This window comes from Athene noctua, chromosome 3, assembly GCF_965140245.1.
Source record: "Athene noctua chromosome 3, bAthNoc1.hap1.1, whole genome shotgun sequence".
Lineage (NCBI taxonomy): Eukaryota > Metazoa > Chordata > Aves > Strigiformes > Strigidae > Athene > Athene noctua.
The window spans coordinates 45,564,048-45,708,226 of NC_134039.1; the positions used below are offsets into that span (position 1 = coordinate 45,564,048).

Consider the following 144,179-nt stretch of genomic DNA (forward strand, 5'->3'; position numbering starts at 1 on the left):
TTTGGGAGAGGAGCAGAAAAGAGATGGGGAAGATGTCTCTGGAGGAAGCTGGGACATGGAATGGGACAGGCTGGAGTTCCTCTGTGTGGGGCGCATCTGAGGGACACCCTGTGGAAGGAGCCCAGCTCCAGCTCAGCCCCCAAAAGAGAACTGGCTGATTCTGGCCTCAACCTGGAAAGGTCAAAGAAATGGTGTAGCTTGTGGTGTTGGAAGCTTGTGAAGAGGAATGCTGTTTTTTAAGTCTTTCGAGCACCTGTGGGAGGACTGGAGACTGAGAAGATGATAAGAACATACAGGTTGGTGTGCTCCAGGGTGTCAATTTACAGCAGAAGGAAACATGAAGATTTCCAAGGGAAAGTGGAACTGTTCATCTTAGAGCTGAAGCAGGAACTGTGCATGACAGAGGGCTGCAGCTAGAGTTAAGACAAAGTAAAATGTGCCAGTCCCAGCTCTACAGCAATTTCACTTCACACTCCCCTTTGCAACACCCCTTTCTTTTGAAAAGAGAAACCTGAGACCTATTTTAATGTACATAAAACTATACACTTTACCATACCTTCCCCACCACCAGGGAAGGCAATGACTTAATCACTTAGCATGGGTTGTGCTGTGGATTACACAGCAATGAGTGCTCACCTGTTTTTTCTATGGTATTGCGTGTCCTCAGGACACTCCCATCTTGGGTTCCCTAGTTTTCCCTTCATTGATAAACATAATGTACAAGGAACCTTCCCAGATTTACGTTTTGTGATGAGAGATACCACATTCACCAGAACTTCAAAGAATTGAAGATCTGGGGTGGGGGAAGGCAGACGAAGCAGACATGTGTGTATGCAGTGCCTCATACAGGGGACTCCTGCCTGCTACTGTGGGAGTAATAGTAGACTGATTTCATGACAGCTTTCACGTTTTGCCCATGTCTTGTCCAATCTTAGTTTTATTTATCTTTTTATACAGTAAGACCTTTTTTTTTTCACCAGTTCTATGTTACTGATCAAACCAAGCTTATATTTCAACTGCATTAACTTAAAAATGCAATTGTGCTTTGGAATTTAAAAATAATGACAACTTTCTGCTGGCTTTGTTTCTAGCCTTGTCCAATTTAACTACACCATGGCTCCTTAGAGTTGTATTTCACAGACATTTGCTTAATTATTTTTGTGCAACTTCAGACTAGGATTCTGACTTATCATCAATGTACTTCAGTATAATGTCTGTCATGTTCTGCAAGATCTGTAATGAATTAGTACATATAATTGTAAATAGTAGAGGTGATTACAAATAATAAGGGAGAACAGAATATGTGAAAAACAAGTAGAAGCTTAATAAAATGTTAATGATGGGATATTTAAAATAACTAATTCATTTACTTAATCAGCTAAACTGATATAAATTGATCACATTTTGGCAGCGCAGCACTGTCTTCAATTATAATTTTCCGTTATAAAATTGATTTTTGTTTTGTTTCCCAATTGCAACATCATATGAAAAACATGAAATTATGACCTGCGCTAGAAAAACTCGATGGCTTCTGCCTCTCATGTCCTCCTCAGGAAGACAGATGGTAGCTGGGCAGGTTAACCTCCCCAGGGACCCCCTAGTCATCAGGGACAGAGCTCCTCTGGAAGGTGATTCCAGAGCACAACTGTAAAAGGGGTACGCTGCATTCATCCTCAAGTTTTTCTTTTCCACAAGTCCTTTTTTCCATTTATTCTTTTATTGTTAGACAGCTGGCAACCCAATGACTTTGCATTGCAGTACTCAAGCTTGCAAGAAGAATGATTGCTGCTAGTAAGTAAAATGCTCATTTGGCTTGAGTTTCTGATAGCAGTCTTCGCATCTAATTTTATTACTTTATTGGTTAAAACAATAACATAGGAGCTTTCCTTTCATAATACCTATCCAGCAGGGAAAATTGGTTGAGCAATGTCACTCAGTTCTTCAAAGTTCCTAATCCTGAGCTACAGAAATGTTTCCATTTAACTTTTACATGAATATGTTTGAGAGTATGTGTAAATAGTTTTCAGGTTTTGTTTTTTTTTTTGTTTTGGTTTTTTTTTCCATTTGCAGATATATTTCATGGTAAGACTCACTCAGGAGGTGCATTTCTCTCTTAGATATGTCTCATATTTCACTTTTATTGGAAGCACTGAGGAGTGCAGAAATTCAGGTCAGTCTCTTGTAGGGGGGAAATTAATTCATAAATGTTACCACAGTTGCCCATGTAGAATATTGTCATTCAAGAAAATGTCGGCTCTGGAAAGTCAGTGTCTGATATAATTTCATCCTTTATTGAGAAGTCTGCCACATGCTGAAAATACAAGGAAGAGTGACACACAGAAAAATTAATAGCATTATATTTAGTAACTGCCATGTAGAATATGGACATTTTGACACGACTGAAGGACTATTATATTCTGGAAGAGGCTATTCATCTTCTTACCAATTGGAAAAATTATTTCTGTAGCTTACTCTTCCCTACGCAATAAAAACCCCTGTGTGCTTAAGAAGTCTGAAGCATAAACAGATTTATCAGAATACGTGCCTTTTTCATGGCATTGGCATTATGGGGTCCGACTGTAAAGCTTTTGTTTATGAGATGCCATCTTTGTTAGTCTAAGGTTGCTTGGGTTATTGAGTAGTTTGGGGTGGGGGGGTTGGGGGTGTGTGGGGAAATTTGTGTTTGGTTTTCTTGTTTTGGTTTGTGTTTTTTTTGTTTTTTGTTTGTTTGGGTTTTTTTTGTGGTGGTTTGGGTTTTTTTTGGTGGGGGATATGGGACATGAGCAGACAGTGACAATTCAGAGGGAAATCCTGGTATTCTGTGATGATAGTTTGTCTAGTGTTTTGGCAGCTACTGCCACCCCATGGTTTTCCATAATGGATTAATGCTGCAGAGCTTTAATATGTTGCGTTTCTTCAGACACCTCTTGCAGGTCAGAGAGAAGACTATGAATATTCATTTTGTCTTACTCTCTCCTTCTCTGTGTCCCCTTTTCAGAAAAATTCCCTCTGCAATGAAGAGTAAGTATGGCATGAGCAGCATTGCTTTGGTTTAGGATGGGTGAGTCCTTTCCACTGGATTTACAAGTGTGTAATTGAATATCAATTTTGTTCCCAGGAATTTTCACTAACTGATTACATCTACTTTGGCAGGATATATTTTGCCTTCTTTTTCTAGGAACTTCAAAACGTACATCTGGAGAAAGCTTTTGAATCCCATTTCTTAAAGTTCCTGCTGCTTTGGGAGTCTGTGTTTACATCACGGATGCCACATGCAGACAGATCTGGGTTAAAGCAATCTGGTCTAAGCAGTGTCCTCCGAGCATCGCTTCCAGCAGAGCTTTGCCCTCACAAAGCCAGCAAGTGCCCAGCCAAAGGTTCTGATGCGGAAGGGGGACATTTCAGATACCATTATTCCACTCATTACCCTACTTCGTGACAGGGAATACCCTTGGTGTGGAGGAAGATTTTTTTCTGAGGAAGCAGCAAGAGCGATCACCTCTCTTTCTGTGTATCTTCTCTCTGGGCCTAGAAGATTCTTTCCCTTTGACCAGCCCAGCTGAAACCAGACATTGGTAACATAGGCTGTAGAAGATAACTCTGCTGGCTTGGAAGCAGAGGCTTTGGTGCAGGCATTGGTCTCCCTTATATATTATTGGGGACTTAAAACTTCCCTTCAATCCCCAACCTCCAACGCACAAAGTCTACCACGTATGAAGTGTACCCACTGCACTGTATCCGGTTTTTTTCCAGCTGACAGCGCAGTTTGGATCCCTTCTCCTTGAGCCCCCTCTCCCCGCCCGCCAGAGGCCGGGGCTCCCCCAGCTGCTGGCCTGCGCTGGAGCCGGCTCCGGGCGCTCCCCGGGAGCCGGGGGGCTCCTTGCTACTGCGGGCAGCCCCCACGCCGCAGGCCGGGGCTGTGGGCGCCGTGTGACCCCGGTGCGGCAGGCACCAGCCTGCCAGGTGAAGGACCCTCTCCTGGGGGGCCCAGTAGCTCCCCTCCGCAGTCACCTGTAGCTAGGCGCTGCTTTTTTGTATTCCTCCGAAAAAATAGCTCTTCTCAGCCCCGATCCCTTCCCGCGTGTTTTCCTCAAGTGAACCAAATTTACATGTAGCAGGAGCGGAGGTGGTGGTGCCTTTTTTTTTTTTTTTTTTTTTTTTTTTTCGGAGAGATGTGGTATTTGTTTTTGCTATCGCCTCTCTCCGCCCCACAGAGGCTGGAGGGGTACGGAGGGACGGCTCCCCTGCTCCCGCCCCGGGGAGGAGCTTCAGCCCCAAATGAGGTGGTTTTTCACCTTTTGGGTTCGTCTTCCCCGAGAGGCGCTGGGCTTACGGCAGCACCGGCCCCTGAGGTGCCCCGGCCCCTGCAGTGCCCCTGCCCGGCGCCCATGGCCCCGGTGTCCGGCTGCGGTGTTCGCTCCCCGCCCCGATGGGGAAAGGCTGCGTCTCGCTTGTAAAATGAAGGGAACGGGATCCCCGAGCGGGCGGCGGGAGCCGCTTCTACGCCTTTCGGAGTTGAGCATGGAGGGCGGTAAAACAGCTACCTGAACGCGACAAAAAAGAAGAACGAACCCCCAACCTCTAGAAGGCAACAACAAGTAGTTCTCGCCTGGCAGAGAGGCGCGGAGAGCGGCTGGGGATCGGCGTCCGCCGCCGCGCAGAACCGGAGCCCGCCTGGGCAGAGGAGCCGCCGTCCCTCCCCCGGCGAAGGTAGCGGCGGGAGGATGGGAAGGGGGTGGCGGGGGGCAGCGGGCAGAAACCCACGGCAGCCCGGCGCCGGTTCCGCCGGCTCTTCCCCGGGATACACGCTCCTCTTCGTGATTTGTCTGAGAAAGTAGCGAGCCGAGCTCCAGGCAGGCAGCTTTCCCAAGGGTGTGCCTGCTGCCTGAGCTGACTGGGGGGCTTGGTATTTTTTCCCAAAACACAGTCCCTCCCTCCCAGAATGGAGGGGGGGGAGAAGAGAGACAAATCTCTAATCCTTTTTTTTTTTTCCCTTCGTTAAACTGTTAGGATAATAAAAGATAGGTGCCCATTAAATAATTAACAGTACACTTTCTATTCCATCAGCTCGGTTCACGCAGCCCCGCGAGGGAGAAGGGGGTGGGGACGGTGGCGGATCTGTCCGCGGGAGAAGCGGCAGCAGTGCCATTTCGGCAGCTTGCTTGCAGGGGCAGCCGGGGGGAGAGCCGGGGGCTTTGCCCGGCGCGGGCAGGAGGGAGAGCCCTCCGCCGGAGGAGCCCGGCGGTGGGTGGTGCGGGGCCGGGGGCTGCCGGCGGGGCGGGCCGGGAGGGCTGTCCCGGAGGTGCGGGGCGGCGGGAGATCGGGGGGCTGGAGGGCGCTGGGGCAGAGGGTGACAACGTGCACTAGCCTCCCGCCCCGCCCCCCGCGCCCCGGTGATGCTTGAGGGGGCTTCTCGATTTCTTCTTTCTGTTTGCGTTTAAGGCAGAAGCTCGTCCCCCGCAGACCTGCCCGCGACCGGCAGCTCCCCCTGCCCAGCGACCGGTCTGTGTGTGCCCCCCCCGTCGCCCCATCCCGCTGCCGCCTCCCGCGCCCTCCCCAGTCATGTCCGACCCGGAGCGATGGGGAAGCTCGAGGACAACGAGAGGGTGATCCTCAACGTGGGGGGCACGCGGCACGAGACCTACCGCAGCACCCTGAAGACCCTGCCGGGGACGCGCCTGGCCCTGCTCGCCTGCGAGTCCCAGGGCGAGTCCCCGGGCGGCGAGGAGCCGCCGCCGCCCCCCGCCAACCCGCCGCCGCCGGCGGGCGGCTGCCCGGAGCCCGGCAGCGGCTGCAGCCCCCGGGGCAGCGGCGGCGCCAGCGAGTTTTTTTTCGATCGTCACCCGGGGGTCTTCGCCTATGTGCTCAACTACTACCGCACCGGCAAGCTGCACTGCCCCGCCGACGTCTGCGGGCCGCTCTTCGAGGAGGAGCTGGCCTTCTGGGGCATCGACGAGACCGACGTGGAGCCCTGCTGTTGGATGACCTACCGCCAGCACCGCGACGCCGAGGAGGCCCTCGACATCTTCGAGGCGCCCGACCTGCTGACGGGCGAGCCGCCCTCCGACGGCGACGACGACGACCTGGCGGCCAAGAGGCTGGGCATCGAGGACGTGGGGGCGACCACCGAGGGCAAGGGCGGGCGCTGGCGGCGGCTGCAGCCCCGCGTCTGGGCGCTCTTTGAGGACCCCTACTCCTCGCGGGCCGCCAGGGTAAGCGCCGCCGGCGGCGCTCCCGCCCGGGGAGGCCGAGGGGCTGCCAGGGGTGTGCACGCCACGGTCCCCTGCGTGGGGGGCCCGCGCGTGGAGTGCCGAGGGGAAGCTGGCCCCGTTTGGGGTGGGCGTGCGGAGGTGACGCTTCAGTGGGCCGCTGCGTGGGGGTGACATCGGGCCCCGTGGGGCAGTGGTGCTGGTCCCTTCTGCGTCTGCAGGCAGCGTCAGGCAGCGAGGGGGTCCCGCTGTGGGTGAGGTGGGAGCTGTGCCCCGAGGAGCCCGCGAAGGAGCCACGCTCGGGCCCCTGGCCTGGGTGGGGGTGCGGAGCTGTGCTTGCTGGGGGACCCAGTTGTGTGGTGGGGGGTGGGCAGGAACAGCCTCAAGGTGCCCTCACCCTGTCTGAGCCGCCCGCGTGGAGGGGTGTTTGGGGCCGGGGCGGCTGGCCCCACCGGGAGGGCATCATCCCTGCCCCAGCTGTCAGAGGTCTCGCCTTTGGGGTGAGGTGGTGACAGAGATGCAGGAGGGCAACCTCGGCCCTTTCCCGACTTTGCCCTGTCCACAGTGGGAGGTGATCTGGGTCAACAAAGTAAGTGTGACAGGGGGGTTACCCTGGCTCTTCCTCCACTGATTTCTCAGGGTGACCCTCACTGGCTCTGCGGCTGAGGGTGCGGGTACAAGGCTGTAAATGATGGTACTAAGTTTCCATTATTTAAATAGGGATTTTGGATTCTGATGCTGACTACTTTCTACTTCAATGATTTGGATTTTAGTTCCTTCTTTTAGTTGCTGTTGTCAGGGGCAGTGTGGGTTCACTTTCTAACCCAGGGGTTTGGAGCAAACAATGGTTGTAATTCCTTTGAGAAAAATATACAGTGATGCCTCTAATTTAACAACAAGAAAAGCAACCACCAGGAAGTCTTCCCTGCGATAGAAGAAAAAGAACTTGTAATTGGAGATGTTTGTTTATAAAATGTGCTAAGTGTTTTGCAGCGTATTTACCAGGATTCCCATAAAAGTGTTCAGAGCTAAGCCTCATCCTGCAGAAAGTGCAGTTATAGTGGGTGTCATCTCTTGATCAGTTCCACTGATTTCTCTGACAGTCTCATAGATGTGGCCATAAGTGTGCGGTTTAACTGACTTCCTGAATTGCACCCTATGGCCTGATGCAGTTTCTGTGAAAGTTAGCAACTTCTATGAGCTTAGTGAGTTAAGCTAAACATAAAGTAAAAGTCCTTGTAGTTACTACTGTTACTTGCTGAGTGCCAGCATTGTTTATGTTTTTGAAGGGTGGCCACCAATGCATTTTCCCTTGACAGCTGGCTCCAGCTGATACTTGAAATACGTTTTTAATAAAGGATTGGTTCTGAAGAAAAACTACCAGGAGTGTCTTATCTTTGCTCATCAATGACATACCCACGTTGCTTGCATCTGAGCTGATTGAATCTTGAAGAAAATTTGGCTGTCAGTTACCTGACGAAACAGTAGTGCGTGCGGTGATTGCGCTGCAGTTTCTTTCACCTACTGTTTTGTGGAAAGTTGCTGACGTTGTCGAATCTGCAGTTTGTGTGAGAGAGGGAATCTTTCTGCTCAACTTTGCTGGAGAACTGAGGAGTGCAAAGTAAATGTGAAGTGGAAGATACCGGGAGAAATAGGAAGGTAGGCATGCTGATTGCAATTGCGCCCTGGAGTTGTAGCTGTCACCTGGATTTTCAGTCCACTTCGGTCCACTCTTTGGTGGAATCTGTAGGCACTTGCTTTTCAGATTTTCCATCTGTACTAGACCGTCCTGAACTGTCAATTGCTCGGGTAAAGATATTTCAAGTTTGGAAAATGAAGGCTGTAATTAACACTATAATAGAAAATTGCGACACAGCAGTATTAATCTCTTGGAAGATAAGGTATTTACTTTTCTATAACTTAAAACCTGGTTTGAAACATTATATTCTGATTTCAACCCCAGGCAGCCAGAGTAAGGCTGTGTCAGAGCCGTAACAATGTTTTTTTCTTCAAGGCTGCTGCTCTGTACCTTGATCTTTCAGGTAGGGAGACAACTTTGAGAATTACTGGCAAGTTATAAAGCATTAAGTAAATTTGTATTTAAGGACTAGCCTGCACTTAGTAAGCACTCCTAAACACAGTAATTTAAGGTGATGATAACCTTAGTTTGGAACTGAGATGTTACTGTCAGTTCAACATTTTCCCACACCTGAAACAAAGACTGAGTATTCTGAGTATTCTGGCAAATACACTTGTGTTTTGTGTCAGCTGAAATGGTGACTAACTCTAAAAAGATTTGAGTGAAATCCTGGCCTTACTGAAATTAAGACAAAACTCTGAGAGCATCAGTCTTTGCCTCGTAGTGTTAGCTACTGACTCATACACCAGTTAGATTATGGTGAGGCTGCTTAGTGGTAAACTTTCTTAATAACTGTGGTGATTATGTTTTTCAGCATTACTGCCTGATTTCAGCAATGTCTTTTTTGGAAAGTATGATGGTGATAAAAAATGGGATATGTTCTGTTAATGAAATGGTATTTAATATTTGTGATTTTCTTTATCCTAAACTGTGATCTCTAAAAATAGAAATTTATAGAAATTCAAATATAAGTTGTCATGGTAACCTATTGAGGGATAGTGCATGCACAAGATTATTCTAGCAAGACCATCCAGTGATGTTATATAAATAGTGGAACTAGTTTGTTGACAAGAAGGTTTACTTTTTTTGAGATTCTAAAAAAGAATTTCAACTTTTAGCATATGCAGTTTAGTATTCAGATAGCGACATCTACTAAACATGGTTTTTGTAAATATAAAATCCATGTACGTACAATTGCTTTGAAACTTGCAATGGTTTTTTTGTTTCTCAAGTTCAGGAGTTATGTCTGAATATTATTTCTGTTTTCATTTTACTTGTTGGATTTCATAGCCTGTGAAATGAAATTAAAGGGTACACTAGTACTCCTTTCACTCCAGGCTTAATAGAACAACTGTTCACAAACTGCTATTTGACAGAATTCCATTAATTATGTAGATACGGGAAGCTATGGGTTTATGACACTGTGGAAAAGCATGGGGCAACTAAATCTTTATGTGCGTTGGCTTAAGCATCTGTGAAACGGGCACTTACCTGATTCCTATCTAAATCGAACATGTATTGTGAGTTTTGCTACTTAATACCTGTAAGTGATTTTGATATCCTTTGATGGCTCATAAATGCAAAGCACTCCTTATGCTTTATTAAAGTGCAAAGATGCATCTAAATAGTTTGTAAGAAAGTACAAGAGGTGTAATTAAGCACTGAGTTTAGAAGAGTGTCTTCAGATGCCCAGCAGGACCTAGTCAGTTCTAGTCTCAGATACCATATTTCAAATTAAGCTTTAAAGGCATTTTGCTTTTGAATAATAGTTGAGACATGATGCTGTTTAAAGAAGTAATTAGTATTTGTCACTGATTTTTCCTAAGTATTATGGATTACTCATGTACTTAATATAGGAACTAAAAAATGGCCCTGGCATTCACAAAGTTCATAGCTATGTATCCTTCACTTTTCTGAGAAGACTGTAAATCTGTTCGTGGATAAGGGGAGAGCACCTGCTCAGCAGTAGCAGGAGCTGGCATGGCCCAGGGCACTCGAGCAGGTGCTGCCTGCAACACCCTTGCCGTTTTCAGCAGCTGAAGGCAAATTACACAACCCCTATGTTGTACAGCCTTTATCTGTAGGAAAGATCATAACTGGTTTGCAAGAGAAGGATAAAAACTAATTGGAAAGTATTTATAAAATTGGATATAAGTAAGTATTCACTGAAATGCAAATAAAACCGCAAAAGCCTTGCGGTCTAGGCATCAAGAAACTTACGTCTTGCACGTGTTCTTAAAAATACAGATCTTATGCTGCTTCATCATAAGATGAGGAGCTGGACTTGAGCAATGAGAGTGGTATTTTTGGGTGGAAATATGTAGTTCCCATCTACTGCTTTACATGAAGTTATGGTGTCAGAGACTCCTTTCAGTGTCCTGTAATGTTTACACCGGCTTTGAACATTCGGTGGGGTTGGTTGTAGGAAGAATCGACTGAAATGAGTGAGATGGGAGAGGGAGAAAATGGGATTTTATAGATCCCCTTGAAAAGCTAAAGCTACAGAAATCATATTGGAGAGCATTCTTGTCAAAGATAATTTATGTCTTTATTTGGTGGCTTGCTTATGTTTTTTCCAGGTACTTAGAGACTTGTCATGTACTGTGGTGAATGACTGGAGCGGGTTATATTTTTAGGCTTTGGCTGTTCGTGATGCAAGACAGTTTTTATTTTTGGTGAAAGCAATGCTGCTGGGATAGTCTGAGATACTGTGAATGGAGTGGTGAAGATATGTTAATCTTATAATATATGTTTGTAGATTAATAGTGAATAGCAAAGTTCATTTGATTTCTTAACAAATAGAAAGGCCCATTAACTTATAAGTGGAAATCTTTACTTGCTTTTATTCAACAAGGAAAGCAAGTATACTTTAGATTTTACTACTTAATAATTTTTGAGTTATGCAGACACCTTCTTTCTGAAAATGATACAAAGAAAATAGTAAAGGTTGATAAACTGCAAAGAGAGTATTCCTTTGGCCATGCTGGTAACCAAAGTGCTGAATTTATTTTCAAGTGGGAAAAGAAGCAATTAGATGAAATCGCTGAAAACCAGTCATTCTGCTTGAAGCATTTAGCCTGCAGGAGCTGTCATTTATAAAGAAACAGCAAGATCTGTTCCTAATAACAGAAATCATAATGCATCACTGTTACAGATATTCATACACTCTGTAGCTTCATGTATACATGGGCTGACTAAATTGCATTGTAAGTAATTTTTATTAATTTACTTCTGGCATGCTGGCTTTTAGAAATCTTAATTGGGAACTGTAGCTTAATACATTATATATTCAACATAAACTGGCTTGATCTACCTTAAGTGTAGATGGTCTCTGATGGTACTGACATATCAGTGAGGTAAAATCAGCAAGATTTCTGCCTCCCGAACTTCTGTCTTTTCCTCTACAGCTGTTCTGCCTGATGCTGCTAGTGTTTCCATGGAAACAAGCCAGCTCTTGGCTTCCTCTTCCCATTGAAAACAGCCTGCTTGCTGTCACTTATTCATCTGGGAAAAGCATTTTGTCATGGCTCTGACATAAATACCACAGAGATGATCTGTCCTATCATTTCAAAAATAGGTGCTGTTAGGTATGCGCGCATGCATACAGCCTGATTCGTCTTCCAACGACTCTAAAATAATTCAGTTAATGGACTTAGGCTGAATTTGCTTTGGTGTAACTGGAAGTGGAAATTAGCTTAACATACACAGACCGAGACAATAACGGTGTGAGAAGTATTTTTGGTTGAGAGATCTGGCAGACCATGTTCCCGTCCTGTATGTAGTTAACACACAATGTGCTATCTGTCATGTTTGTTTATGGTGGTAAAATTTTTAAGTGGTTTCCTTTGGTGATGAGAATTTATCTTCACACTGATTAAGACAGTGGTGGGAAGAATAGCTCACAACTTCTGTTGAAAATTGTATAGGTTTCAGTGAGATATCAGATGAGATATCACATTATCATGCCATTGGCATGTGATACAGTCAGGATACAAAAGAAGTGATGTAAGAAAACTGGTATCTTCCAGGTCCCTATATTCTTAAATATGTGTCTGATACTTAGTCCAAGGTAAATGTGTCAATCTATACTCTCTGAAGAAGTCAGCATTTTTGCTTGTTGTAGTGAATTTGTGTTGAGTCATAAATCAAAGAAGTTCAGAACTCAGACTAATCCCAAAACCTTGATTAGTTTACTTCACTGTAGGAACTTCAAGATATTTTAAAGGAAGTTTGTCTAAAACTTGCTTGTCCTTTTCCACTTCAGTAATCATTGGCAGAAAGTGACTGTTCTCTTCTTACAAAGTTACCTTGCAATTGGGGTAGAAGGATCAGAGAAGAGGAAAGGAGTCCATGTATAAATGTTTAATATTTTAATAATCTCTTAAGAAGTGCTGTCCAGTAGTTTTAAGATGGAAGAGACAAGTTCTTTTCATTACCAAGTGCTGTTTCAGTGCTGTTCATTTCTCCAGAGACGACTCCTGCTTGTCCTGCACTTCATTCTCTTTGCTCATCTTGGGGAAACAGTTTCCTTCAGCCACAACTGGAAAGAATGGGTTTATGCTCTCTATATTTAGCACCCGATGGGGATAGTATGTTCCCTTTTAATTCTCTTTGTCTTTAGACCTCACTTCTGGCAGTGTGATTTACATAAACTTATTGTTTCAGTGTATAAACTTGTGGGGGTTTCTGTAGATTTGTATTTTTTTTTTTTTTTACTCTGAGTAAAGTACTTGGGCAAATAAAATATAGATATGGTAGTCAAACCATTGGTTATCATTCTGCTTAGTATATTTCTTATAGTGATACATTTCCTTTACACACACTTCTTGCACAAGAACACACCCGTTCCGGTAGAATTAGTAATTGCATAGGAATAAAAATTTGTTTTTAAAGCAATGCTAAGCAAGGCTATTTAGGAATTTTATATGGAGAGTGAATAACATAGCTACATTCACTCTTACTTATGTGTACTGTTATTTTCAAAGAGCCTTTCTCCTTGTGCAAGGGCTGAAACGAGGGTATTTCGCACAGAATTAAATTTAAGGTGGTGAACACAATATACAATTGTGGAAATGTGTACAGACATACTAATATAAACTTAGCACTGACAATATTTATCAACGTGATAAAAGGGATTCAAGTTGTAGCGATGACCTGGTACGTTTTCTTCCCTATCCTGACATACGCATGTATATCTGTTGATATAAGTAAATGGTAATTTTTTCAGAGAGGTGTAGAAATAGCTGTAGAGAACGAACATGAAATCACACTTTTTTCCCCTTTTGTTTTTTTAGTTCTACAAATGTGTTTAATTAACATCTTTGTTGATACTTTATGATGACTAAAGCACTTCTGAAGAAAAAACTCCACTTCCATCTGTTAATCAGTAGTGTTAAAAATAGAATGCCATCTAATGACATGAAATACATTTTCTTGTGATTTGTGATATGCTTTACAGAAATTTTGGCTGAAGTGGTGACTTGAAGCCAAATTATATATCCAATTATATATTATAACCATGGGTTGTTTCCATCCCCCTGCCTTTAAATTGAAAATTCTGAGATGTTGTCGTGATTTTGGTCTTTTTACCAGTCAGTTAATTATTGCAGTGGTGTAATAATTCAGTCCTTTCTTACTACAGACAGCTTTTAGTAGTTCCTTAGTGTTTCTAGATGAACCTTAGATATCGGATCTTTGATATGCTCCTGCAAAATGCTGTAAACAGAGAACAGTCTTTTACCCTGGTGATGAATAATGTGAAAAAGTTCATTAATATGCATTAAATATCCCACACAATACCATCTATTCTTATTTCTGAAAGTATAGTTTCTATAGTGTTTACATTTTCATTAGTGTATAGCATGCAAAATGTTTTACTGTGCCTAGTTTTTGAAAACGGTAAAATATCCATTGAAATTTGTGGGTTTGGTTCTGATAATTTGTAGAGCACTAGCTTTATAGCAGTAGTCTTCTTTTTAACTGTTTAATACTTATCCTAAGAGAAATAATTCTTCTTTAGGAATGACTTCCACCATGTTAAAATGCTTGCTTTGATAAAAGCACAAGGCTACTTTGATACTAGGGGTATGATAGTACGTGCAGTTTTAGAGCAGCAGAAATCAAATGCTGAAACTCAATTAATGGCTGAGAAAATTATTTTTTCAGTGAATTGTGTTGGAGAAAATGAAGTCAGTAGAGTGAAAAAGAGGGCTGCAGAACAGTGCTGTGGAATTGTGTGTACACGTTGTTGCAGTCATGAGGAGCGCAGTCTGAGTTCCTGACGATTTTGCAAGGGGACTGCGCTGGTGCCTGCCGCAACGCTGAGTGAGAGTGTTTAACCATCCCCAATGGCATCCTGCTGGCGGGTGCTCATAAGTAGAGGGAAGAATAATGTCTTCTAATCATATTTCTGTTGGCCTACTTAATTTCTCAGTTCATAAATGTTCACAAAATATATTAGGCTTTTATATGCTGTTGACTGTAAGATTGAGGGTAATCAAGTATGTAGTAATTAGTATTTTACATAAAGTCTGTGCAATAACAAATCTTCGATTTTTTTTTTTTTTTTTTAAAGCAGTGGTAAAAATTATTACAGGACAATATAAAGGCTGTTTTTGAAGTATACAAATGTGTGGGTATAAACTTCTTTTAGTTCTTAGACAATACCAAAGGAGATGTTCTTGTTAGTTCTTATTTTTACCTAAGTATTAAAAAATCCTCTGTACTTTTCAAGTGAGCTGTCTATTTTATCTTCTTCAATTGGTAATCCTTTGCCAATATGTGAATGGCAATTATTTTTAATAATTGGTTTCAGGAGCATCTTAATTTTCACAGAATGATGATTGTTAGGAGCTGAAAAGTTAATGTAGATCTTTTTTTATATCATCCCAAGTGTTATTCAGGTTTTTTTTCCTGACAGGAATTTTGCAGTATTCTAAATTTAATCCAGACATGGTTTGCAGAAGAACTTTATTTGTCTTTCTGGTTTCTGATCACATTTGGGAATGGAGTTTTTCTGCATTTTCAATTCTAGGTCTGATATCTACCTTCAGTTTTCCATTTGAATTTTAGAATATAAGTGATGTGCAAACACATCTGGATTTCATCTTGAACATTCTTGCATTAGTCCGGGAAATTATTTAAACAAATTATAAAAAACTCAGTGGGAAATAAGTTTTGGCTCTCTGCAGCTTCCTGACAGAGGGGAAGCGGAGAGGGAGGTGCTGATCTTTTCTCCCTGGGATCCAGTGACAGGACACGTGGGAATGGTTCAAAACAGCACCAGGGGAGGTTTAAGATGGAGATTAGGAAGCATTTCTTTACCAAGAGGGTGGTCAAACACTAGAAGAGGCTTCCTAGAGAGGTGGTTGAGGCCTCAAGCCTGTCAGTGTTTAAGAGGCATTTGGACAAGGCCCTTAATAACATGCTTTAACTTGGTCAGCCCTGAATTGGTCAGGCTGTTGGCATAGATGATCATTGTAGGTCCCTTCCAACTGAAATAATCTCTTGTTTTCTAAATAAATAAGTCCTGGTCTTCCAACCTCTTTTCCCTTACAATAAAAAATGAAGTCCTTTTACTTAATAATTATAATGATTCTTTTTTTCATGGTTTAAAAAATAAAGTGTATATAGTAACATGGCATATAATAAATTACATCAACAGCTCTGTTTTGGGTAGAAATCAAGTGGGGTAGGAATTTGGCACAGGTATTGAATATCAGCTCTGCTGTATAACTCACTATCTGTTCATTATCTCTTAATACTTTATGTTAAACAAAGTGATTTAAAGACCTTAGGCATCTTTGTCCTTTGGCCAGTGAATTTTATTACTGGGTATATTTGAGGGTATTTGAATATAGTTTTAAGTTTGAGGACTGGGGCTTTTGACAGCAGGCTGGAGTTATTTTCCTGCTTGCCTAGGTGATAAACCTGTGCAGCTTGGAGAAAGAAATGGTCATGTTTGTCATTTGTTTCCAAAACAGGCATGTGAAGCTGATGTTTCAGTGACCTGTGACTGGTCAACAAAACTGGTTTGATGCATTGCAGCTATAGGGTCTCCTTGGTTAGTCATTGCACATTTTAGGTTGGTGCTTTGGTAGCAGAACAAATGAACTGGGGGAATTAAAAAGGAAAAAAAATATTTGATAAAAGGGAAAATTACATCTTGGTGAAAAATGAGCCATTATAGACCGAAGCAAAGAATGTATTTTCATTATTTTGGTTTATCACAATATAATCAGCTAAACCTTAAAACTGGCAAAGGCATTTTGTGTCGCATGTCTGGGGTTTTTTGAGTGATGTTTGTTGCTTTAAGGATGGAAGATGTTAGTTTTCTTTGAACTGCATGTTTATCTACTTCTTGTTGCAGTTGCTACTCCCATAATCTTAAAGTGAGAAGGGAGCTTTGATCTTTTCAAAATGAATTCCCTAATGACTAGGTTTCCCATTTTGGAAACAGCTACTGTTAGGTAGGTTCAGTCTTGCAGCCGGTCTCCACCTCAATTCAGGAGCTGTGACAGCAGCGATGTCTCTCAGAACTATCTCCAGAGGCTCTCGCTGTTGGTTCTTAGCTGTTTCCTCACTTTTCAGCCCCACCACGTTGCATTCAGTATCTTGTGCTGTCACTGAGCTGATGACGGGCTATTCCAATACTTCTGATTCAATCCCTTTTCCAGTGCTTTTGTAATAAAATTAACTGTTCTGCTATCTTTGAGGGACAATGATAGCTATAGATAGCTCTCTACTGTTAATACTACCTTTAGTAGCAGTGTTAGCTTTTCTTTGAATGCATGACGGCATGCATCACTTACTGAATTGAAAACCCAGCGAAATTTCAATGATTTCGTATTTTCAACAATTTAAAGACATGTAAATTCAGTATTCGGTAGCAGAAAAGTACCTGTTAATCTCTAGAGAAGTGCAAATGTAGTTCATGTTGGGTTTGTATTTCATTACAGCAACTTACCTTTCACTGCTGTCCTGACAGATTCATGAGATAAAGGCAATCCTCTTTGAAATGCCTGCTTTTGTTCAAATATCAATAGCTAACTTTCTAAAATACCGTGAGGAAAATTATTAAACTTCTGTCTTGTGCTGCTACTGTTTGTGTACTCCTTGAAAATAGAGATCAGGAGGTGTGTATTAGTAATGATAATGAACAAACTTTGCAAATCTTATTTTGTTTGTTTACTGGAAATGCAATTTTAAAATAACAAGGTAATTGTTACAGTTGTCTAATCATACTGTCAGTAAGATGCTGTCTTCAGAAACCCAAGCCTTGTCTCTGGGTGGGAAAATCTTGGCAATAGTGGAGGCTGAAGGAAAACGTGTGACCTAAATTTTTCATTGCAGTTCTATCTACCGTTCAGACAAGTACGGTGTGACATCTGTGTGCACTGCAGAAACAGGGGTGAAGCGTAAGTCTGAGACAAGGCGGAACATTTGTTGTCCTAGTGCTTTCAAACTTAAGGTGGAGTTTTTATCCATATGTATGAATATGGAATCAGATATTTTTGTGTGTATATATATATGTATATGCACACACACATATACATTTCTAAGCAAATGCATATATTGGTGTTCCTAACCTGTTAATATGATAGCGAAGAAGATTGTTTTCTTTTTTTATTGCATTTGTCCTTGAAGATTTTAATGAAGAAGACTGCATCCCAGATCTCATGACTTAATTCAGTGTTCTTACTTTTACTTGTTTAATTCAGCTCCCAGCTATAAGTTTAAGTAGAGTTTTGTGGACTGTCTGAATATTTTGCTTTATTAGGCTGTGACAGATCTGTCTTACTGGATATACATATATATTACTATGTTGGCTTACAGTATTTTATTAATCATATTTGATGGTAGAAGTAATGTTCCATTCTTTATAAATTTTATCTCATTAAACGTGGAGAAACCTGAAGCAGTTATATACCTAAAGAAATCTTGCTTTCTGTGAATGTAAATCTTATGGGTGACTCTCACAATCAATTAAACTTTTTCCTGCACTTGGCATAATATGAAATTTCCTTTGAGTGAAGATTTCTTGCTGTCAGAAAGTTCTGAACTCATTTTACAGTTTTTTCTCACTGAAGGTTTTGGATCTCTCCATCTAAATGGGCCACTTACTTTCACAGTCCTGTAGAGATTTAATTGGTTTCAAAATCTCTATCCTTTAGTCTAACTTTGTTATAAGTCACCAGCTGGTTCAGAGTTCTTAGGTGAGGGACTGGTAAGGCTTTTTTTTTTTTTTTTTAAAAAAAACCCACACCCTCAAACCAAATCAACCAACCAAAATAAAACAAGATAAAATTGCTTTTCACTTGGAGGTCCTGACAACTTCAGTGCTTTCTTGAGAAAAGATGACTTATATTTACACTTGTTACATCAGGAAGCATACCTGGTGAAGTAATTGGAACTCAGGAACAGGTTAAAAGAGCAAGCAGAGGCTGAAGGGCTGTTGTGACTGGGAGGAGGATTGACCAATATAAAAAAATCCTTCCACATGTGAGAGCTCTGCCTTTTGTGCAACGAATACTAAATCAAGATGGAAATTGTCTTACAGTGTTTTGTGCAGTCACTACTGCATTATGACATGCATTATGTCATTTAAAATACACTTAATAATTTCAAAACAAACCAATATTTTATGGTGTCCATTTTATGAAAACCACATATAAAATACAAACAAGGAGACTATTCTTTCTACGACTTTCTTGCAAACATCCTAATACAAGTAATTATACTGCTTTTAATTTTTTTAAATTATAGAATTAGATTGCTTTTATATTTTACACAGAATGGCTCAAAAACCTATGAAAAGGACAAGTTCTTCCAGTAAATTGTCTAGAATTGTGCTAGAACCCTACTGATTTTTATACTGTAAAAACCTATACATTCTTTATACTATTTTACAAGATACTTTAAGAAAATCATGTCTCCCAAGGATGCAGATTTCCCTTCTTCAGCTGTTGGTAAAGGAACATATTAAATACAATTATATTTGGCAATAATTTTTATCAAGTTGTGTTGATAACACATGCCATAATTTTTCATCTTTGAAGTGTTGCAACCTGTTTTATTATTCATTTAGCTGTATTTTTTTATGTAGTTATTTTTTTAGAAGGGGGGATCAGTTCAAGCCAAGTTCATACATCTCTGGTTCTTGTGAGGAATACTGAATAAAGAGAAACACAAAATCAACAGTTAATCAGAAAATGCAAAAAGTCATAGCATGGTGGAAGTTGTGAATGTTGTAGGGACTGTGTTATGACAAACTCATTTGGTCAGGCTAGAAGAGACATGGAGAGTGATGAGGGCTCAGTGATTAAAGTGCTATCAGGGCTTATGTCTTTGCTATGCTGTGACATCTTCTGTGGTTCACCCTGTCTGCAAACTGGGAAGGTACCAATGTTCTCTTACCTTAGAAAATAAAAAAATAACTTAAAAAAATTATACAGCACTCAAATAATGGAGAAAAAAAAGGGGAAATTGCATTTTAGTTGGTGACTGTCAAATATAGTGCAAAGGAGAGTTTAGGTACTTTTTAAAGAGGTTGGGGATTGTTGGCTGTTTTCTGTGCCCAAAGATTTAAGCATACATAATCATTTCATGGTCTTTTTTTTTTTTTTTCCCTCCATTTAGTGGATCTGTGGTGGGAGTAAACTGTGACTGTGTGGTCATTTGGATATATACAGTAATGAGTATAAGAGGAAATCCTCATAATATATTGATACTTTTGTTTGCAGAGCAGAGTTGGAAGAGTGTATTCGGAAGGGGAAGCACATAGCCCACAAGTGAACAATAGGGGAAAAAAAAAAATTTTGAATTCAGTAAGAAAATGTCCATTTTGTAGACCCTGCCTCAGTCAGTTCACATGGGGGAGAAGACTCTTCAGTCACCTTAGTAAAAATTGCTTTGTAGGATGTGAACACAAGGAGCTTGAATTAAGGTGTAGTTTGTGACAGATATAGTCAAAGTTTTTCCTCCAAAACTTACCATTAGCCTTTCTGAAATAAAAGGTCTCCAGATTGCTGAATGTTTGCAAACGCATTTGGTGTTTGTCTGTGCAGTTAAATTCTGACACAACGGAGTAGAGGGTCTTAAAATGAGAAATATTGGTCAATCTTTACCATTGATTTTGCTACCAATTTGATCTGCAGAATATTAGAACGATTGTTAAATATTTTCAGTGATCTCATGTAGATTCTTGGTTGTGTTCTGTAGCTGTTTTTGAAGTGTAGATTGACAGTGAGCTTTAGCCACCAGATACAGGGGGAATGGTTGAGCTTGCAGGTTGTACTTCTAGGGTGTGCATTTTATCAGACTTTTTTCAAAAAAAAGAAAAAAAAAGGGCAAGATCCCAAAGGAATGCCCAATGTGAGCAATGCTTATGGTAGCCCTTTTGTATTTCAGGAGCATTTGCATTGGTTAATGAAAGCTAGTTGCTATTCTTTACTGCTTTTTAATGTTTATTAGTTGTGCTCAACTGTACAGATGATCAGAATTAGCTAAGCACATGACAGTGTTATAACTGAATTACTGTAAATTTTGGTAAGAGATTTTTCCAAAGGAATAGGTTATTATACCTGTTGCTTAATTCTGGAGTAATGCCCATCTTTGTGTACTGCTTCTCATGTACAAGAACTCTAGCTGTGAGTTCTCCCTCTATAGATGAGTGATTTATTCCGTTATAGGTGAATGCATTTTCATGAGTAAGATGCTAACAGTTTATTGTGAAACAAAGCCAAGCATCTTGCTAACTTGATGAGAAACCTAAATTGTTCTGTTAGGTGGAAGCCATGAGGAGCAACAGCATTGGCATCAAAATCATTGAAGTGTTTTGAAGATCTGCCTTTATAGATCCCTAGGGGCACCAACAATGTTAGTTTGTTTTTTCACTCTTCCCCCGTAAACACCCCTTCCCAGTTCAGCATTACATTACTTTTACATGTCAGGGAAGCTTTACTGAATTATTACATGAAATTCATTAATAATTTAACTGCTGTGTATCTGTGCTGGAAAAAACCCATCTAGCTATATCTGGCCAAGATTTGAAAAAGTGCTTGAAGCATGTGATGATGTTGGCTGAATTAATTTCAGAAGACAGCAGTTGACGAGTGTTAAGTCTGCTGTGATCGCGGTCAGGCAAGCAATTTCTTCATTCGGTTAACTGCTTTGGAAAAAAAATGATAAAAAATAAACAAGTGAGCTCAGTTTATTTTTCTACCTGAAATGATCATTGCTTGTAGTCTTGAGAGGAGAAAGCTGCATTTTTGGTACTTCTCTGAGACTTCTGAGGTTTGAAAAATTCTTCTCTGGTGTGTTGCTAATAGCTGCGTAAGGCAGGGCTGGGTTTCAGTATCATTCCTTACACAGAATAATGTCTGATCTTGAAGCAATATACAAGATGTTATTTAAAATTAATTGCACATTCCCAAGAAATAAAGCAAATGTAAAGTATTTAGCAAGAGAAAGTTTTACAGCTTTGTAAGTCTGCTGCATATGCTTTCTCTTCTGCACAAGTACCATGCTGATGCTTGCATGGTTCTGTATTTGACAAAGCTGTTTCTGAACCAGGAGTGTAGGACAGATCTTGTTTCATTTTCCCATGTAACTTTAAAAAACAAACCTTCCATTACAGGAGTTTAGCATGAAAAAATAGTTCCTGTATTCCTAGTAGTAACTGCAAATTGTTGGCATGGGTAACTAGTTTGGCCCTGGAAAAACTGCAAGCTGGTAGCCATGATAATGAGCTGCAGTGCTTTTTAATCTGAATTTGACACTAGATGTTAAGAAGATCTTCCTTCACTGCTGTGATATTTATTAGAGTGAAAACCCTAATATCTTAAAATACTTTGAAGGCTTACCAGGCTAAATACTCACCTTGCTTTTTTTAGAGTGGAGTTCATAGTAATGTTTTTCCAAATCAAGGGTATTTGTGTTTAAAAGGACGCTATGCTCCCTGCATTAGTTTGGCAATCTCAGAATCAGGAAAGGATTTCCTAGAGCATGCAGGGAATCCTGGACAAACTGAGCATTGGCAAGTTGATAAGCTAAGTGTGCTAGAGGATTTGAGTGTTCCTCTATATAGGAAACCAAACTGAAAAAAAATACATTAAGACCTTGAGGAGAGAGGAAAAAGCTAATCAGGAGTTGCTGAAGAAAAATGATATATTTGAAATGGCAATTAAATAAATAGAAAGGCCAAGGGAGAGAAGAAAAAAAGGGCTGGAGAGAGAAGAGAAAAGGGCTGTTGGGGAGGGGTTTTTTTTGTTTGAAGACCACAAAGTATGTAAGTCTCAGGAAATTAGGTACTGGTGTCCTGAAATGTAGGTTGTGTTGGGTATAGTTGCTTCTGGATTTGTTTTATTCTGCTGCGTAGGGAAAGAAAAAATACGTTTACAGCTTTGTAGGGTGAAAATATTTTCGTTTATCACACTCCTTGGGAACTCTTCAGCTGATTATAATAAAGTATTGGTGGGGGGAATGGAAAGAAGGACAGGAAGAAGCCTCAATGCCCATTCATACAGAGCTACACAATATATAAAATCTCTCAATTTGCCATGAATCTTTCTGAAGCTGTATCCAAATGGCAGAAATTCAGTGTACCTGCGTAAGTTTCAGAATGTGATCCTGTACATGCATTTGCTTTTCCTTTATTCAAGTCAGTAGCTCACAGTCCTGACACTGTGCTTGTGCTTAACCTCTCTGTCAAGTGGTACTTGTTCTGCAGCCTTCATAGCTTTATAGATAGGAGATTTTGAAGTTTAAATGCCTAGAAATATGTGACATATATGACAATGAGATGTAACTGTTAGACAAAACACCTAGAATTCAGTATATACCCATAAGTACCAATGTTATGAATATTGTAATATGGTGATTTTCAAGAAAACTAAACACTGTTTTTTCCCAGCTCATAGGAAAGTGAAAAATAAGTCATGTTAAAGAGAAAAGGCTACTCAGATAAATGTTTAATACTTGAAATACAGGAAAACCACTAAGTAGCGTAGAGATTTTTTTATTTCTAGCTCATATTTTTTTTTCAAAATAGCCTTGAATAAAATTATCCTAAGGGGGGCTATACTATACATTCTGAAATGACATACTCAAATCAAGGCTTTTTCTCCATCTCAAAACCTTCTTTAGGGCTGTTGTTGGAAGAACACAACAGTAAGAAAGTATCCCGATAAGGTTTTTGAGAAACCTCAAATACCAGGTGATTCTTCTACTTTTTTAAACAGAACATGTAAAAGTTATTGGAGGCTAAGAAAAATAGGTGAGCTGTAGTCCATTGTGGAGTACTCTTCTGCAAAAGTTACATTTATGTGATATCAACCAGGAGTGGTTTTTGTTCTTCTAGGAGAGAACCACAAAATACAGTGTCAAGAATGGCTAACGTCTTGCTCTGCAGAGAATAGGTGAAGACAACTCTAAATGATGGGGTGGAACTTCTAAAAGATGATGTCAATTTTTTCTATATTTTCTGGTGCAGGGATTCCCCCTCCTTTAATAAGGGAAAGTAGGAATGAATGAGAAGCTTAATAAACATGTTTCCTAAGCCCTTATTCCTTCTTTGATCTTTTCTGTGGTCAACCGGGAATGTCTAGAAGAAACTGTTCAATAAACCCCTTTTATAAAAATTTTTCTTTGCACAATGGAAAGTACTATTCTGTCAGCCGTTGTCTAGAATACAGGAACGTGATGACCTCTGGAGTCCTAGGCTTGAGCTAATTCCTTATTTTTAGTGTCTTAAAAGCTATCCAAAGCTTTGTAGTATAGTCCTTTTTATTAGATTGGGGGGGGGGGTGTGTTTTTGTGGTAGATTTATATTGTGGAAATAAATATGCTTCTGTGATATGTAGTGTTTATGAGTTACAGTGTATTTTTGTGCTCACAGCAATGAAGATAGGTGGTTTGCTTTATCATTCACTTAATGTGCCTCTCTGTAATTCTGATACCGGTTGAAGAAGTCATGCTTGTAAGTAATGTAGAACTGGAAGTCTTTTGCTTGGCTGTAGGAGTCTTACATTATTTTTGGGGGGGAATTTCAGAGTGAGCTGTTTCTGCTATGGATTCATATGATAAAAAAGTGGAATCATTGTCCTTGACTGTGTCATCAATTTTCCGTCTTTAAAGATAGCACTGTTAATGCTATTAGCTAATGTTAGTTTCGTATGAATGAGAGACAAAAATGAGCAGAAGAACATATGACTTCAAATAACATGAAATACTGTGTTGCTTGACCTCTTAAGATACATTTTTATTACTGAGTTTGGGAGACTTTGTATCTATTCAATTAAGATGAAGACTCAGAAAGGCAGAGGAAGAGCAGTGAAAATTGAAAAGGAAGCTTGGAGATTTGTGGTACCTCTTTTCCTGAACTATAAATGATGGAAATGAAAGTGTCAGACAGTCTTGATAAACTGCTTTGAGTTCCTAGTCGGACCACTTTATGAAAATTTGTATTATTTTAAAACAAACAGGAAGAGATAGAACAACCAAACACATGAAAATTGGTATACGTGAGCGATGATTTTATGTTATCTTTCATCAGAGGTTGGCTTTGGAATGTCTTATTGGTAACTGTGTAGAAAGGAAGACTGCCTAGATATGAATAATCAGAGATAGTTCTAGTTCTACACTAAATTTAGATTTTTCTTAGCTTTTTTTAATTCAGGTATATGAATCATCATCATCCTTGTTTCATAAATTTGTTAATTTTTGGAGAAAGCTAATTTTCCTTTTGCTATTTCCTGTTTTTCTAATTCACTTGTCTTTCCTCTTTGTTTTTTTCCTAGTTATTTTTTCTTACCACTTGAGGACTTTCTAAATTTAAGTAACCTATTGCTCCTCTGTAGAAAGATTCATCAGCAAGGCTCCATTCCATGTGTGGATCTTTACAGCTGTAGAGCTGGTGGTACATCTCATGAGCTCAGATATCTGATCCTGCAAAACAGAATACATGGGCAGAGTCCATACACTTTTTTTTTTCCCTTTTTGTGAGTAATATATATAAAAAAAAAAAAGATCTATAGACTCACAGCTCAGTACTATTAAATATAATGAACAATATTCTTCTCTTTTCAAACATGGTTAGACTTATAAACTTAAAACTGGGGGGAGAACTGCCTCAACTTTTTTTATCCTATCTGCAGAACCATTATGTCGCTATTACAGAATCCTCTACACAATTTCTGCTTGAAAAGTTCTCAAATAGCACCTAAAATTAGTAATCTAAGTTCCCCATCTTCTTTAATAGTTATATAGGCCTAGGTGATTAAAAATAGCTGAGAGATGCATACTTTTGGACAGAGTAAAGCCCCTTTTGAGTGTTTTGAATATAATTCTTCTATATGTGTGACTGAAATAGGCATTTGTGCTCTCTATTTCACTGGGATACATTTGTTTTTACATAAGCTGTACTACTGAGAAATAAGCAATGTGAGAAGTGGAAGAAGAGTGAATTGTATTTGTGGCCTAAATGCAGAATTGGCACTGATTTAACTGTTTGCTCAAGCTGATTTACCTAAATCTGTAGCAAGCTTGTATGACCATGGTTCAATCAGGTTAAGATTGCCCAGGACTCATTTAGCTTGGTTTGGCTTCCAAACCAATTTTCCCACACTTAACAGAACGCACCAGGGGCTAACTCTGACATAAATAAGTCAATCTGCAAAATAGTTTAGCTAAATTGGTGCAATTTCTGTGTGATTTCTGTATAGGCCACTTGTGGTATTAAGGTGTTCAGATTCTCATGAGTTATTCTAGGAAACCACTGTTGTACACGTAGAGCTATCAGTTTTGATCCTGAATCCTTGATATCTCTGAAATATGCTTGCTTTCAGAATGCAATGCTTTTTTTTTTTTTAAATTAAAGTATCTGAGTGAAATCAGATTGAACTGAGACTTGGCTATTCAGATACTTGCTTCTGAGCCACTCACTGCCTGCGTTTAGTATTTTTCCGCTCCTACTCCTTGCCTTGGTCTCTTTCAGCTGTGAATCTCCTCTAAGCATAGTTTTACGTACACATATTTTTGACTTGTGCATGTTTCAGATTTCATAGCAGGAGCCCTGGTGTCGGTTAGGGGCTTCCCTACTTGTTACTGCTATAGAGATAGTAATGAGTTCCCAATGCAGTTTGCTGCCAAGGTTGTGACCTCATCAAAGTCAAGCATAGTTTAGAGAGCTTGAATGGTTTTTTTAGGAAGTCAGTAAAATCATCAATTCCGTTCTAGCATGCTCTTGAGATGTGCTGTGGCTGCATGAACCCTGTTGAGGCAGACCTCTAAATCTGTTACTTCAACATTAGTGATTTCTATTCCTTCCAGCACACCCCAGTTTCTGTCCAAGCCAGGAAGCAGAGGCTGGGGTGGCTGTGCTGGATGGGAGGTTTGATGTGAAGCTGGCATGTGTTCAGAATCAGCAGAGAAATTCTTGTGTTTTTGCTGTGAGTTGCATGCAGAAGGATCAAGGGGTGAGGTCTGTTTGTCTGCTGCCATGTGAGGCAGTGAGAGCAGTACTGAAGTAGCTGGCAGGTGCAGCCTTATTTGTATCTTTCAGGCCTTTTTTTTTGGTGATAGAATAAGAGACATACCAGAGCATCAGCAACATTTAAAGCTGTTTTTCTACATGAAACAACAGACAGCAATCACAATCAAAATGGAGGCCAGCATGTTTCCATTTTAAAAGGTATGCAAATAGCCTCTCTTCAAAGGGAGAGTAAAGCAGGGGCTCAGCAGGAAGCCTCAAACTAGGCTGCAGTAGGCTCAGCAGTGCTGAAGTGATGTTCCAGTGAAAAGCACTATGTGCCTATGCATCATCATGGTAGCTCTGTTAGTTTCTTTTTACTTTATGAAGCTAGACAAATTCCATAACTGTAAATTCTACTTTTGATGTTTTAATTTTTGATAGGAGAAGAAACTATTGGGACTGAATTTTGCCTGTTGTCCTCTTCTTCATTAAACACCTCCTTTCTGCTGCTGTACACCCTGTTCATTTTGAGGAAATCAATGCAGCATCCCTCAGTGTTGGGTGGGGTAGGAGGTTATACAGTTGCAGATCTTACATAATTTGCTCAGTCTCTGTCTCCCTGGGGAACAGGAACCCCAGACCTTCCCAAGATCTTTTTGTTAGTGTACATAATAAACCAGTGCTTTCTTGTATGGGAGATGCTTTCATACACAATATGTAGCCTTTAAATGCAGAAATTACAGTAAAAGGCATCTATTAAAATTGTACAGCTAGCACTGTGAATTAGGGAATACTAAATTTAAGCAATTAGCAGTAACATCATCCTTATGTGTATGTTTAAGATGCAAGATTGTAGTGCTGGATGAGACTGTTCACCTAGTCAATGAAAGCTTGCTACCTCCACAGTTTGTTCACCAAACCCTATCGCTTGGTATGGACGTGCTGGTATGTCATGTCCTTATCTTTCCTCGAAAACTTTCTCATGAATTCAGTTTTTATAGATCAGGTAGTCTGGTGTAATCAAAAGCAGGGATCCCAGTGTGGACTGTGAATTGCTTTCATTTGGGACCACTGTGTTTTCTTTTGTTCTAAGAGGGTTTCCCTTTCTCTGGATTCTATCTATTCCACCTCTGTGGAAAGTGAAAATATCCTTGTAAATTTGAAAGCCATTGAGAAGGGTAGTATTTTTATAGGGTATATTTGAAAGGAACAGATTCAGACATTAGATGAAGGATAACATGGTGATGCTGTAAAGACCACCTTGGCTTCCTCGCTGCATGCTAAGCTACCTTCTCAACACTGGTGTGGGCATCACTGTGATGTGTATCCATCCAAGCTGACTTGTCGTTCAGTATGACTAATGTATGCACTGGTCCAAATGGACCGTTTACTGGAATGGAATATTCAGCAGTGGTAAAGAGGCTAGAGAACAAATACAGACTTTCTGTTAAGGCCAAGAACTGCACTAAAAATATTGTCAAAATAAATAAAATAGTACGTAAAAACTGCTTCTAAGGGACAGCTGCCGATTGTTATTTTGTTTTTCCAGGAGCTGAAAGCCAACTCCATTTGCTCAACTGCAGTTAATGGCTTCACCCATTTGAGAGGAAACTGTCTTGTAATGCACTAGAAAGAGATTGATTGTTTGACTGAATGTCTTTGGAAATGTTATAAATAAAAAAAAAAAATTGCTTTAGATTTCAAAGCCACAGGTCTTGCCAGTGGGACTCTAACCTGGTCATGCAACGTGTAGCTACTTGGTATCACTTAGATGTATTTAGTTTCATACTTGTATTATAGTTTCCAGCAAATGAAAAAGGTTGTGAGAATGAGAAGTTTTGCCACTTTACTGGCTGGTGAGTGCTTATGTGGTGCATTACCTGGTACTGACATTTCTTTAATTAAGTTTGTTCCTAAATGTAGTAGAATTTGTGACATTTTCAATGTTTGTAACCACTGTAGGATCTGATGTAGCAGAGAAATTAGTGTTTCATAATTTTGACCTTGAGGACATACAGACTTCCCAGGTTTGGCTGTTGCAGAGCTTAGGTTTGATTCTGGATCCAAAGTGATGTTTTGTTTAGTCTGGAGCCAGGCAAAGTAAACAAGAATGTTAAGAGGCTTGAGCTTTCTCATTTACCTCAGTGGATGCTGAAGCCAGGTTCTGACCATATGAGTGCCAACATCATTAACCCTTTAACTGATGAACACATTTAAAGAAAAAAATAGTCTTATTTTTCCGTTTTTTTCTAGTTTATGTAAACTTGTAAAAAAAATTGTGAAGTCTGTTAACTTGAAAAGATTGTACCTTAAGGGCTAAGACTCAAACTAAATATTCAGATAGACTGGTATCATAAAAGGTAATGTTTTAATGAATTTGAATGTGAAATGATGAAGAGAATACTATAGAGCTTATATGACTTCTGTGTTGTGGTTTGTAAGGTTTTGTTGTTTTTCTGTAAAACATATTACAGAAAATGTCTTTATTCTTAGGCACAAAAGCTGTATGTTCGGTTCCTGTATAAATATTTCCAAATGATTCCCTTTCAGTGTTACCTAACATAAAGACAGAAAAAAATGGAAAATAAAAACCACGTATTCATATTAGCCTGTCCCCTAAATACATTGCAGTACTCCTGGTGAACTCATCCAAACCTCTGCCCCTTGAGCTTTACCAGTGCACTTCTGCCCTCCTCTTCCTAGTGTACCCCTTCTGAGAGGCTCTTCCATGGGGCCAACAGCAAAGTCCCTCCTCAGGGTGTGTTAGTGGCTGTCACCCAGGAACAGGAATAGGCGATGCTGCTTTTCTTCCCAGGGTGTTTGCGTGAATGGGTAAGTCAGACTTATTGCATCTTCCATTTGCTGCATAAATTCCTGATGAGTTTTATCTTTTTTTTTCATTAGTTGTATTGGTCGAATTCTCAAGTGCCCCTAAACTGCTCTGAATTGATGACTGATAACAACATGTTTGGGGAAAGAAGGAAAAACAGGGAAGAAGCCAATGACTTACTGTGATCGATTCTTCTAGGTATGCAAGTGTAGCTTTTTTATTATGGAACAAAGATAAAAAGATGTGGACTAATGGAGACAGTCCAGATGACCAAAATGGTCAGAAATTTAGAAATGGTGGCCTATGCGAAAGAATAAAGGACCTAATGTTGTTTGTGCTAGGGAACAGGATAATGGAGAAAGACATAGGGGACTTCAGATAGTCTGCTACAAAGAACAGAGTAAGCTTTTCCAGTGTCCATACCAAAGAGACCAAAATGTAATAGGATTAAATTGGAGGTGAAAAGATTTAGTATAGATTTCGTTTAGTTTTAGTTCAGTTCAGTGCTTTGATTTGGCCAGAACAGATTCTGATGAGACTGAGCTGAAGCCATAAGCATGAAACATCAAGCCTTACTTTGCTTCTGTCTCTTTGCATCTTTCCAAATTCTATGGATTTGCGAACTGTCTTTAGGATTTAAAATTCAAATTGTACTTCTGTAGTTGGAGAGTTGTAGATTAACAAGCAATTGCCTTGGATGAGATCATCCGTACTTTATTCCCATCCATGATTGTTTTATGTTTTGTTCTTAACTGCAATACTACTTTGTAAGAGTTTTTTAAAGTGTAGAAATTGTTAATATTTAGGAGATGATCTATTTCTAGTCATAGAAATTTGGGAAATGTGTATTTGCCAGTGGATTGTGATTATAGACTTGCAGAACAGGAGAGTGGTCTGAGTTTATAGGTTAAATTTTTGTGTAATCCTGATTAATTTTTTTTGCAGGCATTCTTACTCCATGTTGTTGTCATTCTGTATAGCTGCTAAAAGCACCAAGTGACAAAAATAGTTCCCTGAGACAGGTGTGTTGGGAGCTAAGAGAATTGTAAAATCAGGTAATGTAGACTGGAGCTATTTTGTATTTATATTTAAACCACTGTGTAACAAAAGGAATGATAAAGAGAGCAGTAGTCCACCAGGAATTGCTGTCTGAAAAGTTGCAACATTTTTGCTCTACAGCCTCTATTTGCAGTCATGAATTTCTGCTCCACAGTTTCTATTCATGAAGCTTCTATTCATGAAGCAAGCTTTATTTATTTTTTTTTTTACAAGTAGACTGTGAAAGGTGATTAAGAAGGTGTCAGATCCCATTGTTTTGGCCACATCAAATCCAGAGTCATAATTTATTATTTCTGTCCCACAAACCAAGATTTACAATCCTCTCCTACATAAAAGAAGATGCCAGCCAATATGTACCTCTGTATCTATGCTCCATCTGAAAGATTTACACTAGTTTATAAATAATCCAGTGAGGTATCTAAATAAGCGCAGGGAAAATAGAAATATTTATAGCGTGTGCTTGTAACAAAAATACTTCATCTTTATTGAGACCTGTCTTTTTCTTGTGGAAAATGGTGGCAAGATTTTCACCTGAAACAAGATATAAAAACAGAATTTGAAGCACTTGAAAATAATAATAAAAAACTTCTGGAATACCCTTCGAAACCTTGAACTCAACCAGATTTTATCTTCCATATATGTTATATTCATTCAACTGTTTCTCCTTCTGAATTTATCATGCCTTCTGGTGTTGTGTTTTTTCATGTTTGTGCTTATGCAGGTAAGTGCCTGTTTAATGCACATCCATGCTTTTCTGAGTCAGGGCTGTAATATTTTCCTGTAGTGTGTGTGTTTTATATGTGAAAGTCCATTCAGATGCATGAAAAACAGCTGAAATGCTGGGCAATATTTATTACTTGGCCAATAATAAATTTGTCCAAACTGCATCTTAGATGAGATAGAGACTATTCATAAATTTTGTTGTTGTTGTTGTATAATTCAGATATAGGGAAGGAGAAATCATGGGAAGGGGCAGCATTTTTAAGGTGCTGAAATTTTTTTTATCAGCTGTTAATTCTGAAATGTCATTTTCATAGAAATCTCATTAAAATTAGAAAAAATGATGATAGTTTTAAATATTTCAATGCCGAGGAAAAAAAACATCCCCATGACAAAACCCAGAAAAATGTCCATTATGGACTGATCTATATTAACATTTAGTAGTTCAGGGTGTTCCTCAAACAGAGAAGTCCATTATTTTTATTGCTCAAGTGACTGTCCCTGGTTAGACATTTAAGGTCTTCTGGGGAAGTGAGAAGAAAACAGGCAGAATTTAGAGCTCTCTGGAGGAGTCTTAAGAGTATCAGCATTAAAGGCCAAAACACCCTGGATGTCAAACACCCAAAGCAGAACTGTCAGACTGCTCAGGTCAGAAATGACGGTGTTGTGTGCTCAGGCTGCCGGAAACGTGTACTGGTACGTCAGAGCCGTGTGCGCTCTGGCAGCAGTTGTCTGGAGAAGGTTCATTAATTTTAGAATAATAGTTGTCCTGTGGCTCAGCATTTCAGCAGAAGTAAGAGATGTGCAAGGAGTTTAAAAAAAAAACCCCAAACTGGTGTGCTTGGTGGTACTGATGAGTTGATTAAATCTGAGGCTCAAGTAGAGGCCATTTTTAGAAAAATGTAGTAGATGGGTTTTCTTATATAAACATGAATATCTTCTATTAAAAGCCCATGTAAATAGAGGTAGTGAGTTTTTATGAACATTTGCTGACTTTTTAAGAGAGTTCATTATGCAGAAATATGTCTCTTCTGCTCATTTTAAAGTTTGGACATTAGATTTAATTGATTAATAAGGAGACATGGGTAATAGGCTGTTATTAATGTGCATAACTTACTAAGATGAGCTTTGTTCTGCTGAATTAGTGAGTGAATTGTAACAGAAGTGGCCCAGTCACCAGAGAAATGGAACAGAATTTCTTTGCAGACAAGGTATAAATAAATATTACTAATTTAGATTACTTTTAAATTTTACTGAAACATAAAAGCAAGTGGAGAAGAATAATAGAAGTTTCAGTGTGAGAAATCACAACAGTTAACTTCTCCATAACAGCAACTGTTCTGAATTAATTTAGTATGACTGTATGCCGGCAAAGGAAGGACTTTTAAGTGAAGAAAGAAGTATCATCCTTAGGTGCACCACTGGAAAAAAAAACCCAAACAAAAAAGCTTTAAAAGACATCTCTGCAAGGGAAATCAGTTGCTTTTGCTCTGCTATTTGGAATGCCTACTCAAAATTTCTTCTTATATGGTCCTGTAATTTGTGCCATGATACATCTTCTTTACACTGCAAGCAAGATGTGAGTGTAAATGTTGTTGTCCAGGTGTTACTGAGCTGTTGTACAAGTGTGTAGGCTTGTCCCTGGCCCTGTGAATGTCAGCTGTCCTGTGGGGGCTGAGTTATCTGGTGCCAGAGGTGTGAGATTCTGCTGTCAAGTCCCATCTGGCTGGTGCGATGTCAACTTGCAGACCTGCATGAGTCTTTTTCCTCTTCTAGAGAACATTGTAGACCTGCTCATGTGTAGAAAGGGACTTTCCTTTCCCATACATGGGAGAGCTGGGAACTTCATCGTACATGCTCCTTCTCTGCACATAATACAAAGTCTTTTGCACAGCACTCAGTTTTGACTTGGCTCCATTGGTGAAGCTAATCAGTCCCAATCCCATTTGCAAGGTTTAAATGACTGTTTCACTTTAAAAACTCAAAAGCAGGAGAAGTGTACTTTCAGTTAAATGGTAATTGCTCACCAAGATGGGAAAGTTATAAACCAGTCAGAAATTTAGGACTGTTCTTTGCAAGAGTAGGTACCAGTTTCAGGAAGATAAGTTTCGAGGAGAAAAAGAGCTTGTACAACTTTCTGGCAGCCTTATACAAGAGGAGTGTACTTCTGCTGTGCATGTTGCCTATATGAGGAGTCCTTTTGCATAATTATGACACAAAGGGTGTGTTGTGTGAAGGAACAACCACCAAAAAAATCCTTAATTAAAATTTTATTCTAGCACTAACAGATTTGTTTGCAGTCCTCATGCACTATGCTCAGTGCTGTTTCCCAGTCACTGTAGTATGAATTGAAATATGAGTTAACTCAGTTCAGCGATCTGTTTGACGTGGTAATGAAGATGGACAGAGTCTGAGGTGAAGGCCTTTTGTACAGGAACAGCAGCAGGCACATATACCCACAGCGCAAGCTGGTTTTGTTATTAATATTTTTGCTCACAGGACTGTCAAGGTTAACTGTCTCCAGCAGATGTTTTACCAGGAGTGCTAAGTTTCTGATGCTGCTGGAAGGTTTTCATCTGAGAGAAGCAGCAGTATGTTTCTCGGGCATTCACGATGTTATAGAACAGTGTCCTTTCAGAGCAGTGCTGTTGGAGGAAGAAATGCTGAAGTAATGAAAGCTTGTGTCTTGAATGTTTGAGGTTAAAAAGTTATTTGAAAGATCAAAGCAGCAAATAATGAAAAAGGGAGGAAAAAAACCCTGAAAATACCAAACCTGCTCTGGCAATTATGTGACTGGAAATGCTGATTTCTCAAATCAGCCCAGAGTTGAGCAGTGGCAGAATTGTTTTGGCAGCTATGTAGAAATGGTCATGATAGCTTCAGTGTGATCATTGAGCTTGTGGTCTTTTGCCTGGGGCTTTGAAACATGGTCATTATGTCCTCTTTTCTTCACTGATTCATCTGCCTTAGAATATAATGATTGGCCAGGTAAATCGCAGTAGTGAAGGAGGTGAGGAGTGACCTACACAAGGACCTTTTGAACTAACTCTCCAGAATATGCATCGTGAAGGACTTTTTAAGGCAACAGTTGTGGTTTATGTTAAGAAGATAAGGAGACTTCTTCAGTGGAGAAAGGGGTATAGTACCTGTGGTGAGGAAAGAGGTAGGAAGAGTAGTTAGAAAATCTATGTGTGGCAGAAAGGGCACAATGGGGCACCTCTGCTCTCTCTTCTGTCCACCTCAGGACTAACAAGCAGGTCCAGGCAGGTTTGTTAGGAGTGATAGACTGAATCTGCCTTGTAGCATTTCTAGTATGATGATGAACTAGCTCTGTTTTTGGAAGAATCTGATTTTGCATTGGTGAATAACTGCTATGTGTGCAGCCAATAGCTTTAGGCAAAAGTTTGTTCGGGTTTTTTTTAGTAGTAGAGAAGGTGGTTTACTCTATATGTATTTCAGCATGTATCCAAGGTGACCATTCTTTTGATTGTGACCCACTGGCATTACAACCATTTAAAGAATACCAGGACATCTAATGGGCAAGTGGGAGAAGTGCTAGACAGATCTTCCAATCCCAGGGAAACCAGGATGGTCATCACACGAAATGGTTTTTTGAAGAGGTCTGCCAAGGTAAAAGCAGTTCTAGCTTATCTTACTATTTCTAATACAAAACACAACTTGAAACAGCATTATTTTATGCCCATCTCTTCTACATACAAACTGCACTTGTCATAAAACAATGGAAGCTAGAATAAGATTTTAATTTTTCTTAATCTGTATTATATTTGGGACAGATAGTGAGTGAAGAAAACAAAAAGAGATGCGAAAATGCATATTTTTTTTTAGATTCACTCTTTTTATCTACTTGGCTTTCTATCGGTAAAACATGTTTGTATGAATAACAGTTTTCTTACCCAGATTTTTAGTGACTTCAAAACAAATTGGCTACTAATAACAGGAATAGAATTTGGCAAATGGCTACCCCAACTCAGCAATAACATTTGTTAAATCTCTTTTTCTTTGCTATAATATGGTAGAGCTAGTAATCTGAGTATATTTTCTATTCAATAGAGAGTGATAACTACTATAATTATTAATGCAATGCCAGTCACTTAAACATGTGGTATTCAGTATGAATAATAGTCTTTCTTTTAAAACAATTTTCACTCCTACGGTAATAATTTCATTACTTCATGTCATGTTATTATTAAATGGCATATACCTAAATGCTCTTCAGAAAAGATATTGCTGACTCTTTCAAATTAGTTTTTGATCTAATTAAACTTACACCATAACAGATCAGGCATTCGGGGATTTTCAGATTATTTTTTAAATAGTAGATGAAGTGGCACTGGAACAGAGAGAGATAGAAATGCAAGTTGCTGTGACATATTTGATCAATCACACGGAATCTTTTTTCCTTGGGGAAATGTTAAATGCAGAATGCCAAGTGTCTCAGGACACAAATGAAAATTAAAACTGCGACATTTGAATGTGTCACTGGTCAGATGGGATGCCACAGAGGTTGATGAGGCAAAGTAAGAACATCTGACATGTTGTAGCCAATGGGAGTATTGTAATGGGTAAAAGGGTAGGAGAAACCCCCAGAGCCTTTTAAGTTTCCGTTAGCAGGCAAGTAGTGCGTTTAGGTCCAAACACAGGAGTACTGCATGCCTCCTGTTGATGTAGGAGTGAATGGTCCGGTCTTCCTCATACACACACACTCACACACTGTGAAACGTGCCAAAAGAGTACCACCCCCAATGAAATTGCAGGAGGGGTCACATTGTGTGTGATGTATGTTTTATTTGTTTGTGTTCTGAATGCAGCATCACCTTCTGATTTGTGGTAGCTGTATTTTTTAGCTCTCGATCAGATATATATACTGGGAACAAATTTGCATTTTTCAACACTGAAATCTTGGAGAAGAAAACGTTAGAGGAGTGAAACTGTGGATCTAGCTGCATTCACAGCTCCAGAGTTAAGAGAAGTATCAACTCATTGTCTTTATCCTACGTGCAATGAATAAAACTGCTATCACGTGAAACTTCCTTTATTCCAAAAGCAGAATTGAATGATACTCTGGCTTCATGTTGCTGAAGTTCTCCATGGCTCAGAGCTGTGGTTTTCAAAGGAGAAAAACTATATGCCAAATTGTATTGCATGCCAATAATGTTTCAACTCATTAAACTGCTTTGTGATTCCTGTTTGACAGATGTCAATAATCAAATATATCACCCATCTTATAAACTGCTTTAAACTGGGTTTAATGAACAGTGGTGTAGTTCAGTGGAGCAATTCTCATTTATACCACAATCGAAGTTCACTTTTTTGCTTTACTGGATGTATCAGAAAGCTATTATTACTATTTCTTATTTCAGGATTTTTTCTTCAGTATTGCTATCCTATCCTTTATTAAAAAAGCCCCAGTCTTGTATGCAAGAATTCCATGGCTTTACTTAAATAAATATTCACATCCTTAGTTTTCTGCTTGCAGATCAGACATTGAAAAGTATTTGCTTCTTTTGCCTATTCAGTGGAAAGTTGGCTTGTGAGAATTTTTTAATTTTGTGAGGGAAAAGGAAATTGTTATTTTATAATATTTTACACCAAAATAAAGTGGATGAGAGCCTGTTGTTTAAGAGTTTGGCATGAGGTTTTGTTGGGCATATCTGGAAAGCTTTAACAGTGAGTCTAATGTGGGATGGAAGCCAATATGTAGTCCTGTTCATGTGACTGTGAACAATTCTAGGTTTAGTATCAACTTCCTGTTAAATGTCCTGTCACAACTGATGGAAGTATTTACTAGAGCTGATTAGGATTTTGATTTCACGCTCTTATCTTAATAGTTCCTTGTGTAGTTTGATGATACAGTAAGTCTTTTCCTATAGTATTTTTTTTTCTTAATAGTTTAAGTCTAAGCCACATTTCTTTTCATTTCATTTCCCTCGCATAGAACAGCCCCAGTCAAGAGCATGAAGATGCTTCTAAGTCAGAGAAGCCAAAAGGTTTGTTTACTGGCTTCATTATTTAGGGTAGAAGAAGAGCTGAGTTGGTGACACACACACAAAAGATAATAAATATTAGATTATCAGTGACCCCAAGAAATTCCAGCAGAATCAGAGAATGGTTGAGGTAGGAGGGGGGCTTCTGGAGATCATCTAATCCAACACCTGCTTAAGCAGGGCCACCTAGACCTGGTTGCTCAGTACTATGTCCAGTTGGATTTTTAATATCTCCAAGGATGGAGACTCCACAACCTCTCTAGGCAACCAGTGCTTGACCATCCTTGCAGTAAAACACATTTTTTCTTGCATTTAAATGTCATTTCCTTTATTCTGATTTTATGCCAGTTCCTCTTATCCTGTCTCTGGGTACATACGATAAGAGTCTGGCGTATGTCTTCTTTCATTTTCTCTGGTGCATAGCTGAGCTGGGTCAGCTCTAAACTTTGCTTGTATCATCATGATAAACATGCATCAAACTGTTTGTATGGAGAGGCTTAAAGCATTAAGGTACAGATCTCCTAGATTTTTCAAAGACCATATGGGAAAACTGTATTCTTAGTATTCCATTTGGTGTGGTTTATTAATGTTGCATTTTGATGAGTTTTCAGTATTTAAATTATTGCGCATTTGATTAAAAAAAGCAACATTGACTATACTGGAAGAAAGGTAAATTTCTGTTTTAGAGGAAAACAGCACATTCTTATTGCACACATTATCTTCTGCTGTCTGTCAGAAGAAGTCTTTCAGAAGAAGAAGCTTGGTGAATAAAATTAATTTGCATTTATAAAACAATGTACTTCCACAGTGGCTTTTGAGGCAGAAAAAATCGATAGCACAGAATGGGCCCTTAATGAGGGTCTAAATGATTGTATTGTCATGTACAGGTGAATTTACTGCTAAAAATGTACAAGAGGAGCAACTGGTTTTAGTTTTCAGTCAGGGGGACAGGGGCATATTCTACTTTTCGGCAAGGACGAAATACAGCACAGAAAAGAAAAAGTCCAGATGTTTACTTCACAAGATAAGGAAGAATCTTATTTATCTTGCCTGCCATGCCAAAGGGTGAGACCATTTTTCTTCATTAAAACTTATGTAGCCTTCATGGGTTTGTAATTGCTTACTCTCTGAGCAATGCATCTGAGATCTCCTGTTTCACAGTGGCAAATGTTTCAGTAAATCTCTGTGAACTATGAGCAGGGCATACTAGCGATAGAAACCCAGCTTGGATTAATAAGAAGTATTTGTGTTTATAGTTTCTTCAGTGCTGAGACATTTCCCTGTTATGTAGAAAATTTTAATGATTCGAAGCAGACTGGCCCCAGAGACTGCAAGTGGCTGTTGCCTAAGCTCACGTCTCCTGATGGCTTGTGTTTGGTGTCTTTTGTGACCTTCATAAAATCATATTGTCAACATCTTTTTTTGTGTGGGTATTATTAACTCTACCACTACTCTCCACCATTGTTCCTGAACTACTAAAAGTAGTGCTCATTTAGTTATCACAGTGCTACTTGTGGCCTCAATAATTCAGGATGTAACAGCACGTCCATTGCAGGTCATGGTTTACAGGATATAACCGTGCTAAATACATTCTTTCTACTTTGAAAAATGATCAACAGGGTATGCTAGCAACAAGATTTGATTTCAATTAATTTGTTTTAATGGAAAGCTCTTGAGAGTGAGAGAGATTGGCTTTGGCTTGGATTCAAAGCCTGCTCACTTCCCACAGATTGATGTGTTGCTTGACCTCAGCCAATGGTCCCAGCCTTCCCAGTATCATCTCGCCTCTGGAAGGCTTTGCATTATGGTGAAAGGAAAAAGGGCTGCAGTTGAGGGATTTCCTCCTCTGAGTGCTTAGGTTAAGAGCAACAGCCCTAGCTTCATCCATACTAAATGTCAAATTTGAATCCAGTTTTGTGGAAAATAAACAGTGTGTCATTAAGACATTTAAACACAACGATTGCCAATTTGGACAGTTCATGTTCTCTACTAAAAGAAAAAATATTTACTCATGAAATGGCTCTTCTATATCTCCAACAGCAATGAATAAATTCACATACATTTTCAGATAAGTAGAAATCATAGCTTGATTATTACTTAAAAAGGAGAATTAGATAGAAGATTAGTTTCCAGTATCATGGTCAGCTGATTTTAAGCCTGCAGATTTGTGTATAGGCATGAGCCTTTGTATATATAATTTTTTGCTGTCCTAATGGGACATACATGCTTTGAGGTGATTACTTCTTGAGAAGAACATGTACACTCAGACTGTCCAAGAGTTAAGGCTGCAGGACATCAGCTTCTGCAGTTGTCCTGCAAGAAGTCTGCAGACTTTGCCTGTGGTGAATAATTACAGTTCTGGGACATAAAAATTCGCTCTCTTCAGCAGCTGCAGAATGTATGGTTAGGTATCGTGGCATTGTCTTGGATTATAACCAGTCTGATTGCTGAGCCTGAAAATCTGGTCCTTTTAACTGCCTGCTGTTTGATTATGCCTCTCTGTCAGGATTTGGGATTACAGGAAATGGCTTCTGAGGACAGAAGTACCAGAAGCAGATTGAAAACTGCCCTTACACTTCAAGATATACTCCCTGTGTCAGGTCAGGACTGTATATGCATGTGTGTATGTGCTGAGGGGAGAATGAAAATTTTCAAGGCATTCCTTGAGTACCTGCTCATCTGGGAGTAGTTGGGGATCTTTCATGAGGAGGACAGCCATGAGTGGGAGTGCTTAAGGAGTAACGCTCAGGAAGGGTGGGTGGAAGGAGAAACTATATCCTTGTCTTCCTTTGTTCGACCACTGTTTTTATTCATTTCAACTTTTTCATAGATTCTAAGGGTAAAATTGGTGTTGATGTAGGCTAGTTTAGGCTTTGCAGTAACTAGGAGAACTCATGCTATTCAATAATAAAGATGAAAAACTCTAAGGTAGGTCATGGTAAATTATGAGTGGAACTGGATGACAAGGTTGCTAGAAATTGAACCAACTAATATGTGTCTGTGTGTGTCCAGCTTTGTGATATCCCCAGAGGAGATGTGGTTGGCATTGACAGAGTTCATTTGTACCCTTTTTGTATGAAACACCCCACATCTTACTGGGATTGTCTCCTGAGCTTCCATTATATATCCTGTCTTCTCAGGGTTGTTTATTTTTTTTTTCCTTTTTTATTCTCTTTTTTTCTTTTTGAAGCATACAAGAGTGGCTGCAAGTAGGTAGGTAGGAGAAACTGGTGGGATCTGCTGATGCTGTGAGAAGTACCGATGTGTCATCGATCCCTGGATGGTTTGTCATGTTCACATGCTCAGACCTGTCACCAGTTTTACAGCTAGGGGAGAATTCTCACCCAGGTTTGGAAGTCAAGAGTGGGTTGGTCTGTTATAATTTTAATTCCATTGCAGAATGGGGCCTGGGCCACTTTCTTGGAGCTTTAGGTCTCTTCTGTTACAGAAATGTAAGGTACTTTTGTCTGGGAAAGGGTTTGTTTTGTTTTAAATAGTGTTGTAAAGTGCTTGTTAGCAGCAATGTGTGGTTGCTTCTTTAAAAAAATAAAATAAAATAAAAATCTATTGTCTACTTGCTTGCAATAGTAATACTTGCTTACTTGGCCTATGAGGGATTAGACATGATGATGCTGGTAATGTGTTCTGTTTCCGTGTTCCTGTGAATAGAGGCTGAATAAGTGAGCCTGGCATTTTCATCTTCTGAGTGTTTGATTTTTATGACATAACAATTTAAATGTATTTCCTTATGAGAATATTGCTTTATGCAAATTGTTTTTTGAAAAATACTGACTAGAAAAATATTCTTTACAGGTATTAAAAATAGCAACTTTCACATGTAGGAAATATCTACAAAGATAATACAAAACGTACTTTTTCCATCAGTGTGGAATATTTGTATTTTTCCTTTTGTATTTTACCTTTTTATATCAATGTATTTATTACGGAGTAATAACATTGAAAGATGAAACATTTACCTTAGGTCTTACATTTAAAGAAAACAAAGTATAAAAGCAACAGGCATGTGCTTCAACAGTTGTTCTATTAGCTACATTTCAGTCACTCATGAAATGTATCCCTGAAAAAATGTTTTTAATCCTGATGTGGATCTCCCTCAAAAAAAAGTAAATCTCTATAAATTACATTGATTTAATATTCTGTCCTTTTTAAGCATTTCAAATTTACTTTGTGCTGAGGTAGTGCACAAATATTGCACCTTCTCACTTAATAGGTCTTTTATTCAAACATATTAGCAGATTTCTGTGAACTTCTGTTGCCACTGCATAGGCTGCAGCTGTCATGAAGAGCTGAATAATGATTGTTCTTTCATGTACATCAGCAAAGGAATTGTTTATCCAAATGGTATTTATCAATTGTCTGTGAGCTGTGGGAGTGTTTATCATATAAACACATTTTCTCTTTTTAAACGACATGAAAAACTGCTTCAAAATCTTCTGAATGGAGCACTGGTCCAGGCTGTGTTTGGAAATAAAGCTGCTGCCTTCAGAAATTTTGGAATATTGTCTAATTACCTACCATACTGTCTGACTTGCAACTATAAAACTCCTGGAAACCAACATCTTTCACACCGTCAGAGGTATAGGAGGCAGCATCACAATAGCTCTTGGGCTGAGAAAGAAGTGTGCTGTGATCTGACCTGTATTTGCATGGGTTGTATATGCAAATGTCTTGGGAAGGGTCTCAAGGCTGTTCCGTCCTTGGGGCAGAGATCAGTCTGGACATTGATAGGATGACCAGTTTATTGAAAGAACTTATCGTGGGATTTTATGTATGGATAGATAGTAAAGTGAGAAGTACAATTTTCTCCTGTATTCCTTATACAATTGAAATTCTCATCAGAAGTAAGATGAAGATTCTTTAATTTTGCAGACTAAAGGGTTGTTAAACTTCTTAGCTTAAATTTTCTCCCATGTTTTTTATTTTCTGCTTTACAAGATTTATTTTCTTTTAAAGAGATGCTTTCTTTAGTTGTATTTTACTCTGCTGTCTGACATGAATTCTGCCTTTTTTAGCAGTGTTTCTGCCTGAATTGGAAGAAAAGATAAAATTCTTCAACCTTATTTGCCTGTTTTCCATGTGATATAATGCTTTTTTGTGAGAGGTATTGGCAAGGAACTGAGATGAAGAAAGCTGTGAAATACATGAAAATCCTAAAAGCATCATATAAAAAATTGAATGTCTAAATGTATAAAGCTCACGCAGCATATCATCCTACTACATTTTTAACAGTTTTTCCTGAGCAGTAGGCATCTAGTGTTGGGAAGTTCATTAATATTTTATTCCATGAGATGGCAAGTAACCATGTAGCAAACATACAAGACCTACATTTTTAATTTTGTTTATTCCTTTTTTTGTTGTTGTTTTTTTGTTTTAATATGGGTGAATCAGCCTTTCATCTTCTGCAAAATTATTCCTATCAGCTTAGTAGTACTCATTGCTGAGGGCAGACCTCATCAGCTGGAGGTTCCCTTAGTGAAGAACTGAGCTAAGCAGCAGATCATGACTGTTTTCTTTAGTCTTGGGGCAGTTTATGAAGGAAAAAAAGAAGGGAGTTCTGAAATGATAATACTGAATGTCAAAATTAAAATATAGTTTGAATCTCTTCCACTGCTGGGATCTGCAATGTTCTGTAACATTCTGAACTGAGGACAGAAGTGGAAACCTGGGATGATGGCAAATGGGCTTTTTGACAGAGCAACTAGCTGAAGAGAAACCATGTTTGTCTTAGTTCTGGTAGTCAGGCTGTTGTAGTTCTGCTAGAGCAAAGAGGGAAGAAAAATATGATTTACAGGTAGAAATAATACCTTTTCTTACATCAGAAGACATAGATGGAAGAAATAGGCAAAGCTTTGGCTGTGTAAGCCCTCGTTCAGACGAGAAACAGAAAAAACAGATTATGTAGATCATCTAGACGACTCAGAGAAAAAGATTCTTCCTACCTGTGATGCAGAGCATGCTGTTTGATCTGGAGGAGTTAAACCTTAAGCTGATAAAAATTGCTGACATACAGATTTTCCTTCAACTCTACAGGTATGTTAGGGGGAGTGTGTGATCATTTTTGTCTGGGCAATTATTTTGTCACCATGCTGGAATTTCTTATACTGCTTGACAGGTATCTGTTCAAATTATTATAATGCAGTTTTAAAATACCATTTTATGGCTTTTTCCCCCCAAGGACTCTTGAGAGCTTCGGTTGCCCTCTGCCCTAATTTTTTTTTAAAGGTTATTTTTCCTTCCTTCCTTCCTTCCTTCCTTCCTTCCTTCCTTCCTTCCTTCCTTCCTTCCTTCCTTCCTTCCTTCCTTCCTTCCTTCCTTCCTTCCGTCCCTCCCTCCCTCCCTCCCTCCCTCCCTCCCTCCCTCCCTCCCTCCCTCCCTCCCTCCCTCCCTCCCTCCCTCCCTCCCTCATAAATCTGCTTAGCTTACATCTCACTCTCATTTTTCATGTTAATCACAGAGTTCTTTTTTTCTGTGGCACGATGTCAGGAAAGTTAATGGAACATGCCAGTACAGGTTCCCCAGATGTCATATCACATGCATGATATCTAGAACAGAAGTAAAATTATCTGTATGCATTGTAGCTGGAAGCAGAGGACAGGAAAGCCTTCAGCAGCTGCCAGCATTTATTTAGTACAGATGCTGAGACCAGGTAGTCATTCTGCAACTGTAGTTCTTGAGGTGGCCAGCAGATCTTCTGTAAAGGACCAGCAACTGAATAACTTTTTTTAAAAAATGGAAATCCTAGTAACTGATAATCAAATTCCAAAGTGGTCCCTTGGAGTAGAACACATATGCAGTAGGAGTGCCAAGAGCACCTGAGCAATTAATGGCTGGTGGAAGGGGGCAGAAACCAATGGAAAAGAGACAGTTTATACCAGCTGAAGATTTATCGTAAGTCTGTGTTTTATTTTTGTGAGTCCTCTCATGTATGATAGTATTCTAAGTGTGTGTTATTCCTGTAAATCAGAAGGAGAGAGAAGCGAAAACACCTAGAAAACATGTACAATAAAACACTATTTACTGTATACTTAAGAAATGTTCAGGATAGTTTGTGACTTATGTGTAATAAAATGTAATAAATGTAATAAAATGTTTACATGTGCAGCAGTTGAGGAGAGGAGAGAAGGTTTTGTCACAGCCTGTAAAAGAGAATGTATTGTTGAACTTTGTTTGGAGCAGGAAGCTCACTGAGCATGCTTCAATTCGCATGATCTAAAAAGAAGGCTGTACAATGGGGTCTGGGCTTGCCTCCCTTGAAACGACTTTTGCTTTGCAGATCTACCTGTGAAATTAAGCATTGCACTTACTTGCAAAGATGTAAAGTTACTGCATATTCCCATTTGCACTCTTCCTTTTTGCTTTTTTGTGTACATACCTTTCTTGCAAGGGTGGTTGTGAGGATTAAGTGCTATGGCATGGCATCATAAGATGTGCTGGAACTCCCTGTGTCCTCCTTCAGTTTTTCAAGTCCCGATTGCATTTATTTTTTCACGTAAGCCTGAAACTACTGCAAATCTTCAAAGTCTTTATACTTTTCTCTCAGCGTATGTTTATACCAATAGAGAACCACTGAGTACTTCATTACATTCTTGCCCCCTAATCAGCACTGACTGAAGGTAAAACAGATGGAATTTGTTTGCTTATGAATTATGCAAAATGATAGTTTATTAAGTTCCTGCATTTTAATAGACAAGTGAGCTAATGGTATGTGGGTGAGGTGGGTATTACACAGTATGTAGCCGTGTAGATGGACTACAATTGCTTCAGTTCACCAACTGCTTTCAAGTACACCTGTTCTCCATTGTGGTTTTCAGCTGGAAAATCTGCTATCTGGAATCAGATCAGGTTTTGAACAAAAAAATGAATGGCTCTAAACTTAGGTCAAAGCATTTTTTTCAGCTAAAAGAATGCACTTTTTTTCACAGAACTTGATAACAGAAATAACTATTTGTTGAGAAATATAAGGATAATTAGTAAAGAGTTTCATATTGCATGCTACTGGATGATGAAAGCTGAAAATGAGGGAAGTGTGTGAAGTGTATTGGCACTACTTTAGTTTTGCAGAATGCATTTAATCAGAACCTGATTTGGCTTGAAACAGCTTTGTTGAAATTCCATTTTTTATGTTCTGAGAGACAAAATATAAATCTTCAATGACTCTTTTAACTTAAAGGGAATGAACTGGAAAAGATAGGAAGCAGCAGATGACAAGTGTGTTATTTGGCTATTGCCTAACTTTATTTACATTGTTCACAGCCAGAAGATGGACTTCTCATCTTTCTTTTTTTATAGCTGGACAAAGTTTGATGGAAGAATCTTTAAAAAAATCAACTTCTATTTAGTTTTGAAAGACGCTGCGCCAGTTTCATAATACTGGCGCAAAAGTACAAGAAACTGTATTGCAGGGTATCTGGTAGTTTAGAAAACAGTAATAATTAAGGTGGGAGAATTAATCTTTTAAATTACTTTGTGTTTTCTTATAAACATGAAGAGCTTGCAGCCATGTAGGTAACTTACAAAAAAGAACTAATATGTAAAGAGAAATAGGAATAGTACATATTAGCAAATTAATGTTTAGTGGTTAATTAATTTTATAGTTCGTTGTCTTCTTGGTGTGGGATAGTCAAAAACTAAAAAGATGAGCCATAGTACGCCTTTATATACACTAGACCCATTGCATTGACCCCAGCGTGATTGCAGAGCTGTAACAACTGTTGAAACGTGGTGTTAAGAGGTAGTCTGAATGACAGTTTCCTCCTCTGCTAAGGGCAAAGGCAGATTCCCTTTCCTGCAGACATCAAAGGTGACGTTACAGCTACCCGTGTGTTATCACCAGGATGGAGGTTATTGTGACAGAAGGATGCTAGCTGCAAGGAAGAATTATTTAGCCGTTTTTCATACAGGTTCTCTAAAATGCTTTAGGAAGGTATTTAGAGCTAAGTTGAAAAACTGGGCTTTGAAATGAAATAAGGATGATTACACTTTTTGTTTGTTTGTTTGTTTGTTTGTTTGTTTCCTGTGGGACTGGTAAACTGTAGGAGAAGACAAGTAGCAAGCAGCTTAAGGAAGAGTGTTAGCATTGAGCCACTCTGGTAGCTTCCAAAATAGTCAAGGATATATTTTACTAACTTTTCAGTCGCTACTTTGTGGAGATTACTGTTTCCTCTTGCTATTTTTATGCCAGGAAGTGTGATTTTAGGTGTTGATTTTGGTGTTTTGAAAACCTTTATTTTTCCCCCCTTTAAAAGAGAAGTGTTTGACTGCTGATAATGCATGATGCATAAATGATGAGCATGATGACAGCTGCTAATTCACATTTGTCATCATTATGTAAACTGCCGTCTGTCAGAAATGGTCACCATCCGACTAAAAAGCAGAAAAGCTCTGCTGAATATCAACTGTTAGGCTGGGCTGAGCTATGATGGAGCTGGAAAGATTGTCTTGTCATAGACTCAACTTACTCCTTTTGCATTTGTTGCAATGATTGGCTTTCAGATTAAATCAGTATGCTTTTGTTGGGCAACATGCATTCCTTGCTTCTGGTACTGTGCTCCCAAATGAACATTCAGCAGTGAAAAACTAAGCTAATGATGTAAATTGTTTCAAACGTTACCACTGACTGTGGATGCTTTTATATCATGTTCACTGTGCAAGGCAGTGCTATATTTGGGAGAAGAGTTGGGACTACCTGGTTAGTGCTTTTCCAACGATACAGCTCTAAAATCCTGCAACCAACAGGCTCAGAAATAAGTAATGGAAGACTCCTGTGGCCAGAATAGAAGGAAAAGAGTAACGAGTGATCTGAAACAGGACAACAGAACTATTTTCTGCTTTGCAATACAGAATAGTTTGGAAACATTTATCTGAAGATAAAGTATTTTTGTCCAGTTAGTAAGGGATTATATTTGAGAAAATTCCAGTTAAATATATTAAACCCCCCTAATGATAGTTATAAATTGTTGTACAGCCTCTTGCTGTTCAGGTGCTTTTTTGCAAGTTTCTCTCTTTATTTTTATGTTACAGCTAAGTTAGCAGTAGTCTAAACCCATCAGGGTAATGTTGCACATTGGTCAGTATACACTAATACTGTAGTGATCTCCAGCTGAGAAAGCTCCTACTGCAAAAGGAATTTATTTTGTTCACAGGCTTTATGTTGCTGTAATGTTCAAAATTTTAAGTTAGAATTACTGATAGCCTGTGAGTCTTGATTAAAAAAAATTCTTGAAACTTTCATTTTTAAAAAAATTTTTTCTCATGTCCTGTAAATCAGAGAATCATTGCAGAATGATGGTGCCTGCCTCAGTGGTGCTGCAGTACAGTGCATCAACAGGGCAGGAGACAAGTGAGGACTAAATTTGTGTACTCTACTTCTCCATGTTGACAGTGATGCAATATGATACATCCTGCTCTTGATCACAGGCCATTTAAAATGTGATTAGTGCATTTAGTCAAAACTAAAATAGAAATAGAAAAGACCACCCATATAAAAATATTTGTTGTGTGTGATTTTTCCCCTGGAGTAATAAATTCACCAGTAAAAGGTTCCATGGAGTTTTGTGATGTTTATTTACTACTGTGCCACACTGTACTTTAGAAAAAAAATAAACTCTTTTCAGTTTTACGAAGCAGTAGAAGAATCTTTATTTGAACAGTTTGTGGCCAGATGTCTCAGGTGATGGGTCAGGAAACAGTAATTGTAATTTCTAATGTGTTCTTAGGCTTACTTCAACAAATACTCAACATATCAGAATGAAAAATGTTTTTCATTGCAGTTTATGCTTGGTCTCAGTTACCTGAGACTGCGGATTTTGCATTATAGGAGTTTGGAAGTACAAGGACAGCAGTGTGGGGTCCATAGAGTTGGCCCTCTGGAGAACTAATGAATGTTTCGTTATGGTGCACCCAACCAGGTAATTCCAAGTATCGGCACACAACACTTCCCGTCTGTACACTGTAGTCAGCTCTGTACCCTACACCAGCAAACAGCTACAGGTTTTTTTCCTCAAGACTGGCCTCCTCCTTAGCCTTCTCTGTTTTTAGCAGTAACACAGTCTTCCTTATCCATTCCTGCATTATTTATGTTTTGCTGCCAAGCATTTCTTCTTGGTTCTTCTTAATCCACCTAGAAAATCTACTTTTTCTATCTTTTGCCTTCACTAGGAGGTAGAAGACTAGAAGTCAGCTATGTTTTCTTTCGCTATACTTTCTGCAAACCTGTTTACTCCCTTCCAAACTCAAGAAATCAGCTTCAGGAATAAAGGCCACCTATATTTTTGTCTGTTGGTGACTTACTTGTGACAGTAGCTGATCTAAACCATTGTGTTGGGTGTGATGCATTTTTAAATAGTCTATGGCTATTGTGATTATACTGTAATGCCTATCCTTTGCAATCTCTTTAGTCCTGCTAGCTTAGGGCTTAAGTTCATGCTCAGCCTTAAATTCTGTATTGTCTTTGTTTATTTGGTTTGTTTCAAGGGATGCAATCCTCTTATCTTGACATGAGTAAAGAGTTAAACTTCTAGTGGTTTCCTCTGGTTGGCACTGTGTGTGTCTGCTTCATGGAGAACCTTCAACCAAAGCATGAGCATGATGATTAAGAATTCGTAAGATCTTCATAAAGTATCCAGAGTATTTCTAGCCTGTTCAAAGACTTTTTCACTTGCTCTTTGCGAGGGATTTAGAATAAAGAGGTGGAAGAAACAGCTGAAATAGACATGTGACCCGTTTGTGATCTGCTAACGTAGTTAGCTGTTCTTGTGTGTCAAAGATGCAAGTACCTTCACTCCAACTGATTTTGTCACACTGAAGAAAAAATTAAATTTCCAGTACTTTTCCAATATTGTCTATTCTGTTCCAACATGTACAGTGGAGCAGCAGCTGCTTTTGTGTTATTTGTTTTCTTATTCTTTTGCCTTTTAATTTTCACCTGTGAACTGATTCGTAGGATTTGTTAAATCTTTCTGTAATATGACACATTTGGTCTGATTCTAAGAAATTTTTAATCATGCATTTGCTGCTGAGATAAAATAAGCAAGGGGAAAAATGTAAAACTGCTTTGCGGAAATGAACCTTATTACAGCTTTGAGGAAATGACACTAATTAAAGCTGAGACAGACATTTTATTCAAATCCCTTCAGCTGTGCATAGCATATTGAAAATAATGTTGTGATAATTTATCATATTTAAACTCCTTAATGGACAGTTTGTGTAGAGAATTTATACTTAATTTCTGCATCATATACTCAGACTTCTGTGAACTTTTACACAAAGTAACTTGGAAAAGTGGCTTTAAACATCTATTTTGTGTCAAACTCCATGTGTGCTATTTCCATAGATGTTTCTGTTTGGCGGAATTCTGTCTCTTCCTCTCGAGAGCCAGAAAATTTGAGTTTGGATTTTGACATGAATACATATGATGTTCTGTAATGATCAATGATGTATTTTTGCATGAGTAGAAGTGGAAAGGGAGCAAAGAGAAAGAAAAAAATACATATACAATTGACTAGGTTTCAAGTTCTTGCATTTCACTTATGACTCTACCATCTGGAGACCTTCCAGATTTGGCAGTTTGGAAGGGAAAACAAAGAAAAGAAAGAAAGAAAAAGAATACAGGTAAATATGAACATACTTGCTCTCATTTCCTCCCATCTTAGGCATGATATGTTCCATTGAGCGGGAAAAGTCATGAGATCAGATGTTTTTGTTTATTTTGCCAGCATGGGAATACTTGGAAAGAAGAGCTGCTGTCTTTCCTTCCTTTGCATTTCAGTTCCAGGAAGTCAATTGCATGTCAATTCTCATTCGCACAGCTTCTCCATCCCTCTCTTAAAACCAGCAATATATATTTTTCAATAAGAAAAAAAAAATGGAATACACAGGCAAAATACAGAGTAGACAATCTGAAGACTGACCCAGACATGTTCCATAATTAGCTCTTCCTTTTGTTCTGGTTAACAATGCCTCATTTTTTTCAGTCTTTTTTAATTGCAGCCTTTTTTAATGCCTTCTTTTCATTTACCAGCAAAGACAATGGTTTATCTGAACATAGAGAATCAGTTCAGTTTTTCTGAACACAGTGACAATCAAAGAAACCCATAGCTGTAACCTGTGGTTGTATCACCTGTTATTTTTCATTACAAATCCCTTTTTTTTGTGGTTTATATTTATGTCGAAATTACTTCATAACCATATGTACTAAAGTAATTTACAGTGTACGGAAGGGGAAGTTTATCAGGCAGATCCCTTTCCCTAGGAAAAGGGAACTGTATTTTGAAAGGTTTATGCTTAAATGAGAAGCAAGTTATATGCATGAAATAGAACAAATGTAATGTATACATACAAAAGATAGTAATTGCAAAGATGCAAATAGAAATAAATCTTTGAAGATTCTGTCTTTTTTTAAGAAGTGTGAATTTTGTGAAGGTAAGTAAGAGGAGGTTATTTTTAGACAGGAAATTAATGAATGCTATTTTCTGTGTCCTTTGTTGGTGTAGGGTCAGGGTTCCCAACTATGGAAAGCATATAACTAGCAGCATGAAACCCTCCTCGAAGTAGCTTGTGAAAGCTGCCTGAGCAGATAACTGATATCTCATGCTAAGTTTGAAAACCTTTGACACAATCCATGTAGGCTGAACTAAAATCCTTTCAGGTGAGGAGAAGGGTGACTTTCTGCCCTATCTCCTGAATCCATACAGAGAGTTTGACTGAGTTTTTGACAGTGAAAATTCATGGTATATTGTCAAGTAGTATAGACAAAATGGGGAAACAAGTTTTTTTTCCTGTGGCAAACTTTTTTTTCAAATATATTTTTGTTAGCTGCAGGAAAAATACCAAAACAACTACAACAAAATACTACAGAGCTAAAGATATCAACTACAAGAAACACTTTCCTCACTAATCTACGTTCTGCTACAGATTTAATCCCTTTTTGCAAGAATATTTTCATAGATGCTTTATAAGAACAGCTTCTCCTGTACTGGTACTGAGCTGGAGAAGGCGGCTGACCACATACCTGACTGGCAACTCTTAACAAACTCAGATTAGTGAAAGGGTGAGTTCTTGTCATCATCTTGATCTGTAAGACGAAATTTGTTGGAGCTTCACTGGTTGTTGTAAAAAAGCCTATGCATAGCAGTAGATAACTTATTTTCAGTTTTCAGTGATGGAGATGCACTGAGATTTCTAAGATCGTTCAGAGATAATAGCATAGATTAATAGCCCCACGCACAAATGTTTCAAAGGGATGCACAAAGCCTAGGGGGATGCTTAGAGTTGCTGCTGTGTGTGATTGAAGAAGAAAGTCATGGAGCTTCCACACTTCAAAAGTCAGGGCATGAAAAAGTTCAAGCAGCCCACACAAATTCACATCCCCCCTTCTGCTTGTCCATTACTGTGCATATAATTGTTCAATCCATTTCATTTCTCAGGGCATTTCCTTTAGCATTTAATAGATTTGATGATGTAAGTGTGAATGAAGTTCTTAAATAATGTTTTTATCGGTATTGAGCTTTTTAGCCAAATAGGAATGCAAGCTTTTTGTTTTATTGCTGCTGCCTTGCCTTTACACTCCATGTATTTTTTGACCATGATCTTGTCTACTGAAAATTTCTCTATCAAGGCAAGCCTCTGTGCTCAAATGGTACATAATTTACCAGTGTTTTGCTCTGTGGGTAGCATTTTCACATGCTACTGTAGCAGAAAGAAAAATTACACATGAACAGTACCCTGTCTTCCAATATTTAAATATAATCTATTAGAAAGATTTTACTTCCATACAGAAAAGAAACCTATTTCTTTAAAAACATAAGACTAAGTTTTAGGGATGGAGTCTTAACTCCATGTGTCGTGGTCCTCCAATCCAACAAAATGACTCTGGCATGATGCAGACATGTAGGGGTTTAAACCCAGCATAGTTTAAGCCCTCTCTGGAACGTGTAAGTTGAGGTGAAAATATACTAATCAGGACTATTACAGGTTTAAGTTAATGAGCATCATCAGCTTTTTCTTTGTGTTATGGAGTCTGAGATACACATAACAGTCAGAGCTGCTATGTTATGTGATGGTGGGTGTAGTATGCCCTTTACCTTGTCTAAGGCTTTATCAAGACTGCAGTTAAGGCTTTGTATTACTATTTATTACTGTTGTTTTTATTACTATTAGATAATAATAATAATAATCATAATAATCTTGTTTCTGTGTTTTCAGTGAGAACACCCAGCCTCATTTAATACACAAAGCAGCCTTTGCCTTTGATTTCCGTGGTGTCAGTCCACATGTAGAAGTGTTCTGGATTTGGAGACTGAGGTCTCTCTTCTCTTACAAAATAAAATTAGTCTATTATTAAATGTGACCTCAAAAAGAGGGGATGTACTGCTCTGTCTTTATCCATATAGTGTCAGGTAGTTTCAATGTAATGGCTTCAAATAGGTGCTTTTGGGCATTTACTTTTCTTACATACTTTATATAAAGTGAAAGGTAATAAACTGGTTAAAAATATTACTGTGAAAGATTTTTATCATAAGGTGAAATAGTCTAAATAAATTTATAGTGTCTGAACAGATTTTAGGCAAAAATGGCAGGTGAAATTTGAGAGATTTGACCTGTGCTAATTGCCTCCAGCACTAGTTATTGCTGACTAACCAGTGAGTAAAGACATACAGTAATGTTAAATATGTGAATATAAGCTATATTAAAATACTTGCATTTATGTTCACGAACTATTCTTTTCCCCTGCACACTGAGCCAATTTACTTCCAATGCTTTTATCACTGAATTGTCAGGTTTTGATGAGACTACAGCACTTTCAGGCTCATTTTTTTTTCATCTAATAGTTGTGTTGTTTTTTCCCTGTCTCCCAAAACAGAAATGCTAAAGCTAGTGGTGAACTGGAGTGTTAACAGTGAATGAGAGGTAAGGCAGAATGTTTTGAAAACACTGGAATTTATATTTATGTAAAATTATTTTAGAGGAAAAAGGAAATGTCTCATCATGAAAGCAAAGAAATAAGTCAGGCATGATCTTTATTTCCGGCTCTGGCAGAAGCCTTCGGAAGTCTTTTAACCTTTTTGCATGTCTTCGTTTCCATGTCTGAAAAATAGCATGATAAAAGTGTACAGGAAAGCTAAGCTAATGCAACGCTGCAGAGTGTTTAGAGACCTATGGATGTATCAGGTAGAAGAAACTGCAACTTAATTCAATATGACAATTTAACTTATTTAAATGAACTTGATTACTAAGCTAATTAATTTTTTATCGAGAACGTAAAGCACACTGTTGAGTAGCTCGTGTATCAGAATCACCATCTTTTTAAAGTTATTAAAGAGCTAGAAATTGATCTCATTTTCATGTCATACAACAGAGACCACTTTGATAGTCTCTGTTTGGTTTATTCCAACTCTGAAATAATTTTGAATTTCTACCAGGAGTATATCAGGCGTTATCTAAAGAAAACAAATGATCATAGATTTTTCAAAGTAAAGCAGAAATCCTGATTACTTGAACTCAAAAAGCTTATTGGGAATTCCCTGAGTTCAACTAACTTGCACAGGTTTTTGATGGATAATCTGTCCCTTGCTGGACATCCTACCTATTTCATGTTGGAAAAGCTTTTGAAGTTCTCCAGAGATCATGTTGTTTGGGGGAGTAGAGAACTGAAGTTCTTTTGGAGGTTCTTTGATTGAGATGGTTGAAGCAAAGTGTTTGACTTTGAAATTTGAATCTGGTTTAATTTCACATTAGAGTGTGAAGTGGAAAGTAAATATTCTTCATCAGAACTATCTTCGATTAAGTCATTTTTCTATTGAAAAACAATTTTGTTTTAAAATATCCATCCCATTAAGACTGAGCATACTATTGTTTTTTTATTTTCTCTGGATTAGAACATTTATTGTCCCATGGTGAAATATTTAAGAGCTAATCTGTGCAAATAAAGCAAACACTTAAAATAAGTGAATAATGAATTCATGAGATGTATGTTACTTACTAAATTGCCTTAGTGAAAATGAAATGCTGGGTATATTTTCCTGGTGGAAAATCAGCCAATAGGAAGATAGGGTCACTGCAGTGAGTAACCTCCCAGGGAACAAAAATAAAGGAGAAAAATCCAAAGCCAAGTCACTTCTTCATCTAGGAAAAAATTCTGAAAGTATCAGGATTAACCTTCTAATTAAATGATAAGCTTTTACCAAGCAAGGCAAATACTCTATATTTGAGAATTTTACCCCTAACATATGGTCTATTATAGTTACTAATTTTGCTACGCTAAGAAATATAGGTATGTGAAGCAGGTGAAAGGAGGAAGTTATCTGAGATCCAGAAGGAATATCTTTCAACATTTCTTTTCAAGTCTACAAGAACCAGAGGCACTTGGTTGCAAGGTAATATATAAGAGAGAGGAATGAGCAACATTTCAAAGCACAGGCGTTCTGAATACAAATCCATGTGTAGATTTCACAGAAGAAGAGGTAGTAACCAATTTGGTTTCACCTTTTGATAATCTGCCTTTATATGAAAAAGGAATCCTCCCTCATCCCTGGCAGTAACTTTGAATATGATTTAGGTTATATGATTTACACTGCTTACGAGGTATAGAATAGGAATGAATCAGTACAGTGAATTGGCCCAGCCTTATGGTGATACTGTGCCAATATTTTTATTTTTATATAAAAGTAAATGTGATTTTAAATGTCAGATCTAGGGTTTTGAGACAGTAATCTCAGTCCTACATTACTATGTCTCACCATTGTCAATTCTTAAAGTAAAAAATGATTGAGTGTATCTGAGGCTTTTCTCTAGCCATTTGTTTTATTAACAACACGTGCTTTGTTGCTTGTTGATTCTTACCGTTTTTGCATTACAGCTTCAAAAGCTATATCAGTGTACTGGCCAGATAAAGCAATTGCTTAATAGATGCAAAAAGTTGTCTTATTGGAGCTAAGTTACACACTGCAACTAAGACAGAATCAAATAAAGATTCACTGTGTAAATAATAGGCTAAAGATGGTTTGTGTAGCTCTGGCTTAATAAAATTGCAGTATTTCATTGTCTCTGTTCTTTCAGCTCTTCGAACTGTGGGTGTTTGTTTTATTTATGAAAAAAATAGTTGGATTAAATTCTTTACTTTCTTCTTAAATCTTTAAAGCTACCTGTGAAAAAGAGGGAAATGTCTTTAAAATTTATACTAGAAGAATTTTAATTACCTAAACTCTAGCTTTAAGTATGTTTATTTCTGTCCTGCTTAGTAGTGACTTGAAAATCATGGATATTTAATTTGGAGAACAATCAAAACAAGTGAACTTCACGTTGACTTTTCGAAATGGGAATTTGAAACGCTGTAGTTTCTGAAAGAAAAACAAGTATTATTTGCACGTAAAAGTGTTTGTCTAACTAGAACAGTTTCTATTAATTAGTAATATATGATTTCTTATACGTAATTTATTTTGAAAGCAATGACTCAAGGGGAAAATCATGCAAGTTAAAATGCTTTGTGGAGACCCTGTCCTTAACAGTGGTGGTTCTGAAGGGTACGTGAAACCACACTGGTTTTATATTGTGCTGCATAAAACTATAAAAATCTATCCAGGCAGAAAGATTTGAAACACCAGATGAACCATCTAGTATGAATATGCACAGAAAGCTGAATGGTAATCTAAACTCATAGGTAGTTGCCTATAGACACATATTTTATGTATCTCTAGAGAAATTCAGGAGAAATCCATTAGGGAAAGATTTCCAGCCTTCTCATAAAGTTGTTTTTTAGTTCCCCCGGCTGCACTGTTTAAATACAGAAATGAAGAGAGGCAGATATCTGGGTGACACCTGTTGGAAATAGAATGCAAGAATGTTTTTTATGAATGGGAGTGGGATTATTCTTAGCTATTTATGTCAGGCTTGTAAAGCGTCTTTCACCTACTCATGCAGAACTATAATAACAGATTCACACTGAGTTTGAAAGACAACTGGACTTTCAATTATCTTTCATTTTGTTCCTAATGGATTGAATAATTCTATGACCCTATCTCCGTAAACAGGGTAATTGCCTGTGCTGGACTATCAGTGATTTCACTGTTTTTCTATGAACTTCATGGGGAGACAGAATTTGTCTGGCTTTTTGAAGTTCCAGCAACCTGACTTCTAGTGGGAGATGCCAGCTCTCCTGGATTCTCCAGGGTGAAGATTCATCTTTTAGGAAATAGACTGAAATACATACTGAATTATTTTTTTGTACCGCTGAAACCCATGAAACTTTTCAGAAAGAATTTCCCTGAGAGTCTTCTGCTCACATTATGTAGGATCCCAGTGGAGTCCCACAGAGGATGTGGTTTAGTTGTGTTTAACCAGTAGGCCAAGCATGAACAATCTTAGTGTTAGAGTCTATACTTAAATGAAAACAATGTTTCATCAGGTAGATGAAAATCTGAAGAACGTTATTGATTTTAATCATGCTTTCCAGAAAACAAAACAAGCTGACTTTTATTCTTAAGACCTTTTGATACTTCATGTTCTACCCTCATTGCAACTTCCAGGAGCTATCCCTGAAGCTCTACACTTGTTTATTTGGCAGAGGCTCATTGGAATGTCACATGCATAAACCTCTTGTAAATCTCTTCGATAGCAGTAGTGTGTTCTTAATGGTGATGATGATGCACATACACAGAGGTTAGAAACATAAATAAGAAAAGCTGAAATTTCTCTTGTAGATTTTTTTAACTCCTAATTGCTCGTTTTACATGGCTTGTGGTTGGGGACTGTGCAAAATTGCTTCCTAGAGTGATATAAATTGTCAGCATTCTGCATGGAGGTCACTGATAGGTGTTACTCTTTGTACTTAGCGTGTTGAAATGCTGATCCCAACCAGCAGTGTGAGTGAGAGGGTAGTACAGATTTAGAGTAACTGGTGGTGGAAATGGTCAATTAGTATACCATTCTTTTTTGCCTGGCCTAATCCATCTAAAAATTATTTGCCTGAATTTAGCTCGTGTCTGCGTTCTCACCGTAATCATTGAAAAGAGTTACCACAGGGTAAGATGGATCACTCTTCAGAGACACCCATCTCTCACTATAGAAGAATAATTCTGATCTTGGTTCCTCATCCAAAATATTGTTTTCCTGAAGGTATCCCTGGTTAAGAATGATGTTTGGCAAAAATACTTGTGTTTGTACCAACTTCTTGAAATTTTTCCTGTATTATGTGCAACCAGATCTATGTTCAAAGAGCCAAGGGGATATGTTAGCCCTAGTTGGATTTGTATTGTGAAAAACATAAACCTAGTGTATCTGCTTTCCTACTTTTGTTATGATTTGAGCTCAGTTGTTGTGGTACTTCAGGCTCTTTGACCTAAATCCATCCTGTCTCCCAGCATACCTCTACCTGCAGACCAGGCTAGAATGTCAGTTGCTCTGGTGCATGCATGACTCCCCAGCTGGAAGAACTTGCCATGTTTTCCACCTGAGGTGTAGACACTGTTCTTAGAAAATAAAGCATATCTAAAGTAAGTAGCCTTTTTCCAGTTGCTTTTCAAATGTCTGTTCTCCACACCAGTTACCTGCTAGATCCTTAGTTATCTGCTACTCATTCCAGCTTCTGCTAACCTCCTCTTCAGGCACTTCCCTTCATCTTTGTTTAACACTATTTGTCTGTTTCTTCTCCTCTTGTAACTGCATTGTTCACATAACATACAACATTACAAACATTTTACAGATCATGGGAGCCCCTAAGGTAACCACAGTTACTGGGTACTGTAAAAAACTACCCAAATCCTTGATTTTTTAAAAATTTGTTTTTAGTGCCTTGGAGCAAGAGTCTTTCATCAGATTCACTTTTTTTTTTTTTTTTTTTTTTTTTTCCTTGATAAGAACAAGAAACTCTTTTAAAATGTATGAACATTAGGATTCTGAAGAAGCTGAAAATATTGCTGTAGCGATAAAAGGGGGGTTTGCATGCTGGGAGTATGATAATTGCAGCTGTGGGCAAGATTTAAATAACTCTTCCTGGCAAGCTGGGTGGGTGCCTCACACTATGTCGAGGCTGAACAATTTCTGCCTGAAGAGATCCTGGATCTGCCAGATCCTCCCAGGACTCCCAGCCTCACGTACTTGGCTTTCCTTTTTGGGAAGACATTCTGGAGGAGGGAAGAGAGGCAACTGTTGCATATCTGGGTCTTGACCACATCACAGTTTCAGGACAAGTCAAAACAAATTCCTGGACCCATGAGCTCAGAAAAACACTTAGCTCCAAGTTCAGCCACAGCTTTAATATATAGGATCCTTTTAATTAGACGGAGAACAATTCTTTAATACACCATTAAGCCTATAAACCAAATGAGATTTTTTTTCCTCTAAAAAAAATTTTAATTAGGATTACTTCTGTGAAACTTTTCTGAGGGCTGATATTTAGCTGAACTGCAGACTACTGAGAAAGGGGACAACTGGGTGCTCTCTTGAAGTAACTTAAGCAAATGTTAAGTGTCTACACTTGATAAGGACAGTAAGTGCTGGAGGGGAGATGCTGCCTGCAACCCTTATGGTAACAAACCTAAGATTGACTTAGAACACAGGGAAGGTAACCCTTGGCTAAATTTAGACTGAAAGTGAGATGTTGCCTGTGAAAATTTAGGCTTAAAGCAAAAACATGCCATGGTTGGGGATTTCTGCTCGCTATAAAATCTTTCTAATAAGAAAACAAGGACTGGCAGGATAGTTCTACTTTAGCAGAAATTCTGCTTCAGGACTTGGACTTGGGCTGTACATGGAAGCTGTGACTTTCACTCTCTTCTGTAGACTTTATTTTATTAAGCTTTAAATGTTGTGTGCGTATAACCATTTTAACGTTTCTGAGGCTGTCTGCTATGCCAAATATTTAGTTCAGCCTCAAATAAGCCTCTAGACTGTATTAATTCCACAACACAGATTTATTGCATCTAAATATCTAAACACTGATACTGAATTGAGAAGACCTGTTAAAAATGTATGAATGCAGGCTTTATAATTTGCATTTCAGCTACTTTGGTTCCTAAGTAAACACTTCAAAGACAAAATTTTAGGAATTATTGAGGATTTATTAGTATCTATGTCCTTTTCTCCTACAGGCTCATACAGTCTCAGGCCTTTTGAAAAATAATCGATGTTTTAAAGTTGAGTGCTGGTGCAAAACTAAGTATCAGTCAGACAGCATGAAAAGACGTAGGAATTGACATAGCAGAAGTGTATACAATAATTTTGGGAAAGAGTTCAATGCTAGTTTTACTCACAGCCAATGAAAGTGTCTGATTTGGCTGTGTTGATGTTCCTGGTAGAAGGCATTAGCAGTGTGATTTCCATGGGTCCAATTATCCATTGGCCAGGGAGCCAAATCACTAAGAAAATACATAGCCTCTGAGTAATCTCGGTTGAGTTTAGTGACAATGTTTCTACTCTCTAGGCAAAATCCTGCAGGAAATAGCAAATAATTTCCTGCCCTCACTCCACTCTAGAACACGCACTGTGGAAAATGACACAACCATGATAACGTCTATGTGTTAACAATAAGTATTTTCTCTTTCTTTTTGAAATGACCATACAGTGTATGTAACAAGAAACTAAATTGGGTCTCTGAGCTCCCATGTGTACTTCCCCTTGGCAGCATGGCAGACAAAAAGAATAACTGACCTTCAAGCATTTATTTGCAGACTAATATGTGGAAACTACTCCATGCTTACCTAGTGATTTTGAGCATTTCACCCTGAATTGCAATGTACAATGTATGTGTATGTTCTGTCTGCACTGGTCATGCTATAATGGATAAAGTTAAAAGTTTCAGTAAATTAATTCTTAAAACTGGTGCTTTATTAAAATGTCTATTGATATTTTTTCTTGAAAGTCACATGAAACAGAGAAGCTTCCAGATGAAAGCTGTTTACCTCATGGGCATTGGACAAGTTGAGGTCAGCACTGAAATTTGTGGCATGGGTCCAATGGCAAGTAAGAACTCACAGAAAATTCAGCAAAAAGTAAAAGAAAAAAAGTTACAACGCTAAAGTTGCACATGATCACCTCTTAGCAACACACTCGTTAAAAGTAAGTAAGCTAACGTTAATATCAGCACCCAGAGTGCCAGTTGCTCAAATGTCATGGCTGTATAGAGTAGTCCTGAGGGTGAATTAAAAGGCAAAATAGTTCCTGTCTTTATTACATGGTGCAGGAGAACTATGAAATTACGCTCCTTGTTGCAGTCATCTGGTCCTGTCCGGAGCATAGCAAGCCTCAGAAGGTCCATCTGCTAGAAAATGAAAGGAAATGCTAATGCATCTGGCTTCTTTATCATCCATATAATCCTTAGTTTCTTCCCGTTGGGTAGGTTGCCTCATGGTTGCTGGTATTTTATTACATTTTCATTTGAGGAGACAGAGACAGAGAAGAACCTCTGCAGCTGATGAAGTTAAACCACCCTGGACCTAGATCATGCTTTTGCCCTTTCCAGTGTTTCTGTGGGTGTGAGCTTATCTGTGAGTTTTCCTCCGAAGCCACTTCAGCTTGTTCCCTTATGTCTGCTTCTTTTTGCACTTGTCTTTATGTACCTTTCCTGCACATAAGAGGACATCTCCAGCAAAGCTTCCCACTTCTCTCGACTTTTCTCTGTAGAACTGAGTATGTCAAACAGTTTGCATGTTCCAGAACCATTATCTCATGCCTATCTGGGCCACAGTGGCAGAAGAAAACTTTGCTTTGGGATGAGATGCTGTGCCTCTTAAGAATGCTTATTTCTCTCCTCTGTCTATGAAGGGAATCTAGATTTAGATGTCTATGGTACAGGCATCTACGTTTGATCATTAATGTCTCCATAATGCTGCATATGCTAGCTGTCTTCTTTTTGGATTCTGTATAAAATAGCTTAATGATCCAGGGAAATTGGCAAATCCATTGTAAGAATAAAGGAGAGGGTAATTTTTCCGCATTTACTGTTCTGGTATCATTTGGTGAGGTCAAAGGATGAAAAGGAAGCAGCTGGTTTGCAGGACCTTTGAGTTAAATGCTGTGTTAGAGCACTATACAAAGTCTTGCTTTACCTGACTGCAGAGACAGCTGACTTTTGTGTAGCTGGGAGGAAGGCGAGTGGCCATAGTGCCAGTGTTTGTGCAAACAAGTTCTAGGAATCTGTTTTCAGAATGAGCATGGAGAACACAAATTCTCATTTTTGTGTTAGCTGGTTGAAACTGCAAGGAACGTTGTCCTTATCAATGAGTGAATGGTTGTGTGTGTGTATGTATGTATAAATTCTATATAATGCCTATATTTATATGAGAACACAAATTATAATATATATACTTAGATATGTTAATGCCTATATTTATATGAGAACACAAATTATAATATATATACTTAGATATGTAATTTTATTGTATATATCTATTTTAGAGAGAGAGAAGGAATCAACTCTTCTGTAGCTGTTTTATTTTCTCATAATCCATGCAATCTACTTCCATTCTCATTCCATGACTAATAAATATTATGTACCTGTTAAGCATACAGCTACAGGGTTTAACAGATTAATTGCTGTAATATGAAATGACTCCACTGTCCCTGAGAACATGCTCTGGCAAAATTGCAACTAATTAAGGCTCGTTGCCTATCCATGTAGATGGAAGTAGAAATAACTATACACAAAGCTGTATTCTTATAATGAATTAATTAAACAGCATTTTCACTAAACTTATTGAGAATTTTCTTCCATGCATTCATCAAATAGATAGTTATATTCTTCATCTAAAAGTCTGAAGCAATTAAGCCATTACTGATTTCATGGATTTAAATTATCTTAGCAAACTCTCTGGGGCAGGGACTTGTTGCCTCAGCGTTTGCGAAATTGTGCTCTCATTGCAGTTGAAGGTTTTGGTACTACCACAATTGAGTTAATAGCAGAAGACAGGAATATTTTAATTTCATATATTTAGGATGTGCATTAAATAATTTATGGAGGGTTCTACTTTGTTCCTTGTGAATATGACAAATGTTATCAGCACTTTCATAAAAATTGGCCATTTCCTCTTTTACTTCCACCTGTATTTCACTAACATGACATGTTAATTTTCATCTTCCTGTGTAATAGAAGGGGTTGTAAAACTGTAAGATTCATACCTTTGCTCATTTCTAAAGAAATCTCACTTTCATAAAGGCTTATTTTTTTTCCTAATGTGAAGTATTTAATATTTATCAGGGAAATAAAAAGCCCTTTTAAATGCAAGGACAGTATGTATAAAAAAAAAAAAAAACAAAAAACCAACGAAAATAAATTAAAGCTTAGAAATCATTTAGGTAATGATCTAAGCTTACATGTCTTTGTATTTGAATGAGTACTGGTAGTTGTGGAGAGAAAGAACTCGATCTTTAGGTAGTTGAATTGTAGGTTCTGAAGTCTTCTGTACTGAATTGGTGGAATTCATATCTGTATTTAGAGGAACTGATAACTGCAGTATTTATGAGTATTTACAAGTCCTTATTGTCTGCTTAGCAGCAGTCATATAACAAAATGAACAGATGTCTCTCTCGAGCTTCTTAAAAAGAGCTCAAGAAGAGGGGGAAATGACTTATTAAGCATAACTAATGCTGCACAAACTACCTCTCTGTTCAGCATAGATTAACATTTGCATGGTGAGGTGATGTGGTTCTTGTTAGGAATAAAACAAACCTGTTCCTGATTGCATCCTGACTGCGGTACATTTATAGTGCTCGCCCTTGGCATAATCTCTGTGGTGTATTTATGTTTTGGAGAGTTCCATGCATCTGTTTTACTTTCAGGCTACCAGGTAATCTTTTCAGGTTATTTGGGGATATGGAGCGGGGAGGCAAAATTGATTCCAGACTGATTGTTGTGGGGCTGCAGAGCATCAGGAACTTTGCAGAAATGAGTTGCTGCTGCCCTCAGCAGCTCACAAATTTTTAAGGGGCTCAGGGAAGGTTTTCCCACCCACCCTCTTCAGCTTAGCCTCTGTGGTCCAGGAGGCAAGGTGACTTCCGGGGACTGCATTTTCTGACACATACCCCAGTCATTCTCTCCAACTGGGTGACTTTTCCTAGTTGCTGATGCAGGCCTATGATTAAAAGGCATTAGCGCAGAACATATAGTTTGTTCTAGAGGTTTGTCTAATGCAATGTATATAATGCATAATCATCTCTGTCTTGCTTATCTAATATGGGTGGAAAATAACTCAGGTTATGAAATTTGCAAGAGAGGCTTGTGGCCATACCATTTTGAAAATAAAAATGTTTGATGATTGTTTATGCTTTTGTTCTCCTTTTATGCAGATTGGCTGATGATAAATGAATGCACTATTTTTTCTGTAAGCAAACTGAAAACATGAGACATGAAATCCTCTACACTGCATAACTCTACCTCGTCAGTAAACCTGAATGAATGTTTGTATCTTTGGTTTCTTTTCTCCTATTTAGCATGGAGAATGGCAGTAATTGTTACTGCTGAAGTAAATCTGTCACTACCTAATCATGCTGTGTCAGATATACTATTAAAGTAATGTTCGAAGTACTTTGGATGTTGGTGCTTATGTAGAAATTTCCTCCTCTATCTTTCAGTGCATTTCACATCCAAGGAGCTGTCTCTGCACGGCCTCTCTGAATAACGCCATGGAAATGTCTTTCTCTGTTTGCTGGGTTTCTTCTTCCTTCACATTTCCTGGTACATCTCACTTCCTCCCTTGATGAACCAGCCTTTAAATCCTGTGCTGGGAATTGGGAAACTCTCCATCTCCCACATGGCTAAGCTATGTGACATGCTGCGGCATATACCTTGTGCACTCACTGTGTGGCACTTGGACTGTAGCTTCTCGTGTGTCTACCTGTCTCACTTCATAGAGGAGCACTATTGCTCCTCCCCTTTGACTTGGACACAGGCATACGGGCATAACACGTACAGCTTCTCTCACCATATTTGCTGTTGCTTGTTGACCAAAGACTCCTTTGATGAGTATTCTCATACTGCCAAGGAAACAACAGCAATAGTTTGCTTGTATCTCTGGCACAATGTAGGCAGATCATCAACAGGAATACCAAATGCATCCTGATTAAATATGCTATGTTGTATCAAGTATTGAACATTTCTGTTCATCTAAATTATTTGACTAGGTCAAAATGTGGTCAAGGTTATGTCATTTTATGAGCCTGTGTATAATTTCTGTTCTAATTTCTCTTGACAGTAACAAGAAAATCAGTGAAAACAAAGCTGTTTAATGCATTTGTCATCTATGCCATTCAATGCTACTGATAGATGTGTTTCATACAGAGTCACTTTAATTGAGTGTGTTAAGACTGACTCTGTCTTCTTGCAAACTGTTCTGTTTCACCATAATGGTGGACTATCTCATCATTTTTATGTAATAGGTGGTCTTGCTTTGTAATGCTTTTGTTAATTTTTCCAAAACCTTGCCAGGCCAAAGTTAAAGTTCACTGATCTTCACAAGTCACCTGGAAATTTTGTAAGAACTTGTACTTTTTCAAAATTTCAGTAAGTCTAAAAATAGCATAAGAAACAGTATTGTATCATTAAGGGCTTTGGTGTCAGGTAGAACACAGGAAGATGAAGGGAAGGATGGACTAACTGCAGTAATGTGAACGGTTAAGATTAAGATAACAGTTTTCAGGAGCACTGCCTTTGCCTTTGGAGGAATTCTTATTCTTAAGTGTTAATACTACTGGAGATTTGAAAACCCAATATCCAATCGTCTGTCAGACCACTGGATGAGGCAGCATTGTTTCATACTCAGCTTGATCCTGTGCACTAAACAAAGCTCATACTGCAGATAGTGTTGCTAAATCTTTGGCAAAGTTCTGACTAACCACCCTCTTCCAGAAGCAGTTCTTGCAGGGAAAGCCAGATGATACCACTAGTCATTTATGTTGTCTGTTTTTCAGTTCCTTATCCAGCAGATACTGATTCCTTTAAATTTTCCAGGAAAGTTGCAGTGGAGGATGTGGGAAACAAAGAAGTAAAAGAAGATAGTGAGAAGAGAGTAGTCTTGTGAGGAGAAGATAATAGCTTTGTCACTACTATCTATGGATACATTACCTATACATCTGACTGGTTTGAAATAATATAATGGATATACAGAAGCAAAACAATCACATTGCAAAAGTTGGACAGTACAGAAGGTTATATGAGATAGCATCTACAGGAAGAGACAAGAAAAACCATCAACTGGCTTGTGAATTACCAATGTGTTTTTCAAATCAAAATACTGATATTTGCAGTAGAATCTAAACATTTTATCTGATTATGTGTGTGTGAACATAAGTTAGAAGCAAAGTATTTTTAAACAGCTTCCTCCAATTTTTCAACTATTGGGAAAGATCCTATATTTCTTTTAAAGGAATATTTAAGTTATTTTCAAATGACAAGATATAAGGTAAGGAAAAGAAGCTGTAGCTGTTTTTTCACTGAGGTTTTGGTGATTCCATTGAGGAGATCAGGTGGTGACACATGGAAAGAGAGCTTTGTATACAAATAAATTATTCCTGACATATCCCTTGGGCAGTTGGCTTTCTTATGCTATGAAATGCACTGGGACATACTATTATTATTTCCCATGTGATTATATGTGTGCATATGCTGTCACTTTCCATTTCTGGAATAAGCTGTTTGAGCTGGGTTGTTTCTGTGTTTAAATATTCCCTCTTTATTCATCAATGAAAAGTTGTTTTGATGCAAATTAAGGCCTTACTGAATTTGATTAGGAAGGAAAAATATAATCTTTCTTTTCTCTGTCCCATCTCCAGTTGTACAGCTAAGGGGAGTCAACAACCTCTAAGGTGATACCTTAGATGCTGGAAGTGGTGTGAAGTAAAATGAAAAAGGTGCAGCTTTAGCTGTCCATTTCCAATTTGAAGGCCTCCAATTTGAATGTGTTGAGTGTTGGCAGCTAGCACTGAAACCCAAAGGAACTGTGTGAGTGTTATCTCCCCACATCTAGACCTAAGTAAAGATGCCTTGCCTGAAGCAGTGGGAAAGATAATTGTTTCTTGTTAATTGCCGTGTGATGCCCTATGCAGTTTTCAGCGAGATTTTGTTTGTGGCTTTCTGTCCTTCCATCTCTTCTGCTTAGAGCCTGGCAAGATGATGATGCTTTTACTATATTAAATCAGGACTAAGACCTCTGTGACTCCTGATCACAATCACATTTAGTTTGTCCTGGAAGGAAGAAGAGTCTGGTTATGTTTGTTTGTTCATGAACCCTCTTCTATCATATTCCTTTTGACAATTATTATTTCTCATTGGCTGTAGGTGCTTGTTGTAGGGGCAAACACGGTGTTTAGCATCCCTGTTAGTATAGGGAGTGTAACATGTTCAATATTTTGCACAAGGAGTACTAATTATTCAGTGGTGGACTGATTAGTCTAGTAAATGGTACCGAATTCAGTAGACTGTTCAGTTTTTGTTCACTGGGTGTTTCAGAATGTGCGTAGCTGTGAAAAGCCACAGGGATTGTACAGGTTGGCTGCAGTGAGAGGGGCAGGTTCCTAATGCAGCAACTCCTGTTTGCCCTGAGGTTGCTGTGTTATTTGTTACCCCTAACCACTAAAGTGTGGGGTGGGAAATAGAGATTTTATCACCCAAATTGAAGCATTTCATTAACCAGCCACAGTCAAGGTTTTATCAGACAAAGCCATATGTGTGATACTGGCCAGCAGTAGTCCTGCTTTGTCACCAGCCTGTCATTTCATCTACTGCGTTCCTTCCTTTGCTGTATTGCCACAAAGCTTTGTGCAGCTGTGCTGTGAATTGGACTTGGAAATGGATGACTTAAAAAGCATGTGAGCTGGGAAAATTTAAGTCAGAACGACAGTGCTTGTCATGAAACCACAGCCAAATTCAGAGGATAGTCTTCTGAGGAACCTTTTGTAGTAAGTGGAGAGAAAGAATGATTCCTTGGTAGTGATCCTTTCTCTACAGAGGGAGCTGACTGGTATGAAAGTGCCTTGTAAAACAACATTTTCAGAGGATCCCAAGTCTAAGTTGCCCTTCTTTGTCATTTTAAATATGAATTTTGGTTTAACAAGCCTCTCTGTGCTTACAGAATATGAAGGGTCATGTATTTTGTGCAAACCAAGTTGTTATCAATGCCATGAGCACAAACTGGATTTTTTTTCTTGCAGTTACTCATTTTACATTCAGTGGTACCTGCTCTCTTTGTGCTTTACAAGAGGAAATAATGTGATTTAAAGTTATTTTGTGTTTCTCCTTTAGCAGATCTCCATGCCTGAGACTTCAGAGATTTTCCTCTTCCCCTGGCACTTTTAATGTCTTTTTCCATCCACAATTAACAGTCACTGTGCTTCAGCTGCAACTGCTTCAGAGCCCACTCGATGAGCAGGTGCTTTGGGCAGAGGAGGAGTGAGAAGCCGCAGCCTGAGGGGTTGCCTTCAAAACACACCCAGTGCTTGGCTGGTGTACTTCAATCAAGTTTATTTCCAAGTATCTCTGGCTGCTACTAGCTGCTCAGGCAGTGTTAGTTATCATGCTGTCAGATGTGCACCCTGGATCCGACCCATTCAGATCTCAGAAGGTTATTTCAGCCTTCTGTTATTAAAACGTTTAAAAATAAAATGTGGCTTTGAGCTGCTGTCCAAGGTGAGGGGGTGGTGAAAAGACCCTTCCCAGCTGCTGGAAGCACAGCAGAGAGCCCATGGATTCAGCTCTTTCCATGTTCTCAGAAACTGTGTGGTTCGTGTTTCTTGTCTTCTCCATAATTCAATATCAGACTTTTTGACATGTTATGATATCAGTTGCTAGGAATGAAGACTGCTTTTGATTGTATATGTTGCAGAGGGTACATAGGATCTCCCTAGTAGGTGAACTTACGGGTTCATCCTAGTCAGTGTTCTTTGGTATCTTCAAATCAGCCAGCAGCATTTCTTCTGTCTTTGCTTTCTCTTCTTTTAACTGTGGGATCTGTCTTATTACAGTAGAGGCAGAGAGAGAAAATTGTTTCATATAGAAAAGGAAACTGTTTTAGGATTACAAATATTATTATCCCAGAACATATATAACAACTTTTCTTGGAAGTGTGAAATATGCATGTATACTTGTCTATATACAGATGGTAATTTGAAATGATTTAGTGTATGATGGTATACGTACTGTCACTTCGAATGGATGTTTTAGAATTTTCTGCAGAGAGTGTATGAGGAAAGAATAGAGACATACCTTATTAACCCTTGTGGTTCTGTGTGCATCAATGCATTAACAAATGATTTGGAAGAAATTATTCAGCTTTAAATGTAATTCTGCCAAAGGCTTCTAAACAGAAAGGTGATTTTATTTTATGTCTAAACCCAAGTATGTGTCTTCAGGGACCATTGCAGAAATGTATGCTTTGTGTAACTCATTATTTCACAGTTTTATTATTTCACAGTTTTATTATTTCACAGTTTTATTATTTCATAATGAGTATCATAGTGAGTCAACTGAAGTATGAAATTATGAAAAGCAACCATTTCAATACCAAAAAGAAAATGCACAGTCAAAGCAAGTATTTAAACTTCTTCCTTTATTTTTTGTTTACATGACAAATGGAACAATAGATAAGTGATATATCCATAAAAGCGCCAAGTAGGTTTGAAATCATGTAAACACCATCTGTTGTCATTTGAAGCTTTCTCTATCTTGTATGTAGCCTTCACAGCCAATGGCGGAAACATTTCCCTGACTCCTTTTAAATTTTTGCTTCATTTGTGTTGTCCATATAACATCTTCAGTTTCAGCCCCTTACTGAAATGTATGTTCCCGGAATGGTGACCTCACTACTTCCGTGGTCTCTTGTGCGAGGGATTCCAGTTGGTATCACAGTATCATGCCCATGTCATGTCTGTGCTGTGGAGCACCCACTGTGGAGTATAAAACTTACTGATGAATTACCTTATTTAACTGTAGTAATGTACTCTGAGGGCCAGATGCAAGCACATCATAGGCATTCATGTAGGCATTTTATGGGCTGAAGTGTGCCCCATATCCTGTGTACTTGTTTAATGGGATGTGCTTTTCACTCCCCATGCCTGCAGACTGTTTGAGCTTTCTAAATGACAGTAACTTATGGATGCCTTGTAGTATTAGTTAGGCCCTCCTGCTGGAATCCATGACAGTGCCTCTTTTGCTACAGTTTTCCTCGTTCCTGTCTTCTTTGATCTTCTTTTACTCTTTGCAACTCCCCAACCTACCAACCATCCCTGTTTCATTGGGAAGACCTGCAAGGACAACACGGTTTTGGAGAGAACTGTTTAAAAAAGCCAGGGATTTGCTGAATATCAGGGAAGCAGTTGTTTTCCCCCCTCTTTTTTTCTCCACTATATTTTAGGAAGAAGGTGTCTAAAGGTGAGGAGAAATAGCCTGAAAACAAGTAAATTTGCCCTTTTGACTTGCAGAGGTGAAAAGGACTGAGAAGGTTCAGGGAAGGCTTTTGCTTGGTCATCTTCTTAGCTTTGAACAGTGAAGTACAAAGACTCCTCAGCCCTCTTACTGAGTGGTGGCAAATGAAAAAAGGGAAGAAATTCTGTTTTAGCATTATATGATAAGAGGCTTACTGGATTCCTCCCTTTCCATTGGCTCCCTACTGGTTTCAATGGTCAGTCAGAAATGGCACCTTCAACCCCACAAATCCTGAGAAAGGTGAGAAAAGGATAATAAAGGGTGTTGCAATTGTAGTAGCTCTTCATGAGAAACTGGAGCTGAACATTTCTGATCTTCTCAGTTCATTTAGCATGCTCAAAAAGCCTTCCTCGTGTATAGTGTGTCAGAGGGCAAGAACATATTTTGCATATTTTCTGTTCTGCAGAATGGAAGGCACCTGGCCTTCTAATGTCTATTGTTTGCTGTTAAATATTTGTAAGCAGGTGGAGACGATCTATACAAGGGAGGTAAAGAAAAGCTTCCCTGGAAAAGACAGAAATGCCATGGAATTATACTAAATGTATGGAAATTTTACTTTACAGTTAAAATGAAAATTAATGTCACTGAACTTAAGAACTTTTCAATATCTGAAAGCAAATTTTAAAGTCAAACTAATGTCGCACCACTGCAATACAAAAATAGACTCCCCAAATGAAGTTGCTTCTATGTCTCTACAGTAAGCATTTTTACACTGCAAAAGAAAAAGCACTGAAATGAAGCATTCTTACTGTTATATTCTGCCTGATTTTTTTAGATATTATTTCTAAGCACATTTTAGCACCATTAAAGATATAGCTAATAAATGCACATTTGCCATGTCAAAAGCAAGAAATGAAAGCCATAGCAGTTAAACTCACACATAAACCTGCCTGTCAAGACTCAGGCTGGTTTTTAACGTTATTGCATGATGTTTGGGGATGAAGGACAAGGAGAGTAAAGCAACTAAATACTTTAAGAATTCTAAGAACTCTCAAGGTGTTAGTGCATAAATCAGACATCCTTTCCCCTTGGGAGACTTACCAACTGATTTAAATGAGAAAACAGAGTGCTTGCTTCCATGGTGTACTCTTACTTTCGAAGCAATAGGGAAAGGATCATCAGGTACTGAATTTTGCTTTGATTTTCCTCTTTCAAGGCAAGAGGTGTTTATTTTTATTTTGCTTTGCTTTGATTTGTCTTTCATTGATAACTCCATAGGAAGATGCAGTCTATGTATGTGTATATGTCTATGTATATGTAGAGAATGTAAAAATGAAAGGGAAAGTATCACGGATCTTTTTAATTATATGAAAAACATATTTAAATATCAGAGAATGAAATTAACTAATGCCTTTAAAGACTGGCAAAAATATATGATTTTAACTTGAATTTCATTATTTAAATGCTTCTAATTGCTAATAATTTCTTAGCTTTGAAGATTTAAATAGCTAACAATTCAATGTTTGCTTCTTTTGAACTTTCGTAACTATTATTGTCTTTTATTTCTTCCAGAGCAAAAAAATAAAATAGTCTAAAGGTGCCTGTGCCAGGCAAGAAGTCAAAGTTCTCTTTCATATGCTGTAAACATAGAGGTATACACAGATGTATAGCATATAAGTCAGCAATTTGAAAAATTAATTTTTCACTCCTAGGGGCAATATTTCACCTAATGCCTACACCCAATGGTTATAAATCTGTTCACGTTAGTTTATACTGCTCTGCTATTTTTTACAATAATCATCCATCTGTTGTGGGTATATTAAAGAGATTACACTTTTGTGTTTATCTGTTTGTTTTTGCCATTGTTAGATTCATATAGAATCCTACTTAACCGAAACTAGAAATGCAAAATACATCACAGTAAAATATATCTAGCTTAGGAGAGTATTAACAACGGTAGCACATCTAGGAAAGAGGAGGTTGGTTGTGAATATTACTGTGTCATCAAATACTATGTGGGAAAATATTAATGTGCTGCCTTAGTTGGCCTCTGTTTATCACAGTTATGGGTATGTATTTTGTGAAACTAGTTCATAGAAACATTCAAGAGTTTTTATAGGACTAGAATATCGTGATTTATGTTTTTTTTCTGAATGAGTTTTTCTATTATAACCTGAATAGCTTGGTTTTAGATACACTAATTGTAATAGCATCTGTGTAGCACTGTATATTTTCAAAGCATTGATATGGTGGAGAAAACATGAAGAAGCTCTTTGTAGAAGAGTGGTTTTAGCATTTCTTTTCCTCATGAAAGTAAGTGTATGACCTATAGTTTCTTTTCTCATCTTTGAACTCAGTGGCATTTTACCTGGGGAACACAGGGGAGGATTAGGCTTTCTTAGTAGTTGAATAGTCAAAGTGGGAAGTAACCAGATTAAACTGTGCTTGGGTAAACCAGAAAATGTGATGGCACTACTAGTAAGTTAGAGACATTCTTCTGAAAAGTGACATAAGTGACTAGCAAGGATACTACACCTTGCTGTGAAGCCACAGTGTGGGAAGGGGGGGAAACTATTACTCTGACCTCCTGTAAGTAAACTCATTAGGCCGCATTAAGTGTCAGTTTCTTAATTTTAAAAACATGCAAAGATGAAGAGGTGTGGTGTGATAACTTGCTAATGCTTGTAAAAAACATACTGTGGCTCAAGAAGGAAGTTTATTATGTTGCAGTCACTCTTGCTCTCAGCAGAATGTTGTCCCTCTGAAAACCCCACTCAGCCCTGAGGTCTTCTGAAAGGCTTCACCCATGAATGTGTGCATTAAGACACCTTCCAAGTTTCCGCCGAAGGGATCGTTCCCTGAAAAGCCTGTCTTGTTGGTAAGTCTCTGGGGAGACCTTCAAAACTCGTGTTATTTGAATGATGATGTCTAGCTTGAATGCTAGCAAGTAAATCCATGTTTGCCTCTGTTAAATGAAATTGTGCTCCTGTATCCCTGGCCCCTGGGGTTATAAGCACCTTTAAATCATAGTATATCAAAGATGGTTTTATCTTAAACTTTTCCTTGCATTGTTTCTCTGGAGCAAAATATTTCTTAATTTGTATTTAAAATAAGATGTTTTGTTCACTACAGTGCTTTGTCACTTTAGTATAGAAGTCCATTTGTAGGTTTTCTATTGACTGATTGTTTTTCTACTCCAGGTTGTATATCTACATTTTAAATACAAGGGAGTGACTCATTCAACCAAATAGAATGTATCTGAAGGTCAAATTAAGATGGCACATTTGTTTCATGACCTGATAAAATTGCAACGTTATTCTTTTGATAAAAGTTTCTTCTGATCTTGCCTTAACAACACATTGGAAAAAAATTATTTTAAAACCTGCCCTTATATTACAATTCCCTTTAATGCCTGACTTAGCAGAATTCTTTCTTTTGACATAATTTTACAGCTACAAATGGCCTGAGATGCAACAAGCAGAAACTATTCTGATGTGCTTCAGGGTCTGAGACAAACATTTTGATTTGAAAGTAAAAAATTTTAATGGACATTCAAGGACATCTAAAGAATGTGATGCAGTCTAGCCATAATGAAATATTTCAGGGGGGAAATAATATCACTTTTATTTATTTTTAAGTGAAATTCTAGAATGCCATAAACATTCAAAAAATTTTGAATTTTCTCTCCAATGTAAAATCTCATATTCAACATTTCAGACTTTCCTCACATGATGTGAATTTTACATTTGTACTTCCTCTCTCCCTTTCCTCAAAATGAGGGTATCTGAAGCCTAACAGATCTAACCAGAATTGCTGTCACTATCAAATCTACTGTCTTAAGAAATCACCTCTCTGTGTATGAAGTTTCTACAAGTTATTTCAATGATATTAGTATCCCGAGTGCATTAGATATGAAGATGAGAGGCATCTCTCAAATGTTGGTGTTCACACAGAATTTCAGTCACACTGGTCTCCTCTCATAATCAGCGGAGGTAAATACCCACTTTCATGTCCTGTGGTTCAGTTCTGAAGGAGACTTCTCTGTGGATCAGATGTGTGTTAGCCTAAAATTCTGTCTCTCTCCGTTGACTATAAAAAGAGGCTAGAAGGTAGGAATTCATGAGGGCATGCTGTAAATGTGAGAAAATGTCTAGTTTCTGGAGCCCCAGTCAGCTTAAACAGAATAGAGTCCTTAAAATTCCCCAGTGGGGGCTGTTCTGGGTAAGGAGCATATGCAAATCTCCTCATGCCCAGGAAATTATAAAGACACAATAAAGGGTCAGCTGATAATTTTGGGCACTTTCAAGTGGTGATAGATGAGTAGACTCTTTTAGATCGTAGTTTTGGTGGGGCTGGGGGCTATAAATCACATGAGGTTTCTAAGACCTCTGACTTTGGCTTCATGAACCTGGGAACCCAAGAAAAGTGGAGTTTATTAGCTAAGGAGCAATAGAAAACACATAGGTGCCAATTCTGAAAAATGAGCAAGTACTAGATTTTCAACACAAACTTATTTCGCACTTTGGTGAGATTTATTAGTCCTACAATAACAGGAACTTACACAAGAAAACTTCCTTTAATAAGACCTCTTTGAGATAACTTCCAGCCTGGTCAAGGATTTCATAACACTTCCCATTCAAAGATGATGTGTGCATGCACATTTTAGATACAGTATTTGTAATAGCAGCCATGTAGCACTGTATATTTTCAAAGCATTTCAAAGCACATTTTCATAGTATTATATGTGGTTTTAACTGCCCTGTCTCAGCACTTAAGAAACACACATCAAAGAGTTTTAAATCCTGCCAATCCTACCAGCTCTGTTTCCCCCTTTCTGCATAATTAAGTTAATCTTTCAAGGCAAGTTGACACATGTAAACAATTGGTTACAGGGATTTTTAAGATCATATTTCATATTCTTCTAGCAGGCTAGTAACTATGGTGAAATCTAAGTTGGGAAATTTTCTACCTGCACTGACAGTTCCTTATTATTAAATTCAAAGTGCATATGTGCTGATTGATTTTGATTAGATCCTTGTCTTCTGGAATGCTCTAGATAATTTATCTAGACAGTTCCTTTTGCAGTCAAATATTAAGAGGGAATAATTCACTGTGTTACATGCAATTATTTGCAGTAATAGTGATTTGATCAGTAATATTTCCAGGATTCCAGGCACTGGCAACATAAACTACAATAAAAAGCTATTATAGTTCAGTTTGTTATATTTTTCCCTCACGTTCAGGTGCTTTCATGCATTTAGTTGAGCTGTGAAATTTATAGGCAGCTTGAGAAACAAACAGCTACGTAGTATGTAGCATGATACCTGCTTTTAGTGACTGCTAGTGTCTTAACTGATGTGCTATTACTCTAAAAAAGTGGTTTACAAACAGTTCACTGATGAAGGAGGAATCTTTAATTGGGAGTTTGACCAATGCCAACTAGATATTAAGGAGAAGATCATGTGCAGAAAATTGGTTCACTGATAAATGGCATGATCTTCTGCAGAATGAAATCAGGGACTTTGCATGACTGATTGCCAAAAGGGAGAATGCAGTAGGGGCTACAAGATAAAAGATTTCATTTCTTCATAGTGAGACGATGGTGAGTCAGAAGCTGCTTCCGACATGCAACATTTGAATCGGGACTAACTTCTGAAATTGCTGAACCAGCTTGGGTTTCTGTTCCCCCTGTTTTTCCCTGTTGCAAAGCTATTTCTGCTCAGCGCTTTCTGGAGGGTGCATAGCTATCTGTACTTATCGCCACGTGTTCCTCCATCCCTGTACGAGAAGCATCCAAGGGAGGTGAGCCAGGGAGGGTGGGAGGGATTGTGACTAGAACTGTTTGCTGACCTTTAGCTTGCAGAACCACTATGAGCCAGCCTGTCCAGTTGACACCAGGGGAACAGTTGTGATGAAGGACAGATGTAGGACTGTTACATTCAGTGGAATTAGTCCAGGCTCCAAGTAACTCAAGTGGCCTGTTGTTGACAATGGCATGGCTGTTGTTGCTATGTGAAACCAACTACTTATTGGCAAGAGGGAAGGATTGCAGATTAAATATTTATGTCATGTTTATTTACCTTTTCATTAGGAAAGCAAACAAATTAATTGCCTATGGCATGGTCAGATTAAAGATAAGATGATGGTTGTTTTATTGTTCCTAGTGAAAATATGGTCTCTCGTTAGATGTACTCTTAAAACATCCTAAATAGAGGAATTAGCATGCCGTGGAAGTTGCAGAGGAAGCAGTAGCAATGGCATATTTTCAGCTATGTATATTTGCTAGGGAGAGATCCTATCTTCTAAACAGCAGCACTTTCTCTCTGTCCTTTGTCACCAAGTGTGCAAAAGCAATTCCCAAAGCTGTTGCTTTCCTTCCTGACAGAAGGAAATTATTGTTTCATTTCATGTTTTCCAGCTGTGGTAATTGTGATAAGCTCCTTCCTCAAAAATTTTCGGTATTTACTCACCACCTGTGGACATGCTGGTGCAATGGCACAAGCCTCTGATCTGATGCATGTAGGGTTACTGGTCTGAGTCTAAACTACACGCCCCATCCTAGTCTTTCTGTAGAAGGTGGTAGATGCGTATGGAGAACTTGGTTTTGACTGTGGCATGAGTGACTGCCAAAACATATATGAATGGCTATTATGTTAAACAGGTACTGATGATCAAAGCAGATGTTCTGCCCATGCCCTATTTTTCTCCAACCAGGCTGTCTGCTTGAGGAATCAGGATGTTCCTCCCATAGGAAACACCGTAACTAACCATTTGACTGAAGGTCAGCTCTAAGAAAATGAATTATGGTTATTTGTGGTGCATTGCTACACTGCTGTGCTGAGAACAGCTCATTTAAAGGTGCACTGCAGGTCCCATGTGTAGAGATGTTCCCTCAAGGAGACTGAATCCTATTTTTCTGTTTCTTTCCAATATCTGGTGTTACTTTTGAAGGTCCTGATGGATTCTTCCTTATTTTCTTCTTTCTCGGTCTACCAAGTTGAGAAAATAAATAAACTTTTGAAGCCTGGCTTTTAATTTCTTCTTCAGTGATTGTGGGTAAATATCTGTTACTGTAGTCAAAACATGAAATGAGTTATTATGTTTTCTCTCTAAGTTTTCTCCTTATTAACAATGTGGGCTGAAAATGTAAAAAATGTAAGAACTGCACAGAATATACAGACACACACAAGAACACTTACACAGCCAGGACAGAAAGAATTTAAGAAAATTTAAACCTGTGCCTCACAGTGGTTTTATCCATGAGCTAGACCAACAGTCCAAATTACGGGTATCAGAGAAACAGGAAATTCTGAAGAAGTGCTCCTTCAGTACTGCATGGTGGCAGCAAGCCTCTGAACTAAATCAGACTACCCTATTTTCAGGTAGTTTATTAAAAAAAATTAGTAAGATACTGAATTGAAAAAAATGTTTTATTTTTCTATATCAAGTATGTGAGCCTTCCTTTGCCTTCTAACCTGGGAATTCCTTCTGTCTCCTCCATGAGCTAGTTAGCACACATACAATGAGCATCTCTCAAATCTAGCCTGAGGTTTAGAGTAAATTCATGATGAAGATCAAAATGAAGCTTCTAATTAGATGGATGTCATTAATTCAAAATATTTCTGCTTGCATTTCATTGATTTGGGTTGCATCTAAGATAAGTATATTACCAGAGGTTGAATAAAGCCGTGTTTACTTGTTTTTTTGTACTCAGCTATGTTATTTGGTGTAATTATTAGTACTATTAGTAACTAGGAGTCCCTTTATGAAACCAAAATTTGGAAATAGTAACAGCTGTTTGCAGTCTCCAGTCATTCCAGCTGATAATCTTAAAAATGTCAGTGTCACAGTCTTAGAAGTGCGTTGGGGAGAGCTGGGTAAGTTTTGTTTTACCGACAACCTCTGTTACACCAGCCTGTCCACATGTGCCTGGTTTACCGTGACAACTGAGTACTTTCAATTTGGTTGGTTTGCTATATGAAAAGTTTTCAAAGACTTGGTGCATGTATATCACCCAGATTTAGTTTAATAAACATTTTTATCATGCCAATAGCTTCATGGAAAAGTTTAGCAGGGACTTGGGAGAAATGGAGCCTTCTCCCATACACTGTACTATTTTGAACTTCATTTCAAGCTTATTTCTGAGGTAAATGTGTAAAAAAATACTAATTAGTGATTCATAGACCAGCATCTCCCTGCATGTGTGTATATCTTAGAAGCCTGCACTGAATACATTTGTTGGGCACGTCTAAATTACACGAGTCTTTGCAGATAAAAGTAAGATCTTAAGGTTGCAGTCATGAGCTGAATCTTGGATCATGTAACAATGGACTTCAGTTTGGTTTATTGCTTCTTTATAGATTTACTACACCTAGTAGCTGCAGAACAATACAGCAGCAGTCTGTGCATATTGAGTGAGCTTACACACATGCAGGGGACACAGAGTCAGCATCACATTACCAAAATCGATGTGTTTATTCCTGGGTCAGCAAGATTCTTAAGCATGTGCCCTATTGAAACCTCTGTGTTGTCACATTGACTTCAAAAGTATTGCACAGTCACCGTCTTGGATGGTCTGACATTGCCAGGCTAGGTTACTTGTTTTGGCTTACTCTCCCATTTCCCCGGTTCTATGACATTGGGTTTGTTTCTGGTCTCTCTAGCAGCATGAAATTCCATTGCATCATACTAAGTTATTCTTTTATTACACCAATGCAGTTCCATTCATAATCAGATCTTGTATAGTGATGATCAGCCACCGAAGGAGTACAAGCCTGAATCAGCTTATATTTTTGGAAGAGTGTCATTGATACCAGTTCACATTTCAGGCAGCCTGGATCTGAATGAAATGAGGGGAAGATGTCTTTGCCTGTGCAGGCTGTTGCTGCTCTATCATATAGATGGGTGTGTGTGTGTACTACACTAAGTCTTATCTTATGGCCTGCTGCCTCCTTAGTGTGCCTTGTAAATGCACATTCAACTGGTAAATATTATTCTTGCTCTTGCATGTGGCTCGCCTCATTGCCTTGTATTATCTTTCATGGGCCTAAATTTTCAAATGGGCTGCTTCTGATTTCCATGTGCATCTGCTGATATATGTAAATCTTATATGACCATATCTTGCATGAGCCAATTTTATGCACTGTCATTTCTGCAGCCAAAAAAACCCCCAAATGTTTTAATATCTGGCTCTATTTGCACTGAATTTTGGTTCATTTTTCTTCCATAAAGGAAGCTTTCCACCTATCCTATATTCTTTCCTTGGAAAGTGCAAGAATCTCATGGGCCAAACCAGTTATGGCAATTATCACATTGTGGCCTTTTTAGCCACAATTAGCCTTTTTTAGTTACATATTTAAGTAACATAGTTACTGAAAGTACATAGTTTAGTTACATATTTAAGTAACAAAGAACTGTAGAAAACAGATATAGCCATGTTTTTACATGGTACTATTACCAGTTAAATAAGAAAATACTCAAACAGTACAGGTAGTGACTTTCTATTTTCCTGTTGTGGTTATGGATTTGTGACAATGAGTCCTGTAGTATAGCAGCAGTCAGTCCTTCTAGGGTGGGCACAGGTCCATCTACAAATGCACAAAAATCTTCCCATCTTTCTTCATCCTCAGTTTCTAACATCTGAGTACTTGAATCATTAGCCAGTGGTAAATAAAAAGGGATTTAATAATAGACATTTGAGTACTTTTTCTGGTAATTTCCAGCATAATTTTTTATAATTTTGAAATAAACTGTTAATGAATATGAAGCTGTGAAACTTTGATTTTCACACTGTTGCTCATCACTTCACATCTGAAGCATTATATCGCTTGTTAGCATGCTCGTAGTTGAAATGCTTAATGAAATCCCCACAAATGACACGGGGAATAAAACTATCTTTTAAACATAGAAACTCTGTCTCAGCTGGCCTGACACATACTTCAGTTGGGGACGTAAATGTCCAAACCCTGTTTTTTACAAAAGTACCCCCAAAACCTGTTCCATATTGGTAGTCTTCTAAGAGAAACAATATATCTTGCTTCCCAACTTCTTGCTATCCATAATTTCAGAACTTAGCTTTTAGAATATGTTCCCAGGCCATAATGTGTATCTGTTCCCCATGATGCCTGTTGAGATTCAGCTGAAATTTCATGGCTGAAATCTGAAAAAAAAAGTGTATAATACATAAATAACTATCTTTTTATTTCAGAGAACCTCCCACCCTGTCACTGCAGTTATCTCTACCTGAAGGATTATCTGTTTTTTACTCATTTATTTTATGAATAAACTACAGTGAACTTACAAACAAGAAAGGCCCCAGAATAAGGAGACTTGTATAATGGCAACTGTTCAACAAGCCCTCTGAATCTTGGTAATGATTTAACCCCGTGTAACATAGAGAATTTTCTGAAACCCATAAAATTTGTAAAGATTGGGCCAAAAAAGAAAGTTAAAAAAATAATAATCTGTAACTGGCAGTGTGGGTAACTGTAATAGCTGCACTAGAACATTATATAATCAAAGAAACAGTAAGTGAAATTTTAGTCAAGTGAAAAAATTTCCAGAAAGCTATGACAGCAAGGCATAGCTCTGAAAGCACTAACATAAAGTTTACTATAAATCCCATACAGCAGTAGAGATAAAAGCCCAAGAATGTCATATGAAACAGTGTGTACAAACTGAGATTTCTACTGTTTTTATTTTCCGTAAAGCTAAAGAGCTTTGTCAGATTCCCACATTTGTATGTTTTATACAGGGAGCCTGGGCAAACAGCCCTCACTGGACCAGTCCTCTGTTCTTATCTCTCCCTCTATCGACTATCCTCAGTTCCCACTGCAGGAGGTGCTCAGTATTTCACAGGATTGAGCCTGAAAAGCTCCATATACTTGGCTCTCGTTGAGCTCCAGCCGCTCTTTTTTTTTTTTTAAATTATTTTTTTAAAAATAGAAATAGTATTCGTGCCAGCAGTGCAAAATGGAAAAAAGCCCACCCTTGCTTTGTCTCATTCTGTGTATTATTTCTTCTGGAGAGAAGCTCTTGTGTTCAGTGAGCGTGTGGCCAGGCTGTTTGTCTGAAGGCCAGTTTTTGTTCTGGGTTGGCAGTGTAGTATTTCTGTGAGCTTCCCCCCTGCTATCACTGCAGCTGCACCTGGCAAGAGGAAGCAATCCACAATCTAAAAAGCTCATCAGAACAATAATGTCTGCTTCTCTCTTGACAGGTTAATTAATTGCATGCCATTATGTTTTGTGTGTGGTTTTGGATGGTTTTGATACTTTTCTTTCAACTGTGTTTCCCAGTAGGTTTTGAAAAGGCTGGTGCATTGTCTGCCTGTCTGTCACTTCAGATGGCGCTTGATGCAGAAAGAAGAGATGGAGGGGAAAAGAAAGAGAAAGAGTATGTTTGGGTGTTACAGTTAGAAAATCTTACCCACTAGGAAATGGGATAAAATCATGGTTATGGCTAACGGTAAAACAAAAACTTAGTTTCATGAAATTTTGGGGGTTTGAAGTCTGTTGCATAGCCCTTTGGAAGGCAAGGAAAGGTGGACTCCACATCAGTCGAAGGCTGTAGTTTGGGGCATACATTGACTCCTCAGAGACTTTAGCATGGTGTTTCACCTCCCCTGTGAGCATCTTAACCCCCAGCTACTGGCTGTTTTGGTAGGAAGCATTTTTTGTGGGAGGGAGACAGGGGAGAGCAGAAATTAAATCTCTCCTGGAGAGACTGGAATTCCCAATGAAAATTTCATGATCAGTTTTTGTGTGAATAACTGCAGCTTTTCACCTCTTGGATTGCATTATTTTAGAAATTAAAGTAGCATCATGCAAATGATGTGCTAGAACTAAGGGAGTTGACCAGACATTGTGATTTTTTAAACTGGAACATTTCCAGAGGTTGTATAACACCTCTTTATGTCCTCCCACCCAAAAATATATTGAGATGTATGGGAGGAAGAAGTTTGACAGTTTTCAGCATTCTTGGAAGATCCACTGCCACAGAAAGTTTCAAAAGACATAAGTGTCATATTCATATATTAAGACTATCTTGGATAAACAGGGTAACATATCAATGTCCATATTCAACATAAAGGATGATATTAGAAGTGTGTTATTCATATGCAAGTGTGTAGGTTTGGAGGGCATCTGTCATATGGCCTGAAACACAAGCTTTGGCTCCACACAGGGCCCTTTCATTTGTCAGTGAAAGACCCTGCGTGCCATGCATTGTGCCGTCCTTCCAAATGCTCTTGGTAATGTGTAAATGTGCTGAAGTTGCCAACGGCTGTTATCGATGCTGCTTTTGTGTACTGCTATATGTGGTACCAGTGCAGAAATAGTGCCCTGGCATTGAGGGCTTAACTTCACATGAATAAAGCAGGTGCAAGTAGGCATATTTGGATCAAGAGAAGAAAACAACACACTTATCCAAACATCCTAACTTATAACTGGATGTCATCCACTGAATTTTTCACTTCATCAAGCAATGACAGAGAAATAAGAAGACTGAAGGTCCGTGAAGCAACCAGACTTCCTGCGACATGTGGGAGACAGGTTATTTCTATCTGAATTCCAATGATTTTCATCTTCGTTGTATATGAGGAAGCTAGAAATAGTCCCTTCTTTGGCACTGGGATATCTGGAGCAGTGTTGTGGCCTGAGAGCTGCCTGCCTTTGCCATGGTAAGAAGGAATTGAGCGCAGGACCAGGAAGTACTAGAGGCACCTGGGATCCAAATCCCAGCCCACGCAGTACAGATGATATCAGAGATTATTCTCGAGTACTTGAGTTGGTTGGATGAAAAATATTCTGTACAGGTGAGTTTATTATTAATTTCAATTTAGCAAGTAACATCTCTTTTTATTGTTTTCCTCTGGAGAAGAGGGGGACTGGATTTGCAGACAGCAGTCACTACTGCTGTTGTGAAATCAGATGACTGTAGCTTCTTGCAATGCTAAAAATCCCATTTGTAGCAACATTCTTTCATTTGTTGAGTGGACATGCTGCTCCCAACCCTGATAACCTTGTGTGAGTCCTGTATCATGCTCATCTGACACCCTGTCTCTCCCTAGGGACTGAATTCATAGTTACACTGAAAGACATGCACCAAGGGTGCCTGTTATACAACTGCAGGTCAAACATGATGATGTATAAGCAATCTGTATTTGAACTGGAAACAGCATATATTATAAATGTATTTATAAACATAGCATATATAATAAACCCTGCCATGAATGCTATTTTTTTTAGCTGTTCATGTGTCAAGGGCATGGGAAATACCTGGCTGTCTGGGATAACATTTCACAGAATCATAGAATCATTCAGGTTGGAAAAGACCCTTGGGATCATCGAGTCCAACCATCAGCCCTGCTCTACGAAGTTCTCCCCTGCACCATATCCCCCAGCATCTAAATGACCCTTAAACACATCCAGGGATGGTGACTCCACCACCTCCCTGGGCAGCCTATTCCACTGCCTGACCACTCTGTCTGTGAAAAATGTTCTCCTAATGTCCAGTCTGAACCTCCCCTGTTGAGTTCCCACTTGTTCTGTCACTAATCACCTGTGAGAAGAGACCAGCACCAACCTCTCTGCAATGTCTTTTCAGGTAGTTGTAGAGAGTGATGAGGTCTCCCCTCAGCCTTCTCTTCCTCAGACTAAACAGTCCCAGCTCATTCAATCACTCCTCATAGGATTTATTCTCCAAGCCCTTCACTAGCTTCATTGCCCTCCTCTGCACTGGCTCCAGCACCTCGGTATCTCTCTCATATTGAGGTGCCCAAAACTGGACACAATACCCCAGGTGTGGCCTCACCAGTGCCGAGTACAGGGGCACTATCACCTCCCTACTTCTGCTGGTCACACTATTTCTAATACAAGCCAGGATGCTGTTGGCTTTCTTGGCCACCTGGCACACTGCTGGCTCATGTTCAGCTGCTTGTCATTAGAACCCCCAGATCCTTCTCTTCCAGACAGCTCTCCAGCCACACCTGCCCAAGCCTGTAGGGATGCACAGGGTTGTGTGGCCCAAGTGCAGGACCTGGCACTGGGACTTGTTGAAGCTCATCCCATTGATGTTGGCCCACCGATCCAATCTATCCAAGTCTCTATTTATATTTTATATATATCTATTTATATTATAGCATATCCTTTACTAAAGGAAGAAACAGCCTTTTATTCCTAAAATGGAGCAGAAAAATGACCTCTCTGCCGTGTACTGCAAACCAGAAAGAACCCTCTGATGCATTTAAGTTTGCTTCTGTTTCCTCGAGTCTTCCATATCTGTCACATACAATCTCTTAACGAGTCTTTGCTCTTGCTTGTCAAAGTAATCCTGCACACTGCAAGGGATAACTGTGTATTAGACTATTTTAGTGAGCAGCATCTTTCTTGGTATCTTCAGTCCAAAACCCATACACCCCCAAAACTCATTCCACCAAACCCTATTTGAATAAAGGTTGACATTTTAATGCAGTTATTATAACTCTGAACATCTTAAGGGACAGAGAGTCTTTGTGATTAAGAATCTTTTGTGAGTAACAGTGTTTTTGTTAGGAATTAGAAGGCTGTAAAGAACACAGTTGCCACTAACATCCTGCTAATTTTTTGGTTTTGTTTCCACTTTACCCAAGAGTTACCAGGACAAATTTCATTAGACACCAGGGAAATAGGCTTTCATTCACATCCTGAAGAAGCAAACCATCTGGAAAATTCATGATTAAGTTACTTAACTTCATATTCTACATCTTGAATTACAGCATGGTAAGAGAAGAATGAGTAGGTGAATGATGAAAAACAGCTGAAGAAACAAGGTGAAAATGAAGGCTGAGCCTGCCACTAGACTTCACTGCTTGTATGCTGTTAAATAAAGTTGTTTTTCTTGGCATGCGTCATTTTGTCAAGATGTTGTATGATTGTCAGTGATATGTAAACAAAAAGAATTTATTATCCTTCAAATCAGGACTTCAAAGCCCTAAATAAAAACCACAGAGTTCCCCAAAGCCCAGTTTGCTACTTCATAAACACCACCAGTGACAGACCTCTGCTGGTATGTCACATGCATATTTCAGCAGCAGCAACTCTTGTAATTCCATGTAAGTAACCTGCTCCTTATTTAAGAGAAGTATGCAGACAGATGTAACCAGTCTTGAAAGGAATGTTCTAACAGTAAATATCCCATGTAGACCTTAAACTGGAAATGGAAACTGCAAAATGTGCCTATGTGCAGCATCACATGCCACTCCTTTTGCAGGTTGCTCACTAGAGACTGAATATATAGTCTGCCTGGTAGTAACAGCAGTGGCAGTTCATTCTCCCGAAGTTCCCACGCTGTCTGTAATGAGCAGCAAGATTTCAAGTGATGTCAAAGACCCCCTTTTACTGTGTGATTGCCTGACTCTGGTCTTTACCACAGATAGTCTCTCTAGAGAACTGTGATCCCTTAATGCAGAGTTTCCACTGCATGCTACAAACATTGCCTTTCACTGCTAGGAGGATCACTGTAAAGATACCAGCCCAAACTATATCCAGCGCAGAGTTATTTTTCTTCAGATAGCCCAGAATCCTCATTGCACAGAGAAAGAACTGCCCAAGCCAACTCAACAGTATGTTGACTCTGATGCATAAATGATAATGTAAGTATTGATACTGCTGGCTGCTTTACTGCAGATGGATTTTAGCCATCCAGGACATCCAAATGTTTATACTAATTCTTCGCATGCCCCTTTGTGTGGAGAATTTAATCAAAAGATCCTGGAATGGGTCCACTGTGCACATTCTACTGCTTATTTTTCATAAGTAAGCTTTTCATGTAAGTTAAAAAAACAAATGGGGTTTAGAATCACAAGGAAAAGGATATACTTTTTTTCTGAATAACTGTTATACCTCTAAAAGAGACAAGAGTTGTCATAAAAAACAAAAATGGAGCAGACAGACAGTAGCTTTCCCTGGCAAGTTGGAAGGAAAGGCTGCTTCTGAAGCCTGCTGGTTTGGGAATAAATGCACTTGACCATCTCAGCACCTGCTTCTGAAGAAATATATGCTATGGTGAATTGACAGGTTAGACCGAAGAATTAATTCCTCAGTTCTCTTCAGGTCACAGGGCAAGTCCTGTATGGTTTCCCTCTGCTGCTGGCAAGCTTCCTCTAACCAGTAACAAGCGTTTGAATAAAGAAATCTTCAGCAGGATGATGGTCTGTGCACAACATCAGTGGTATTTGTCATTGTGCTAATTAGTCCAGCCCTCAGTGTAAGGATTAGTGTCAGTCCCTAGGGCAAACTGGTGATAAAGCTCTAAGAGAATGTTTAAGCTAAATATTGTTGGCAATGTGGATGCTATTAAATAATAGGAATAAATTTGAAATGGTGCTGTATGTGCCTTCAGTGCTAATGCTTGCAATGGCAATAGCTTAGAACATAATCTATGTATTAAATAAATGTGTAAATTGGATTTGGAAATATTCATGGGGACAGAGGGCTGGAGGAGCCTCTTGGGTCTTTGAGTCCAGTTCTCTGTTATCACAGGCCCAGTGTCATATAATCCCTCTCATAAACTTGTGTAATCTTTTTCATGTGCTTAAACATGCTTCTTCCGGGATCTAGAGGAGGGATTTGAACTATTTTTCATCTCAGTTCAAGCGTCTGCTTTAAACAGGGCAGAAATGAAATCTGAATGTCACAGTTGTCTGAGTATCCTAATAACTGTTGTACTGGTGGCTTTTCTGTTTCTTATGTTCCCTTTCTCAGTTCAGTTGAACTGTCACTTCTGCATCCCTGAAGACAGGGGTTAATGGAATTTTAATGTATTAAAAACTTCAAGTAAGCTACATACAGATTTTTACCTATCTTTATGAAAACCTTCAACAAGATTCTGGGCACCCGCTTGACCAATGCAGTTTTTTTTGCACCATAGAGCTAAAATATAGTTCTGAAAAAATGTGTATGTATGAACTAGTGCTGTCTGTGGTGATGTGCTCAGTTCCTGAGAGCCTGGGTAGGCCTAGCTGGCTACTGTTGCAATGAATAATTCACTCTCTCTAAATTTAGCTTTGATAGCTTTGATTGTGTTGTGAGCTTGAAACATACTCACGTACATCATGCACAGGAGCTTTAACAGCTTTACCCTTTCCCCTCTCATAAAAATGCCCTTCTGACCTCAAATTCTTCTCCAAGTGCATCACTCTTTCAGCTGTACCAGAGTTTTAGGGTGCACAGTTCATCAGTTTAGGTATCTCAAAGATTTCTGTGTTTAAATCTTAATGACTTTACAGAGGCTCCTGTGAGATCATGGAGGAATTCCAAGGATCCTGTCTTGTCTGGCCTAGAAAAAGGTTAAAGCTGAGATACTGTTTTTATTTTATAGACTATCTAGTGATTTGACTATAGAAAGGCATAAATCTTCCTCTGAAGAGAAACTTTTAATTTTATTAGATTGTAGATTTGTTTAATTAAGGTCAGCATTTATCCTCTGTTCCTTCCACTTTCCTGGCATCTAGCTGATCTGGAGGAGGAAGCCTTCAGCCTCAAAGTGAGGCTAGGTTTGGAGGAAGAAATAGTATCTTTCATTAGACCAGTAATTTGGTTGGAAAAAGCAGATGAGTTTGCAGGCATGTGTGCCCTTCAGATTCAAATAAAGAAGTCACATAAACCGCACAGAGAGAGAATACTGGCATGAAAATCCTGATGAGATTGTGAATGGAAGCAGAAAAGATACCTGAGAGTAGACCAGGAGACCATGGCATGGTATCAGCACTGAAGCAGAAGGAAGATGAAGTTGCTTTTGGAGATGAGAAACAGGAAGGTGCTTGTGATTTAGGTCAGAGAAGAAGGGCTTGAACATTGTCCAGAAATGTGGAAGGAGGTAGAAAGCTACAGGGATGGAGACTAGGAGGAAAACAGGGAGGGCTGAACAAACAGTCTGGGACAAAGAGCCAGGGTAGCATGTGGAGTGAAGGCTGAGGCTAGAGAAGGACCCTGCAAGAGTGGGGGGAGCATTGGGTCTCAAAAGAGAGCTTCATATGAAAATAAGGAGTGATTGGAGACACAAGACATGGATATACAAATAAAGTAAGAACAAGTTGCTCAGAAGAAGAAAGGATGAAAGTCTGGGCTCCAACTGTAAACTTGAGGAGTAGAGCTGGGGGGAGAAAGGGAGTGAGGGACAGGGAAAGGACAATGCTGGGGCAGGGGCACACTGGAAAGGAGCAAGCTATGGACACATGGGGAAAAAAATCTGCACTCCCTAGAGATTTTACATGTCAGAACCAAGGAGCTTGAGACTGCCAAGTCTTGTCACTGTGCACTCTACCATGAGTCAAACTACTCCTGTTGTTGACTACCCTGCTAGTGCCAGTGTCAGATGAGTTCTGTCTACTGGATTGTAACAGTGGCTGTTTCCATAAGAAACCATAGGATGAAATTTCTGAGTTGATAATTTGATTTTATTAAATCTAGATTACTCCACAAAACCTGCTGCATTGGAAGCTCATCGTGAAGACCACCATACCAAGCAACTACAATTTACGCAATGCTATATTCTAGCCTATTCATTATGGTTTTGCTTTCCTGTAACTAATTTGTAATCTTGAAACAAAGGTACCAGTTGATACCAGCTGTATTGTATTACTGTGGTGAAGGTATGAAAAATTAAATCAATGCTGCTTTATTAGTATAAGAAAGAAAGAACTTCCAGTCAAAAGAGACCTGTTAATCCGCTGTTTGAAGGCTTTGCAATACACTCTTGAGTATCATGGAATTGGCTCCATCCTTTCAGTTTTAAGAAGTAGTTTGGCAATTTCTATTCCAGCACTTGCAGTAGAAGTCTTATTATGTTGTACTGGAAAGACACAGGCCTGGGAAACTTGTAAATAATTCCGGTATGTTTTGATTAGATTTGGGATGGCAAAAAAATGGTTATATGTTTTGGTTATAAGACTTCTCTGGTGAAAGCTAAGATGGGCTCTGTTACAAATCTTAATGGATGTCAAGCCTCAAAATCTTAAAGTTTTCTAAATTCGCCCAAGTGTAATTTTAAATTAGGCCATCAGACTTGTTTTGAATGAGAGAAAAAGTAGACATAAATGAGCCTGAGTGCTTAAGTGAGACAGAGATGATAGGGCTGAAAATGTTTCTGTAATTTTAATGGACGTGAGATTTATGTACTAGGAAAACCACATTATAATAGAATTTTCATGAATTTGTCTTCTTAAGAATTCTCTTTTTTCTCCATTTGTCTGCACGGGTGTGAAAGTCTATTAATAATAAATAGTATTATACTGAAGATTCTTTTTCCAGTTTTTACCCATTGAGCCAAATGAAACCTTTTCATGATAAATCAAATGCAGAAAGAAAGATACCGTATGTGTAGTATTTAAAATTGCCAGGTCCTAGAGCTTAATCTCTGCTGTAATGGTGTGAACAGCGGGTAGTCTAGGGAGGGGAAACAGGGCAGGCAGAGAGGCTAATCCGACTCAGCATGTAAATGCGGGATTGGCTGAAATGGGTCCTTCAAAATCTGCCTTCAGAGAATCTTAGCTTCTTTTTGGAAGATGCTCTTTTAGTAGTAAGAAGCCTCCAAATGTCTGGTATCAGACCCAGTATATGGACTGAGAATTCCCTTTTATCTCACCTTTGTCTTGACTCCAGGAAGAACATCCATTGCATTTCTTCAGCGGCTAGAAATATTTTGCCTGTTTGAATGCATAGATTTATAGCAATGTTTAATGAATGAGTGGCAGTGGTTTGTTTATCAGGCTGCATAACCATGCTGACCTTTCCAATAAAGCAAAGTCAAAGTGAGCCTTGCTGTTGCCTTTTAAAAAAATAAATTCTATAATTTAAATGCCAAGTCTAGTTAAAAAGTCAGCACAGCTGTCTGTAAAACCTAAAACATTGCTGTGATAGTCACAGTTCAGAAAGATCACAAGTGAAACAAGCTTGATAAATAAGTGTATGGGAAAAGGAAGCCTCTGGAGGCAGCATAATTGCTTTTCAAGCAGTTCTGCTGAGTCTTCAGGAGGAAAAATCAGGCAGTGGGGTGTATCTTGTGTGTCGGTATGACATGTTTGACTTAGTGGCTCAATAGGACAACAAAGTCAGATGATTTTGATTTGCCTAGTGGGAAATGGCACTGGTCATTTAGGAAATTGGTAGTTTTCTTGGACATGAGACAACCAGGGATGGAGTACAAGGGAATGTACTGTGGAGCAGATCAGTCCTGTCCTGGGGACTCCCACTGCCTGAAGTGTGGTCTCACCACTGAAATGCATTGTCACATCTTCTTTCCAGTTGCTCAGCAGAGACAAAGTTTTCCATGCTGAGCAACAGAACATGTGTTTATATCAGGGCAGGTTTGTAAGTCCGTTTTGAATCCTTTGGGAAGATATATGTCACTTAAATGCAATTAAAATAGAACATGATTTGCAACTCTGGTTTTCTTAATGATCTGCTTTAAAATGTGGATATGCCTAAGATATGTTGAGACAGATATGTACCTGGGTCAAACCGGTGTTAGACTGCTGATTTACCTGACAGCTGAATTAAAGTGACTTGATTGTGGACCTGGATTTCTAAATATGAAAAGAAGCATTCATAACCTTTTTTATTTGTGCTCCAGCTGGTAATGAAAGACAGCTGCTTTGTAAAACTATAACAAATGGGAAAAGAATGAGCAAGCAAGAGAACATTTGTGTTCCCACTACTATGTACAGATGGTAGCCAGTCTGATCTGTAAATACTCCTGCACTGTAAATCTATGCATAGCCTATTACTTATAGGCTGTTCTTAAATAAAGTGTATTGATATATAGATTTTTTTTCATTCAGATATGACAATGCATAGAATTGTAGAAGCAGAATGTTAATCATTAACTTGAATACCAGATAATGTTAGCAGGAGAGGGTACAAATGACGAGAAACTGTACTGGGGATTTTAAAAGAGTAGACTTATATTTCACAGGATGCAAACAAAAATATTGGAAAGAACTCTACCAACTGTGGCTTGATGTTGGTTGAGAAATTATAATGGCCAGAGTTTCCCAATTAGGCTGGGCTGTTAAATCTTTATATAGACATTAAAAAAACGGTTTAATGATGACATTCCACCTTATCCCCAGAAGAAGGATGATTTACAGATTTTTAGAGACATCAAATTGGTCTTAGTGCCTGATAGTGCGTGTGTCATATTTTTTTTTTTCCCTTGAAAATTCATTTAAAATGCTGTACATGTATCCATTCCTTAATCTTTGGAGAGTGGTAATGTGAGAGATTATGATTTATGAGTGATGAAGCAAACTGGTAGTATATTTGCCTTGAGTTTATATTTTAAATGCCAGCAGTTTGGTTAGTAGCTGCTGATGGTATTTGATTTCTCACACAGTATACCCAGATGCAATGCACTGAAAATACATCACACTATAAAAACATATGTGACTTTTCCTTTTTTCTTCATGAAATTATAATTTTTCAAGGGGAGCTTATAGCTAAGGAAGAATAGCTACTTTGAGAAATAGAGTCATGAAGACACTGATGATCTGTTTGGTGAGATATTTGGGTTTGTGAAAAATGAATGTTAATATTTAAATTTCACCCCACAGAATATTAAACCATACTGAGCGGTACGGTCATCTCTAGCTCATTCTGAAATCACATTATGATTTTATAGTCTCCTGATAGCCAGATGAAATTAAACACAAAGATAAAATCTATTGTGTTAAAATCAGAAATGAGGACAAACTGTCAAATCTAAACTCAGAGACAACTGTCTTTAAAGCTGGAAGTGGTATCTAATTCTGTGGTTTCATTCCAGTGTTAGTTGCTACTCATTAGAGTGAAGCATGCTATGTACTTTACAAATGCAGTTTCTTTTTCTGCCTAAGTAGCATCCCAAGTAGAGTTATATTTTCATTGAACACCCAAATCCCTCAAATTTATTGGAATTTTTATGGGAATTTTTTTTTTTTTTAAGACTTTGGTTTTATTTGACTAAGTAGCTATAAAACTAGATTAGAAAACCATCATCACAAGTTAGTTAAGACTGATTGGAAGCGGTATGTGACATTGGGTTTTTGTTCCTTGTTCAACTGGGTCTCACTCCTACAGAACTGGGGGGATTCCACAAATTAATTAGGGGTTTGAATTCCTGGAAGAATAAAAAAGGCTTGTGGAGAATATTACAGGACAAATATGTAGAAGGTTTACAGGAACAAAGTCTTTTCTTTCCTGAACCTTGAGAGAAAAAAAAAAATCAATATCAGATTATAATGTTTATGATGGGAATGCTTGATTTTGCTATAGCACTTATAACTGTCTTATTCTAAGAAATAGTGTTGGCCAATGACTCTCAGAGTACATATGAAGAAAAATTGTAAAATACAGTTTTGTAATGAATATATCTGACTAATATCTGGCTAAATTTTTGTAGTCAAAATACATAATTAGTTTACTTGTGGTCAGAGGATAGTAAGACACTGAATCAGTTCTTTTTTCAACTGATTTGCATCATATTCTGAACTATGAAAAGATGAAGCTTAGACTAGCAGATGTGAGTAGACATCACTGGAAATAATTTTTAAATCTCCAATGCATGGAAATTTAATTTTGATATTTCAAAGTGAGTATGATATTAAAAAAAAAATACTTCTTTCCTTTTAAGTATTTTGTTATCCAACAGAAAAGTTACACTGTTTTGAGGGTTCTGTTTAGCATGAATGATCTGGTGGAAAAGCAAAGAACTCATGATTCTGGAAACTCCTCCCCTCTTGTTTGGGTCAGGAAAAGTTATGTTGTTCAGTAAACTCTTTTTAAATGAAAGCAGGATTTTGGTTTCAATTGTGAGCAAGCCATCAAAGTAGGTTTCTTTAAGAAATAAATCACAATCTCTTTTCTGTGACAGTCTCCCTATAGTTGTATTTTTAGTTTACTAAGTGTGGTGGGGAGGATTATTGTTTTTTTAAAGTTGTTTTAAATTCCAGAAGCATGCATGTATCAAGTCTAATAATGTGCCTGTGAAGATATTTATTTAAAGCAACATTGTAATTTTTTTTCTTTAAAGGCAACTCTGTACCTGCATTAGAGTATATTAAATGTTGTATTTCCAAGGACTTATTAAATATTCAGTAGTTTTCTTTTTCTGTAGTCAAGTGTGTCAAGGGCAAGACTTCTAAGTCCTGGAACAAAACTCCAATGAACTAATTGAACCTTAAAAGCTGCTATTGAATACTCATGTTAGAAAGTATACATTACACAGTGAGGGGAGTTGAAGGAGGAGGTGTTGAGATCCAACCCCAGAACAAGTTGTATCCAGACGGGATACAAACTCTTTCTGGGAAAACACTGAAATATTGTGAGAGATTTTATTCAAAACTTAACTATGAAACAAAAAGTAAGGGTGACCATGACTACCAACAATTAACTGTGCATTAACCTTTTCATTGACTATGGCCTGTCCATCTTGGAATACTAAATAATGTGTAGAAATAGACTTTTTAAAGTGTATGGGATGGACTGACACAGTGTATCTTGAATATGGAGTAGTATGAGCCAGATTTTATGAATATGAATAGCACGCCTGAGTGGAGGATCAATTTCTAGCTCTGTTGCTGTTTTATTTGGGCTGTGTGTAAGCTGATAAACCTTAGAGCGACTGAAGTCAGACCCTGTCTCCATCACAGGGCAATGACAAATTGTACAAGTCCTATGTCTGGGTTTGCACTGAAAAAGAAACTTGGACAGGTGGATTAGATGTCAGCCACAGCATCCTCTGACCAGGTGCCTTTTCCTACTGTGAAATCCAGACATGGCCTATGAGACTGTTGTCAGGTCATTTGCGGCCATGATTTTTAAAGTGACCTTAATTTCTTCAAGTACTTTAAGAGCTCTGTGCAAGGTAAAGCATAACACTGGGTGCACAGAAGTTCTGATAATCCACATTTTTGTAACTTTTAACTTTTCTGGCATAAATGGATGAAACTTTTTATTAATTCAGTATGTATTGATTTCAATTTTAAAAAGGATGTTTGGGTGGCCATGGGGTGTCTGTACAACCATTCTCTCACTTAGAAAAGAGTTGTCCCTCAGGGAAAAAAAAAAAAGAAAGCCTAAATAAAGAAAGACAATTTTATCTCATTCATTGAAACAAACAAGAAACAACTGGGGTTTTTTTAAACTTTAAAGAAATGAGAAAATGATCCTGATTATTTGGAACATATTTTAAAATTTTTCTTCAACTTTTTTCCCAAAAGTTTCAAGCCATGTGCTTGGGCCACGATCGTTGGTTTAAAAAAGGGGGTTGATGAAGCTGTTTTGCTGCATACCAAGGCTGAATTTGTCTTGCAACTAATCAAAACCTGTTTTCAGAACTTCTCACAGTGAAAAATTGCTAATGATTCCAACAAAAAGTTGTCTCTTGCTGTGACCTTTCTGAAATGATGATCAAGCTAACTCCTTTTAGATTTGTGTGCTTCATAAAAAATCCAACCAAAAGTTGTGTGTGGTACCGCAGTTATTGTGGACATTAGCAGGATTGAGGACTAGAACTTGGTTGGTCCCATCCACCAGAATCTGGGAGTTTGGATCTGTATTGACTTTGTCTGAAATGTGGTGCTTGCCTGCCTGAACAAAAATGGATGTGTTTTTAAAAACTCATTACCTTCAAAATGAGAGAAGGTGGAATTAGGATGAAGCAGAAGTAAAGCATAAAGTGAGGATAGCACATGACTTAATTTCATTTTTATCATTACCACTGTTCTTGAAAAACATGTCAGTCTTTTCTACATGTTTCCTAGTATTATGTAATACTAAGGAAATATCTTTGTTAATGTAAAGTGAATTCCTAATCATTTTTCTTTGACTGATGAAATGTTCCTTCTTGTATTAGCCATTGTATTTTCTCCTTGCATGTTCTCTGAACCTTCTGAATATTGCAATAACATCGTAAGTGTTCTTGTGTATGAGGTTTCATTGTGCCACGTGCTGTGCCAGCTCTGTCCAGAATGTCCGGATCCAAGAATTTTACAGTTTAAAACAAAATGCAACAAGAGATAAGGAATAAGTGTCTTTGCTCAAAATCAGTGATGTATATGCTATTGTGTGCATGGAGAAATGTGTACATCTTGCTGTTTTCCATTGTTATGAATGGAAATTTCAGGATTATTAAGAAATCTGTCACCACATTAATAGTTTTTTCTTGCCTTTCTTTTTTCTAACCTCTGAAAAATGATTGCCTTTAGGATACTCAGCAGATTTTGGAAATGACTGAATGTCTTTTGCCTTTAGGGATAATAAAGGGCCACTGAATGTAGGTGCACAGTTAAAAATTTCGATCTCCTTTGCCAAGTGCCAAGTGCACTGTGGCCTTTCAGTGTCAATGTTGAGCGATACAGTAATAAATAGCTTGTCAGGCAGTTCAGCCTGTAGTTAATCCCTTGGGTTTTAGCATTTTTTTTAGAAAGGATCTGATCCAGAATAGACTCTTTCTGAAATATAGCCCAGAAACAGGTGCTAATTATTTATATACTATTAGATTCGGTGCACTGTTGAATGCAGTGAATTCTTTTTATATCTGAGTTGTTGGTGTGCTTTAGTTTGGCTACGTTGAATGTAGTTTTCTGTTCTTTTTAGACAAGAAATATTCACAGTTGTCTGAAATCACCAAAGTGTTGCTGTTAAAGAGGTTGCCTGATGTTTATCTGTTGGAAGTTCCCACCTGGATGGCAAACTACAGTGCTGATTTAGCTTCAGTGATCCTCAACATCCACAGATTTGTTTGCTTTTTCCCTCTTTCACTGTGTAGAAGGATGCTGAAGAATACTCTAAGAGCCTCCCAAGGGTCATTCTTAGCTCAGTGGTGGCTTAGAGTCTGATAAATTCTCTATCCATGTTATGGAGAGGTTTTGCAAAGATCTGCTGATGTTAATTCACTTAGGTTATATAAATCCGGTTGTATTTGCTGATTTTAGTTGTCGCACACAAGACTGAGGCTTTTTTGTGTATGTTGGTGTCAAGTGCCAGGAATAAATGAGCTATGAAATTCTGTAGTTAAGGCAAAGGAAGAAAAGCCTGATTACTAAAAATTAGCAAGACAGTGTAAGATTGTTTGCTTAGCTTGTGACTAGAAATTCAGACTGGATGATAGGTGTTCATTTCAGTCCCTGAGTCAGTCCTTTCTGAAAGATAACAGTTTTAGAGCGTTTGTTATTGAGAAGCCTGGTGTAATAACTTTGTTTCAGTGATTGAGGAAAGGAAGCCATAAACAAGCTTCAAATCTCTGATATAGGTAGATATATGGGTTTTTTTGGTAGATAGATATATCTTGTGAGTCTGAATATAATAAATTTGCCAGGCCTACATTGCAAATTTAAACTTGTTTCTCAGAATGAAAGCAATTATTTCTACTGGTTGTAGAGACAACATTTTGTTGTCTAATTAATGTTCCGTGTTAGAAAAATGCAACCATTCAGTACTGTACCCGCCCAAATGAACTCCTGTGGCACATAAGACTAAACCTGACTGCTAAATATTAAATTCGGTGATTGATACCCAAAGGACACAAAATCAGTTTTGCCACAATGCTGCAGACTGTATTAAAGTGACATAACAGAGGCATCCTTGCTTATGCCTGCTGTTCTGTCTCTTTCATAACTATTTTCAGTGAGGTTCAAGATTTTGGTGTGGTAACATACTAGAGTCCTGCTGCCCCCTTTTCTTTTGGCTGTACCACTGGAACCCAGAGTGTAAACTGCCATTTCCAGCAGGGTGGTAGTAGAGGATATGATTTTTTTTAATACTTGCTGCACTTCTTTAAGGTACTCAGTTTCAGGTTGGGAATTAACAGATTAAGAGTGATACCCTGAGTGATGTGTAAGTAGTATTAGGGGAAAAATAAAATACATCAGTTCTGTTTACTAAAATAAATAATATTAAAAAGGATGAAGAGCCTGCTTCAAGCTATGAGATCACTATCATATATTTTTGTTTTACTAGCAAGTATCACTTTAAAATTATAAAAATACAAAGACAAAAGAGTTAGTAATTTTCTATCATTTTGAAAGAAATGTATTTCTTTCTTGGTATTACACAATGGTAAAAGTAAAATTTCATGCTGCTAGATATGCAAGGAAGTACATAGGCACTAGATATTTTTTGAAAATCTGTTTGGGCATCTTTTTGTCTCTTTGGGCCCATAACACCTTGGAAAAGCTTCAGGTCTTCAGAGAGTTTTTTTCCAGGATAATACTGACTATAAAATATTTATTAAGCTGAAAATCCAGAATAACAATCACATAGGATGTTATAAATCCTGACTCAGGGAGGGATTTAAACACACCGTCTATTCATGTATCACACCATTGCTGTTGGAGTGTGGTAATGTATTGTCACTTAAAAGAAGTTAACCATTGTAGTTAAAGGAACAACTGCCCTTAAAATACCTTTTAATTTGGCACATTTTACTGGGTATAAGAAAGTTTATTTACTCCTCCAGCTGTTTGGTTCAATGTTAATTTTTATGAAATCCTGTCCTGGACGTTCTCTTTTCTTCAATGTTTGACTGTGATGACTGAGTTGAAGATCAGGCAGCAGATGTTTTTTTAAATCCTTATCAATCCTCTGTGAGGGCTCTCTTCAGATTATTTAACTGTATTTATCTATTCATGTGCCTTTAATAGAACTGAATTTGTATTTCCCTATCTGTTCAGGTTGTCCTGGATCTTTAACTTTGATATCAGGATTGTGGATCCTAACACACTGACAAAGCTCTGTCACTGCAGTGGAAGAGGTTCTGCTAGCTTTACTCTCAGTCCTACCTAAGCGTATGAGTGATGGATGATTGCAAACATAACAGGCTGTGCAGCCAACTTTACCTGTCACACAGAGGTCATTTTCTATCAGTAAATATGCCGTGTTTGTGAATCATTGAAAATCCAAAGGAAACACAGTGTTTGGATCTGTTCCTGGGACCCTCTGAGGTGCCCTTCAGGCCAGGTGTGAATTCCTGAACCATAATCTCAAGACCATTAGCATCAGCCCCATTTTCCCCTATGTGAGGGGTTGACAGCCTTAAATCTTGCTGAGATTGGTGTATATGGGGGCTGTTTGTAAGGTACCTTGACAATTGAATGGAATTCAGATGATTTAGCACAGATTAAAGAATTTGTTGCCACTTTCTGAATGAGTTGCAGCCTATCATGGTATCCATCACTAAGACTTTTCCGACTCCAGGACTTCTGGCCTGTGTGTGAGAGCTGTCTGCTGCTCTCCTCTGGCCTAGATGAATTTCTGAATAATTTGGGGATGAATCAGTAAAAGATTTATAATGATCCTGATACTGTTAGTATTAATGTGAAGAGCTATGTCGTTCTGATGTCTCTTTTCCCTCTTTTTGTTTCAGTTCATCGCCTTTGCCTCTTTATTCTTCATCCTAGTTTCAATCACAACCTTTTGCCTGGAAACGCATGAGGCTTTCAATACTATTATAAACAAAACTGAGCAGGTCATCAATGGGACAGAAACTGTGCTACAGTATGAAATTGAGACAGATCCTGCCCTGACATATGTGGAAGGAGTCTGTGTGGTATGGTTTACATTTGAATTTTTGGTACGTGTTGTTTTTTCCCCCAACAAACTTGAATTCATCAAAAACCTCTTGAATATCATTGACTTTGTGGCCATCCTGCCCTTTTACCTAGAAGTGGGCCTGAGCGGGCTCTCCTCCAAAGCTGCTAAGGATGTGCTTGGCTTCCTCAGGGTGGTAAGGTTCGTGAGGATCCTGCGAATCTTCAAGCTCACCCGGCACTTTGTGGGCCTCAGGGTGCTGGGCCACACTCTGCGAGCCAGCACCAACGAGTTTTTGCTGCTGATAATATTCCTGGCACTCGGTGTTTTGATATTTGCCACGATGATCTACTACGCAGAGCGGGTGGGAGCCCAGCCTAATGACCCATCAGCAAGTGAGCACACGCAGTTCAAAAATATCCCTATTGGCTTCTGGTGGGCTGTAGTCACCATGACCACCCTGGGATATGGGGATATGTATCCACGGACTTGGTCAGGCATGCTGGTGGGAGCCCTGTGTGCGCTGGCGGGGGTGCTCACCATAGCCATGCCTGTGCCTGTGATAGTTAACAATTTTGGGATGTACTACTCCCTGGCCATGGCAAAGCAGAAACTACCGAGGAAGCGGAAGAAGCACATCCCTCCTGCTCCTCAAGCCAGCTCGCCTACCTTCTGCAAGACAGACTTGAACATGGCCTGCAATAGCACACAGGGTGACATCTGCCTGGGCAAGGACAACCAGCTGATGGAGCACAACAGATCATCAGGTAGGACCCCACTGGAAATGCATGTCCTCTGAAAACACTTTATAGACCAGTATGCTTGGTAGGGGTCAGAAAGCAGCCAGTCTTTCTGCCAGGAGAAGACAGAGCTCCCACCCTTCTCCCCTCCAGTGTTTGCGTGTGTCAGTCTCATAGAGGAGAAAATAAGTATAGCAATGTTCCCAAACCTCTATGTAGCTGGTCTATACAGTTTTGCTTGCTCTGTTGAGAATGCTTTCCTGCTGATGATATCAACCTTTTCTTTTGCCTGTTGTTTGTTGCGTCATATGGATGTTTCACGTTTTTCTGCATGACTGTGACTATTTGAGCAGCCACCGTGTCCCACCCTGTTGGACTCCATGGTGTTTTGCCTCAGTGTCTGTCTCTTGTGTCAGCTTTGCCTGTGCCACATCGTGGCCTGCTAAGCAAGATCTTACAAAGAAGCAGTCATTTAAAAGGAGCAGGTGCTTTACATCAAAAGCCCAGCACTCAAAGGAAATAAGAAATTCTCTTTCTAGCTTTCTTTCCATTTGGCATTCTGCTTCCTTGGCTAGAAGAACCTCCTTTGTCTGTGTTAGATGAGATTGCATGATATTTACTATTAATTGAATGATAATAGCATAGCTAATGTAAAGTTTGTCAAGAAAAATGAAAATGACAGTCTCTAGCAACATCCTCAGTATTAGTGTTGATTTTTATGATTTATCTTACCTTATTTGTTAGAGTTGATGGGTAAGGAGTATTTTGTGCTAATTGCTGTGAAAATGCATATCAAATGTCAGCCTCTGCCCCTCCAAGCCACTGTCCCATATTCCATACCTCTTTAAATTAAAGAGTAAATTTTTCTCTCAATATAATTAAAACAAAATTTTTAGGAGCAATGATTTTTTAATTTGTTTCTTGAATGTACTTACTCTTAAGACAAGCACAATTTGGTTACAAAGCTCACATACCAGTCATTATACTTATATTGGAAATCTGCGAAAGAATAATAAGAGCAAACCCACCCATGAATAGTGTCATTCACTGAAATTTATTTTTTAAAAATAAGAGTCTGGAAAATCGGTCTCTGAAAGATATGTGTCTTTGGTCTGTTGCTCTGATACTGAGTAACATTTATGTTCAAAGAGGCTTGGTTTCAGTCTCTGAGTGAGTGTTCATGAAGTTAACACAACTTTTGGAACATCCTAAATATATTTAAGAGGATGGAAACCCTTGAAAGGACTCACACTGAGGGTGGAATATAGTTAGTTTCACAGTGCTTTGACTGATACCCGCTTTCAGACAACATCTTTAAAGTGTTAATGAAAACAGCTTTTTCATGCCATCAGGTCCTACTAAAGGTATGCTGGAATAGAGGAGGCTCAGTGCGATCAGAGCAGAGACACTTCTGTGTCTGTAGCTTTATTTACAAGGTGTTATAATCCTTGAAGTGAAGAGAAAGCAGATGTACAAAAAGGAGCCATTTTAAAGTGTTAACTTTCTCTTCAGTAGTGCCACCGCTCACATCATGCACTGTAGCTTTATTTCTGGTAGAGAATGCTATTAGCGTCACTAGGAATTCTGTGCAAAATTTCAAGGCTGAATATAGACCTTTGCCTTACCAGTTCAGAAAAACACGTGCTCAGGTTTAAATGCAAAGGTAAAGCTGAAGTCCATAATATGACATTACCTGTTATGTGCTGTACTGAGCAGAGATTTTTTTCTGGAAGTGTGGCATGAATCTGAAATAGTAGACAAAGACAGCATTTAATGTTGGGTACTTATGATCACAAGCAGTGCAAGTGTGATAAATATAGAAATGAAAGCTAAATGTGTTATTAAACAGGTTTTAGTGCCAAATGTTGAAAATTTAACCCTGCTGGTGGAGGGGTTGTCTTTAAAATATGCTAAACAACATATTCTAAGCAAAAATTACTGACATGACATCTCGTTTAGCAAAAAGGATAGCCAAAATAGTAAATACTTCTTTGAAATATCCAATGCTGACTGTACTCTGAAAAGTTACAGTCCATAATAGGCTGATAACTGAGCCTTGATTTGATTATTTCTTATTGCATGTTAGTTTAGTATAACTTTATATGAGATTTAAAAGAACAACAGGAAAATCAAAAGATAATTTGTTCTTGAATACAAAATATACTTTTTGCCATTTTGTACTGATTAATGGTGAATTACATTCTTGTTTTCTTCTAATGATTTACCGTATAAGTATTTTTTGAGTGATGGGAATATCCAGCATTCAGCATAAGCTCTTTGTGATGTCTCATTTCCTCATTCATTATTGTCTGTAAATGGGCATGGTGCTTTAACCAGTGTTATCAGGTGAAGACAGTGCAGGAAGTGAGCAGCCACTCTCACCTGGTGAAAGGCTCCCTCCCATCAGACGCTCTAGTACAAGAGACAAAAACAGAAGAGGGGGAACATGTTTCCTACTGACAACAGGTGATTACACGTGTGCTACTGATGGAGGGATCAGGAAAGGTATGGACTTCTTTCATTAGATCATAAAAGGTTACTCAGCAATGTGCTTGTGGAAAGCAATCTTAGAGTAAAATGATGTGCACAGTGCTCTTAGAGGAAAGACTGTACTCACAATGTATCTTTTTTCTTTACTCGTAGTCATTCTTTTCCTGCTTTCCCTTTAGAAACACTCATCTTCTTTAGTCTTCATAAAATGTGCTTGATGTTAGACCCTCATTTCACTTGTGTCTTCATTTGTTATCTTTAATGGAAAAGCCTGCAATTCAGACCTTGCTCATTCAACCACTAATCACTCAATACCATTTGTCATTCTAAAAGACAAATGCATTATTTAATAACTTTGGTCTGTACTTAATAACGCAGTAAAAATTACAGCTGAATAAATTACACTTAAAGGTTGAAATGTCAAAAGTAAGCAATATTTTTTTTTCTGGACACAACAAAGCATATGTTGTTTAGACTTCTTTCAAAGAAAAGTTTGAGTTTATAATGCCACAAAATGTTTCCTCTTTGTAATACACCACTGATGCTAAAAGGTGACCGTCTACCCCAAACAGAATTCAACCACAGTAAACAATGTTTGATCTTGCAAAGTGCTAAAAATGGCTTTCTAGTTATTCAGCCTCTTCAAATCTGATTACTCACTGTTCAGTAGGATTGGGTTCCCCAGGCGGAGCTTGCAAAACCTTCTGTCGTTATATCTATCAGTGTGGCTACCCCATCAGGCCACATCTGGCTGTGGCTGCAAACTTAACCTCAGGGCATAGCCCCAAAATCAGCAGTGCCAGTGGCAGTCTTGACATTTCCTTAGATAAAAATGGCTTTGGTTTCTTGGCAAATTGCATCATTACAACAGGTCTCACGTTCCTGAGTGTTGATATGCAGTCATTCACGTCAGAGTTCATCTGCAGTAGCCATGTGGCACTGGACAAACATTTTGGGCTGAGATTTTTCTGGCTTTTTTTAAAAAGACCCTTGCTTTATGTACAGCAAACAGCTCTCCCAGCCAGCCATAGACCCTAAATGAATTGTTTTAGATTATTTTGCTAATGCTCTTTTTACATTTCAAAAGCATGAGCTCAGTAGGTTAAACCTGTGCAGATACACAACTAGAATTCGATATATACAGTATTCTAAAGAGTATAATTGTCTCTATGCTCCTGTGTTTTACATATTCCTATATATAACATCTAGATTAAATGGGGATTCATTGCAAATGTGTTTTTGCACAGATTTAGGATGCTTTCCACTGAGCATATATCTCACACTGTCTTCTCAACAACTAGGATTACTTAATGGTAAGAGTCCAATCTTTGAGGAGGTCAGGAACACCCGAATAAGGCAGATTGCCATAGCATCTTGCAACATAAGGTTCTTGGCTTCTTTTAGGAATGTTAGTATAAGCATTTCAGTGCTGTTCACTTGGCAGTAACCATAATTAGAACAGATCAGAATAATAAAAGAAATTATCCACCATCAGCTACTAAAGACATATTCCTATAATGATAAAATGTATTTTATCCTGGGACCATGTGAACATTTTAATTTCAAAATCTAGATTCAAGAGAAAATTATTTCATAGTTTTTACTAGAAAATAAAGGGGCTTGAGTTCAGAACTGACAGTTTCTCAATGAGAAACACTCGTTGACTGGCTCTGATGATAACCTTAGCCTAGGCTGAAATGTTTTAGCCACTGGATTTTAAGTTTATTTTATACAGAGTAGGAAAGTTAGCTCATAAGCAGCAAACATCTTCAAGTAGTATCCAAATGCTTTTGAATACTTGAATTTAATTTACACATCAAGTCTACTACCTTTTTATTTTATTTTTTCACTTTGTTTTGGTATATCCTTGGTTTTTTGGTTCCTTGGTTGGTTCTTAGTTGTGTTTAATTGTCATTTATTATGAGCTCTCTTTTGCATTAACACCTTATCTCCATCTCTAAGATGATACTGATTCAGAGCTGATCCAAACCCCCCTCCAAACTTTCCACCTGGAAAGTACTGATTTTGGATTATGCCTCTATCTCTATTCATCTTGCATATCTGGTTTTCATTTTTTCAGAGTTCCTGTTTTCTTTATCATCTTTACCATCTTTGTCTGTCCGCTCTTCGCTTTTATCATTAGAAAAGTAGCAGGAGAAATATTTAAAAAGAATACTTTCCTAGTTTCTGAGTAAAAAATCTACCTGATTATTTTGGTGGTTTTTTTGTAAGCTTTATGTTTACAAGGGAGGTTAAATACATACACCATCATTGTGCTTCCCCTCAATTCCCCTTTCAAGCATGATTCTTTATAATCTGCGTAAATACTGATAGAAACTCAGAGGCTGGAGGCTGGTTTTGAAATGTATCAGAAGTCTGTGAAGCATCACAGTATAGCCTGCCCTTGCAATCTGGAGATAACATTGCACAATATTTTAACAGACATGTTATACATTTGTGTTAAGTATAGTTTTACAGTATGCAGTTCTCAGTAGGTAAGAAATATGTTAATTGTCATTAGGGGAGAACCTAAGATATGATTTTTCCTGAAGATGCCAACAACTGTCTAGCTGTCTGTTATCTGGACATTTGGAATTTGAGCCACTGACTATTTCAATAAGAAAAAAAATGTCCGGTGATGCCCCATGTAAAGTTTAGCTGCATTGTCATCAACATTTTATAGTTTCTGTGGGAAAAGTCTCATTATTTCACTGTAAACAATTTATATCTGAATGATATAAACCTGGTATAAACCCGACAGATGCTTAGATACATACTTGTTTTCAAGGAAGTAGGTAGTGCTATTGAAACCAATGGGACTTCTCATGCTTGCAGTGAAGCATGTATCCATGTACTTGAGGAGCCAGGTCCTGTCCAGCTTCACCTTCATTGTGTTTCCTTGCTGATATCTCTCTCCCGACCAATGGGTCAATCCTTTTCTTCATAAGTGGGCTTATTCAGGTGCTATTGAAAATACTTGAATATGAAGATAGTGATGCAGTAAATAGGAATGCTTTTCGAGAGTTTTACAACATAGCCTCTACTAGGTGAAAACAATCTGTGTGTAGCAAAAAGTAGGTGGCTAGAGCTCACAGTGTATGTGAACAGAAATGTCTTTAAGTGCAATGTTCCCTCCAAATTGTGAAGCATTATGTGGTTGCCTCATTTAATGATTAATTATTTACTACTTGCTTATGTGGATTGCCATTTATTTCATTTTGAGTCAGATGGAGAAGGAGCACAAATATGGTATTTTAAATTTGCCATCAGGAGGCATTTGCAAATATGTAAAAATTTGCTATCTTATTATACTTTAATATTAGACACAACATCTTAGGGTTAATATTTATGAAGTTGGAGCTTCTTTCCCATATTATCATTCAATCCTCCACAGAAGTGATTTACACATATTGTATGCAATTTATCTGTTTTTTGTTTTATTTAATTTTAAGGAAAATCATCCTTTATTAGGAATTGGGTTTAACAGAGATTATATAATTCTAACAGTTTTTGTAGTCTGTCTTAATGGGGTTTTGATTATGCTTAGCCAGATATCTCACCCAGTGACCCTGTTGGGATCCTATATCTTGCACACTGTGCAACCCTGCTGAAGCCAACAGAGTGGCACTGGGTACAAGATAGCATGTGGAAGAGCAGGTCAGACCTCTTGTGTGATGGTCTGTTTAATTTTCTGGGAAAGAATAGCTGCATTAATTTGTAAATAATTTTACTTACTAATGTCTTTTTGGTAGTAATGTGTCTCAGCATTGAGTTCTTTTGCAGGCAGATTCCCTCTGAGTCCCAGATAGTTCCTTGGATTACATTACATTGTATTGTTTGTCTTTGTCTATTTTTTGGCTGAATTCAACTGATGTCTGTGCATTTTCTCATACAAGGCTATGAAAAATCTCGAAGCTTAAACAACATAGCTGGCTTGACAGGCAATGCTCTGCGACTGTCTCCAGTAACATCACCCTACAGCTCACCTTGTCCTCTAAGGCGCTCTCGGTCTCCCATCCCTTCCATCTTGTAAACCAGATGGCACCAATCGACTACATAGTATTAATTCAAATACTGTTTACCACATATTGGAAAGAAATGTAGCATTAACCATAGGCTCCACAAATACAGTATAAGTCCTGCATGATATAACTGTCAGTATTAAGAAATGCCACTTAGGTAGCTGAAGATTTTTATCTTGGCTTTTAAAGTTTACCTAAGGTAGCACTTCTCCTTTTATCTACTATAATATCCTACTTTCCTGTGGCAATAAAAGGACAGTTAGTGGATGCCGTTGGCCAGTATATTCAATAAATAAGCATATTTTCAGGGAGATTTACTTAAAATAATGTGCTTCCAAATAATTATCAGTCACTCCATTGAACCTCCATTTCTTGTGACTCTAATCCATTCTGAAGATGTCTGGAATCGTGTCTTGGTTGCACAATGTGACTTGGGTCTGCTCATTTGCATGGACCATTCTGTCTCCATCACCTGACAAGCAGTGTTGCTGATCGCGGAGACCACAGAGGGCTCTGGATGTGTGTTACCACATTGTACCATCCTGCTGAAATGAAAGCACTGATAAACTGGTCTGCATGTGGGATTGTTTTTCTTTGTTTAACCTTTTCCTTTATTTTTTAACTATCTACTTGTTTATAAATGGCTTTATTTTGTGATTAATTTTGGTACTGGATTGCTGTATCAGAGTTCTGAATGTCTCCGGTTGTTTGCACACAGATAACTGCAAAGAGGTTGTCATTACTGGTTACACGCAAGCAGAAGCCAGATCTCTTTCTTAATGGCTTGGGGAAGGCACAAAACATGCAAGAAAGGTAAACGCCATCCAGACTTGCAATTTTAAGCTAGCAAGTGCTGCTTGGTACTGTAGTAATTTCTCTACTCCAGGGTTCTTCAACATTTTCAGAGGCTGAGTACCAAGTAAAACTGAGAAGATTATTGGGGGCCTTTTTGTACCACTGTAAGAGGGTAGTAGTTCTCAAGTCCGGGTTTTTGACCAGCCTTATACCTCTGGCTCATGAGCTTCAAAAATTTCTTCGGTCAATGTTTTTTGAGGTGCTTTGTCCTATATGTTGTTTGTCTGTCTGTTTTGCAGCCTGTCTACTGTATTCTCCATCTGTCTCCATAAAGCACAGAGATACTGTTAAAATGCCCCCCTCTTTTAAGGTTAACTAAGGACATTTTTCTCCTTTTCTCTTTTTTCATATGGACTATACTTATGTGTATAGAAACAAATATATATATTTTTCAAGTGCAAGTTAGTATCATCTAGACTAACTCACGTGAGCACTCTGAAGATTTTTCGAGTGGGATTTAGTAGCGGCTTTACAGCACTGACCGGTTGCCTATTGCATCAATCTTCCTCCTAGCAACCAGCATTCATTACAGTTTTGAAACTGTATCTTCTCTAGTGTCTTTTTCATTCAATATTAACCTCTGTTTATGCAACAGGACAAATGCAATGGCAGATTTTATATTCTGGGCTGGTGAGGAAAAATGACCCTAAACTGTAGAGTTTTAGAACTACATGGGGAAGACCATAACAACTCAAATCTTAAGAGATCCTTGAGATTGTTGAATAATCCCTGATTGTCATGCTTTATTTTTTGTTAGGAAAAGAAATATAACTTTTTGTTGACCATGTAACATGTTCTTCTGTATATAGCCTAGCCCAATAGCATGACCTGCATGTCAGAATTACTGTACAATAATGTATTTATCAAAGTATACATTTCTGATATTTAGAGATGTACATTGATTTAGTTTTGGTAAAATATTGTCAATAGAGAGATAATTGCAAACAGCTTTTAGCAAAGGAATTAATATAATATCTGGTGCTGCTGTTATATTAACTACAGTGTTGTACAGAATTTATCATGGATTTTTGACTGGTGAAAAAGGGACAATGGAATTTAGCCATACCAAGGACTGTACTGGAAAGAGACTGCTGCTGCTGAATGGGCCCTGATAAACAACTCACACCTTGAGGAGGTCACTGAGACTTTACATGCGAAGTAGAGCTTGTTAAAGAAGATGAAAGACTGCTCCTAATTACTGCTGCCAGAGGAAGGGGTGACTAGTCACTGTTGATGAGTCAGCTGTAAATAAAATGTGTGTGCATGGAATATCAGTTTTTATCTATATCAAGGAAATCTGAATTCAAGTCATCATTGCTAAGGCTCCATGCAAACACCCACACCCCTGTGTGTATTCTTCCTGGTTCCTGCAGTAAGTTGTGCTGTGGATCATACAAAGACACACAATGATGATAGTGATGTAAACTACATCTGTCTTGACTTCTGTCATAATAATGATATACTTTGCAAAGGTCACAAATAAGAACAGAGTAGGTTTGACTAAGTCCTTGTTTTCTCAGTTTGCCATGACCTATATTTCTATGAATTCTAGTGTACATGCCAAGTCTTAAGTTTACTTTTCACTTTGATAACAGAAATATGACTGCAGAAAACATCACTGACTCAGTTCACAGCACACAGTCTTCTTTCATTGTTACCTCAAACTATAAGTGTTACGAGAAATAAAATTCTGGCAGCGACTATTTTTTTTTAATTCAAAGTGTTGCAAATCCAACATCAATAAGTATAAAAGATGTATTAAAATTATATCCTACAAATGTATATTTTACATAAAAGAGATATTCTTTGATCAATTACTTTCTGTGATTTTTGTGGTAAATGGATCTAGTCTATTCTATGTTTATGAGGCATTGTAGTGCTACAATGTGGTAGTTATGTTCTCTCCATCCTATTCAGTGGGAAATTCTCCAGAATCTGTTTTGTCACCCTGGTGTCCCGACTGTAGGGACCTGTCCCAGTTGTGAAACTCTGTATTGTGGAACTTCTGTGAACATGTCAAGGTGCATGCACAATCCTGGTGGAAACCAGTGGAAATGTAATACCTGAATTGGAGAATAAAAGGCAAAAGACCTGGGGAGGAACTTGGAACATATCTTCTGAAGTGGCTCATGCTCTTTCTTTAGCTGTATCGGTCCCCTGCCTGCCACTGGCCATCCCAGTTCTCAAAACAGTTTCCTGGAGTACATGAGGAGCTAATTCAAAAACTAACAGGAGCTAGCTTCTAAAAGAATTTTAAATCTTCCTTCTTGTTAATGACCCTATGCCTGGTGTGGAAGCTGTAATAGGGCTAGATGTTATCAGACTCAAGGCAGTTTTATTGCATCCTGGTGTGAAGTCAACCTGAAAAAGGAGGTGATAAATGGTTGCTTAAAGCTCCTAATCCAATACTGTGTTTGGGGCAACCAGTGAAATCCCTGAATACAAGAGCAGAGTGTCTGAGAGGCATGAGGGAGCTAGTAGAGCTGTACACATGATCTCAGAAGCTGTTACCTCAGTATTTTGGAAGAGGTGCTGCAATGTAAGAAAGATTCCAAAATAAACAGGATCAAGAGGTGTTCAGGTTTTGGAAAATGTGTTATAGTGACATACCATGAACGCTCAACATGCTGTTTGTCCAAAGGATAAAAGTTGTCTGTACTGTGACCTGTGAGCCGTACCCACATGAAAAAGAGGTGTAGTGATTAGCCAGGACAAGGCTCCCACCTGGCTCCAGTCATGCAGGTCTGATGTCTGCCCCCCAGCACCCAGACAGAGGTGTCTGGCTTTCCTCAGTGATACACAGGGATGGTGAGGAGTCCCAGATGGAATGTAGACAAGGTGGTTCATTGTCTTGGGCAAAACTGTAGAAAACACCAACGACCAGATGATGTCTGACATCTTCTAATAATAATAAATGATGTCTCTGGATGGTAAGGAGCTTAAGCCTGGATGGACCGTCACTGACACAGGACCTTGAGTCCAGAATATCCTGATTGCAGCTACTGTTTTCTTCCATAGAGAACCAAGCTCATGTTTAAATGCTTTCCTTTAAAACACACCTGGAAGACAAGGTCATGGTGAGTCCATTAATTATTCATGTGTTTTGGGACTACAACCCAAATCTGACTGTTCTATGAGGAAGAGTTGACTTAACCACCAGCCCACCACCAGCCCCCAAAGGTTAGCCCCCTCCTGCTCTTCCTCTGCTTCTGGGCCCAACAAGGGGTGAAAGTGCATTTTCATGGGAGGTAGGCCACCAAGATTTAACTTTGTCAGAGTGGACGGCTGTGAACCTAGATGTCATTCTCCAGGGTAATGCAGTTCTTAGGTCTCAGATACTATGTAAAGGATGGGCAGCACATTTCCATCCCCTTCCTCTTTTGGCTGTGCTTTAAAAATAAGTAGGTACAATGTTCTTTTTTAAAGGGGTCCTCACAGTACAATGTGCTTATGCAGATCAGCCCTGCATAAGCAAAATTGTACCTGGAGGAAGGAGTTCTGGGTCAAGCAGAAAGATGCTGTGTGATTGTGGGTGTCCTGGGGATCAAATACAAACCAAAGGGCAGTTGTGGGCATTTCTGTGCCTGCTTTAAGACTCCGGTAATTTATTTAATCCATTTATAAGTAAGATTTAAGGGTTAGAAGTCAAAACTAGATAGAGTTAAACAAGCAATGAGTTTAGAAGCAATGCATCCGTTAAGACAATTTACCAAAGGCTGTTGCTTGTTTGCCTTTTAAAGTTGTAAATAAAAATGTCAAAAATGAGCATCTTTTTGAAAGATAAACTAGTGCAACAACAGAGTTGGAGCAGAGATCAAAAGCTGTGATGTATTGTGGAGATGAGTAGGTTAGGGGATCTTTGGACTTTGAAGACAATTATTGCTCTTATGGGGCCTCATTCAGCACTGAGAAGACGTTGCTGTTCCAGCGAATTTTGAGACACTGTATTACAAATGTTATAGGTATGTACTGTAAACTGGTGCCAGAATTGCTAAGAAGTATGCAGCTAATGATAATTAATATAATACTGTGTGTCAAGAGGCTTTTTCATGTGTGAAACGATTATTGTTCCTAAAAGTTCTCTTACAAAATATCTAGATTAAATAAAAACTGTTAAAAGAGAAGGAAATTTAAGGAAGCCTTTGTTCGGATGGGTTACTGAAAATTAGAGGGGGAAGGGACCAATCTGACATGAGCACACTTGCCAGCATATTTAATGGGAATATATGAATTTTAAAGTCATGAATGAATTAACTATAAGAAAGAGGAGGGCGTTTTATCATCAGAATAAATCATGCAGAAGTCAGATAAAGGAAATTGGAATGGAAAACTGCTACTAGAAAGAGAAAATGAATATATTAATATGCTGTATTACAAGCAGTGGCTTAAAAGATTCCATAATAGAGCCTTTGAATTCTAACTGTGTGAGAAGACATTACAAACAAAGCAAAGGTTTCTAGCAGGTTAAAGTTATCAGAAATATTAATATTCTTATACTACATCTTTTCCCCCTTGGAAATACTTGTTATTTATTTAACTTCTAAAGAGACAAGTTATTTAAAAACTGGTGGGTTTTAAAATCAAGAGTTGGCTCGTGAGCAAATACTGAGATGTTAGTGTTGGGTGTTTGGTACCTAACTGGTATGCCGTTACCATCATTTCCCTCCTACTTAGCTGAATATCCCTGGGACATGTTGAAATTTCAGAGGTGTTTGATTCCTGACCTCGGAGACAGGGATCTGTCATACGCTGGGTGTGTGGGAACGTCAGGGTGTGCTTCAGCCAGGTGTGAGCGGTGAAGAGCTCCTGGCTCCACGGCACAGCCAGTGGAAGCACCCCAAGCCACGATTTATGTGTGGCTTCTCATTGCCTTCTGGCAAAATATACATGCGTCCCCCACCCTCTGCAACCTCCTCCCCAAAACCCAGCCTTCTGTCACTTGCATTTTCTTCTCATGAGCATGTTGATGAACAGCTGACAGATTTCAGATTCATACTTTCACAGCTTTACATTCACAGATGGCAATATTCTAGCATATTTTTTTTAAAAAAAAGAAATTGGAGGTGGACACTTTTTGAAAATTTGGCACCAAAGCATTATGCATTTCATTTAACATCCCCTGTATTATTTGCTGGTGGAAGACGAGATCAGTTTAACATGAGGGCCACAGCTAGGTTATACTGAAACTTTCAGGATGTGTTCATTTTATATTCTGCATCTGGTTAGAGCATTGCTGCATTTTACTATCACATGAAGCTCTCAGTTTTCTCCCCAAATGGGATATGAAGATAAGATATGCTAGAGCAAGTCAGAGAATACTGTTTTAAGTTAAATGTTTTCTCTGTAGAATGATTGTGACTCCTATGGGACTGTAAACATGAACTGTAATCTGAAGAAAAAGATACTGCTTAGGAAATACTTAGGCTGTAATAGATGGCTGTAATCCATCTTTGTCTTGCAGAATGGTACAGGCACCCTTTCTTTAAAACACAGAAAGCAGACAATTTTGTGTTGGCCTTATCAGAGAAGCATTAGACCTGCATAAGGTAATGAACTATCAAAATAAGAATGTGGAAATTTTTTCTCTTGACCTTAAGACAGCTTATTTGCAAAAGCAGAAAGGTCACACTTAAGAAGCTTGGCCTTTGCAGTGAAACAATGCAAAACTCCATCAATCTGAAGAACAGTAAACCGTTACCACATTATCCCATTAGGCTGATACTAAATATAGAATGTATTTTCAGTTTCTTACTTGGATTTCCTTGCTTTGTGACTAAATGCAGCACCAAGGTTTTATGAAAATCTTATTTTCTTCATGCCTATGAATGTTGGTACAATGGAGTGTTTGACACTCTGAAAGTCTTAAAATGATGCCATTGTTTAGTAGTACTTTTTGCATTTTGCCAGCATGAAAAATCTAGTTTCTTCTGAACTGGAACACTGGAAAGGGTGGTAGAGGTAGCGCTAAAGGACAGAGTTTTCTTGAACTCCTACGAAATCTGCTGTATGTAACTGTGACTACACAGTCTCTATATCAGTGTCTTGACATGGACTGTAACTTTTCCAGTTCTGAAACTCCTCTTCTTAGTTTTGGTTGGAGATCACAGCAACAAAATTTATTTAGTTACTGTTGTTTATAACCTCTACTTAACCCCTTTAAATCTGTGACTAGTGGAGCAATTATAGAGCTTAACAGCACTAGGACTGAGCTCAGAGAAGAATTTATGCACAAACATAATAGGTCCATCTGTAATTATTGAAGAGGTTTCTCAGTACAGGACATTATCTGAACAAGTTCCCAGCATGAAATGACCTCACTGAAATCGATGGCAAAACTGTCCTTGGCTAACATACACAACACTGGGTCTTGGGAAGCAACTGGTTTATGTCATGGACATCTCCAGGACATTTATCACCAACATCTTAGTATTCAAACATATTTCAGCTGAAAAAAAAAAAAAAAAAGAAAAAAGAAAAAAAAAAAAGTGATTTATCACAGTGGTCATCAATTCTGATTTGAGTACAAGTAATCATATGGATACGCAGCCACAGCTTTTGTCTGTGCCCTGTTCTTCTTTCCTCCCTCCTCCACCAGCTGCTGCAGATGAAACACGACAGCCTGTGCAAGTGCCCAGGGCTTCTTGCTGCATCTGGAAGGTCCAACCTTCTACCCTGGGCACAAGGGGTGAGGAGGACAAGACGATTGTCACTTCTGCACCCAATGCACCCCATACTGTACTCAGGACTTGCCTACATGCCTCCTTTGCCTGTCTCCTCATTACAATGCAGCCCTAGCCTGCATGAAAGCTGCTGGAAATGGAAAAGGTAAGTGAATTTGGACCTTAATCACAAGGGTAGAGGAGTACAGGACTGAGTCTCCTTGTGAAGCTGACTAAAACTTGTTGGAGATGTGGCCTTATGCAGTTGGGTCTAACCCGGCTTGGAATGAATTTGGTTTTTTGGAATGAATTTGTGTTGTTTAAAAGCAGCACAGCTGTCAATGAAGAGCAGTTTGCAACAGGAATGTGGCCAGTGCCAGGGACACTGCAGAGGGACATGCCAAAAAACAGATAGAGATGATTGCTTAGAAACTACATTCAGAAATTAGATTTTCCAACCACATGTTCACTGAACTATTGATTTACCAATCAACGTAGTACTACTGAGCAGAATGATTGGAGTATATAATAATTTATAAAAAATAATGACAACTACAGGCATGATTCTTTCTGCCCTTTTTTAAGGCTTACTGTAGTACTGAATTTCCTTCAGACCTGAAGATAAATACAATGAAAATAGGTGCATTAGCTAAATTAATGTCAGTGAATAAACATCCCTCAAAGGTAACTGTAAGAATTTAGTTTAAGTAAAGTTTTTATATTCTAGTCCTAGAGAAAAGCTGTTCATTAATTTTTATTCATAGTCCTCAGTACCCTTCAAATAGGGCATAATTTCTAGGCTTCTACTGTGCTTATTACCAGGAAGCCCGTTTCACTTATCTGTATTTGAACCTTTAGGCAGTAACTGGTAAGTTTTTGATTCAGTCATTCCTGCATTGCCTGTGCCTATTTACAAATACTAGACAAGCTGTGTTATATGCTTCCCCAAGTTTTCAGGTCAGATGGTTTGTAATGACTGGCAGGGGAGGTGGACACATGCTTAGCAAGAGAGGTGCTCCAGATTAGTGGTCTGTAGTTCACAGCAACTCTATGGGGTGATCTGTGGGTCTGGTTTTGGCTCAGTGCGGCTGTTACTACCATGTCTAAACTAAAGGTAGGGGCTGGGACTGTAGCTGACTGTCCATAAATGTTTTAGCACACAGAGCTGAGAGGTGCCAGCTTCTGTCTATGGCCGGCACTGGGATTTAATTCCCTGCTTCCCTAAAAAGCCCGTCCCAGCCCACTGAGCAGTGCGGACACCCTCTGCAAGGCACAGCTTCAGTGTTACACCTGCACCCTTTCGGATCCTGGATATGATTTCACCCCTGAAGCCGGATAGCCTGTTTGGGACCCAACAGCAGTGTGTGGGGTAAGTGTAACAGCGTTCATACCTTAATGCTAAACTGTGCAGTCCCTGACAGTTTTAGCAAGTCAGCTGGAACCTGCTGTCTGCCCAAGAAGCAGTGTTAAGTGACAGCCACAGTGCTGCTGCAGCACATGTCTGGGTCCTTGTATCCTGAGGATTTAATGAAGGTGTTTTCTCCTGTGTGGTGGGCTTTGCTCACAGAGCTGCTGGCAGGGAAGCAGAGCTGTGTGGCGAGCACTAAACATGTCGCAGCCCTCTCCCACTTCCCCTTTGCCTCTGTGGCTTCACAGAATAATTGCATCATCACAAAAATGTTTGAATAATGCCACATCTTGGTGTTTTACAATATCATGTGCTGAGTATAAACTGTAAATTGTACCACGTGGCACAAGACAGTGGGAGGCAGGGGATCTTCTCCAAATCTCTCTGCAGGAGTATGCCTTTAGGAGCTCAGCTGTAAGTGATGTGTCTTTCAGAGATGGAGTTTATGTTTTTGCTCATTGGGTAGGTAGGTGGATTTGGAGGGCCATGCAGGTCCAGATGGGCCTTAGAGGGGAACAGATGTGCATTGGATGGTCCCTGTGTCCACACGCTGGCTTGCCTGCACCAAGATCCAAGGGATCTGTTGGATGTGGATCACTCTGAGGGGTTGAGATAGTGTATCCCAAATCAGTCTCAGTGTCCAAATCCTGATGGTCCTTGTCCTCTGGGGTTCTAGGTTTGGGCAGGAGGTGAGTGAGCTGTGCTGCACAAGGAGGTAGGCAGTTGCAGAGGCTGCAGGTCAGCGGGGAGAGCTGCCACCAGGGCCTGGGCGCAGGTATGAGGTGGTTCAAGGGTGCAGCATCACTGCCCACTGCATGTCCCCTCTTGCTCACAGCCAGAGGCATTGGGCCCTTTGCCACAAAGCTGTACCTCGCTCCTCCCCAGTCCCTACATCGTCTCTTCTAGGACTAGATTGGGATTCTACAGACCAAGGGAAAGCATAGAGCATCCCACAGGATGGGTGCACAGAGAAACATTTGCTCCTTGGGTGCTCTGGGTATAGGGAGATCCTCCTTTCCCAGGCATCATTGAAGTCACCAGCTCCTCTCCTTCCTGCCCCATCTTGGCCTCCTGTTCATCCACAGCAGCTGGAAAATGAGAAGCCACTGTGCATTTCTGGGCCTAAGGAAGTTCTTTCTTCCTTCCCTGATGCTCTATTTCATGCAGTGTCACTGTGAAGATGACGCCAAGTACATTTGTCACCACAACCAGGCCAAAACAATGTGGTCAAGCATAAGGCAAGGGTTGTTAAATGACTACAGGGGCTAGGTGTGGACTCTAGACGCCTAGAGATGCAGTTGTTATGCATTTTCCACAAGGAATTGTACTGGTTTTGGCTGGGATAGAGTTAATTTTCTTCATAGCAGCTCATATGGGATATTTTTTGGATTTACAAACAAAACAGTGTTAATAACATACCCATGTTTTAGCTATTGCTGAATGGTGCTTACACAGCGTCAAGACCTTTTCTGGTTCTCAGACTGACCTGCCAGCTATCAGTCTGAGGGCACACAAGAAGTTGTGAGAGGGTACAGCTGGGACAGCTGACCCCAACTGGCCAAAAGGATATCCCAGACCACCATATGACATCATCTTCATCAGCAAAAGCTTGCAGGGGGGCAGAGGTTGCCAGGGTGGCTCTTGCTTGGGGACTGACTGGGCATCGGTTGGCTGGTGGTGAGCAATTTTGGGGTTTTTTTGCATCACTTCTTTTTCTTGTTGGTTTTGGGGTATTTTTTGTTTGTTTTTTTTCTTTTACTTATTAAACTATTTATCTTAAATTGTGTGTTTTTCCACTTTTGCATATTCTCCCAGAACCTGCTTTTAGTTGTGTTTAAGGTGATAACAGGGCTTTTTAGTTTGTTTTTGGTTTTGCCTCCAATTAGTCAGGCTTAAATATCCAATTTATCTTCTACATAGGAAATTCCTTTTTTTCCTTTTTTTGCAAAACTATTTTCTCTTTCAAGACCAGCTTGAGGCAGTTTCAAGGAGACATCAAAAGCTTAGCAGCTGATGTTGAAATGGAAGTCCAACTCACATTTTCACAGCTGCATATGGTCTTTAGCCTCATCAGGCTTACAAGACCACCAGAGTTTCTGAATTACTTTTCTATACATTCAAATGGGTTACAATACCAAAATAAAACAATGACCACCTCCCGCCTCAAAAGTTTCAAACAAAAAATAAACAAGGAAGAAATTCTGTCCTTTCATTGGCACTGTGGATCTCTGGTAGATTTTATGAACAATAAGCTTATTGTCAAATGTGCAAGGAAGGATCCCAGCAGCTCTCCCTCCTACTAGTGTTTGACTTCATGTTTCTCTGTGTCAGAAGTCCTGGCTCCCAAGAGAAATGTGTTTCCTGACTATACAGGGGTTTGGGGCATGGGTGCTCTGTTCCTACAAGCTTCCGTGCTACTGCTGGTCCACACAAGCTCACTTGGATGAAAACCTCAGGCTATTCTGTTCTTTAGCCAGGGAAACAGCAAGGACCAATGGATAAAAGCCAAGAGGCTAGCATTTAGTATCCTGGGATTCACTGAAATCAGTGGGGTGTAGGCTCCTAAATGCATTTGGATCTGGCAGATTGAATGGATCTATTCCAGGCATGGGAACCAGAGCTCTGACAGTCCAACCTTGATCATTAAATTATTACATTGTTTTAGCTTAAATGCCGAGTGACTGGAAACAGAGGAAACAGACTGGAAACAGAGATGTTTCATTTTTAAAAAAACAAAACAAAACAAAACAAATGTGGATAATACTACTCATCCAATTCTAGAAGGTGTTTTGTACTCTGCAGGGGGAAGCTGGTACTCGGGTAAATAGTAGTCTCAGAATCAGATGTAGTTGAAAAAAGCCCTTCCTTGTATGCACGTCAAACACAACTACTGTGAAGAAGCTGCTAGTCTCTTTGGTCACAGGTCACTCAGAAGGGTGACTGATAACCTCTCTGACATTGCTACACACTGAGCTGCAGACGAGAAAGCTGCAGTGGAGCCATGAGTGCTGAGGCACTGCCAGGGCTTGGGAGCTTCAGAGATTAATTCCTCTGTCATGCCTCAATATCATGCAATGAAATAAAACTCTGTCCCCCCAAAAAGGGAATTTTATCATTCTCGTAACACAATGCAGCAAGTAGTGCTTGTGCGTGTGAGTGCAGTGAGCTATACATATCCAAATGGACTACACATTTCAGAGCTTAGCACTGAATTTTTAGAGCTATCATCTGGGCTACTGTGTTGGGGCAGGGGTCTTCAACACATTGTATACAGCTGTCCAAAAAGCACAAGGAAGCCACAACCCTGCCTGGCAGCTGGCACCACCAAATTAGACTTCTCAGTGCCCCAAGCCAGTGAAGCCATGGCAGGAGACGTCCCCTCCCTCTGGAGAAAGACGTTGGCAGTTTGGAACGTGCTCTCTCAACACATTGGCTCTTTGGCAGCATCCCCACAGACTCCATTCCTTCAGCGTAGGGGCAATTCACAACCTGCCACCAGCTTTTACTCAGACAAACTCATTCTGCCTGTGGAAGCCCTCTTCTGTGGACCTGGACTAGAAATTAACTTAACCAGCACTTCTTTTTTCTTTTTTTTTTTTTTTTTTTTTTTTTTTTTTTCCTGGAGAAAAAGGAACAAGGATGAAGAAAAGCTATACTTGCAAAGCAGTACTGTGTAGCCTTGGAACACTGTTTAATATAATGGTTGTCCAAAAATAATGTTGACAAGGAAATCCCAGAAAAAATAACTTAAGGAAGCAAAATTCATGTAATCTAATGGATGTCTATTAGGGCACTTCCTTAGTTTTCATCTCCTGAGTTTCATCAGAAAGATTCATGTTCACTCTTTATAAACAAACTACAACAAAACCAAAAGTAACCCTTTTCAATAGTCATCCCAAATGACCAATACTGTATTTTTGTCATCTTGATCACACTGAGGTAATCTTTTTCCTATCTAAATAAGTACTAGAAAAATAATTATGTTTTACTTTCTTCTAATATTTGGCATTATCAAAACATATGTCTTTCTCTTGTGGACTACAGAGACTGCTATAAACTGGAGAGAAACAGATTTTCCCGAGTAATTTTTCATTGATAGCATGTAAAGAAATGACAACATAATGTATTACCAGGCAATAATGAAAGAAGCCATGACAGCAACCGTGTTGTGTGGGCGGTGTCCAGAGTTAAGGGCTTTTTGCTTTCCTCCCTTGTGTATCAAACACTTAGTGAAAGACATTATAAGGTGGTATTAACATGGCCTATTTTTAAGAAGCTATGATGGCAAGCTGAAAGTAGTACTTTAGATAATAAGTCTTTACTGAACTTCCATTTCAACAAAGTTATTTTCAGATGCCACATGTATTAGCCCTTTCCATTGAGACTACATTCAGCTATCATTAATATCACTAAACATTTGCTGAATCTGCTTTAGCTTCTGGGTAGCTGTTTCTGACGTGGTAATCTTGACTCATCTCTTGGGACACATGCACCATTCTGAAAAGGAACAGCACAGTGCCCCATGCATCGGTCTTATTTTAACCTTGCAGAGGTTAACATGATCCTGCTTGACACACCAACTCTTTGCACAGCCTGAATCTGAGCAGACAATGAAGGATAAGCTCTTCTGCTGCAAATGGGTGATGCAGACAAATATTTTTGCAAAAAAGACCCCCTCAGTAGTTATTAAAATATTCAAACGTTTACTGGTATAAACACTGTTCAAACACTCCTAATGGACATGAATGCTGAATGTCTCATAAGTTCTTCTATTCACATCATAGCCAATCTCTTTTTTTTAAGGAAGATATTTCTTCCTGCCATGTAGGATTAGGAACACAGTTTCAAACTACAGAGTTCAAACTTGCTGATGAGAGCGGTATGAACACTTCAAGGGCACACGGTGTTTGCCTATTGCACAGTGACAGGAGGGATTAAAGATGAGGGGGGAGCTTGGCAGGGCAGAACAATGAGCCCAAAGCAGCCATATATGGGGCTGCACCCCAGTCAGAACATTATGGAGCTATGTCAACAAACTTGCCTATGTACTCTGGGGTTAAAAAAGAAAAACTCCACCCCTCCACCTGTGCAGAAGATGGGAAAGATTTGCTTTTCACGGAATCACAGAATCATCAAGGTTGGAAAAGACCTTGAAGATCATCTAGTCCAACCTTTAACCTCACACTGACAGTTCCCAACTACACCATATCCCTAACCTCTATGTCAACTTGACTCTTAAACACCTCCAGGGATGGGGACTCCACCACCTCCCTGGGCAGCCCATTCCAACACCTAACAACCCCTTCTGGAAAGAAATGCTTCCTAATATCCAGTCTAAATCTTCTCTGGTGCAACTTGAGGCCATTCCCTCTTGTCCTATCGCTTGTTACTTGGTTAAAGAGAATCACAGAATCACAGAATCATCTAGGTTGGAAAGGACCTTGAAGATCATCTAGTCCAACCGTTCACCTAGCACTGACAGTTCCCAACTACACCATATTCTTAAGAGCTGAATCAACCTGACTCTTAAACACCTCCAGGGATGGGGACTCCACCACCTCCCTGGGCAGCCCATTCCAACGCCTAACAACCCCTTCTGGAAAGAAATGCTTCCTGACATCTAGTCTAAACTTTCCCTGGCGCAACTTGAGGCCATTACCTCTTGTCCTGTTGCTTTTACTAGGTTAAAGAGGCTCCAACCCAGCTCTCTGCAACCTCCTTTCAGGTAGCTGTAGAGGGGGATGAGGTCTCCCCTCAGCCTCCTCATCTCCAGACTAAACACCCCCAGTTCCCTCAGCCGCTCCTCCTACGACCTGTGCTCCAGACCCTGCACCAGCTTCGTTGCTCTTCTCTGGACATGCTCGAGTCATTCAATGTCCTTTTTGTAGTGAGGGGCCCAAAACTGAACACAGGAATCGAGGTGCGGCCTCACCAGTGCCGAGTACAGGGGTAAGATCCCTTCCCTGTCCCTGCTGGCCACGCTATTGCTGACACAAGCCAGGATGCCATTGGCCTTCTTGGCCACCTGGGCACACTGCTGGCTCCTGTTAGGCCAGCTGTCAATCAACACCCCCAGGTCCCTCTCTGACTGGCAGCTCTCCAGCCACTCCTCCCCAAGCCTGTAGCGCTGCGGGGGTTGTTGTGGCCCAAGGGCAGCCCCCGGCATTTGGCCTTAGTGAAACTCCTCCAGTTGGCCTCAGCCCATGGCTCCAGCCTGTCCAGGTCTCTCTGCAGAGTCTCCCTACCCTCGAGCAGATCAACACTCCCACCCAACTTGGGGTCATCTGCAAACTGACTGAGGGTGCACTCGATCCCCTCGTCTAGATCATCAATAACGATGTTAAACAGGAGTGTCCCCAACACCGAGCCCTGGGGGACACCACTCATGACTGGCCGCCAACTGGATTTAACTCTGTTCACCACAACTCTTTGGGCCCGGCCATCCAGCCAGTTCTTTAACCAGCAAAGTGTGCAATAGTCCAAGCCTCGAGCAGCCAGTTTTGCCAGGAGAATGCTGTGGGAAACGGTGTTAAAGGCCTTGCTAAAATCAAGGTAGACAACATCCACAGCCTTTCCCTCACCCAATAAGCAGGTCACCCTGTCGTAGAAGGAGATCAGGTTTGTCAGGCAGGACCTGCCTTTCATAAACCCATGCTGACTGGGCCTGAGCATCTGGTTGTCCCACATGTGTTGTGTGATGGCACTCAGGATGAGCTGCTCCATCAGCTTCCCAGGCACCGAAGTCAAGCTGACAGGCCTGTAATTTCCCAGATCATTCTTCCGGCCCTTTCCAATCTGTTGGGACCTCCCTGGTCAGCCAGGACTGCTGGTAAATGATGGAAAGCGGCTTGGCGAGCACCCCAGCCAGCTCCTTCAGCACCCCCGGGTGTATCCCATCCAGTCCCATAGACTTGTGTGTGTCTGTGTGATGCAGCAGGTCACTGACTGTCTCCTCCTGGATTGCAGAGGGGTCGTTCTCCCAGTCTTTGTCTTCTGGCTGAGGAGGCTGGATTCCCTCAGTACAACTAGTCTTGTTATTTAAAGATGAGGCAAAGAAGGCATTAAGCACCTCAGCCTTCTCCTCATCACTTGTCATGTTTCCTCCTGCATCTAGCAGGGGATGGAGGCTCTCCCTTTCTTTTGTTGTTGACATACTTATAGAAACATTTCTTGTTGTCCTTGACTGCTGAAGCCAGATTAATTTCTATCTGGGCTTTAGAACTCCTGATTTCCACCCTGCATAGCCTCACAGCATCTTTGTAATCACTGTGAGTGGGTAGTCTCTTCTTCCAAAAGCTGTAAACTCTACTTTTCTGAGTTGCAGCCAAAGCTCCCTGTTCAGCCAGGGTGGTCTTCTCTGCTGCTGTCTTCTCTTACAGCACCTGCGGACTGCCTGCTCCTGTGCCATTAACACTTCCTTTTTAAAGAGTGCCCAGCCTTCCTGGGCCCCTATACCCTTCAGGATTGTCTCCCAAGGGATGCTGTCAAGTGGGTGCCTAAACAAGTCAAAGTCAGGCCTTGGAAGTCCAGGATGTCAGTTCTGCTGCTGCCTCTCCTGGCCTCTCTAAGAGTAGAGAACTCTATTATTTCATGATCGCTGTGCCCTAGTTGGCCACCAGCCGACACATCATCCACCAGTCCTTCTCTGTTCACAAAGAGGAGATCCAGCAGGGCACCTTCTCTGGTTGGTTCTCTCACCAGCTGCATCAGGAAGCTATCTCCCACACATTCCAGGGACCTTCAGGACTGGTCCTCCTCTACTGTGTTGTATTTCCAGCAGATATCTGGGAAGTTAAAGTCTCCCATAAGAACAAGGGCAAGTGATTGTGAGATTTCTCCTAAATGCCTATAGAATATTTCATCCACCTTTCTGTCCTGGTTGGGTGGCCTACAGTAGACTCCTACTACAACATCTGCCCTGTTGGCCTTCCCCCTGATTCTAACACAAAGACACTCCACCCTGTCTTCACTACACTTGTGCTCAAAGCAATCATAACAGCCCCTAACATACAGAGCCACCCCACCTCCTCTCCTTCCTTGTCTATCCCTCCTAAAGAGCTTGTAGCCATCAACTGGCACACTCCAGTCATGGGAGACATCCCACCATGTTTCTGTAATAGCCACAACATCGTAATTTTCCTGTTGCATCATGGCTTCAAGCTCCTCCTGTTTGTTACCCATGCTGTGTGCATTGGTATACATGCACTTCAGATGGGCTGATGTCCCCAGCACCTTTTCGCATCTAGAGGTCCTAAGTCCAGCCTGACCTTTCACAGGTGTTAACACAGTTACTGATCCATCAGTATCCCTTACATCTTTGTTGTGCTGCATGCCTCCACTGAGATAGCAGGGTGAGGGTCATTGCTGGCACAACAGCCCACAAACTGTGATAATCTTCCCTGGGGCTTATGTCTAGGAGTTCCAGTTTTTCCCCTTCTCTCTTCAAATCTAGTTTAAAGCTCTCTCAATAAGCCCAGCTAACTCCTGCCCCAAGATCCTTTTCCCCCCTCCGGGAGAGGTGCATCCCATCTGATGCCAAAAGCTCTGGCGTCCTGTATACTAACCCATGACTGGAAAATCTGAAGCCCTGAAGGTAACACCAATCTTGAAGCCACAGGTTCATCTGCTGAGTTCTCCAGTATTCTTCCTCATCCATCCCTGCAACTGAAGGGATGGAGGAGAACACAGTTTGTGTCCCCAACCCCTTAACCAGTTTCTCCAAGGCCCTGAAAACTCTCTTCATTGATATAGGACTTCTCCTGGTAATATCATTGCTATCTACCTGAAAAACCAAGAGAGGGCTGTGTCCTTGGGTCTCACTAGAGCAGGGAGTTTTGCCGTGAGGTCCTTCACACGGGCCCCAGGGAGGCAGCAGAGTTCCCTATGAAGCGGGTCCGGTCTGCATATGGGGCCTTCAACACCCCTCAGAATGGAGTCACCCACTACAATGACCCTCCTGGGGTTCTTTTTAGAATTGGTTTTAATACCTGGTCTAGAGCTACCCAGCCTTGGTGGACCTTGATCTTCCTCATTATTTGACTCATTTTCTTCATCCTTCTCTACTTCATTCACAAGTTCCAGGGCCCTGTATCTGTTGTGAAGGGACACCATGGAGGGTGAGGGAGGTCGGGAGAGGATTTTCCTGCCTCCCTGAGCAGGGACCTGTTTCCAGCCTCCCCCATCTCTTAGGTCCCCTCCTTCTGCCTGGTAACAAGAGGATGAGGGATCGCCTGCTTCTTCTGGAGCCTCCATTTGCTCCTGTTGCTCCAGGGGTGCTAAGGTGTTACTCCACCAATCAATTTCCCTTTCGCACTCCCTAATACTTCTTAATCCTTCACCTCTTCTTTGAGCACAGCCACCAGGCTGAGCAGGTCACCCAGCTGATCAAAATGCACACAGGTGTTGTCACTGCTGCATTCCAACAGGATCGACAGGCTCAAGCTCTGTTGACCTCGCCCAAACATCAGTGCAGTTTGTTCTCAGAACTTTATAAATGATATCTCATGTAAATTTGCTACATCAAGAGCTCATTTGACAAAAAGAAAATCTGGTGGTTCTTGGCCAGCATAGAGAGCAGACACTGGCTCACAAAACTTGGGAAGCAGTATAACATACATCAGATCAAGGCCCACCCAGACAGCATCCCTGTCTTTTATGTGGGATGCCTATGGTTTGCTTCCCTCTTTGGCCTCCACATCTGAGGATGTGAGAAGATGCAAATTGTTGCCACCATACTCCTGGTTAGGGGAAAATTGAATTGCAGGAGGAACAACTGAAAAATAAAGAGGAAAAGTAATAAACCTTCCTCAGCTGATGTGTTTTTATGACTCACTCTGCCTTTTAGCATGGAGAAGTTATACAAATGTAAATCCCTTGGCCACCAGAAGAAGGATGTAAATGGTTTTGCTAGAATCAGTCAGACTAAGGGGCTACAAATGCTACTTATTTCTTTATATGCATCCTTTGAGCTTCTACCCATGTTTCACATATTCCACACCAGCATCAAGGTAAGTTTAGAAATTGGACTTTTCCAGAAAGCTCTAATGAAAGCACAGACTGGCTTGCAGGTTTGCCTCAGCACATTTTTGTTCTTTTCCCCAAAACAGCATCAAAAAGGTAGCTGCTGTCACATTTTCAAACCCTAGTGGCCTAGTGAAATTTGGTTTTGAAATTGCAAAGATATGAAGAGCACTAATGTAAGATGAAATAAACATCTATTACTAATAAGACTTGAGATGAAGAATAAGAAAAATAGAATTGTATGAAAAAGCATTAGTGAATGCTGTCATGTGCAGATATCAGAAGACATTGGTTAATATGCAGTGTGCCAAGAGCAGGCATCTTTGAAATATGAACATATTTTGTGCAGTGCAGGACAAAACCAGCAAAGATGCAAGAGAAAAATAACATGCTGAGTCTCAAAGTTTTGCTGTAACCCACTTGTCCAAAGTCTGCCCCTTGAAAGATTAATGTCCCAGAAATATAACTATGAAAGGAAATCTAAATTACCTGTCCAGCTCTGAAAGTGAAAAACAGTAAAGCAATAAATGAAAAGCTCATAATTCAGGATTAAAAATTTGGCTTGAAAGTTTAGCCTTTCTTACTGCTTTTGAGGATATAAACAGATAGAGAAAATGATTTCCTGGAACGGATCTGGGGAAAAATTTTGTGTATATATATATATATATTTTTTTTTTTTTTTTAAAAATGTATTTAAAATCTATGGATGAAATCTTATGCATAAATTCTGGACCAAATTCTTATTCTCCTCTTTTTTTAAGGTTGCTTCTGCTCTAAAAATGTTCATATTGATAACATTTGGGAATACTATCTAACATAAGAAAGCAGATCTGAATTTGGCTTATTGTGAGTGTGGAGTCTAAGGGGTCTGTGAGCAATCTATGTTTCATCTGTGTTTATCTGTGATTGATTATAACAATCACATCCCTCAGTGGACTAGCATTTCTGGAATAATCATTACTATGTGTGAATTTAAAGTTCGTTTTTTTCTACAGTCACAGAATCACAGAATCATCTAGGTTGGAAAAAACCTTGAAGATCATCTAGTCCAACCGTTCACCTAGCACTGACAGTTCCCAACTACACCACAACCTTAAGCGCTGAATTGACTCGACTCTTAAACACCTCCAGGGATGGGGACTCCACCACCTCCCTGGGCAGCCCATTCCAACACCTAACAACCCCTTCTGGAAAGAAATGCTTCCTGACATCTAGTCTAAACTTTCCCTGGCACAACATGAGGCCATTACCTCTTGTCCTATCGCTTATTACTTGGTTAAAGAGACTCATCCCCAGCTCTCTGCACCCTCCTTTCAGGGAGCTGTAGAGGGGGATGAGGTCTCCCCTCAGCCTCCTCTTCTCCAGACTAAACACCCCCAGTTCCCTCAGCCGCTCCCCGTACGACTTGTGCTCCAGACCCTGCACCAGCTTCGTTGCCCTTCTCTGGACACGCTCGAGTCATTCAATGTCCTTTTTGTAGTGAGGGGCCCAAAACTGAACACAGGAATCGAGGTGCGGCCTCACCAGTGCCGAGTACAGGGGTCAGATCCCTTCCCTGTCCCTGCTGGCCACGCTATTGATGACACAAGCCAGGATGCCATTGGCCTTCTTGGCCATCTGGGCACACTGCTGGCTCCTGTTCAGCCGGCTGTCATGTGCATCCCTAACTTTTCAATTTGTTTCAAAGACCAGTGCAGTAAATATTCACTATCCTAAAACTTGCTTGTTCTTATTGTGATGATTGAAATAGTGCATTTCATCACAGTCTGCAGAAAGATGGGTTTCACTCAAATTAAACTGTGTTGCCAGTAGGATTAAATGACAGAAGTGTTTAAAGTAAATCCAAAAAACTCATATGGTTATCACTCTAATAAATGTATTTAAAAAAAGGATGACTCAAGTAAAACATTTGACAGCAGATATCCAGTTCCAGAAAGGAGATTCTGCTAGTTTTTAAAAATATATCTAAACAATAAGTACTTCTTTTCACCAGGTTAAACAAACCAATGCTTACTCCAGGCAAAAAGTTTCTTCCTTTTCTGTACCACTAACATGGGATATTTCTCTTGACTTGTCTTGTATTTTGGCGCATCTGACAAACCTTTAGACTTCCCATAATGTCACAGTTCATCTGAGGTCAATCTAAAATATCTCTGGTCCCCCTCTGAAATTTTTTAATCCCTGAATGACCCTCACACAGCCTTTTAAATGCATTTTTCTGTAAGCATTTAGGAATGAAGCACCCTTTCTGTTTCTAGAAAAAAAAATATCAAAAATTCTGCTAGAAAGCTCTGCCTCTCACTGACTCAGGGGGCTGAGAACATGCCCAAGGTAGCATTTAATGGGAGTGCTAATTGCTTTAATTTCCTTTTGCCAGGCCTCATCCTTAGCTGCACTCACTTTTCTTCTCATCTCTGGAAGACTTTTCATTGGACAGTACAGACAGTGTCTTGTACTGGCGCTGGTTTACTGCACTTGAAGTGTTGGTGTCTGTGACCACTGAAAGAAAGTGTCTCAGCATTTATGATATGATCAGCAAAGGATGATGCTGATCTCCAGTTTTACTCACAGTGTTGTGAAAGTTGCCCAGTTCTCCATGGAGAGCTTAGAGTATATCTACAAAGCACATGCTGATGTTAAAGGGTGTATCTGGCACTCACAAGATCTGATAAAATCAGTCAGCATGGGTTGATTAGCCTGTTCAGGGGACTGTCATAGTGTGGTTACATTTCCTCCAGCATCTGCTGTGATTTTTACAACATCTTATTATCACCCCTTGTGCCATCATTATTGTCTTCTGCTGCCATAAATCTTCAGGACTCCTTCAGCTTTTTGAGCTCTTGCTTGGATTCTTATCCCAAGTCCACTGAAAGCCTCTGCCTAGTAATTGGCTGGCAATCTAGGCAAGATTAGCCTCAAAAGTCTCAGTTCTCTATTTGGAGTCTTTGGCACCCTTCCTTACCTGGGCAACACCCACTCTAGTGAAGGCACCAGAGACTTTAATTTTTTAAGGCAATTTTGACCTCTATATTTTTCCTCTAAGGATTTTGTCTTTGTCCCCAGCACTCATGACCCCATATTGTTCATCAGCTATTCACAGCCAAGGCATGTGGAAGTTGTCTGCTTCATTTTTTATGTTAAAATTTTGGCATGTCTATCATTTAACTAGCTCTGACTCGAGGCAAACTGTTTCTGAGATTGAATGTGTAAATCCTTTACACAGTGCATGTTTCTGCCAGAAATGCTTGGTCATGTTTGCAGACCACCTAGATGAATGTCAGGGCTAATATCTAAAATCTTCATTCTAAGAAATAATCCCTTTCCAGCAGAGTAGTTAGGTACACCGAATGCATGCATTTATGCATGACCTATTGACTTTAGATGCACTTAAAACACATCTTTAAGTGCCTTAGTGAATCACCATTATGATCAAAATCTAGACTGCAAAATAATGCCCTCTGAACAGATGAAGATCTGCTAAGGTATTTCTGTGAGATATTGTTTAAAGATTGCTTCCTTTTCTAACTCTTCAATAAGGTGACTCAGCTCCTTTTGATCATTCACAAAAATTTGCTGAAAACGTTTAATCAGTTCAGAAAAATTCTGGTAGCTTCAAATTGAATCTCTCTTTCAAGGGTGACTGTCACTTCTGCTCACTAATAAGCAGACAGCAGAAAAAAAAAGCAAATCCAAGCATAAATCAACCTGGAAATAGCAGCATTAAATGTTTAATGGCTCTGGAGACTGTACATCTTCAGGTTATTCATTAACATGTACTGTTTTGTCCAACAAGATTTTTTCTTGGGAAATGTCATACCTTTATTCATGGATAAACCCCATCACTCTGGGGTGTTGTTCCATACCACTTTCTGGTGTCACCTTTAGCTCAGTGTTCAAAAGGACTTGGTACTCACCTGATTTGCCCCCTCCACTGTTAGTACTTAGATCCACACCCATGTCCTCCAAGACACTGCTTAGTGGTGCCTAACACCAAAGGGGTCTAATTTTCCAGCACCAGCAGTAAATCCTCACAGCTGCCTGCACAGCTGCCTTGGGCATGCCAGCTGTTTTCCCTGTCTTGAGTGGATCAGCAGCTGGGAAGTATCAACCCTTCCCCAATTCTGCAATGATGACTTCATGAGCTCAGATTTGGGGATGGAGGTACTGTTGTCAGATCTTGAGGACAATAGGATGTCTCTGTGCATGTAGAAGTGGGTCACATATGTCCTTGAGAACCCATCTCCTCAGCTTTCCCTGAGCTTCCTTGTCCCCACATTATGTTCTCTAAAGCAAGGCCTTGCAATCTTCATATACTTTGATGTTAAACCCTTGATATAGGTGTAGCATAGAGAAAAGCTGATAAGGTAATGTTTTAGCAATCACATTAATGAAATATTTATTAACTACAATATAATTCCTTAGAATATCATAGAGCTATTTCACACAAATGGAGCATTGGTAAATTTTTAAAACACTCAGACCACTTTGAATTACAAATTTAGTAGGAATACCTGAGTGACAGCTGGCTTTCATGAACAGAAATTCAGCTTGGAGGAAAGAAGTGATCAGCAGGCTGGCCTGTTTTGGGGAATGGTTGGCTGTCTGGCACAAGGGATTCACAGGCTTGAAAAATGTGTAATTTGCAGACAGCAATAAGGGAATCTTCTAGTGTCTCAGGCTTGCTGCTGTGTTCACTGATCCATCTCCTTCCTTATAAACTTCATTTTTACAGCATCTAAGAGCTGCTGCTGTTCTTTCTCCACCTTGTACAGAGTGCTCTTCTGAATTAAACTGTGTTCATGGAATACAGCCTCTTAAAGTTTACTCTTTTCCAGCATTTGTCAAATATCTGCTGACAAAGGCCTGCTTTCCTGTATATCCGTTCTCAATCCACTGTGCTAAATATATTATCATCTTACTGGTTGCATTTTCTCCTTCTTTTCTCCCTTCTCAGTTTGACTTCCTATCTGTTCATGATGCCTCGCCTCAGGTGAGATCTTGGCTGAGGTTACGCAGATGAGAACTTTGTCCTGGGAGGTGTCTGTCCTGCAGGCAGATACAACCTGGCTGCCCTTTGGTGGGCTTGCCTACACAGACAGTGTAACACGTGTTCTGTTTGCATGATCAGGTTCTTAGGGGGCAAGCGGCTGTTCTCTCCTCTCTTTGGTTTCTGGGGCTTGCAGCATGCTTTGTGACACCTGGGGATATACTGCAGAGATGGCAACATGGGTCTTTAGGAGGGGGGAGGTGGCCTGATGCACAGGAAGCCTGCAAATCAGAGCGCTTGAATTGTCTTCCCAGGTTTGCTTCTGGCATATTAGGCTCAGCCTGTTCCCCAGATCTTATAGCCACATTAATATTGCAGTATGCGCTGAGGTCTTTATTTGAGTTTTATGAATGTCAGAATGATGATTATCTGGCTCAGTCACATTCTTCTGAAATGCTTAGTCACATGAAAGATTTTTTTCTTTTCAGAGGTTTGAAAGATAATTTAGCTAGATTGTTCCTTTCAAGTAAAGCAATCTCACATTTGCCATGGTTGGATGCGAAGTTGTACAGTAGTATCCATGTGTTACTAGCTTGCCATTCATGTTCAAAGAACTTCAAAAGGGATGCTTTGATGTACTTATGGACTTCTTCCAGCTGATGTATACCTCATAGTGTTTGTGCTTTCATAGCAAATCTCAAATTGACTTGTGGAATTTTTAGTATTTTACTGACTGCCTGAGGAAGTATACTGAGAGGTGCCTTTTGTACAACATACAGGAGCTGGATAACAAGATGACAGTCAGAAATGGAATATTTACAATGACAGCAAAATACTCTGTGCTCTTGGAAAGAGCTAACCACTTCTAAAATCCATACTTCCCTGTAGCTTCTTAGATTTCAGCAAAGGGAAATGACAGTGTGTGGCATCTGAGTTGCTTCTTGATATATTTTCCCTTTTTCTCATCTTCCCATAGACTCTTGTTGAAATCCTAGTGATTGGCATGTGGATATGAGCTTAACAGTCCCTCTGGCTCTGCATGCCCAGTAGCACAATTGTAACGGGGATTTAAAACTCTTCTCCATGGGAGCAAATGGGTAGTGCTGGGAAGAGACCTAAGGAGCTTTAGAAACAGTTTTTCCTGGTGAGAAAGCTTAACTTTCCAGCCAAAACTGTTTGATGCTGGCTCATCAGATGAAAGACACTTGGGGACTGGTGTTAGCCTGATGCAGTCTGGCAGTTGCTGTGTCCCCATGAGATGGTGCTCTGCTGTCTGAGAGGGATGCAGGCATGGTGCTAACCATGCCCTGCATCTCTCCTGGGGTCAGGTATCGAATGATCAGATTTGAGTCACTGTCATCACTGCAGAATCCCTCACCTGTGGATTTCCCCCAGTATCTCATGGCCTTTGGGTAACCTAAGGCTAAACGCTAATATGTGAGTAGCACACAGTTGACTCACTGCTCCGTCAGTCCTGCGCTGCAGCCAGGCACAGGGTATCAGTGCCACAGCTCAGCATGCAGAAGAGATCAGGTCATAGGACTTGTTGCTAATTGCTAAACTTTAATATTTATTTTGAACCTGGGCCCAGAATGTCTACAAAATATCCTAACATGCTGAGATCAAGACCAAAACGAATAACTGCCAAGTGACAACTAGTGCTTTATCACAGAGGTGAGGTTTGTCTGTCATGGGCATGGACCTTTCTTGATGGCTGATGTGAGATTGTGAAACTAGTTGTGCAGGAATCAGGACTGTCACTAACCTGGCCATCACATACTCTGATGGTAAGAGCCATTGCTTTGACTGGCTCATACACAAATATGTTAAAAGAAAACCTGCATTAGACCAAACTAAATAAAAAGCCTATCAAAACTGAATGTTCCACATGACCCAGACTTCTTCTGGGGCAAAGCTGAGAAGCTAAAGTATGTGACTGATTTTTAAGTTTGTTGTTTAATGCACTATGGGTCTGTTGCTCAGATGCTATGGTGATGAACATGTTATGCTGACACAGAATAAAATGAGTATGAAAAAATTCAGACATCATGTTGAATTTGTGATTCAGATTGAAGTGCATTAATAATAAATTGAACACATGTATTATATATGGAAGTTCCTATTGAAACATTTCTTGAGGGAAGCTGAATTTTAGTGCCATAGCAGAATGCTAATAGTTTTAGAAGAAATGTAGATTACTGTAATTTCTTTTGTAAATTGTGTTGATCAATAATTATGAACAATGACAGGGCTCATATAGGATATATCACAGGAAATTCAAACTACTGTTAAACTCTGTATTCCCACCTCTGGCCACAGAGTCAGGTCTTACCAGTCTCTTTGGTTAGGGAAGAATAAAAAATATGCTGCAGGTTACCAGTCCAAAAATCACAAAAATCCAATGATTTTAGAGGAAAATCTGTTGATGCTGGAATTAAAGACCTCTGACTGAAGTCACATTGTTCTCAGAAACCCAAACCATTCATCTTATAAAAAATACATGAAACAGTGGAAGCTTTCTGAATACTCATTTATGTGTTTAAGGATGATGGGTTGCAAGTCGTATCCAGAGGGATTTCTCAGAATCCCTCCCTCCTCCATGAGAAAGCAGAGAGAGATAGATCAGGGACATGGCCACAACAGCACATGCCCTGATCCCCTCTGACACTTCAGATCTCCCTCTGTCCAAAACCCTCCATACAACTCCTTTTCTGTTACAGGGTGACAGAGGTTGTTTTAATGCGTGCTGTCTGTACCCTAAAAATAGCAGAACTTGTAGCAGGGAACATCTAATAGAACTCAAGAGGGATAGGGGAGATTTGCTTATGCTGGAGGTCAAGGGCTGCTAGTTTCTTCGTTAACTTTACAAATAGCCTTCTGAGTACAAAATCTCTTTGCACCTTCCCAGACCTTGTAATTCAGCTCAGAAACAAGTCAAGTGGCCCTAGGGCTCTGGGTAGCAGTTGCCTCTTCCAGAACTAAAGATGCCTGTTTCCCCCACAAAAAGTGTAGTAGAGGTCCTCTCTCCCTACAGAGAGACAAGAGCATCTCTGCCGTGCCTTTTAGTACTGAATCCAAACTCTGGTCCTTTTCTTTCCACACACAGACTTTGCTGTTGAGAGAGTGCTTGGGGATGCCCAAGGATTGCATTTGGCCTTTCCCTTCTTCCAAGTGTGAACACTTCATGCTGGCAGGACATCCCTTTCGTGCTTCCTGCCTGGGCCATGTTGGTGGATTTGGGCTCTTAGAAATGACTGGGGTGCCGGCCCACAGTTTAGTGTCTTTCTACTTCCTTAAATTTAGAGCAGAAATGAGCAAAAGCCAAAAAAGTCCCTTTAAGAATGGAGCATAGAGAACATCAGCAGTCTCAAATATGGAGAACCTCATCAGCCTTTCAGCTGTGAGTTTCCCTCCCTCAGCTGCCGCTGTTGCTACAATAAGAATTTTGCTCCCTCTTTCTTGGACACTTCAGCCTGCATTAGTGTTGCTGGCTATCTCCACTCTGGGGCTTTCACTTCAGAGCTGAAAAGATTGAGCAGGGAGGATGTTTTCCCAGTTATAAGGGTAATTTTTGTTTTCATAAATACTATGCATATGCAGGGGCTGGATGCGAGAGGCAGGATGATGCCCCCTCCTCTCCTTTTGGTGCCCCCTTCTCTGCTGAAGTTCTGACCTGCTTTTGCCTTTGCTTGCATTCCTGCATTGATTACATGCGGATTATGTGTCCAAACTCTTTCCCTTGAACCTGTGATGACTAAACCACCTTTTGTGCATTTGATTTTGTTTTTTTTTTTTTTTTTCATGAAAGCTTTGATCTTGTTGTAATCTTGGGATTCAGAATTAGAGACCAAGGACTGGACATAATTCCTGGATTCTCAGATGGGCATACATTTATTGAGGGCCTGGGACATAGCACCCAATAACCCACCCTGTTTTCATGGTCATATATTTCCAGGTCTTCTAATGCTAACATATATTAAAGACAGGGAAGAAAACATTGCTTCAAAATTAAGGAAAGTAAATGACTTAGCTGAAAACCAAACCAAAAAACTTGCTGAACTTTTGCAGAGTTTGTCAGGAGAAAAACACTCGACCTAAAGGTGGAAGAAGTTGTCAACATCAACACCTCTTGGCTCTACCTCAGCCCTAGTTGTCCAACAGCAGTGAAACAGTTCCTGTGTTCCATACTCTGCCAAGGACCTAGGTCTTCATGTCAGGATGGGCAAAAACGGTGATGTGGATCTTATGGTGAATTTCTTCCAGTGTTTCAGACAAAGACTTGGGCATTGGTGTAGGCAATAACATCCTGACCCAGGAACAGGAGATGGAAGGAAGCCACACAAACTTGCTGAATGTGAAATGGAAAAAAAAACCACCTCCTACAGACACTATGAAGATTTTTGTCTTTTAATTTGAAAAAGAAAAGGTGGGACTTAAAATCATTAGGCTTGGAAAGAAGACTTTTGTGGCTCAGCAGAAGGTGTAGGCCTCTTGAATCAAGAGCCTGGAAGAGAGAGCCTTTATTTGAGAAGAAAACATAGATACTATCTAAGTAAAGTCCTAGCAAGCTATTGGTGCAGCTTCTGATAGCTTCTAATAGGTCCTATTAACCTTTGAAAGAAATATTTGCAAGGAGCTTGAAATTTCTCTCAAAACAAAGCAACCATATTTGACTTAACTGTCAGAGCAGGAGAATAAATTAAACAAAGTCCAAGTATGTGGTTCAGTAAAGATAACAGAGCAGTGAGAGTTAGACAAGGCAGAAGAAAGTTGAGTTTTGCATGGCATTTGCATATGAGTGGGGTGCCAGGACTCCCGCTCTAGTTTACTGAGAGCTAATCAGCAGTTAGTGGAGCCTAGAGAATAATTCAGTTCTCTCCAAAGGAAAGAGAGGGCAGGATTCAGATGTTATTTACAATGTCTTTGTAGAACCTAGACATCTCCATGGGGCTGTCAGATAGGTCACAGAATCAACAGGGGACATCAGGTCTCCTGTAGTTGTTACAGGAGGCAAGATAGATACCAAAGAGCATCTCAGATGGCACCAGAAGGCTAAGTTGAAGGAGTTAAATCCACCTGAAAAGTTGGCCTGAAGCCTCGGCTCCACTGAGTGCCTTTTCTTCACTGGCTATACTGGGAGCTAAGGCACCCAACTTACATGTAGACACCTGCATTTCTGTGCCTGGAGCTGAATGTTGCCAGAAAAGCCTGGCTAGAAAAGAGAGGGGATTTGTCCTTACCCAAAAGGTTGCCTACAACCTAAAATATGCATGAGAACTTGTACTGTTAATAGAAAAAAGAAAAAGCCCGGGAGCTGGAGGTTCACTGTGCTATTCAAGCCAAGGCAGAGCTGGGGAAAGAGTGTGTGGGGCAGGCTGTACTCTGGGTGCATGCTGAAACCATGGGGCATCTGTGACAAAGGAAGACCAAGAAGGCCCAGGTCATGGAGTTACTGCTTTTAATCAAGCTTCTGACTCCTCAGCTGCAATTTATGACTCTCCCAGCCCTGGCCATCCCCAGTGCCACCTAGTTATCAGGCATGGCAATGGACTGTGGGTAGAGTACAGGCAGATACAGTGCCTCAGGTGAGAGGTGTGAATTTCCAGCCAAGGGGTGGTAATTTGTATCATTAACTCTGCATTTCAGGTTTGATTAACCAGATCTTGAATGCTCAGGAAGCCTGTGTCAGCCTTGAGCTGCTCAGTTACACAGCCCAGATGACTTATGCCTTAATTTCCTGTATCTGTAAAAATAGAGATACTAATCCCAGTCTCTTTTGTAAATTGCTTTAAGGTGTCATGAGAACAACTTTCATCTAAAATTCAGGGGGAAAAGAAAGAGCTAACACAAGTGAGTGGTAGGGCAAATGCAAATTTACAAAAAAACTGGAAAAAAAAAAAAAAAAAAAGCAGCACTGCCAGAAGTCACCTTGTGAGAGCACTGCCAGAAGTCTTCAGCTTCATTATCTTCCAGAGGTCAGCATGGGGACACCTTAGATAATAGTATAACTTCTTTAGACATTTTAGGAAACCATAAACTAATCATTTGATTTCCTTTACAAATGGAAGAAGCTGGACTTAAAATTGAGCTTCTTACTAGATTTATAGTTTCTAATATCACAGCAAGACTATTGGGACAACTTAAAGAAACAAAGTCACAGAAAAACCTTATTTTTTTCATGTTTAGGTGGGGAGCCCTCACTTACCTCAGTGCCATTAGGCAGAAGACAGACTGTAATGACAAACAGTCCATGTTAAATTTTTATGTTACGAAGGAGTATCACACACTATTTCATTGGCAAGTCGCAAGCTAGAGGGTTTCAAAAGAAAAATTATGGTATCTGGTTGAAAACAGCTGAACTTTTCAAATCTTACACCTTTCAAGATGAACCCATAACTATAAAACAACAAAAAAAGCAAAACTAGGCTTAGTAAAATTAATGACTTTTAACTTCTGAAAAACTTAACAAGTTTTATTTTATAGCTGACAGCAACTATTGGTTTCCAAGCACACACGATAGAGAGTGCTGTTGAAGGGTCACAAACCATATGAAGAGTCATAGCTGATTCCCATATATTTTGGTTACACTATTTAGGGAATACAGAGATGTAATGGATATATTAGTGTTTCATGAAGTTATTTTTCCATCAAGCCTATCTGTCCAGTGAAATTCTAATTAAGAGAATTTGTTCTCTTGCACCAAGCTGCAACTGTGTGCCCAGTTTTCAGCTAGGTACCATTATTGACAACTAGGAGCTGTTTCAGCATGAAGAGAAGGCAAGCCACAGCCTGTCTGTGCTAAGGTTTGTAGGAGGGAGCACCCATGAGATGTGGGCAAGCAGAGCCATAGTCACTGTGATGATCGTTGTGCTGGTCAACTGTTGTGGCCAGAAGGCTGTTCTCTGCTTGAGTTCTGCAGGGATCACTTCTCACAACATCCTTCTTATTGTAGAGAGGGCGTGGACTAAGATCTTCATTCATACTTCTGTACTTACATTCCCATTTGTGTAGCCCCTTTTGCATAGTGTACATTAATGCCAGTCTGTTATCTAGCTGCTGTCCTTTTTGCTAGCTTTGCTAAACATATACATAAGCTGTAGCAATTTTTCTGGGAGAGGAAATCCCAAGTTCACTAGGGTGAAAAGAAGCATTTATAAATGCTGGAGAGGTGAGGAAGGAGTTGGGGTTCTTTCTTGTATAGCTTATACTTGCAACCTACTGAAAATACAGTTTTTGATAATGTACTAAGTCTAAATTGGAGTAGCTACAAAGTAAATCTTCCCCTTCATTACTCTTCAAGCATTCATCATGCTTATGAAGTCCCAGCAAAAATGTCTATGACAAGAAGGAATATGACAGGTTGCTTTTGCAGATTACCAAATTTCAAATCATGATGTGAAATGATGCCTCTGCATTTTAAACCTATGTCAGACTTGGGCAGGTTTCTCATGCTGAGTTATGGTTCTTGAGACAAGACAGTGTTGCAGAACTGTTCTTCTGTATGACGGAATATGAGAGAGTTTGCAACTCTTACTGTGAACTTTATAACCCTAATTTTTCTACTGCTTTTCATCTTACTGTTAAGCTGATTGTTATAGTCAAGCATTCCTTTCACTTATTTCCTCATTCCCTTAGTAAGTTTTATTTAGCCTTGATCTAAAATCAAAATAATAACAAGATAGATAACAAGTGTTAGCACAGCAATGAAGTTCAGCTAATTACAGCCATTTTTCAGTCACTGTATTTTCAGCAGTCTCTTGTTATATTTCATTGCTATCTATTACAGAAAGTGTTTCCCATAATTGAAGAATATCATTGTATTAAATTTCAGCAAATTTTAACTGTGAATTTCCAAAGTAAAGGCCACCATAAATATGTTCATTTCAAAAAAACCCCAAAGCAAGTCACCAAGCTTGAACATTCAAAACCAAGCAAGTACACCAATCCATAATCATGAATTAAATAACACTAGAAGAATAAGAAAGAAAATATAATATCTAGCCCACTTATCAGGACCTTCCTTAGAGGCAAAGGAGGTACTCACCTCCTGTGGGCAATTCATGTCATCCCTAAGATAACAGTCTAAGCTAAGTGGATGACCTGCTTTCAGATGTCATTTTATTGAATCTAGAGAGCAGAAATGCATACCTTAGACCAGATGCCTGACTTTTAGATGGTGACAGTTAGGTGTCCAGCCTTATAAATCATCATTATTACTAATTACATTCATGGGAAACACTTCAAAACAGCTACTGACTGCTTATGGCAGCGATGCTGAAGACATGCAGATATTGGCAAAGAGTTTCTCATGCCAACTATATGCAACTGTTTGTATCATGGATGTCAATCTGTATGTATTGATGAGCTCTTTACAACTTTCAGTGTCTTATTTTGGTGGTGTGCAGGGCACCTCTGTACCTGACAAGATCATGGAGGGGATCCTCCTGGAAAATATGCTAGGGCACATGGAAAATAAGGAGCTGACTGGCAACAGCCTGTTTTGCTGATTAGGGATAGCAATTAAACTTAGACACCAGAGTGAAAAGAGCAGGCATATTTTCCTGGAAATAACTAATTAATGTAACAGAATAATACAGAAAACACACAGTAAGAAAAGACAGAATAGTGTACTTAAACAAATAGGAAAATACAGGGTAATGCATCAGATCATTACTACACAAGAGAGAGAATAGTGATTAAGAAAGATCCATCACCACTTGCATGTGTTACCATCATCCAGCCCTGCAGTGGCTGGGCAGCCCCGGTCACAGCGAGGGTTTGGGGAGCCTGTCCCGGCAAGTGGGAAATGCTACACGGTGCGTCCACCCGTAGGTGAGGCTGCCAAAGTCGCTGTGAGCAGGTCCAGCCCTATATACCCCTAAATCAGCAAGCCAGAATAGCTGGCACCTTTGTTTTAAGCAGAAATATCCAGTTTCAATCCCACCTTAGATTTGCCCAGAGCCCAGCCAGGGCTCAATGGAGAAGCTGAGGGAGTTTCTCTGCTTATCTAATTGATTTATGAGCAAGGTCACAAGGCCAGACAACTGTCTCTGTGGCCCTGTTATCTTGCCCACACACAAAGAAAGGTAAGGACATACTCAAGATAGACATGTTTTATGATGTTTAAGCTATATCTTCTATGCATATTTCACTAATGACTACATTCTGAGTTAGCAGTCTCGGTTCAGGGCCTGTTGCTCAGGCTTCAATACTTCCACCTTTTACATCAGAATAGGTGGTTTGTTATAACATAGAATAAGACCTATTAGCACAATGGTTATCAGTTATGAAATATACAGGATTCATCTATAGGTCAACTCTGACTTGGACTGGTTGTCCGAGACTTAGCACTTCACAGCCAACATGGCTTCACTAATAGCAACTCATGCCTGACAAATTTGGTGTCCTTCTATGATGGAGTTACAGCATTAGTGGATAACGAAAGAGCAACTGACATCATCTACCTGGACTTGTGAAAAGCATTTGACACTGTCCCACAAGATATCCTTGTCTCTAAATTACAGAGCGATGGATTTGACAGATGGGCTACTCAGTGGATAAGGAATTGTGGTCAACAGTGTGATGTCCAAGTGGAGAGCAGTGACGAGTGGCGTTCATCAGGGGTTGGGTTTAGGGCCAGCACTATTTAACATCTTTGTTGGTGACATGGACAGTGGGATTGAGTGCACCCTCAGCAAGTTTTTTGATGACACCAAGCTGTGTGGTGTGGTCAACATGCTGGAGGGAAGGGATGTGCCATCCAGAGGGACCTGGACAGGCTTGAGAGGTGGGACCATACAAACTTAATGAATTTCAACAAGGCCAAGTGCAAGGTCCTGCACATGGGTCAAGGCAATCCCAAGCACAAATACAAGCTGAGTGTTGAGGTTTGAACCCAGCTGGCAGCCAGACACCATGTGACCAGCCCTTCACCCCCCCCCGCCCCCCCCTTCCCGGTAAAATGGAGGAGGGACAAAAAGAAGAAAATTCGTAGGTTGAATAAAAGGAAAGTATTTACTAAATATAATAAGAGAACAATAACAATAGTGAGTCCAAAAAGAAATGGGTAAAATGCAGCAGTGGCTTACCAAGAGTGGTGACTGCTCCCCACAGCAACACACGACAAGCCCAGAAACTCAAAAACAGAGTGTGCCAGAGAGAGAGCCCACGCCCACCTCTACCCCTGGGCATGACATCACATGGTATGAAATACTCCAATTGGGAGTATGGCCCCCTAGCTGTGCTCCCTCTCAACCCAGGGAAAGTTAACTCTATCCTGGTTGAAACCAGGACAGTCTTCACCCCTTATTCCATACCACTGATGTTGTTCCAAATACATCCTAAGGAACCACCACCTCTTTTTCCCAGGTCTCACAGATATAATTCCCTTAGTCTATGGACCATCCTTCCACAATGTTTGCTGAGTTCATTAGTCCATAACTTCAGGTTTCATCTGTCATGACAGTCTATAAGGCTGGAGGAATGAGGCAGAGTTGGCTCAGTGGGTGGAGAAGGTGGCTTTGGATGTGGCATGGGAATGTTGCAAGGCACCAATTGCAATAATAGGGTTATTTGACAGTTCAGTTCATTGGCTATTTTAACCTAAAATCAAATCTCCCTGAAGCACGCATTGGGCCTCTCCACCCTTTTGCATTACCCACCAAGCGCACCCAGGTCCTTGGGCAAAAGTAATCCCATGCATGGATTTACCTTTTCCCAATGCAGGAGTAACCCACACAGCCTTCCCCAGCATATTCCTAATGCGCACTATGGGGGCTTTATCCCCATCCACGGTATGTAGGAGGTTTGATTGATCAGGGCCAGCTTGCCTGGCAGATCCTCTGGTATTGAACAACCAGGTGGCTTTTGCTAAATGCACATCCCTGTGCTTGAAAGTTCCACCACCCATTGCTCTCAGTGTCGTTTTTAGCAACCCACTGTATGGTTCAATTTTCCCAAAGGCTGGTGTATGGTAGGGAATGTGATATATCCACTCACTGCCATGTTCTTTGGCCTAGGTGTCTATGAGGCTGTTTCAGAAATGTGTCCCGTTATCTGACTCAATTCTTTCTGGCGTGCCATGCTGCCATAAGACTTTCTCCTCAAGGCCTAAAATGGTGTTCCAGGCAGTAGTATGGGGCACGGCATGAGTTTCCAACCATCTAGTGGCTGCTTCCACCATTGTAAGCACATAGTGTTTGCCATGCCGAGTTTGTTGGAGCGTGATATAATCAATCTGCCAGGCCTCCACATATTTATATTTTGACCATCGTCCTCCATACAAAATGAGCTTTAAGCATTTGGCTTGCTTGATTGTAGCACATCTCACATTCATGGATTATCTGTGCAATAACATCCATGGTTAAATCCACCCTCAGTCACGAGCCCATCTATATGTTGCATCTCTTCCCTGATGTCCTGAAGAGTCATGAGCCCAGTGAGCCAGAAATTGTTCACCCTTATGTTGCCAGTGCAGATCTACTTGAGACACCTTGATCTTGGCAGCCTGATCTGCCTGTTGGTTGGTCTGATGTTCTTCAGTGGCCCGGCTCTGGAGTACATGAGTGTCTACATGGAGTACTTTCACAGCCAGATTCTCTACCCAAGCAGCAATATCTTGCCATAACTCAGCAGCCCAGTTGGGTTTGCCTCTGCACTGCCAGTTGCTTTGTTTCCACTGCTGTAACCACCCCCACAGCACATTTGTCACCATCCATGAGTCAGTATAGAGGTAGAGCATTGGACATTTTTCTCACTCAGCGATATCCAAGGCCACCTGGAGGGCTTTCACCTCTGTGAACTGACTCAATTCACCTTCTCCTTCAGCAGCTTCAGCAGCCCATCGTGTGGGGCTCCACACAGCTGCCTTCCACCTTCGATGTTTTCCCACAATGAGACAGGACCCGTTGGTAAACAGGGCATATCGCTTCTCATTGTCCAGTAGCTTATTATATATACGGTGGGGCCTCTTCAGCACGTGCTACCTCTTCCGCTGGTGCCATTCCAAAATCTTTGCCCTCTGGCCATTTTGTAATTACTTCCAGTATTCCCGGATGACTAGGACTCCCTATTTGAGCTTGTTGTGTGATTAATGCGACCCATTTACTCCACGTGGCATCAGTTGCATGGTGTGTAGAGGGGACACTCTTTCTGAACATCCAGACCAGCACTGGCAGTCAGGGTGCCAAGAGGAGTTGTGCTTCAGTCCTGATCACCTCTGAAGCAGCTCGGACCCCTTCATATGCTGCCAGTATCTCCTTTTCAGTTGGAGTGTAGCCGTCCTCTGATCCTCTGTATCCCTGACTCCAAAACCCCATGAGTCGACCCCGAGTCTCCCCTGATGCTCTCTGCCAGAGAGTCCAGGTAGGGCCATTCTTCCTGGCTGCAGTGTAGAGCACATTTTTAACATCTTGCCCTGCCCAAACTGGCCCAAGGGCTACTGCATGAACTATTTTCTGCTTAATTTGTTCAAAAGCCTGTCGCTGCTCTGGGCTCCATAAAACATCATTCTTTTTCCGAGTCACTTGATAGAGAGGGCTTACAATCTGACTGTAATTTGGAATGTGCAGTCTCCAGAAACCAACAACACCCAAGAAAGCTTGCATTTCCTTTCTTTTAGTCAGGGGGACATAGCCGTTATTTTATTAATCACCTCCATTGGAATCTGACAATGTCCATCTTGTCATTTTATTCCTAAAAACTGGATCTCTTGTGCAGGTCCCTTGACTTTACTACACTTTATGGTAAAAACAGCTCTCAGATGGATTTGGATTATTTTCTCCCCTTTCTCAAAAACTTCTTCTGCTGTATTACTCCATATAATGATGTCATCAATGTACTGTAAATGTTCTGGGGCTTCACCCTGTTCCAGTGCAGTCTGGATCAGTCCATGGCAAATGGTGGGGTTGTGTTTACACCCTTGGGGCAGTCGATCCCAGGTGTATTGGACACCCCTCCAGGTGAAAGCAAACTGTGGCCTGCATTCTGCTGCCAGAGGGATGGAGAAATGCGCTGGCAATATCAGTCATGGCATACCACTTGGCTGCCTTTGACTCTAGTTCATACTGAAGTTCTAGCATGTCCGGCACAGCAGCACTCAGCAGTGGTGTGACTTCATTCAGGCCACGATAGTCTACTGTATATCTCCACTCTCCATTAGACTTTCACACTGGCTATATGGGGCTGTTAAAGGGGGAACATGTCTTGCTGATGACTCCTTGGCTCTCTGGCTGACGAATCAGTTTATGGATATGGATTACTGCATTTTGATCGGTGCGGTATTCCGTCGGAGCACAGTTGTAGTGGTAATTGGCACTCATTGTTCTTCAACCCTCAGCAGTCCCACAACAGAAGGATCCTCTGACAGACCAGGCAACACAAACAGCTGTTTATTTCCTTCTGTTTCCAAGGCAACTATACCAAAATCCCACTGATACCCTTTTGGGTCCTGAAAATACTCTCTTCTGAGATAATCTATGCCAAGAATACATGGAGTGTCTGAGCCAGTCACAGTGGGGTGTTTTTCCCTCCCACTCTTTTCCACTTAGGCTCACCTTGGCCTCCAATACAGTCAGCTGTTGAGAACCCCCTGTCACTTCTGAAATACAAACAGGTTCTGGTCCTTTAAAATTTGACGGCATTAAGGTGCATTGTGCACCAGTGTCCACTAGAGCTTTATACCGCTGGGGGTCAGATGTGCCAGGCCATCGAATTCACACAGCCCAGTAAACTTGGTTGTCCCTGTCCTCCACCTGGCTGGAGGCAGGGCCCCTCTAATGTTGGTCATAATAGCCGCTAACGACAAATGGGTTAGTGTGGTGTGCACGGGTTTCAGTCTCATCTTGATCACTCACTTCTTGTGAATACAAGTCAGAAATGTAGTTATGATAGTACAGTACACAGCATTAAACAAGAATGTCATCAGCTAGAGAAGCATATATAACCACATTATTCTCTGAAATGAACCTCCTTTTAAATATTGTTTTCTATACCCTCAAGCAAGCTAACAAGCAGGTCAGCACCAGGATAAACAAACCTCATGCAAATTCTGGTACCCTGTTTTTATTTCTGTGCATGCTTTCATGCTTCTCTTTGGGCTTATGACTGCATCAACACAGCAAAGGGAAGAGGTGCTTTCTGACACGTGCACCCTGCAGCTGTTTGTTTCTGTCCCTCTGATGGCACTTATTGTGCCCACAGTGCAGTCTGTGGCCACGTGAGCACTTGTCAATCATTTCTGTGCAAACTCTGGTGGCCTGAGCTGTGCTCTGAGGTGTTTGACTTTGCTAAAGGAGTGATCATGTATCTTTTCTACTGCCTACTGTCCTGATGGAATAAAACATATGACAGAGAAGAGCAATATTATCTTAAATCATTGTGGTCTATTGCTACATGAAGGTATATCTAACCCTGGCATTAACTCAATCAGACATTCAGAATTCACTGATCAGAATCTCAATCATTTTAAGAATGTCTTAAAAATGAGGACTTGAAAATGATTAATGCATTAATTTCTATTTCTTCCCTAACTATTTGAGCACTCATGGATTTTAAAAGTTTTTCTTTGCAACTAGGAAGGCTAGACGATATAATGGAGATTGTGGTTACTCACATGATTTCAGAAGCAGGATTTACCAGAAAACACCCAAAATATTAGGATGTAATATTATGAGGCAACAAAGAGAGAGGGTCTGTATATTTACCTGTATGTTTAGGTTAATAAATAGTAATTGATGACATGTCAGAATTTTTTACATTGTGAGTCGAAGTGTGTTTCCTTACAAGATAATATTTTAAGTTTGGATTCCTGAAATATAGGATTTTCTGACATCTTTTATATGTCAATGAGGAAAACTCTGAAGGAATGTTTGTATTTTTCTTGAAGTTCATTAAGTTCTAGAGTGATCTGCAAATATATAACTGTTGGTTGCCTGGTCTTTCATAGAAGATGTTTCTGAAATGTTTTGGTGAAATTTCTCTTTTCTTCAAGGAGATCTAAAATCTTGAGATTGTGAAAGAACATTTCTAGGTAAGTCCTTCTTTCTCTAAAAGTGATTAGAAGAGTTGTCTCACATTCTGTACTCATTCAAAGTGCAAGAGTGTCATTGCCCTGGGGTTCAGCTTCGATCTTTCTCTCTTCTGGAACCAAAGTGTCCAATCAGAGT

General features: G+C 39.6%; 1 protein-coding gene across 8 annotated transcripts; it reads left to right on the plus strand.

Moving 5' to 3' along the window:
- The first annotated feature begins 4,312 nt into the window (after positions 1–4,312).
- Positions 4,313–109,963, plus strand: KCNC2 (potassium voltage-gated channel subfamily C member 2). Of its 8 annotated transcripts, XM_074902848.1 has the most exons (6): positions 4,313–4,710; positions 5,443–6,212; positions 97,671–98,601; positions 100,912–101,079; positions 105,805–105,899; positions 106,944–107,053. In XM_074902848.1, the coding sequence occupies exons 2-5, from the start codon at positions 5,580–5,582 to the stop codon at positions 105,864–105,866; spliced, it is 1,794 nt and encodes a 597-aa protein (XP_074758949.1). In that variant the 5' UTR covers positions 4,313–4,710; positions 5,443–5,579; the 3' UTR covers positions 105,867–105,899; positions 106,944–107,053. The 8 variants fall into 8 exon arrangements, with proteins under 8 accessions (XP_074758949.1, XP_074758948.1, XP_074758945.1 ...); XM_074902847.1 differs by lacking the exon at positions 105,805–105,899 and having other exon boundaries at positions 106,944–109,963; XM_074902844.1 differs by having other exon boundaries at positions 104,961–107,059.
- Positions 109,964–144,179: the final 34,216 nt, after the last annotated feature.

Excerpts from the sequence above, each read along its gene's own strand:
- KCNC2 (XM_074902844.1), top strand. The coding sequence starts at position 5,580 with ATGGGGAAGCTCGAGGACAACGAGAGGGTGATCCTCAACGTGGGGGGC. Across the intron at positions 98,602-100,911 it reads GGAGCACAACAGATCATCAG|TGTTATCAGGTGAAGACAGT; the intron begins GTAGGACCCCAC and ends TGCTTTAACCAG. Across the intron at positions 101,080-104,960 it reads TGATGGAGGGATCAGGAAAG|GCTATGAAAAATCTCGAAGC; the intron begins GTATGGACTTCT and ends TTCTCATACAAG.